Genomic DNA, 135,486 nt, shown 5'->3' on the forward strand with positions numbered 1-135,486 from the left:
ACATCTCTCCCATACTGTGCTGTGTTTCTATCGACTTGAAGAAATCTGTTGGCTAGTCTCAAACTGAACCCGTATAACTTGTCCTGAAGATAAGCTTGCTTGTATGATGGATGTTCGGATGGAACAAAGGGAAAGGCGGCAGAACATTTCTGTAAAGGGTCAGTTATCACGAACCCGCCCACGTCACTGGAAGGATGTCAAGCGTTATGTTGGCGATTGGGGGCGAACAAATGGACGTCCTTTTCCGGCGGGATGTTACATTTGCGGTAGAAAAAGTTGAAATTACAACAGATGGAGCGCCACGTTTTCTGCTACATTAGTGATTGTTGGAAGTGCTTTACTTTTCTGGCGTTTGGAAGATCAAATCAAGAGAAAGAAGATGAAGGAATGGTGAAAAACTATAAAAAATAATTTGAAGTATGATCTATGTATAATCAGTGTACATAGTTGAAGAATTAAAGAAGAAAATAACAAATTCAGACAATTCAAGAATCGTAATAGTTAAGGTAAACAATTAGAAAAATTGTTAAGGAATCGAAACTATGAAATAGTACATTGCAATATTATTTGTTCAAAATTATTAACAGTTTCGATATAAAAAACAGGATTCCCAAGACTTCGTAGCATAACCTCACAACAACCTACTTATAGCGTGTCGAATTTAATCGAAAGTCTAATAACCGACGGCTAGCAAATTGAAATTCCTGGAACATCCCATTCGGTGTAATCGAAAACTGCACCAAACGATTCCAACCATTCGACCTCAATTGCATGTGTGTGTGTATGTGGGTTCGTGTTTTATGTCAGCAGCATATCGCTGCACCATGCTGTAACTGTCGTGAAGAAGTAAAAGCGCTTTCAGCAACCAATCGCGCGAACTATCTGCTCCTTTTCGTCCCTGCTCACAAACAAACACAGCCCCTCAGGGCAGCTCTTGTTTCCTCCTTCGTTCGTTTCTACACATCCCCGCACGAATGCAATTGAATCTATCGAGCACAGGCCCTGGGCAGACCCACCCATGACGCGGCTTACCTGCGGTGAGGTGACGAAAAGCTGCTGTAATGTTGGAAGCAGCCACTTTTCAACACTTATCGAGCGATTTTCACACACATCACCGTCGCGTTCTGGTCGTCCATCTTCACTCGTTCTCCTGGGCAGCGGTGAAAGGAACTCCATTAAGAAGGACCGGTTCGTTTAAGGGCTTGACCCGGGTTAGACCATACACCGTCATTGGCTCTATTGTGAGTCTACTTTCTCGTCCTTTGGCACAGCATCTTCCTTCGCTTGCGATAGCGCCGTGTGGTTATTGTTTTGCTTTTCGTCCTTCTCTTCTGACCGGGATTCCACGCTCGCGCTCGTAATGCTTTCACTCGCATCCTGTTTTTTCACTGTTGGACTACTGCAGCCACTCATCCGCTCTGATGCATCCTGTGTAGAAGACTCTTGCTGCTGCTGAGGCACCTCCACCACCGCCATATTGCTTGCGGGCGCCGGCGATATGTCCGCCACGACGCTAATCACGTTCGAACCCATCTTCCGGTATTCACCCTCTATCGAACCGGAAGACACCAGGTATGTGCCCGGTGCATTATCTTGCCCCCCACCGTCTGCCAGCGTCTCCTGCGGGCTTGTGCCAGCATTGGAAAACTTGCTAAAGTTTTTGCTGCGCCGCTCGTGTATGACCTCGATCGAATCGTAATGGTCGTCGTCGGCCGGGCGCGTCTGATGCTGGAAATTGGGATAACGATTGTTTCCGGTCGCGTTTCCGTTCGGCGCACCGGCACCAGCGCTAATTACGTAGATCTGGTCGTACTCGTTGCTAAGCTTTTTGCTCGCACACTTTGGTTTGGGTTTGCGGAAGCTTTTGCTCGAGTTGCTACGGTACAGGGGTTGCTGCTGTCAGTTGGGTTGCTGGTGCTGCTGATTTCCCTGTTCACCGGACGCCGCCCGCTCCTTGGACGCGAGCACTAGTGAGTCCGGTCGCAGGGGAGGATTTGCAACAGACAGCGGTTCGGCAGGGTTGGGTGAGGGATGTTTTTTATTGCTCTGCTCCCTGCCCTCGCCGTTACCCTCGTCGCCGGTGTGATCGTACTCGGGGGAGCTTTCCTCTTCCGGTACGCACGGTTCCAAGCTCGATTGACAGGAGAGATTGCGTTGACTGATCGCCGCCGGCTCGGAGCAAATTGACAGCTGACTCCTATTCGAGCGAGAGAGAGAGAAAGAGAGAACAGGAGAAATATGAAGCACACAAATATATCATAAAGATGACTTTTATTTTTTTGGTGAACGATGTGGTTCAAAAACTAAAACAAAAATGTATAAAAAAGCAACAGCAGCACGTGTAAAACAAAGGGCGAACCAAATAGTAATAATAACTCGGTCATTAGCATCGTTGCGTGACGGAACGGAATTTAGCGTGTCCGTGTGGTGGCAGTTGAAGTGGAAAAGCATCACCACACCACCATAACCGAACAACCGGACGCGGCGCTATACGACGCAATGGAAAACTGGACGTCACGCGTCAATCCTGTTGCGTCTTGGATTTGTTTGTTTGGCATTTTTTCATCTTCTTTGTTTTACATTGTTTGTGGTCGGTTCAGCGAGGGCAGTTTGCGATCCTTTCGTTACCATGGGCACGCCATGTTTATGCGCCGGCAGGAAGCAGTATAAATCTGAAAGTGATTTTTCTGCCACTCGGTATATAATTCGGGTCGGATTCGGAAGGGCAAAAAACGACCCCTGGTGACTATGGTGGCTTTGGGCTCGTGGCCACAAAAAAAGAGCGAATGAAACGAAGCGGAAAGGAAAGAAACAATCATGCCCGGGTCAGTCAACTACAAAACTCGGCCCGTGGCTTTCTGTTTGTCTTTCGGCCGTGTGCTGGAGAATACGCAATTATACGCTACGCGAATAGGGCCAGCAACAACGAAAAGAGAAAGCCATCAAAATGCCTGCCAAAAATGGCCGCAAAGGGATGTTATGGGGTGGGGGACGGGGTAAACAAAATGGCAGGTTTGAAATCGATATGAAACAAAAACACCACCACCGTCAACAGTTTCGAAGACATTGAACTTTCGTTTCGAACGCTAGCCCGTGGGTGTAGGGCTGGTCTAGGGAGAGATGTTTTGGACAGAAAAGCAGGAAAATTGGAAACTCTTTGTTTCAGCTATAAAATGAAGTTAGGACGCTGGAAAGAAGGTGGCCGGAAGGTTCTGTTGGGCTTATATTTGAATGTTTGCGTTGCTGTTCAACAGATGATGAGTGGTAGTTACTCTCTTCTTTTGTTTTAGATCCGTTGATACCAATGACCCGTGATTAGTGGCATGCATGTTTGATGATGGACGCTCTATTAACTCTGTACCAGTTTGGAGCGTATTTTGGGTGAGGCAAATGGCCTCTTAAACATTTTTTTCAAAACAACTTTTTGATTACAGTTATTTGGAAATAAATTCAATTAAAGGCCTCCACTGTTGGTAACTTTTCCAATTTGCCTTTTTATGAGACTGATTCATGAGAGTGAAATAATTATAACAAGCCTGAATAATGGATTGAACTTTGACGCTTACAACGTTAGATTTTCAATTTAATTACAGTATTTTTTCTTCAAAACGAATCAGTTGGCGAAGTTGAGTAAACTAGGCTAGTTATACTTTGAAACAATAATAAATTAGTTAAAAATTGATGCCTTATGCTAGTGAATCGTTTAAAAATCGTTAATTATCTTAGAAGTACCTATATAAACGTACATTTTCAGTTCATATTTGTGTTCTTCTTCTTATATTTGGCGTAACGTCCTACGCAGACATGCCCGGCCTATACAGGCTTTCGAGACTTAATTCATTACTACGTTGCCGGATAGTCAATCCTTGCTACCCCGGACGGTCCATTCTGGGGTTGAACCCATGACGGGCATGTTATTGAGTCGTTCGAGTTGACGACTGTACCACGGGACCGCCCCTTTTGTTTCATATTTGTGTATTACTTAAATTATTAGCGCTTTCCAGAAGAGCAGATTATTACTTTAAAATGTCATAATAATACTATATTTAAAAAAACATAACTTGTAAGAAACATCAATTTTATCCGAAATGGACAAAACAACCCTAACGACAACTTCTAAACCTATTCAGTCCGTCACTATGGGCGAGTTATTAAATATAAACTTCAACTACCAAAAAAGGAACAGTCAATATTGCGGCGAATGAGGTTACGGCATGAAAGACACGTGCTACAGCAAAATAAATAACGCCACCTACCGGCACTCCTTCTCGACCGACGGCGTCGATATGGGCCCGAACGCGGGCGTCGTGCCCTTTCTCGGGGGCGTCAGCCCGAGCAGCAGTGACCGGTCCGGGCTGTTGATTTCGATCGTGGATGCTGCCCCGCGCGAATCGACGCTTGGCGTTTTGGAGATGGTGGAGGCACGTCGGCTACCCCGGTTCAGCTTGGAGGAGACGGACGTATTGGAGATGGTGGAGGCACGTCGGCTGATGTGGCCGTGTTTGGGGCTGCCGAGCGATTCGTCCTTTTCGATTTTGGTCTGGCGCGAGAGGACGTGCCGGCGAGCCGTATCCGAGCGTTTGTTACGATCTCGCAGCTTGTGCACGGGTACGATCTCGCCCCCGTACCCGTACTGTACCGAACCGTGCGAGCCGGCTTGATTGAGTGTCCTTGCGTGGTGTCAGCGCCAACAATGTGGTGGAATTATAGAGTCGGGAGAAAATGAGAGGTTGGAATATGGTTGAGTTGATTGCATTTTTAATGACAAGTCAGCAGTTTTGAGTGGGGCTGTAATAAACTATGAGTAATTATAGAGTCTGATTGAATTTGGCAAACTGTGGTCGAGTGCCCATTCGGCAGGTTCGAGATGTAATAGCGTTCATTTCGGTTGTGCTGTGTGTTTGATGAAACAATTCAACGATTCGTAACGCAATCAGTTCGTATCGTTAAAGCTTGTCATTCAATTGCACATTTACAATCATTATCATATCGTTACTATCGTCCGAGTGGGTCTTCAGTTTGGATGGGGTTTTAGCCTATTTGGGTTTTACTTTCCTTCAAACATTTGATAACTTGTAAAATCTAAACGTAAAATAAACAAAACATATTAACAAATTATACAGTTCCATTCTCTTTTTCATGCTAAACACGCTCAATTTATGGAAATAGTTAAAAGAATATCATATAAAATGAATCATTTGATTTATTTTTCACACAAAATCAAATTAATCCTCCAAGGGGTCATCCATAGAGTACGCTACACAAAATATGATAATATTGTACAATCTCCCTCCTAGTTAAGTAAAATGTTTTAATTGATTGAAAAAATAATTCGTCATGCATTTTATGACTGTTTAACAAAAAAATGCTAATAAATAGGCAATTTCACAATTTTCCCAACTTTTAAGTTTTTACGACTTAGTTAAATACTCAAAAAAATCAATGCAAATCTAGCTTTAAAGAATGCTATACTTTTGCTAAAGAACATGTATATATGACTTCTTCTATTTTTGTTATTTTCTAGTCAATACCTGGCACTTTATTGCTAATACAAATAATTATACTGTTTACTTGCTTTTATATTGTTTTTCTTGAATAGTTTTCTGTAGTTAAAAAGTTGTAAACAAACGTTTTAGCTTTTGTTTAAACGTTGCGAAGATGTACTGCTCATCTTTATCCTGTCATTTCCTTCGTTCAGCTTCAGCTTCATAATTTATTCAACAAAAATTGTTCCGAAACGCTTCATAATACGGACAAAACGACCATCTCATCACCAAAATCTAAAACACCGCACATTTATCCAATCCCTCCGCCATCTGTCCGCCACCTGGCTGCACCTACCTGGCCAGCGGTTCCGGTTCGTCCACCGAGAGGGCGTGTCGGTGAAACTGAAGCATCCCTGGATGCAGCAACCCACTGCCAATGGGGTCCCGCGTCGACCGCTGTACCATACTGCTGACGCGCGATCCCCGTTGATGCCGATGGTGGCCACCCGCCTCGGACCGGATGTTGGCGGGCGAGCCGGAGGCGAGCAGTGGAACGTTCAGCTTTTCGGCGTACAAATTGGGCACCGAACCGCTTCGTGACACACGCCGGCTTTGGCTTTCGCTCGGCCGCCGATGGGGTGACGTTTTCGGTGTCCTGAAAGAAAGCGTGTGCGTGTAAGCAAGATGAAGGAAAAAAAAGTTGATGAAATAAAGTGTGAGCCATAAGATAGCCCTCCCTCCGTTGGGTGTTTGGGGACGGTTGTGCTGGTGCCTGTAACGAGTGAAACGATTCATCATCACGGCTCAACGGATAGTGTACTGTATCCTTCCACCGGTTTATTTGGCCGCGTGTTGCGGTTTGGTCCTTATCTGTCTAGTGCCACCGTGTGGCGATGGCGTCGATGGGGCCTGGCTGGAGTGTTTTATGATAAATTGTACAATCTTCCGAGCGTCGGCAAAAGTGACGGTAATACGAGTTGAAGTTGGGCATGAAACAGTAGCTGGTGGCTTAAGGGATGCTTATTTTGTTATTGCTAGCTACATTCTTAGTATTTTCATTATTATAATTAGCTGACATAATTCACCTTTATGACTCAACAGTTCAAGTGAAAATTCTTTCCCTTTTTGAGTATAGGTGTATTTTTACATTTGTAAGATTTAGTATATAATTTACAAATTGCATAGATAGCCCTATATTTTTCGAGAATAAATTCCTGAATATGATTCAGTATCAGTGCAATAATCATAAATATTTGTGGGCAATTTATTGGTTGTTTATTCTGTAACTAAACTAGTGCGTTATTATGGAAACAAAAATACATTGCTTCAACATTGTAACGTAGCATAAAATGCATTTTTTGTAAATGATTTATATTTACAAAGAATCAAGCTGACAACCCTTTCCTCGCTAGAGCATAATAAATGTTCGCAGCTGAGTCTCTCTTCATCAGTGCAATCAAATGCAAGTCCCTCAATTTGCTTGATCCACTTACCACGTTTGTACTGTTTTACTATGCAACAAGAAGGTCAAACAAACTCACACTCTTCAACGTGCGGTGTATATGCTAAGGGCGTTCATTGTGCAGCTTAATCGTTGTCGAAAGAAAGCACCGATGCATGGGAAAGAGTACACTGTTGCGTTGATTGCGTCTAGAAATCCGGTGAAATGTGCTGGGACATTTCAGTGAGACCATCTGGTTGCTTGGAAACATTGGGACTTGCTTGCATGGAGTAATGATTGCACGTCCACACAAAATGTCCCTCTTGCCAAGGTTTCTACTGCCAATCCACACGGTGCAATGTAAGTCGGAGAAATTTAATTAACACCAAAAACGGAAACAATCGTCCTACCCCTCCCCAAACATGCAGTTGCTGTTGAGCCACAAACCCGGTGCGGTACGGAATGGTTTAATTTATAGCAACAATGTGTTTCTATTGTGTTCTTTTACACTCTATAAATTGCGTTAGAGGTAAATGATATTGTTGAAATTCTCACAGTGGGCATTTTTAGGGCGAATGGGTAAATGAGTAAATGTTGAAGATTATTAAATTTAACGTTGACTTGGATTATTTTGTTTTGTTCATTTTTCTACATTATTATGATTTTATTTCGAACTTTAAGAAATTATACTCGTTTGAAAACTCTTAATATAAGAAAATCAAAAACGAAAATATAACTAATTTTAATAGTGAAAATTATGTTTCTTGTATTCAAACAAATCTTAATCATAATTCAAACTAAGAAAACATTCGAGATTTCTAAATATTTACTATTCGTGACACGCATGCCTTCGTCAAAAATCACACATAAAGGCTCCCAAAACGGTTTGCAAACTGTTACACAAACACTGTACCAAAAAGTATATTATCAAGACATCAAGCAGCAAAGCATTCGCCCACACTGCTAAACTGCTTCTGCTGAGCCCTCCCTTTGATTGGCTTTTCAGTAATCCGCTTGCACGAACAGGGACAGCAAAGTTGTCGTCATGTCCACACGAACCGGGAAACATCTTGGTGAACTGTACCGTCCTACAAAGAAAAGTAGCCTCGTAACCTGAATTCATTGTCGCCAGCGCCCCATTGTCTCCGACGGAGAGGAAGCCAGCCGATGACAACCAACCCAGCAAACCGGCAACAGGCGAAGCAAAGCGTTAAGAAACGCAGCGAAATTACTACTACACAAAGTGTTGCCCGCTGAGCCAGGGCACAAATTACGTGCCGTGACATCAATTGGCGGTTGATGGCAGGTAAGCGAGACGTTCCGAGCGGTGCGCCGGGTGTAATGGACCCTGGACAGCTCGACGGTCCGACGGTTGGGTATAAGATTTCACGGAATGGAAAAATGGAACACCGATGCTTCACTTCAGCTTCTCCATTAAGTGTGAAAACGGCGAAAGAGCTAAAGCGTTGCGGTGTACACCAAATGTGAAATGTTGTGATTTCTTGTAATTTGTACCAGCTGCTGTGACGACGATGGACGATATGAGCTTACATTCGTTGATGTGGTGACGTTAGACAAGGAAAACGAGGGAGCTGGTTGGTTGGTAAACATATAACAAATGATGTTCTTGACTGCACGCTATACCTCGCACACATCCGTGTTAGTTCTCTCCGGGGAGCCAAGAAACTGGGACACTTAAATCGTTTCAGCTTAATGTCTGATGATAATGCAATTGATAAGACGAGGATGTTGATGGCGGTGTAGCGATAATGTACGATGACCTATAAAGTGGCCATATTGAGTGAGCTTCGGTGTGAGGTTTGTTTCATGGGGAAAACATTTAAACTATCAATTTATATGCTTTTTTCACTTTACATGTTGTGTTACAATAAAACGCAAAACTAAATTTGATACCACACAAAAGATATCGCAAAAACATCTTATTTTTATGAAAACAGTCACCGGAACGTAACACGGTCCAGTTTACCGATAAAGCATCACTCGCTGACTACGCGGGCATTTGCGTGTGGGAAGTGGAAAAATACTCAACAAGATCCTACTATCTGCGCTTTACCTTTGCGCTCGTTTGCTGATGTTTGGTAGCAGATACTTGCACCAATCTATACGCTCGATGTGAAAGTAGTATCGATTTGCGTCCAAAAATAGTACCCACCATCCATCGCATCGGCCCTGAGCGAAGTTTATCTTATGGTTTGGGGAATGGTTTTTTCTCGGAAAAAAATTTGTTGTTGCCGAGAGGTAATGCAATGGCTACATATCAGCCGTAACGGATGTTGGAACAAACCGTTGAAAGGTTTCATTCCTAAGAAGAGCAATCAATGTATGGAAAAATATGTGCAGAGAAGATTCTTTTACTAATAGAGAATATGGTGGAAGCTATTCCGAGTCGCCGACAGAATTGAGGTCATTCAGGGTCTTAAATTTAAATAATGTTGTCATCGTTTTTTGACGCGGAAGTGGCTGAAATACCTGCAGAACATGTGTTTGTACCTGTTACATAGCTTTTTCAGCCCGATTTAATTAAAAACAACATGAAAAAATAACATATGTTTTGCAGCTGTGACATGAATTTTACGGCAACATGCTTCGTTCCGTCGCCACTTGATGCGCTAGTGAAAATCGAAATTACACTAGCGAGTACGATCAATATACCCGGATCTTTATACAATTATTAACAAAACTATATAGTTAACTTTTACTCAGAGAAAAACACCCATATCCTATCCACCCTTCTTTCAGTAAGCAACTGTCGTTATATCTTCGATGCAGATCACTTCACAGGATGCACCTATTATCCTATTTGCATCCTATACGGCCATGCCTTAGGAAGATTGATCCCCGTGACATGGCATTATGGAAATGAGCTTGGATGATATTATGCGCATAAGTGTATACCACAGGCATGGGTTGACTTTTGATGAGCAGCTCTTGTAAGTGTGCCGGTATGCAAATTGTCAACCCAGAGAAGATTATCAGTAAGCTTGGTAAGAAACAGAAGTTTGGTGGCACTGAAAAAAAACCAAATAGAGCAGTGGAATATGCTTTTTGTGACGCATTCTAAAACTTTATGTTTGGATAAACAACTTAAAACACATAAAAACAGTGCTAAAGGTGGATAAAATTGACGACCTTGTAGTTTGTCAACAAATATCTAAAGTAGCCCCTGCTCATTGCTCTTTTGCCTTTCGTTAATATGAATAACATTACACATTGGGTCTGACATAAAAAAATATATATACACGCCGTAAAAGCATCCATCATATCCGCAAAGACTCTTATCAGCATGAACAGTCTTGTCGTCTGTTTCAGCATGACTACCTACCCTAAGGCTTTGGAGAAGTGTACAAGAGCTGCCGTGAGTGCTTTGCGGTCCGGGACCTGCTCCGTGGCGGGCGAAGTTCGAAAGACGCCCAAGTGCTGTTCCCAGCGGGCAGTCTGCGGTCCCATGATTGCTGTTGGACCATTCGAGACACCTGAAATGGAAGTGAAGAAAGTGAAAGAAAAACACATGCACAAGAGCGGTTAGAGAGTTTGTTTTATGTATATTACTCGACTTTGGGCTGTAACTGTGAGTTGAGTTGAATTATGAAACTGTAACTGAACACATCACACTCGTTTGTCTTCTACGCTGCGTAAGACACTCCTCCTACCGGGTTAGCAGGATGTGCAATGTTAAACATTTAAAAACGGAGCTGTCGTGTAGTGATTATCATTTGCAAAGATGCAAAACAGAATGGATGGAAAGAAGAGGAATAATGTGCTAAATATTACTTCCCTACTGATAGGGGAATGTGAAAGTTTCCTAACAAGTTGAGGTCTCAAGTCTTTATACGATTGCACGCTGCAAATCGGTGTCTAGAAGTCATGCTCTTCAAGAAGCCGAGTGTACTGCGGTTGGCAGAGAACTTGTATTGCTCAACTTTCTTCCCGTTAAGTATGGTGCTGTTCACATACCGTACAAGCAACCATCGTGCGCTCGTGGGGGGAAGTAACGAGCAAAAGGGGAAGCCTGAGGATGTACCGTACTTGTAATCCAACGATGCAACCGACCGCCTGTATTTTGCATTATTCCTTCATTCCAGCGCAGGGCTTTGTACCACACGCCAACGCGCCATAATGAGGATCTTTTTATCTCATTTCGACTGTGGTGGGAAGAAGTTTTAGCCACACAAAACTACACCGCAAACAAGAAAACTTTAATTGAGAAAAGATGACAAGACACAGAGGGTGCGGGTTGATTTTAGCTCCAAGTTTGTCTCGTGAAAGACGTTGAAGATGCGTTGTGGTAATGATTATTACAGCAGGAACGATAATTCAGATGAAAAAACAGTACTACTTCAATATACGCCAATTGCTACAAGCATTAATTTAAACCTAAAATATTCTTCGATAATTAAAGTAACAACACTACTTGGAATGCTGTAGCATACTTTAACTTGTAAATAAAAATGCTTGTATGTAACGAAAGAATATCAGATTCTATTACAAAAGGTACAAAGAAATTTGCTTTAAAAATGTTGGTTTGAAGCAAGTTCCCAGAAGGATTCTTGTTTGTACCTACGCTGAAAATATCTGTACCATGATAGTATCAGAAGCAAGAGCATCCCAAACAAATATAAAGAGCTGCACGAATTGCAGCCGCTGCCAACAATATGACAACAGCTCGTTCCTGGAATTCGCTCGCGTCTATACTGCGTTACATTTTCCGGTAGGTGTATGCCGCTTCTGTTGGCATAATGTTGGCAGGAAAGTGCTTGTCAGCTTCTGTTTGCTTTTTTACGAACCATTTCACCGGCAGTCATTGCAATCTACGGTTACGCATTTAGCTGCAGGCGTATCAATTCAATGGAATGTCTGAAAATGGTAAAATTCGTTACAAGCAGATGTTGATTGGGTTTGCTTTTTTTTGGGGTAATGCAGCTGATTTACTGAACATGCTGTGAAATATTGGTAAACGTTACACTTCAAATCATAAACTATTGGAAGATATCTGTTTTTTGAGTACAATCAGAAAGCCTTTTCTATGATGGTAAGACACGCATATCTCACAAAAGGTGAGTCACCTTTCAAGGACATTTGATTTGCTTCTTTTAACCCTTCTCAAGATGATGAGGATAATGGAGGCCCTCGTCATAATCTCACTCCCCACTTAAACCTTATCTAGTGCCAGCTTTTGACGGCAATAGCAAATTGAGAAATGAATACACACCGTTTGCTTAAATCGAGCTTACCTGTGGAACGTCGCGAGTTATTGTTGCGGCTAGGATTTCGGGCGGATCCCTGAGCGTTCAGCTTGAACCGGGCTGGGACCACCTTGGCCGCTGAGTCTCGGGCTTCGAATGTCATCACGCACGAAGCCACCACGATGAAACCTGGCAATGGGTGGAATAGTTTCATTAAAGATGGTAAAAGAAAATTGAGACATTACGAGAGTTTTTCTGACAAAACATCAAACATTAGAGACCTGTTTTCGACCCATTTTTTCATTTTTTTTTTGATGTTACTTCGCCTATGCGTTTGTAACCCTTTGCCATTAACATTTCAATTGTGTGTAAATGTCAGACACATCTTTTCCATTTGTCAGCCGGTATTTTCTTTGCTGCTTTCGTCAACCAGTCCGCCCGATCCTTTTCAACTTTCTTCCTCCGCCCGGAAAGGACTTGTTTTGCAAAAGGTTCGAGGTCATGGTTGTATTCTTTTCGTATCCGGAAAAAAGGGCGAAGCAACACACTCGAAAGTTTGCGAGGGATTGACGCGAAGCAGAGCTGGGGTTTTACAGCGAAACAAGAACACACCGAAATTTGATCCCATCTGTACGTCTGTAGCTGTATAGGAATCGCGGAAAGAGTGGAAAAAAGCTCCACGTGAAATAAAAACAAAATCGCCGAGATGTAAAAAGAACGCGCAATTAGCAAACGAAACCAGACGGGCGCGCTTTCCGAGCAAATGTTTTGCAGTATCTTTTGGGTTTGGCTGAGTTGTTTTCTGGGGTTTTCCGACGAACGTACCTTTTAGATAAGCACTGGGATACGCTTCAGTGTGCCCGTGAATGACATGAGGTGGTTCCAAGAAACGGTTTATGAAACAAAATGGTAAAAGTTTCAATTTCATGTCCCATGCGTACATTCCTTTCATTATCTATGCGTTGCATGTGTTGGTTTTGCCTTTCATATAAATATCATTTGCCAGAAAATTAAACATGATCCTTCATTGCAGTCACGACGCACATGTATGTTCAGTCGAGCGAAAACGCAATTTAGAAGCATGCTTTTACCTATAATAGGCTTCATTAGGCTTGAGATCTTTAACTAGGTTATCTTTTAATTTTTGTTAATTTAAAACTTCACGAGGCAAAAAAGGATATAAGTATTCAAATCATTTATTTCAATACATATTCGTAAACGGGGTCTTGCGGCAAGCTTTGCATGCTTTATCATGTACCAGGCGCCTCCATTAATCTGTTTTCACACTTTTTGTTTTTGCTTAATGGTAGGGAAAAGCGTCAAAGCAAAATAAGACATTGTTTTAATATTTAATTTTAATGCTCACAAATTTTGAACGAATTTTATGAATGACATAAAAACAGCTTTGCATCATCCAAAACCTGATTTTGGGGCCCTTTCCGTTTTAAGTAGGCTTAAATTGCAATGCATTGCAGTTTGCATTGTGTAGCAGTTTTAGAACAGCTATCTAAGTAGGTTTAATATACAGGTTTGATTATCTCAAGGTGTATGAATTTAGAAGGCTGATTTTTATCGCTTATGTTTCTGAATGAAGATTTTAAGAGTGTATTGTGTATTCGTCGAGCTTCCAGCAAGCTTGTTTGAGCAAAAGTTTTCACCCGTCATGTCAAAAAGTTATGTTCAAATTTGGTTATAATAAACATACTATGAGACCACCTGGACTACATAAACTTTGATTATAGATTCTACCACCTGATCTCTTTAATGCAACTTGGGATAAATGAAAACACCATCTTGATTTGCGAAGTTTGCCGAACAGGTACTGGAATCTAATTCTAGCTTTGAGGCTAGAATAATCTAGACTGAATATAACAGGCTAGTTTTGTGTGTGGTTTTGTTTTGGCTACATGATTTCAGCCTCCAACTGTCAAATTCGATACAAAAAGCTGACTAGAATCGTGAAGAGCCCCATTTGTACTTGTTTTGCAGATGCAATTTATCCCATTTCGCTTGAACGATAACCGCAAAAACAACTAGCAAAACAACAGAACATCTGTGCGACAAAACCAAAACAGCCATAATTCTATAACAAGAGCGCACATCCAAAATCCATCATTTTCACACACCGATGAGTTTGTCCAAACAGGCAGCAAACCATACAAACCGTCGCCCGTTCAGCATTTGCATTCCCATAGCAAGTTACCCTTTGTGGATTGACAGATACAGATGACAAGTGAAACCAATTTGCATACGCTTGTCATACGGCGAGAGCATTTTCTTCACTTTTTACGCTCGAACCAAATTCGAACTTTCACTAACAAACACACATTCCGGGTACGCTAAACAGTGTACGTTATCGCATTCCTTTCAATTCGTTTCTCAACCCCCAAAGATGGATACTTTCAATTCAAATATATTATTTTCCATTCAATACCGGAGCGTTGTGTGTGTGTTTTTTTTCCTCCACAAACGAAACATGATTGTGTTTTTTTTATCTCTCACTCTTTTTCGCTTCACATACCATTTTAGTGATGGCATTCGCCCCTGCTGGTGAAAAGGATCGTCAAGTGGAATTTTCATCTCATCCTAAATGGTGTGAGAATGCCTGCTGGGCTCTCCCCGTACGGCTTTGCTGTGGGGATCGTTATCTTGTTTGGGGGCAAAACAGCATGCGGAGCCGGTTTGTGTGTGAAATATGTTTGCAGCCGGTCTGAAGTGGATCAGACGGAACGTTTGTCAGATAAAGCTGCTAACGATGATATGACGGAAATGGGAAATAAAAGGAATGGGCTTACAGGATTAGAGTATGAGTCGTTAATCGATGTTAATTATTAGTGGGTTTAAACTGATCCATGATTATTTTTGGGTTTGAACTGTGTGATTAAGCTTTCGTAACATTTTTTAATATGAGTGAGTTTGATGAGTAGTTTGAAACATTGATACAGACGCAGTATGGATATTATAATGTTTTTTTTTTATTAAGAACTACTAAGGTGAAATAGGAATAAAAAACTTAGAAATATATGCCTTTTCGTAAGCACAATACACACAGCAGTTTCAAAGTTACGTAATCGCATTTCTAGGAAAGGACCTGTTATATGTGACTTATTTCCGACGATGGCAGGAGCATTCAACTGGCATTGTAGGCCGTCACGTCTATCCATAAACCATCTGGCTACCTTTTTATATCCAATTCAACTTTTATACGGGGTTTCGAATCATATAAAGGAATAGTTCAATCACTTAGGGGAATTTTGCAAATCGGTAGGAAAATGTTGCATGCAAGCTGTGGAAGTTTGAAATCATATAGGGGAGTGTTGCAATCGATTAGGGGATTTTTGCAAGCGTACTTTGGAGCTGTCATCAGACTGTGGGTTTTGCCGGTCTCGTAGTACAGTCGTCAACTCGTACGACTTAACAACATGCCCGTCATGGGTTCAATGCCCAAATAGACCATGCCGCCATACGTAGGACTGACTATCCTGCTATGGGGGGAAATCAATTAGTCACTGAAAGCCAAGCCCACAAGTGGTACAGGCAGGCCTTGACCGGCAACGGTTGTTGAGTCAAAGAAGAAGAATAGCTTTGAAAATGTTTTTGGGAAGGCGTTCTTTCTGAAATGTCTTTAGCTTGTTAAGGTAAGGGATAAATAGTGACATAAAAAATGGTTAGATTTTTTACTATTTAGCTACTATGGTATGCAACAAAACCTAGACCCCGGGACTCGAGAGAATATTTTAGCAGTAATCATTGTTTCAAAACTTCCTGTTCATCATTATTCATCATTTCTAGGATTTAACGTTTTTTGTGTTGATTAAATTTCCACAAATATTAAAAAGTATCCACAAATTTGACTACAAATAAGTTAGGTCGTTACGCCAAGAAAGCAGACAATATTGTAGTCATTTATGCACCATCCCGAACACTTAGGTCTAGAGAAACTCTACGGCTCGCTCAACCCCGTTCCAGCGCTGGTCGGTCTGACCCTATGTTCCGCATGTCGGCTGTCTTCAATACTGTCTCGGACTGCTTCGACTTCGACATCTCGACTCAGTGCTTCAAGGAACGTCTCCGGCTTTTGCCGTGGCCGCAGTGAATTGCGATGCAAATCTTGTTTTTGTTATGTATTTTTTTTTAATGAACTGTTACATCTTAAATAGGCCATTCGGCCCGTTGAAGATTAAATAAATAAATAAATAATAATAATAGTAATAATAATAATAATATACACTCAGAATTCAGCAAAGCTTGCCCGAAATAATTTGCTTTGTTTAAACTGTTTTTACTTACAAAAGGGTTTTATGTGCATGCTATGAAAAACTCCATCATAAACAACAATCTATAGATTATGGCAACATGTAGTATACAACGTCGTAAGAAGACATGAAAAATGATTGTAAATTGTTGCAGTTTTTAAAGCATACAACTTTGTTACTTCCAACAGAGTCCGTTCCGCATTGCGTGAAACGAATTTAATGCATGTCTGACACCCATTTACCCCAACCATGGGTGCGAAGTAGCAAACGATGACTGGCTATATTTTTGGCTGTCCAAACTCAACGAGCCACCATCAACGAACCCAAAAACGTACGCTTCTCCTTTGATAGAATCATCAAAAGAGACCATGCTCTCGCTCGCGTCTGGCTGTCCGCTGTGTACAAAGTATGGTTCGTTGGTTCTGTGCGAGTTGCAAAGTGTGTGATCCTTCTTCATGTAAACCCCATCAACGACGCTTCCTTTCGGCAGTGGCAGTAGCACCAACAACGGACACAGAAAACGGTATGTCTCCCATGAGCAGTCATCACTTCATTAAACATGAATATTTCTTTCCGCTGTTCGCGTTCACATCCATGCCGATCTTACATTGAGGAATTATTATGCTGCTGTTCGGTCGATTGTGGAGAGGGCTTTTCTCCAATTTTCTTTCCTGCAAGACATTAATCATTGGAAAAATCGAGGGAAGAAAACGTCGTTCGGTGGCAATGATTTACTTCAAATGTGTTCACAGAAAATGAAATTACTCCTGAGTGGAATACAAATGAGAAATTGATGGTGAGAAAAGCACAAACAATTGCAATGCTTTTAGAGTAATGTAGGCAACTGAAAATATCAGTTTCATAACCTTTTTTTTCTACATAATCCGTTTAGAATGAGTCATTAGAAACCCATTTTTGGTGTCTCGCTCATTACAGTTGGTGAATTCAACATCCATGCTAATGCAAAAAGGTTCATACAGTCACTATCGTTTGACACGATAATCCACAATGATGGCCGAAAACTGCCTCTTTCCAGCGTGACTTACCGCCAACGCCCATGATGATGGGACCGACGTAGGATAGATTGTTCAGGTGTAATCCTCGGTGCTCGTTTTTAACGCGTATCGACGACGTGTTGTTGCTTCGCACGTCCGACAGCGAAGGAAAGTTGTTTGCGTAGTATCCTGTGGGAGAAAAGAGCACGATGAAACGAGACAGTACCAACCGGGATCAAGATGGGGAAGATATTCGAGAAAGAAAAGATGGTCTCGCACAAACGACCGTTTGCAAACTTACCTACGGTGGCCATTGCACCGCCAACGAACATAAGCACCATCCCGAGGACGAGGGCGCGACAGGCATGCCACAGGCAGCGGGAAGTCATTTTCCCCCGCACCACCTGAACGTTCCAGGTCGCGCCGGATGCGGGATGGGCCCGCCGGAGCGGTCCGAGCGATGCTTTGCGGCGGCTCTGCCATTGCGAACCGCCACGAGCGTGCATAGCATAGCCAAGGCCAAGGTGGCGCCGGAGTTTCTGTCACGCTAATTCGTGTACCCACCCACCCTCTACTCTCTTAGCAGCACCACCGCCGCCGGAAACGCAACGGACACGGTCGGCACATTCGAGCGCGTACTGTCATTCACCCCGAACCGCACGGCGGGAAAGCGCCTAATCCAGCCCGAGATGATTTATCACTTCTCCGATGCTGCGAACGAGAGGGGAAAAGTATGAGTAGATCATTAGCTATTGCAATAGAACCCGACGCTTGCTGCTCCATGAAGCAGAATAATGATATTACTAATATGGGACGGTGAAATTTGCTGTGAAAAAGTTGTGCGTTGTGTGTAGACAGTTTAGAGGATGGGAAGAGTTTCAATGCAGAGTTTGAGGTGTCGCTAGAGGGCTGGGAACGTTGTTAGAGCGAGATTACATTCGGTGTGTGTATCATTTTCCCTTCACACAACCTGTTGAACAGCTTGGTATGTTGTACGACACGCTGGGCGTTGTATTTACACAAACTGCGGGAAGCCGTTATTGAGTCAATTAAGCAGAAATAATAGGTGTAATTACAATGCAAACTCAGTTCACAATAAATTGCTTCAATCTATTGTTTTCCTATTCAGTATTGCGTTCAATGCCGCCTAATGTTGTAAAGGAAACCACCATTTTATGTCACTTTTGACAAACGCTTCCAATGTTCTCGCTTTGGTCAAATTTGGAAACAGGCTTTAAATGAATGTTTTGTTTGGGTGCAGTTGTAAAAGTATAAAATGTATATTCAAACAATTCATTTATAAATATTGCATCAGCTTCATGCATTGTTTTGATTGAAACTGTGATGGATGGACTAAAAACAATTTTAGTAAAAGTTTCTGAACCCATGCTTCCTTCAATCGACACGTTTTCCATTGACATATGACTTGAACCATAGCCCTGTGGATGATTGTGGACGAAGCATCGTCCGAGAGATAATCAATAACCGCTCGTTCTTGTAGAAACCAATACATCTCTTCCGAGTTTTTAAAGGTTAACAAATTTAGATTTACATTAACTGGAAAGTTAATTGAAATATTAAAATAGGTAAAGTAGGAATAATTTCTCTCATTTGGTCACATATTGTTTCTTTGCAACTTTCAATATAATATAATCGTATGCCAAGAAGCCTCCATAGTTAAACAATGATTTTGATGGTAAATTTTAAACCCAAGAGACTCATTAAAGCAAAAAATATAAATGAAGCAGAGTTGTAATAAAGGTCACAAAATTGTTGCCATAGAAAATTTAATTTTATGATTAAAATGCGTATTTTTAAGAAAATGATAATTTAGAATTGAATTAGGGAAAGTTATTAATAAAAACCCAAAAATTGACCATCACAATGATAATTATTGTTGGATAAAAGTTTAGAATAGCCTACGGTGGATTTAGGTTTAATATTAATATATATAATATTATCGGTTTTAGGTTGGGATAAAAGAAACTAAAAAAATATTATAAAAACCATCATAAAAATGTTATGAAATCATGATAAAATCATGTTATGAAATCATAAAATTGTTATAAAACAATAATTTTTCGTTCTTTTCACCGCAAGGAGCATACGAATATTTTGATTACACGAGGAGTTCAACAGTGAAACCAAATTAGCCAGGTTAATAAAGGTTGCAATAAACTTTTCCCTTCAAACACACATATCTATTGCTCTCGTATTGGCATTTTACGGTGGTAAACGTTGGTAAACGTAAACAATAAACAACCATGAGTATCTGTAGGTTTTACACATACCAAAAATACATAATTAGCCATACCAACAATGCCATTCGATATAAAAAAAAACAAACAACTGTGCGGCTATGAAATGAAACTCCCGAAAACCATCGAATTCACCACCAACCATTGGCATTGGCTTTTGTGCGCCAATCCAAAATCTCATGCCTCTCATGAATATTCTACCCGTGCGGAAAATGGGAAAAGTTTATCACTTTGACCGCCATTGGAGCAAAAATTCAAACCACAAACAAGCAAATCACACGTTACAGCGCTCGATCTCGATCCTTGCTTTCGTTTCTTTTCAGCACGAGTGCCAACGATGGGACCAGGCTTTCCGCACCAATCGACGATGGTCACAGTCTGGTCAGTCTGGCGATGCCACATCAATTGAAAATCTTCCATAAAATTCCGTACCGCTCATAACCGTCCCGAGGCTGTGAAGGTTGCTTTTGGGATTTCCATCCCGCAGCGATGAAATGTAGATGTTTACAATCATCAAGCTGATATCGTACGGCCGAGATTTCTTAAGCAGAAGAAAGCTTATCCCTATTGAGCAGTGAAAAGCACGCTTCATCTTCGCCAGAATTTGATTTTTGTCGCAGAAATGTACGAATTCTGTTATATTTCTATCTGGAATTCTACGTGCTATTGCGTGCTTGTTTTTGTTCTTAAATTTGAAGTTTAGTGTTTAGTCTATCCATTTAACTCAACTGTACCCAAAAAAATGTTGGTAATTTATAGTTGAAATTTTGAAGGAATTTGATTTCTTCAATACACTTCGACACACACAAAATTTTACTTTTCTCAAGTTTAAACCACTTTTTGTAAAATTAATGGAAACATAACAGAATAACATCCACAGCACCATGAGGAAACATTGTGCTCCCAGACAAAGGGAATGGATGAAAAATGTGTTTTCCATTTCCGAGCGTCTGTGGCAACTGCCATTTTCCATTTGCATTCGTTCTGGTGACATTTGGTACGGTTAGAAGAAAATTTGAATGTTAATACAACGCCTTGATTGGTATGGGACCAACAGAAGGGAAATAAGTTCTTTGTTGTATTTCACTTGCTCCCAACAGATATGGTGGGAGTAATGGATGTTTTGTTTATTTCAAATAGAATTTCTGTTCAAAAGTAAATATTTTTATTTATTATTGTGAAGTACTACGAGACCATTGATTTATTTTCAATGTGGTCTTTAATTGGGTTTTCTTTTGTTGATAATAATATTTCAATTCCATAATCAGTTGACACATGCTGTCAACGATTCTGCGTATTTTTTACATCTACAGATGTATAAAATCAGAACAAAAATGTACGACGAATATTTGCAATCCCTCCTAAAGCTGATCCACTTTAATATTCAACGCACGTGAACGACCGCGTGTGACAGAAAATAGCTCCACCCACTCAGCATGAAGAAGCTCTTAAAAGGCCGAAGGGCAATCGCCTCAATATACTCTTAAAAGTCAATGATTTGATGTTGAAATTTGTACGCAAACCGAATACGAAAACCACAATGACCTACTTGGAAGACTCCCGACGGTGGAGAACAGGCAGTCATAAGTGGCCGAGTCGAAGAATCTAAACCACTGGGCGCTTAAAAGAGTGTACGGTATTGGATGTGGCACGATTTTTTTTTCAATTCAAAATAGTCCACCTTTTGACTGCTTGTGCTCATCAAGATGATGAAATTCCAGCGCCCGACAATAATTTGGTGAAATCACTGCATGGCGGTTGGGAGACTGGGTCGAATTAATTAAACTATAACAGTTTTTAAAGTTGCACGATGGTTTGGTCGGGTACGGGCCGTAGAGAGCTTTAGACGGGAGGACGTATGAAAAATTAATTGCTAGTAACTGTGACCCGTGCTGCCGTTAGGGCCGACTCACACGCCCGGGAAATCTCGCTATGTAAAGTTTTACGGCGAGGATTAGATGGTGCAGTCGAAGGTGAAAATTAGCCGCCCGACCGTACGCTAATGGAGCAATAGAGATAATGGGGCGATAATGAGTACACTGGTAGAGAGGAAAAGCAAACACAATGGAAGCAGTGGAGCATGGTGCAAAGGGGGTGGAGGGGGGAGGGGCTAAGAGGCAATGCTTTCAATTTTACGCTATCCAGCATCCTGAATGAGATGGGTTTTGTTGAAACGCATTTACGCCTCATGTTGGGTGTGAACAAGTAGATAGCTAGAGCGGTGTAGATGAATTTAAAATGCGAGGCGCGCTGAATGATGAGAACGAAGAAGCAATTGAAATTTAATAATTAAAAACAGTAGATTTGTGGCTAATTGAAAAACTTGTTCTATATCCGCTCGACAAACATCCAAATACAACAATTGGGCAAACTGAGAAAAGAACGCTAGCAAAGATTGGTTTCAAAATTTGCATTTCTTTGAGGTTTTGAGATTTGATGACGTGCGTGCGTATATATTCGTGCTTAAAGCTTTAGGACATGGAATGAAGAGCAATTGCCTAGACTAATTAATGTTTCAGAGTTAAAATATGCTTAAAGTTTATTAAAAGTCGACTATTGCTTCGAATAAAAATATATAAAAATTTATTATAATAAATATTCATATGTATTGTACAAAATCTCTTGTGTAGAATTTGAAGAAATTGTACAATTTGTGCATAAAAATAACGTTGTGAATCAATAACGAAACTTTCAAAAGAATTGCAGAGCTTTAATCCAAGAATTTGCTACATTAAGCGGGCTGTCTTGCTGTACAAATTGGTTCACGATTAAGTGTATTGCAGGCCTGGATTTCAGTTCCACAATAGCTTGTATCGTCTACGTTTTCAAGAACTATACTGTATAAATAGGATTAATACACGGATAAATCTCTAACTCACGTTTCCGATTCAAATGGATATTTTTGTAATACATCAAAAGAAATTGTTGTCAAAAAAAAAAATATTTCCGTAATGTTGCCATTAAAATTAAAAACAAATTTCAAAATCACGTTTCTATCAATAGAATTTTTTAACTCACGCTTATTGTTACACTCTCCGCAATGTGTATAATTCGGGTTCATCCATTTTCCAATTATGACTTTTAATGTACAAAACACACAACATTTTCACAGAAAACGTTCACAGATTAAGTGGTTGTGTTGCATTCTTAGAATTATTAAAATCCAAAGGAAATTCTATTCACTTTAAATTTTATTATATCTCTTTCATTTCCAACTTGAACACGACGAGCTACGCTTAACGATTAGAAATGAATATTCTCCCGTCACATTAACGCATTGCACATCACTACTACACCTACGGCAGATTGTAGCAAAAATAAAATGTAATGTAATACGATAAAAATGGAAATAAATTACCCTCGCTGGCAGGGAGTGTGTATTTTCCCGGCGTTTAAAGCATCCCTGTGTCTGCTCGTACGGCAGGCGTCGTTTAGCGTTTGCTTGGCCACGCCGTACTGAAAATCAAATGTTAGCGCTCTCTGCCTTTCGACCTCAGCGAAGTGGAGGGGGAGGGGTTGAGTGAGAGAGATAAAGGTTACCGCACAATCACAGAAAAAGGTCATCTCTTGAAGATAAAATGGCGGGACGCTGGAGCCCGTGGCTACCGGGCTCGATGACAATCTCCCCCGGGGGTTTGGATGGTTTATGCACGACGATTGTCGTAAAGCATTTGAAAACCACGGGGTAGAGATCGTTCAATTAGTCGGATGTCTCGTAGATGTCGTATCGACCGATTCAGCGTTTCACTTTCACTCTTTCTCCATCCCTCCCATCCCGAGGGCAAGGAGCATTGATTCGATCAGTTTATCGTTCCTTAAGACGAGTGGGCAAATCGGAAGAGACAAGATCGTACATTTTATGGATACGTATTTGCGCTGAAAGGTCATAAAACTCAATTGGAAGATAAACGGTAATTGAATTAGAGCGCTGTTTAGAACCATTGGAGCATGGACTCAGCTGGAGTTCTTTTCGGTTGATTTTTGTTGGGATGGTAAAACAAGCTGAATGAAATTATTCCCCAAAGTGATGGCAAGTAAATAAGCTGGGATGTGATTTTAGCAAAAAGCCACCCGTGTTTCATTTGAATGCCAAACGTAATGAACGGTAGCATAAGTTCGCTGGACAGGAGTAAAACGAGCAGCACAAAACTGAAAACTGCCCGTTTAATATCAGACAAAAATGACACACCGCGTCCCTGGTTGGACTTATCATTAAAACTTGTTCTATTGGGCCAGGGAATTGTAGCACAAAAGGAATAACACAACGCTAGTACACACAAATAAAAAAGAGCTACAATACATAACCCACTTTCAGCACTCAGTCCAAGCACCAAACAGTCAGGTGTCATTTTCAGCGATGCCTAGGCAGCACGGTTTACTCCCTTGCCAGCCAGAAACTCCTCTCAGTCTGCTGATGAAGAGCTTGCCCCGGGGCGGTCGGTATGGTTTGTAACGGATTTTTCATCTTTCCTTCCCACACAGCCTTACACACACACATACACACACAGTGTGCGTTCTGTGCGTAGTCTGCACACATTTCTACTGCTATGTATTGGACTTACTGGGGCGATGTGTGTGTGTGTGTGCTTGTTGGAGTTTTTCTTGCCCACCTGAACAAAGTTAACATTTTTCCGCTGAACTCAGACTGTGTCTACGAGCATAACTCGAGCACAAAATGCGCGACATAATGAACCCCCGGTGCCGGAACCATCCGGCCGTGATGGATGCTGGATGGTGAAGGTGTGCTTAAATATTTTCTTTCCGGGAGCAAGCGTGTGAAAGCGCCTAAAAAGTGTGCTTATGAATTTTCCAGTCGTCAAACCATGCACGGTTAAATACTAGCGAACGCGTGTAATAAATCGCACACTCGGAATGGCGGAATGGGGTGCCGCGTATTTATAACTTTATAACGGAAAGGTTCAACAGAAGCATGATTCGTTAAAAGTAGACAACTGGAATTGGGAATGGGGTGTGGAAATTGGATCAGCAAGCTTGGTTTGCAAACTTACCTAATTAAAATTTACTCGTTTTGCACTGTGTTTCATTTCACTTAGAGAGCTTTCTCAAAACGATAACGTAGCGCATGCTTTTTATATTACGTTTTACAGCTTTCGTAAACACTGTTTATTCAATTTACTAAGAACGATCTTACACTCGCACGACACACACGCCCAGCACGAATGGCTAAGCGGGCACATGGATACATTTCACCTGGCAATAAGAAACACCGTTAAGACTAATAAAAACTTTCGAAACTTTTCCACCGATAACCACGATCTTACTCGTTAAGCACGAGCTTTGTGTATTTTCCACTTTTTTACCACCTTGACACAGCCTCCTTTGATGAGAGTAGTGCGATCCTTGAGTGATGCGCTTTTCGCAGCTCAAGCAAGCAAGAACTTTTACAATTAATTTTTTTTATATTTTTTTTACATTTAAACTAAACCATGACAGAATGTAAAGCCCGCAAATTTTTTTTTCACTCAGCGTAAAACCTTCACTAACATTTCACAATCTTGCTGTGCTTTCTCGCTATTCTTCTCCATTCAGTATTTCGCCTCGTGCTTAGCAGGGGTGAATATAAAGCTCGCAGCATTACGCCTATTAATAGCGATAAATCACCCCCGGGGATTGTTGATGCGTGGAGCTGCTGGAATCAATTTTCACTCGGTGCCTAGACGTGGCGACAATAGATGTTGATTAAGACACACACATCAACACACAAACCTTTCAGCACTAGAACATGTCAGGCAGAAATGTAACGATTTCCTTTAATGTTGCATATCTTATTTTTTTATTTCACCTCACTGTGATGTCACTATTCGGGGTAGGAACATCCTCCTCTTATACTTTAATACGGTGTAGCTGACGGTAACGGACCCGCTATGGATTACCTCGGTGAATCTGACCAACCGCTCCCGACCGTCGGAGATTGATAACTGAACTGGCTGTGCTCGAAAGGATACTGATAACTTTTGCTCCAGCAGAGCATCCTATTTCAGGTGTCGGATTTAGGTGTTGTTCCCAGAGCGGAGAGAACAGCATCCTGTGATAACACGACGGGCCAGCCCGACAAGAGAGACAACAGACACAGGCTCCTTGCATCCCTAGATGCGTACTCTCAGTGACTCTCCTGGGTTCTCGCAGTGAAGATGGTTTCGGTCGCTGAGATGGTATTTTGTTTTGATAAACCACTTGTTACCAGTGAGCGTTGGTGAAGTCATCAGACATAAGCTTGGATGTGAGGAAAAAAGGCGCGTTTTTTTGGAATCAGGAACAAAGGTTGTGGATGTGCATGTTTGGTTCTGTTTCTTCTTGCATGAGAGTTTTCTTCATTTTGTTAAGTTTGCCTATTTATCTATGAAATTTTTACAGAAAATAGCATTGCTGTTTGTAATAAAAATTCATAAGAACATAGAAAATGTTATAGTACGCTTAATATATTCATATCTTTATCGCTTTTCATCAATCACAACGATAGAGGAGCAGATAATCGCCATGAAATGAAAGTCTACTCATAGCACAACAACCTGTGTGAGTCTTATTAAGCGATTCTGCTCTTGGGATTCTTATTTTGGATACGAATTAATCAGCCACCATGCTTTTGGATTTTCCAATCCTTCCAGCATCCTTCTCATACTCTCACCACGCTGAAAAGCCTGATGTCTACACTCTCTCATTCTCTTTTCATGAAGTAGCCAAGGAATACTCAGAGAGACCCGCGAACCTAACTCTTTATCAGCGAAAGGAAAAGTTTATCCCGTAACAGGTTTCCGTCGCTCGCAACAGGTGCCATGCGCGCATCCTGTCCGGACGTCGCACTCCCAGCTTCGGTGGACGATGTTTTCCTTTTCATTTCTTTTATTTTCTGCCCAACCTTCCTTTACCATACCCTATTTCTGCTGTTTAACCAACAACTTGTGTTGTTGATATTGTTGCCACAGCTTTACCGATAGCTGCTGTGCTGCTGGAGGTTCTGTGTGCTCGGTGCGTTTGCCTTACTTCCAACTGCTTCCGCTTGGCAGCTTCCGTTGGCTACGAGACCCGTATCCTGTTGCGTTGTTGTAGTATGTATGTGAGCGTGCTGGGAAATCCTGCCCATCTGGGACTGTCGGGTGTTTTGTATTTGTTTTGTTTGAATCGCACGGGATAAGCACGGGTGGATGGGCAGAATGGGCTGAATGGGCGAGAGATTGGGAAATAGCGCACCTGGTACGCCGTCGTTCATGGCGTCTTTGCACGGTGAAGAACAAAAGCGAGAGGCACATGCACACAAAACGACACAAAACGGGAGCATTCAGCGGAAGCTGCTATCCGCACAGGGATAGGAGAATATTGAAGATGGAATTGCTCGCGGCTAAGCTAGGTGGAGGACGCTTGTTAACCCTTCGGTGCAGATAGAATGGTGCATCATAAGATGTACATATTTTTTGCATTGAGTTTTATAGAGGTTTCGTAAATAATCCCAACTTAAAATGTTAAACTGATAAAATGTTGTTAAAAACTGAGCGCAAACCTTTTACTATTTTCTCGTTACTTAGAAAGGTAAAATTTAAAAAGAAAGCTGAAAGAGTGAAATGTAAAACTCAGTGTTATTCGCGTATGTATCAGTGTAAATTCGTGTCGCTTTATACTATCATTAAGTCGATCTCAGTATTGAACAGTAGAAGCTAACTAGATGTGCTGAGCAATGATATGTAGATCCACAGCTACCAATCCTTATCTTCATAAATCCTCGACAGATCCTGCCTCACAAAACCCAAAATTGAATTATACATACCAGCACAGTTATAATATTCATTTTACCATTTTACCAGCATCACGTACTCAATTGTGATGATCAGAGGTGATACTCAAACAGTTGGTGTAACCGCTCGGTCAGTCGCTTTGTCAAGTTATCCTGCTTGCTAAAAAATTCTGCAACTTCAAACTCCTTCAAACAAACTGCTCGAAATCAATCCATTCTACCTTCGAGCTCTTTTTTGTGGTCTAGTCCAGAATGTCCTCGAGTATGCCTCCTGTGTTTAGTGTCCTGCTACAAATGTCTGATTGAATAAGTTTGAACAGGTCCAGAGTTTCACCCGAAAAATTTTTCGACGCATCTTCGGATTTGATCGCTTACAAATATCGTCATACGAGACACATTGACAAGTGTTGCGCTTAGAGACCCTTGCGAGTAGACGGGATAGAGCTCAGGCTATTGTCATTGCGGATCTGCTTAGCAGAGAAACTGATGTACCCTCTTTCTCGTTTCCCGTATCCCTTTATATATCCTCTCTCGTACCTTTCGCTCCCGCGTTTTTCTCGCCGATGTATCGAGGCGCAATAGTTATGACTCTCATGATCCGTTTCTTGTCTGTCTCCAACGGTTCAACAACCTCTTCCATCTTTTCGACTTCCATACCTCCTTGAACCCCTTTCGCTCCCTTTTCTTATTTCACATCCAAGCCTCTCTTGATTCCCTTCCTTAAAACCGTCTAGATATGTAAGGCAGTAGTTTGTAAGTTAGTTTTTGTATGACTGATGTTTGTTTGATAAGAAAAGGTGGAATTTTTTTTAATAAACAAACCAGCAAAGAAAAGAGCATCGCCAAAGATAGTACTGTGCTGCCCAGTGCATTTCTATTGTTCGGTCGGATGTTCCATATATACCGTCCTAAAAAGCACATATCTGTTTGAATTTTATATTTTGTGTTGCTTGGAAGTCTTAAAAATAGATTTAAGCTCGTTGAATGGTTCAGATGCAGTTCAAAATTTTCCAAAAAATGAGGCAATTATCTTTTTTTTAGCTTTTTTAGTGGCCTGAAAGTGTTAATTATCAAATCAATTTCTTTTAAATCCGACAGCATATTACATACAACCACTCTCACGACGGCGCGTGATTCTGTGTGCCAGGCGAACAACGCAGCCTTGTAACTCAAACCCGCTCGAATCAATCGCTCTTCATCTTCATGATCTTCACGGCCTTTCGACCAATGACCAATGATTGACCTACCAGCTACTTGCTCTCTCAAGTAAGTTAAGCAGCATATGCCGCAGAAGAGGGTGAAGAGGGAAGAGCGATTCTTTTTTGCAAGATCCAAATATCCAAAATTACGCAAAAAAATCTTTTGGTCAGGATGCGGTCAGGGTTTTATGCAATTATCAGGATGTCCTTTCCGAGAATGATCAGTACATAAGGGCTGGTTCCGCGTGTTAGTATGAGTTTCTCATATTAATTTCGCTTTACACGTAGCGTATACCTGGGCTCTAGATTAGGGTGACAGTACACCTCGCGTATTTTGACGCTTATCATGCACGGCACGGAATTAATAATCGCATACGTAACAACCACCTTGCGCTTCATAGAGACTCTCAACATTCGGATTAGCATAACAAAAGTTCGTTCTGTTCTACATTTTTCATTAGCTCATTTCTATCGACAGTCATGTAGGCCGTGTTGAAGTGCATGGGCAAGTGATACTTTGAGATCTGATGCTTGGAGTATTTTTGAAGTTATGGAAATGCATTTAACAAGATTCAATTTTCAGCTGAGTAGTTTTGTAACAGATTTGAAGCAATAAATGCAAGGTGGTTTGTAAAACGTGATCTTTACGCTCTTCCCTTCGCTTGTAACGTGAGAACTGCGGTGTTCCTAAAGATTTCAAAATTCGAGCAAAATTAAAAAATATTGAATAATCGCGTTATTAACTTCTTCTTTGGCTCAACAACCGATGTCGGTCAAGGCCTGCCTGTACCCACTTGTGGGCTTGGCTTTCAGTGACTAATTGATTCCCCCCCATAGCAGGATAGTCAGTCCCACGTATGGCGGCGCGGTCTATTTGGGGATTGAACCCATGACGGGCATGTTGTTAAGTCGTACGAGTTTACGACTGTACTACGAGACCGGCTTAATTAACTACATTTTCAAAATCAATTGTATTGCAAAAAAAGAGTATTACATTTCGAATAAATATTTTGAAAGTAAAACATTTTAGTTTTGTTTTATATTGTTTTGAAGCATTATTTATTTGAAATGTGACAAATCTAATGTTATACAATTTTAAATCAAAACACACAACGACCAACTACAATCAGACCGTTATCTCACTAACCGGATAGGAAGTTGGCCGGGCCGCACCACTTTTCGATGAAATCAATCACACCGGGAATGTCCGTCTGCGGTGCCATCCGGGCGGCCACCGTCAGCTTGCTCCACGCGTCCCGATTTGCCAACCGGTGTGTACGCTGAAATACAACCGGCTGCCGACCCATCACCGGATAGCCGCTCACCAGACACGGCTGATCGGACAGCCCCAGACTTGCCTCGTACATGTTCCGATCGTCCGTCGGCAGCGCCTGATCAACCTTCTGATCCATACTGACTGCCAGTACCCACTCACGGATTTCCTCGTGCAGCTGCAGTTCGTTCTTGAGATGCAGCTCGGCCGGAATCGGCACCGAGCTGGGAAAGTCCGTGGAAGAGAGGTCCGAATGGTCCACCAAATTGCCCGAACCTTCCTCGATCGCTTCACAAACGTCCAGATAGTGGTTCAATATAACGAACGCTTCCGATTCCCGGCCCTGGCCACGCAAATCCATACCCGCCTCGTAGTACCCCTTGTCGCACGGAATGATGTCCGTGTAGCGCAGCAAAGCGACCGATATCTTCACCGCGATCGACTGCAGTGCGGGCGCCTGCCGACACGCGGCCCGCGTTGCGTAGTAATGCGCAATCACTAGCAACTGCTCGAACCGATCGATAACTTCCGCCTCGCCCTGATCGGAACCGCGCAGTGCCTGCACTAGATTCAGCAGAAACGTGCGAACATTCTTCCAAACGGTCGCTCCCGCATCGGGCTCTCTCAGCGCAAAACACTCGAGCGCTATGCGGCTGTAGATGTTAAAGTTGGCCGCCACCGGTGGAACCCCGTGCTCGAGGTAAAGGTTAAGCGCAGCCACACAATCACCATCCCGGATCAGCTGCGCCGCGTACTGCGCCATGTACTTCTGCAGCACCGGCACACTGTGCTGCTTGGCCTTCTCGATGCACCGTATCCACTGACCCTGCTCGGCCAGCAGATCCAGCGCACCGACCATATCGATGTCGGCCAGCTGCTCCACGTTGCCCTGGTTGCGCAGCCGTGCCTTCTGCTGTGCTTCCACGTAAACCACCAGCTGCGGATCGATCTCCTTCGCTAACCGGCGTGCCTTTGCCCAGTTGTCGGTGCGGATGAACACATCGACCGCTTCCTGGGGCAGCTCCGCCGCAAGGTACAGCTGTGCCGCCGGCCCAATTTGGTTGATCTCGATCAGCCGTGGTCCAAGCTCGCGGGCCATCTCGATCGCTTCCGGGCCTTCGAGGAATTGGTTGCATATTTCGGCGGCACGGAGCAGCGCACGGGTCACCGTCGGTTCGTCGGCGTTCGCTTCCGTTATCTGCAGCAGACACTCCGTCGCTCGGCGAAACTCTTCGTTGCGGGCGTGTTCCGATGCTTTCTGGAGCAGATAGCGTGAGTCGGTCGATTCGCCCGTGCCTCGGTTCATGCGAGTGTAAAGCTTCTGCAGTTCGGCTACCGCGCCCGGCACGTACTCCTTGGCGATACGCAGTGCGTCCGACACCATGTTGTACTCCTTGTAGTGTTCCAGTATTAAATCGGGTCGATCGGCACGAATCATCAGCGCCTCGTATTCGGGATAGTTGCGTGCTTCCAGTGCACTGTTCGCCTGGCTTAGCAGCACCTCGTGAACGGCCTCCGGTAGATACTTTTCCGCAACCCGCAGGGCGGACTTCCAATCGCCGCCGTGTGTGTGCATCATGATGGCTTCGCGTGGTTTGTTTGCGAGCAGAAATTCCGCTTCCGCCTCGGTAAACTTCCCATCATCCTCCAGGGCCATCGCAATTTTCAGATGCACATCGTCCGCCGAACGGCCACTCACCTTGCACAGCTCAAGCGCAAAATCGAACTGACCGGCCTCACAAGCGTACGCGATGCAACTGTCCAGCAGGCTCATCTTCGTGAGCAATCGAGCCGCTCCTTCGATGGGCAGTGACTTGGCCCACATGAAGGCTACCTGTTCGGAGGCTGGCTGCCCACCCTTCTGTTTGGCGACACGATGCGCTTCCTCCCACTTGCCGGCAGTGCAGTACATGTGCACGGCAGCCTTCCAATCGCCCGCTGCCAGGAAGTGTACTTCGGCATTCTTAAACCTACCCTTCGATTCTAGCTGCCGGCCCAGGTTTAGGTGCGTCTGCTCCAGCAGACTTTTGTGATAGCGCTCCACTAGCCTTATCATTGAGTCGTACAGCTCCAGCTCCTTATACATGTTGATCGCCAAATCGGGCTCATTCACCGTGAGTAGTACACGCTCCGCATCCCGGTACTTACCCTCCTGCTCGAGTCCTTTCGCCAGCGCGACAAACATCTCGCGCACGTCCGCACCGGGCAGAAAGCGATCCGCAATGTCAAATGCTTTCTCCCACTGGCCGTGCTTGTTGAGCAGCTGTACCGCTTCCCGGTACAGCTCGGCCCGCACCAGCAGCTCTTCAGCCGTTTTCACGTCCCCTATCTGGCAGAGATGTTCCGCCAGCTCGACGGCATACTTTTGGATCTCTTCCGGATCGTCGACGACTTTGGCGATCTGTACCGCTTTGCGCCACTGCTTTGCACCGACCGCTGCTTCTAAGGCTTTCACTGTACAGCCCGCTTCGATGTAGTGGCTAATGGATGCATCTAGCTGTCGCTTGCCAACCAACCAGTCACCCCACTCCTCCTCAAGACTGGTCACATCGTCCGGTGTTACGTAGCGGGCTAGTTCGATGGCACGGGCGTAAGCACCACCCTTGCGGTACAGCGTAATTGCCGTTTGTTGCTGACCAGTACGGTTCGCGAGCTCTGCCGCGAGCTCAAACAATTCTGCAAGTAAGAAAATATAAGAAGGAGTTAAAAAAAACAACTTGAAAGCTTGAAAGTGCTACGAGGCGGATGTTCGCTAAAGCCCACAGATGAAACGTAAAAATTGAAAGGTAGAAGTGCTAATTCAAAGAACTGAACCCAAGAGGTAGAACAGAACATCATCATCAGCAGCAGTGGCAGTGGTTGCAGAGCAGCAGAATTAATGGAAGAAGCAGTATAGATAGCGTGATACCCTCTCCATCTCTGAATGATGTTGTCAACGGCATCAGTCAGCCAAAGAGCACGCTATCAGCTGGCTGTAGTAGGTTGGGAACGGAATTTTCAAGATTATCGAGATTTCCTATACCATGATATTGAGAATTGGTATCGATTTTGGGTTTGTTGGAGGCAAGACAGACAAGTTGCACCGCAAGATATGAGAGTCTCTCGGTTGTAATAGGAATCGGTAAAGTTCGTATCGTACCAAGATCTGAGGATAGACTACTCTTCAACATAAATCTGTTAGGTGATATGCGAAGCTAATGGCTGTATTCTCCAATTCCCTGGATAACATCGATATCATGGGAAGGACGACTGCAGATGTATATGATACATACATAACAATAAAGCGAGAAGGAGAATTAGACTGATGATCAATTGTGGCGACCAGGCGGTCCATTTCATATACGCTCTGACTACTATATCATCGTTATCGTCACTACAATGTCAGATTCTCAGATCATCCATTTCAATTAGGATCGTTTATCTAGTAGCAAGGAATGACTGTCCTTTTGTGTGGTACTAATACACCTATACAGCCTGCAGATGCCGACCAGACCGAGTAGGTTATTATGGCGGAAGAAAACGAAAAATAATAATAAGAAGAAGTAGAACAATTAGGTAAAGGCATAAGTCGACTTGGCTAGCTGCGTATTAGTTAGACGCCAATAACCTCGAGGGGGTAGGCAATACCTTGGAGCATTCGTAACTTCTGTTATAGGTAGCGTTATTCATAGATGCATTGTGCAATGGGGAAAAGCGTTTTATACGCGCTACACACTCTATTGATATCCAGAAATCTTCGAGAACTTATGATACATGTAATAAATATGACACTGCGTATTGCTCACGTCTTGGCGGTAATCTTGATGGTGCAGATGTCCGCCAGGATGCATTGTCTGTGGTATATGTGAGGGATAGAGGAATTGTACCTCACTAGTCAGGTGCTCGTAAGCACCAGATGAAAATAAGATAGAACAGGACTTTCTGGATTTTGGGTATACTTGGGAATGGAAGAATGCAGTCTTCAACCTGGAGTAGCCTGAAGACAGTTTGGAAGTCTGGTCATATCAGTACGACGTGCTCAACCATGAGCGGGTCACCAAAGAACAATAATAATAAAAATAAATGCTTTGACCTTATTTTTTAATGTCCACTTACCCGCTTTAATCAACGACGCAGATACTCGTGTGACAAGATTCTCGTTCGACAGAAGGTGCGGTGTCTTCAATGCCAGCTTGGCCGCCTTGACCGGTTTGTTCGCCTTCATGTACAGCGTCATGGCTTTGTCTTTCTCGCCCCGCTCCTCCAGCACCTCGCCCGCCTTCTCCTCCTGGCTTGTGGTGAGCAGAAACTCCATCTGTGCTTCCTTGAGCTCGGGCAGTCCATGGTACCCACGCCGCTCGGCTAACTTGATCGCATCATCCCATCGGCGCAGCTTCGTGTACATGGCCAGGGCAGCTTCAATGTCACCCTGCTCGATGTAGATGCGTTCAGCAGTTCTGGAAAAGGCAAATACACTTTCACTCAAGATATCCTGCTCTCCTGTCCTCCCAAGCTCACCTCAAATCCCCACCGAGCAGTGCCATCATGGCCCGCACCTCCGGACACGTCATACCGGGCCCGATCGTTTCCTCGTACCGCTCGGCGATCTTGATCATCTCCCCCAGGTAGAACGTTTTCGACGCATTGCCAAGCGCCGCAAAGCAGCGCTGCGCCACACGCAGGTTCTGCTGAGCCAGCGCAATGTTCGCCAAATTGTGCCACATTGCCTTGGCGGCGGGCCGATCGCCAAGCGATTCCAGATAAAAAATGGCACGCCCAAAGTCACTATCGTTAACGGCCGTGCCGAACTCCACCAGCCCCTCGTCCAGCGGGTACACGTGCTCCGACGCAGCCTCCCGCGTAATGATCTCCGTGCGGCCATCCTCGCGCAGCACGTCCACCACGTCGCCCCGTACCGGCATCATCGTGACGTGCTCGGGCAGATCGATGTTATACCAGACGGCCAGATTCGTGTCGCTCTGCGCAACGGCCACATCGCTCGACGGGACCCACTGCACGAAGGCCACCTTCGCCAACAGCGTTTGCTTCTGCCCGGTGCCCACGTCGACCAGCACGAGGCGCATCTTGCGATCGCGGAACAGCAGCTTGTGCCCGGTTTCGCTCAGCTCCAGCCAGTCGATCTTGGAATCGTGCGAAATCTGCGCGATCGTTGACTGCAGCATCAGATCGACCACACACACCGTCTTCATGTCGAGCAGGTAGGCGAGCTTCTTGTTGTTGCGCGTGTTGCCCCGCTCGTTCAGCCGTACCGAGATGACGTGCGGATTGACAAACTCCGTCCGCACCGAGCCGAGGATGTAGTGTTCGCCGTACTCAACCAGCGACAGCTCACCGGCGTTGAAGATTAGCGCGACCGTGGGATTTTCGAAATAGAACCGTTCGTGGCGCCCGGTCGCAATCCAGGGAATTTCACTCGTCAGCGAACGGGTCAGATCGCACAGGATCAGTGAGTCCTCCGTTCGGCCGACCAGATAGCTATCCTTGCCCATAATTCGAATGTCATCGATTTCGAGCCCGAGCTGCGACTCGACCAGCATCGTCGTGATCGGTTCGTGCAGCGAGCGCAACAACACCTGGCTGGGAGCGACGAACGTTAGCTCAAACTTGTCCTGCCATATCGTGCGCCTCAGGACCGACTCGTACGCCAGCACTGCGCCACACAGCGAACCGACGGCCAACCGGGAGCCATCCTTACGCCAGCAAACGGCCGTTACGGTGTACAGATTGGGGATGGTTTTGCAGAGCGACTCGGCCCAAGCGTTTTGCCGCGGGCTCCAGCTAAAAATGCGCAACCGATCGTAACTGCCCACTGCCACCGCCTGCCCGTTCGGGCTGGCAGCGGCCACGGTAAACTCTCGCTCCATCTCATCCCTTGCGTAGTCGAAGGTGCGCATGGCCCTTCCCTGCAGATCGTAGAAGCAGATTTTTTTATCGCACCCTGCCACGACGATGCCACCCTGGGGCCAGGCCAGCGCCACTGGTGCTACCGGATGCTGTAGCAATCGTCCGGTCGGTTCGCCTGGCTCTTCCACTAGCAAAAAGCGTACCACCGAACCATCCTCATGCCCGGACAGTACGCCCGTGCCCTTGGTGTTCTGGGCCAGCGTCACAACCATACTGTCCGTCCCGTACAGTGTCTTTGATTTGTTGTTCTTGCAGTACAGCGAGCGTACCTTCCCGTCCTCCAGCCCGGCAACGATCAACCCACCGGCCAGCCAGGAGATGCAGGTAACGGCCGCACCCTGCGGGAATTTGTTGCAGATCACCTTCTTCTCATTCCACTGCTCGCCCAGCTTGTACACGTACACGATACTATCGCTCTGGGCCACCGCCAGCCGGCTCGAATCCGGGCTGAACGTTATGCCCCGGATAACGTACGAGTTTTTCATCGCATTTGGGTCGGCCGCTTTGGTGGAAAACTTGTCCCGCCGTTCGCCGTTTTCGTCGAACAGCAGGATGGTGCGGTCGGCTGTGGCCACCGCCAGCTTCTGATTGTTGGCGGACCAGCACAGTCCGGCCACCCGGTACAGGTGGTCCTGGGGAAGAAACGCAATGTCAATTTGAAAAATCACACATTTTAGAGAAAGCTTTGTCCTTTACCTGTGCTTCAACGATAGTTTTCATGAATTTTAGCTGCATTATCTCACTCACAAATATTTAACTGCTAAGTCGCACACAATCAAGCACTATTCTTCTCGCCTTTCGACATTTGAATGTGCTACAATCGATTTTGCACCAGACGTTTGTTTGTTTGCCACTCTCACGTCGCCTAACAACGGCTGGCCTTGGAAACGGCGTCGGCAGTTGGAGAGTGAGAAGCAACACGTGGTTGGTTGGTTCGATTTAGCGCGCGAACGATGTAGCAACGCAACAGGTACGTGTTTGCCATTGCGCATGTGCTTGTGATTTACAGAATTGTACGTTTCTACGCACATTGGATGTTAAGGGTTAATTGTTTATGGTTAAGGAAAATGTTTGGAAACATAGATGAAATATGCGTAACTAGTAATGAAACATTAATTAATTCGTCCTTCATTATTTCCTAAATTATTTACTTTATGGCAAGTAATTCTTAAAAACTTCATTTTTTCCAAACCTCGAAAGATTCAAACACAACTTTGGCTACAATTGTCGACTAAAACAGTCCTTTATTTGCCCCTTTTTTAGCGGATTCCTGAACAACATATCCCGCACCGAGGATACTACTATTGCAACAACATGTACACCGCAAACGCAATCCAGCTCATTTCGTACGCCAATGCCAAGCGTTTTGGGACCCATTCTTGACCAATTCGATTCGACTACTTATTATTTGGTTTCGGGGAGTCTAAGGGAGGGTGGGCGCTTTAATTCTATATTCAATTTTCCGACGTCGAATTCGGGAGGTCCCATTCCAGGAGGTCGTGTAGATTGCTTGTAGGGTTCGTTTTGGAAATTAAAATAAATGAAGAAAGCATGCGACTATATCCCTCTAACACACGTGATTAACACACGTACACGGGAGCAAATTGATTGATGCTGAGAGTACTTATGATCCGCAACGCTCCAAATTCACCCAATTTTAGTAAAATGGGATTGGGTTCTCGTTTCGGCCGATCAGATCATCGCATATTCGTCGTAGTTAATGATGGTGTGCGTTAAATAAATCACCGGCCGATGGGAGCGGCGCCAAACCACCGGTCACATCCGGGAGGGACGTCAAGTCGGGCAGATTGTTCATATGGTTTCGTACCTCCTTTTGTACTTCTTTGATTTTGGATAGTTTGTTCTGGTATTCCTGAAAAGCAGTCATAAATAGTTTTTTTAATACGTGATTTCTGATATTTCTTCTCGACTGCACAATAATACGCACTGCTAGCCGGTTTTCGGCCTGCTGCTGAAGCTCCTGTTGTTCACGCAAGAAATCCCTTAGCATGGTCGTCAATTTCTTCCGGTCGTCCATCTCCACCGCCAACCGTGCGTTGTAATCGTTTAGAATCTTTATGGCATCGTTTACCTGCAATGTGAAAACGGAGCAGCTCCATCAGTAACAATAAACTCGGTTTACTCACAACCGAGCGATACTTACGTCTGCGGCAAGTTTCATAGCGGCCTCCTTGTCTTCCAGCTTGTCCAGTGCGGCTAGCTCGGACACTTCCGGTTTAAGGCTGGCTATTCTTTCTCGTACCACCGCATCGCTCGATGCCGAGTTTTCCAGGTCAAGAATTACCTTAATCAGATCCTCCGGCTCTGGCGGATCACCGTCGGGCTGGTGTGGACTTAGCGTAATGTGCGTTTCTACCTTCCCGTTTACCTCCACCACCTCACTCTTTGCTTTCTTTTCCGCGCTGACGGTGGCTGGGCGAGGCTTTTTGGCGCCTTCACTCTCCGCCGCGCTGCTGCTGTCCCCCTTTCGCTTCTTATCACTACCGTTCACCTCCACCCGCGGGATGGTTTCCGTTCCGTTCAGTGCCGTCGAGTATTCTTTAATCTTAGGTTCCTCGTACACACCCCGATCACACCAGATGCCGAGGATACGGTTGAGGCTGTTGATGGTTTTCGGCTCCGGCGAGGACTGGGCCACATTTTTGAACGCTTTTACCAACACGTGCTCAAACTCCCGGCCAAATTCCGGGCCCTTCTTCTTGCTGTTCTGTATCACATCGTTCGCCAGGTACATGAAGGTGAGCTTCTTCGCTGCTGGTGCTGCAAAAGGATCAAATGCAGTCAGGCTTGAGCAAGGTGTCTCTTAAAGCTTGTGAATGGCCGCCTCCCCCATAACACTTACCTCTCTGGAGCTCTTTCAGCCATGTTTTCACGATTATTGAATGATGCTTTCGGTGATGGATCAGCCACAGCGAGAGGGTTTGAATGCTTTGTTGGCTTTGATTGAGATCGAACAGTTTCTTCACTAGTCCCGTCTCGGTGAACGAGGACATTCTTGCACCACCTGCAAATCGCACCACGTTTGGATGGGGAAAACTGTGTCCAAGCTGTGCCTTACCGGACCGGGGTCGTATTTGAGCTATTGCTTATGTTATGATTAAGGCGTGCGGTAGACGATGACGAAACACGACAAATAATTAAAATGTCTCGTGCGTCCCCTGCAGTATCGTTCTTTCGAGACCCTTTTTTACCAAAACAAACGCACCGTGTTATTCCCCGGATAATCGGGTTTGATGCGCACGGAAGCTACGTTTAGGACATGCATTTGAAGTGTGTGTTTGACGTTTGGATAAATTGACAGTTGAAAATTGACGAAAACAGCGACCGCTGCACAGCTACAGTGCAGTGCTTTTAGTTATGAGAGATTAGAAAATTTATCTTGAAGCTTCCGTTTTCCGGCATCGTATTTTTTTTCTTATTTTTCATATCTTTGTTTATCATATTCTTTTTCGTTCTCTTTTTTCGTTTAGCTTTCTATTGTTTTAGATTTCTGTTTTATCTCTTAACTTCACTTTTTCTCCTTCTTCTCCTTCTTCTTCTTCTTCTTCTTCTTCTTCTTCTTCTTCTTCTTCTTCTTCTTCTTCTTCTTCTTCTTCTTCTTCTTCTTCTTCAAATTCTTCTTTTGTTAGCTATTTCTTCTAAGGATTTATTTTATTTTATATATCTTCTACTATATTATTATTATTATCATTATTATTACACTTTTTTTGCTCGTTTTTTTGCTTATGAAAATGAAATGCTCATCACATCGCCGCATTTTGGGAGCATTATTCGTACCAACTGTCTCAAATACACCTTACGCTCTAGATTGCGCTCTACCCTATTTCTATTCGTTGCGAAGATGAACGTGTCTTCTTTCTATAATGCTGTTTATCTTTACCTTTCTCTGTGTTGTATTTGGCACAATGTTTTTGAAATGATCCAAGTTTCATGTTAAGAAAACTATAAATTGTACCTCAATAAAAGTATCAATGTCCCATGATAATTAATAATTAACACTTAAGTGTAGAAGAATGAGTCTGATTAACGAAGTATCAAAAGTAATTAGATAGGAAATGCTAAAAAAATATAATAAAATAACAACATGTTTTTAATGCACTAACACACAAATAAAATTGACCTAAAATGTGTATTGATTTGTTTTACTTTTTTTAATTTTAAAGGAACGGCTCCGGCCAAAATACTCTCCATTTTCATTCATATTTTTACAATTTTCCTCATATTCTTCTTTACCATATTATTAAATTCTTCTTTAACTTTAACTAACTTCTTTTTCTAGACAGGATATTCTGCGCTAGTTGTCTGCCTTTTTGGGGTCAGCCTAAAATTGAGATATCTTTGTTTTATCGTGGGAAATCAAAGCTGAAAAATTTTCTGTTCTTCTTGTCTCCATAAAAATTGTTTGCTTTGCTCTTTTTGTTAAACTGGACCGATCGGCTCTTTCGTGTTGAAAATTTCTAACCCTTTTGGGCACAATTTGAACCTGAGTAGGGCATGATAATTAATTATTAATTTATCAGTTAATTGATTATTAAATTTTGAATTAATCTATTTTTTTTAGCATATCAAACATATTTTTGTTGAAAATTTCAAATTGTCAAAATATAACCGATTCCATTTCTTTCTAGAAGAGAGTTCAAGAAGTATTCTACACCGGAAAATTTCGTCGGCCAATGAACGAACATTCCGATTCCCGACATCAAGCATGTTTTGCATGTGTTTGTATTTCATTCACACAAACAACGATCCTCCGATACAGAACAACCCCAAGTGACACGACAAGGGCTGAAAGTAAAACCGCCGTTTGTCGCGATCATGTAGAGGCGAACAAACAACAAGCGGTCGCTGCAAGTCACAAAAACTGGTAAAACAAGCCTCCAACAGTCTGTGGGGTGTCTGTGGCGGGCATGAAGCATGACGAGACCGGTACCAAGGGGGTTGAGCCAACCCCCTTCGGTCTGTCTCCTGTGCTCAACGCGCACACTCTCGCTGCAGCCTCCGCCCGAGCTGCTCAGATAGCTCACACACGCTTCGCACATCGGGCACGAGAGCAGTGTGTGTACGAAAAAATCGAAAGTGATTCAAATCACCGGCCGCGATTCAGCAGTCTTGATTCGACCTTCTTCAGTGCAGCATCGTGCCACGGCTACGAGAGCCAGTTTGGAGGAGGTTCGTGCGATCTCTCGCGTACCTGCGCACACATGCTGCGTTTATTGGCGAGATCCTGGCGACGGTTTTGGTGCAGTTTTGGGGAGGGTGTCGACGCCCGGCTTGCGTGCGTGTGTCTGTGTCGTTGTGCAACGTTACGCCCGGTTTGACAGTCAGAGACACGAGCTGGCAAGATGCAAACAGCATCCAGCATCCAAGCAGGTTCGGTTGCCTGAGCGGAGACTGTGGGGTTACTTCACTGACAAAACCGGTGCACACCTACCACACAACAGTAATCGCCAACCCTGTGTTTGTGTGTGTGTGGTGCTTAGTTGTAGTGGTACGGATTGTTTCTGGGCGCTCGAACGTTCCAACAGATCGATCTCTGCCGGCGGAGATCGGCCGTGCTCAGCCAGCAGTTGTCATGGTAGTTGCTCGCTAGCGCCGTCGAGAAGCTGTTGTGGAGTGTGCGAGATCCGTTCGCGCGATCGGTGTGAATTTTATTTCGTTTTTTTTAAATTTGTTGTTCCGCTTTTCGGTATACCGTCACGTGGCGACAAGGCACAAGGACACTCGATTTGCTTCGGATTTAGGTTAGGGTTTGGTAGTAATCGTCTTTCCATGAACTTGACAGGTGTCAAATGGTGGAGAGAGCTTCTTAGTATCCATATCTTTGTTTACAGTTAGATGTTTTTAATTTCCGCTGAAAGTTTTTAATTAATTTTGGTTTAGTTTTTTCTGATTTAATTAATATAACATGAAATTAGTAATCAAAATGTAATTTACTAGCGTGCCAAGTCATGTTCGAAATTGTCCTTGCCGAGTTTATGTTGAAAGTTGTTCCAAGTTGGGTTTTCCCTCTGTTTTTGAGGCTGAGTAATAGATAGTTGTGCAAATCGAGTGTCATCGAATGAAAAAAACTATGATTGAAACAAGGTTTTTTAGTGGCATTATACTCGATCTTAAATGGATTTTCCACAGTGTGACTCATAAGTGCAGTTGTGTCTTTTAAAAGTGTTTCAGTGAACAATTTTGATGCGTTTTTTTTTTGTTGACGAATGATTGCCATCTAGTGCTAACGTAGTTGTGTTTCATTTTGTTTCCCGTGTAGGCCTAGAAATAAAAAGTAGGAATGAAAAGCTTCTGAACAACAAGTGTAAGCTCTCGTTGCTGCTGATAATTCGAAAAAGCTCGTGCGTGAATCGAAGGACCAAAGCTGACCAGCTGTCAATATAAACTCCCAGAATCCTATAACCATGGTACGCTTAGTGGTTCTGTTGCTGTGCGTGTCGATGGCGACAACGCAAAAACCGGGCAATTTTAACTTCAAAGAGAAAGGTGAGTGCTCGTACCTTTTCCCATCCACCATTCCCTGTTGCGAACCAAATTCACACTCAATACAACGGGGTGCTTGCACGGAACACACAGCCACACGCTTGTCCTCTTTGTCCTGGCCTGGCCTTAGTACCGTCGGGTTTTGCGTACCGTTGCGCAGTTTAGTGCGTCCCCGGTGGACTAGCGTACCTCCAACTCAATTCCCCGCTTTTACCCTTCCCTTTCCCCCCTGGGAAACACGTTGCATAATGTTTGTCCTCCTTCGGGTAGATCCAGCTGGTTTTGGCCTTCTTTTCGATCCGAAGTGGTGGTTGCCCCGGCGGTAACTACGCGCCCCTAATGGGATTGAATATGTTTTAACAAGGCGAAAATAATGATGCGATTTTGTAGTTAGATCGTAGCAAATATGTGTCATTTTAACAGAGGATTGTAGGATGTAGTAACGGTAGCGGAGTGAATGAAGTAGTGTTGGTGACCTGTTCGTAATATTTCCCCCCTTAGTAGATCCTTTAGTCCATTGTGCATTTTAATCGCTGTCCTATTAACCGTGAAACAACAGTAATGCCCCAAGTCCTGCTGGAACTTGTTTATTCTCTGCCGAAAAAACTTAACCCGACCTCACACACGAAACGGAAAGCACAGCACGATGAAACCATACAACAGCTCCCCCGCCGGAGCCTTCGATGACCCCAATCATATGGCAGCCGGTGGTGGCGGCGGCAGCACTGGTTCGGTGCGATTTCTCGCGCACCCGTTATGCACCCGTGGCGAAGGCTTTTGAACCTTTTGCGTGTGGGGCCGGTTTGGTCTTTTGCTTCACTCTGCTGTTCCTTGTTGCTCCACTGTTCGCGTCCTCTGTGTTTATGTAATCGTACCAGCCAGGGCGGGGTGGGGGTCAAAATCGTAGGACGATGACGATGCTGAGGATGACGATCAACGCGTGACTAATTGGGACGAAAGGAAATGGCACTCGAAAGCAACACTGCACTGCCCGGCACAGGAATATGCTCGTAGTGAAAGCCACTCCCATTCGAGTGACCTTCCCTTTTCTTTCGATTTTTTTGATTATAATTTCATCATATCTCTCATCTCCTCGTCACCTTCTTTTTTTCGGGGTTGATTTGTTCCGGTCAAAGTTGAGGCATGTTGTTCCGTGCCCAAAGAAACGCCAAACAAAAAAAAAAAACTGGCCAAAAAGTTCATTTTTCACTCCACCTCCATTGCGTCGTAGGTCGCGGTGTAGGTCAGCGGTTTTCTTCTGCGGATGTTTGGCCGTATGCAAATTTTATTGGCCAATCGCAGCGCAAACTCCGCGTCCCGACCGTGCGCTAGCCATTATGTTGGCACGCTTCAAAGCCACACTATTATCGCTGGCTTGCGACATTTTAATTGCTGTAAATCGATGATTAAGTTAATTTTAATCGTGTTTGCGGTAGCGTAACGTTACGCGTTACGGATATCGGGTGAATTCTTTTCAAACCACTACTGGTTTAGATACTAAATAACCCTGAGCGCCCCTGGGGGAAGATAACCCCATGTCGTGACGTCTCAATTATAGGGAGGTAAGGTGCGTCGTAGTGAAATGGTAAAAGTTGAACAGTTTGCCATATGTTTGTACTTTTACATAACGTACGCTGGTAAATGAGTAAATCTTGGAATGGAGATACATTTGTATGAGTGAATTTTCTTAATGATAGTATTGAAGTAATCGGCTGTCGAGTCGAATGATGTACCAACATGCTCGGGATTGGTTCAAATCCCACACCGATGCACCAATTAGCCACAAATTGCCAAGCTTAGACAGACCTTGACTGATGACTTGACTGGGTTGTTGCCCCATAAAAGAAGAAGAAAATCTCTCTAAATATCTTAGCTAAATCTAATTTGAATCCTACGTTTTTGTATTTTTTGTTTTTTTTTGTAAAGTTTTGTAAATCGAAATAGAAAACAAAAATATACCAAAGCTCGATTTAAATGTCAGTGGCTGAAAATAAGCACCGTTATTCATTAGGAGTAGCACAAAAAACCGAACACGTTAGTCGAGCAAAAATTATGCTGATATGGAAATCATGATGCTCGGATTCACGTTCGGCCTTCACCCACAAATTGGCAAACTGTTTGAGAAAGCAGCTAAAACAGTATTAGGTGCTTTCAGCTTAATATCTTTTTTTCTGAATGCATACGGGAGACGCCCTACGCGTCACCGGTCATGCGAAAAAAAACCATCAATTTGTTCTATTATGTCACCTAACACTAGACTTCTTCGTATCGGTATGTCACATCAATTTGTCAACAAGTAATATTTATGTTTTAGAGCAACCGGATTGCCAACACTTATTTCGTGACCGTTTTTGGGCAAAATAACTTAACTGCACGCACCAAGCGCACGTGTTGCGTTCGAGATTGAAGAGTTATCTAAACAAACGACGCTCTGCATATGCAATAGGCACACTTTCATCATACATCACTACCATCGCTCTCATGTTCGCATTCTATGGACCGTTTAAGAAAAGTAGTGCAACTAGACCTGCCGCGTGCCGTTGTTTAAGTTGTACCCTCCCTTGTCTCCCAGTGGAGGGTGTTGGATTTTTCCCGCCAACCCGAGCTGCATATCACTATTATCGATGGCGGTGGCGCAATACCGTTGGAAAATGTGAAACCGGCTGTTTCGTTAGGGCGTTTGGTAGGGTTTTCGTGATGATGCTAAAAGAGAAATTTGAAACGCATGGTCTTAGTAGAAAATGATATATTTTTTTGGGCACTTGTTAAATTAATTTGATTTTTATTATACCAAAACTTAATACATTTAAGCTTAGATGTAAGTGTTTCTTACATTTAAATCAAATTAACCCACGTGATCAGAAGCGCCACACGATAACCCGTTGGCCAAGCGCTTGTGAAGGACTTGCGCGGAACCCTAAAATCGAAAGCAAGCGACGAACCCGTCTTGACGTAATCGATTTTATATAAAGACATACAAAATACGCACATACCGAACACACGCGTGTAGGTGACCCAAATACCGATCGGGCTCGAATGTGGAGTACCCCTGCCTAAAGAAGGTGCACCTGGGAGCGGGTCTGAACGTGGCCCATCATAGGTGCAAGCGCGATCAGGTGAGAGTGTGATGAACCGGTTTTCTGTTTTGGACCGACGACGCTGATGCTCGGGCTGGTGACGACGACGGTGACGGTGAGCACGAAGATCGTCATGCTTACTATCACGCTAGGTTACTTTAAGGCTGCTTTCTTCTGACATCTCTGCCCTGTGGAAAGATTACACCTTCGTGGTGAAATTTATACGCACACGAAGGAAATGAAAGGGAAATGATATCATGGACCAACGGCTTGGACCATAAGCGGATAACCTTGAACGGAATGAGAGGACTTTTTAACTGCAAGAATGTGGTTTTGTTTAAGAATTATAAAATAGTTACTAGGTAAATTGTGCTCATTTTCTTTCAGTGAAATTTTCCACTTCTTTACGTATGCAAAAAATGCAAAAAATTAACGATTGCATCAGCATGTAAACAATGGTGTATGTGTAAAAATGGCTATTAAGAATTCCTTCTCACTTAGTTCTATGAACTCTTAGCAAAGTTAACTGTAAAATGCCGAATGTGTCAAAAACTATGTAGCATTGTTGAGGTTATCACAACTCTCTGATCAGTGATCTTATCTTAAAATAACTATGAATTGTTTGTTCTGCTGGACAGCTAAACGTTCTCGGCGTCGCATACAAGGAAGCAAATTCTTATGCCACCGTGTTTTTATAGGATGTTTGGGTTCCTCCTACCCCCTTTCAATTCTATTATTAGCTCATGCAGGACGGAGGGGTGACGACCACCATTCGAACAGATCCGTATGATTGTAATTAGCATAAACACTATTGTTCTGCAGACCGAGCCGAGAGTTCGATGGGGCGTTCCGCGACGTTAGGCGTTCTTTTACCCTGCCTAGCTCTTGTTTCCCATCTCAGCCCCATACGCTCCCCACACGCGAAGAATGTGTTAGTTGATCCGCGAAGAGTCGGCGTTTCGTCACTGCGGCAACATATCGCTGAAAAATCGCACGCGCCCGGGACGACCAGCTTGAAAAGAAGCCGTCCTCCAGCGGGTGGTTCATGGTACTTTCGAGACCTTTTCACGGAAACCTGATCATCCGCGCACCAGTAGTCGCGCTAGAAACAGAGGATAAAAGCCACACACAACAGTCACACCATCGTTTTTTTCTTTACGGCAAACATCCGATCCGGCGGTGGCAGCCTCGGCCGGACCGGGAGGGAATTTGAATTTCAATTAATTCATTCGGGGGTGATTAATTGCACTCGTGGTCGGTTCCGAGCACAGGCTGGGGAGGAGACGCCATGCCAATCGTCATCTTAAGCCTTTTCGGGTGGAGATCGAGCGGTCTGATTGGGCTCCGGTAGCGTCTGGACAGAATGGTGCAGAAGCAGATTCTACGGAGGCCATCCACAGCTATTAGGCTACGAGCGCACGGTCTGTAGCGTTTTAGCTTTTTTTTTCCTTCACGCACCGTCACTATTTTTGTTTTACACGGCGGGAGAATTCCATGCCGATCGTCGACCATCGTCGCTTGTGGACGATCCGTGGCGTAACGCCGCACACAGCATGAATCCGAGGCGAAACATGATCGTGCTGACCGTGCGCTGCGAAGAGAACCTTCGGCGCTAGCCAAAAAGGTTGAGCAACAACCGTCCCGGTGCGCGAGTGTTGGCGATCCGCATTTTATGCATCGCGAAGATCTACCGTTTGTCGTTGGAATGAAATGCAGCGGGTTGCTGTTTGCGAACGTACGACACGATGCTTCGCGAGCCTTGTTGTGGGGTGGATTTGGTGCATGTTCAACAACTTTGGGGAATGTGATTCCGATGGGATGTCTAGACAGTTCATCAATCACGTTTACGTTCACATTCATAGGTAAATGTTTAACTTTAGTCTTTGGAAATGAATTTCGAATGTCAATAAAAGAATGATGCCTTGTTTCAACTATAAATTTTGTTTCGTATTGTTGATTCACTGATAATTCTTGCAATAGTTTTATTGAATCGGACCTCCAATACGTGTTCGTTTCATGCGTAAGATCTTCTCAATTTCGGTCAAACAAAACAAGATCTTTTTCTTGGGGCAAAACCTCGAGAATTTACTGTTTCATCCAATGTTCACACCAATTATTTGTGGAAAGGCGTTGGTAAAGGTATTATTTGCCAAATAAAACGACCGTTCCTTCATTTTTACCTATCTTCTGATCTATTTTCTATTCACTTGTGTTTTTATTTCAATTGAAGACTAGGCTAGATAGGTTTCCAGTATATTTACTTGGAACATGTGTGGTTTTGATTTCAATTACTAATTATTTCAATTATTCAAAATGTTGTTCACTTTCTATCTTTTTCTGCTACAAGAAAAGTAGCAAGAGTAGAGCTCATGAAGCATACTAAAGTCATCATGTTGTCAATGTTAATTTTGTGTATTTTACTTCGAAATATGTAATCATTCCAACTAAATGATATGGATATTGTTTTATCTTGCCTTTTACTAGTTTTAACTCACTTATAAATCACTGTCAAAAATATTGAAGTGATTGAGGTTGATGAAAAATAAGTCAATATTTGTAAAGACATATATTGCGCACCTGTTATGTTACGATATAGAACCATTAATGCATCTAGAATCAAACGGGATGTATATAATCCACTAAGTACATCACTCCCCCAAACCCTACGATCAACTTGGGTGAGAACCACTCGGCAGCCGTTTGTCTAATTCTTCAATCACATCGAACTGCTTTTAACTGCACTCAATTATGCTGCTTGCAAAAGCGCGCGCCACTGAGCAACGTGTGTAGCGTTGGCGGTTTGCAAAACCATCATTTTACCGCACGTCGCTTGCCAGCTGGACTACAATGCTCTCAGGCCGGGACGGTTCAAGGTTCCCAATAATTATCGCCACGTTTCGCGATCACTTCGGCTCACCTTCGCCAGTGGAAGGAAGAAAAGCTCGACGGCAAAACATCAATTACCTCGACGGCGCAGTAGCACAACCGGCTTCTGTAGGCGCGTTGAAACGCGCTCTTCTCTTTCTCGCTCACCGAAAACTTTGACAATTGCCACTTACACAATTTGACAACACGTTTGCCCACCGTCGACAGCCGGCCGAGTTGAAGATGAAACCATTTATGCGCCTGCAGTACGGTGCTTTGGCGGGGTTTATTGCCGGATTTGTACCGCAAGCGAGCCCCTTGGATCCCCACTGCTCTCGGGCTGTGCTTTACCGTGCTTATTGTTGAAGCATGAAATAGGTACACGGCGCTAAGCAGACACTTGTTGCTTAAAGAAACACACGCTCGTTGCTTAGCGCGGATCAGAGATTGGCAACTAATTTGTGAGAAGACAACGAGACGCTGCACCAGCTCGTTTGGCTCGAACGATCGGTTGGGAAAGAGGGAGCGGCATCGGGTGTAGGGCAACAAATTGATTGTGGGCTCAACGCGCGAGCACATGGTTGGGTAAATAACGTTTTTCACACGTGAATCAATTCAGCGTAGATCCGCCACACTTTAAGCGCATTAATTCCGCCGCTAGTCCCGTACGCCCACATCGTAGATCGCGTGCAGAGCGAGGGTTGGCGTTGGCACGAGCATGGAATTTTGTTCATCGCAAAGGGAATTAAACTAACGATTCGATGCGCATCGTAGAGCATAGCGGAGTGTGGCACCGGTGATGATAAAAGATGAATTATTGATTACAACTAATGGAATGAAGAAGAAGAAAAAATCCACATTCCTCCATTAACGTTCAACGCTCGAAACCATGGGAATGTTGAACGCGTGGAACAAGTGACATTTAAGCGAAACAGAAGATGTATTTATTTACATGTAATTCAAAGGTCGTCGTGTGTTATATTAATCCTAATTAAAATATGAAAATTGATAGTACTGATCAAATGTAATGTTATGCTAATGAACAGTAAGAATATATTCATTAGGCGCGTGGATTTAACAGGGTAAGACTTCTGACAAATTTATCAACTTGGGCAAATCAGCTTGTAAAGAGTAAAAAGACCAGCCTGGTTTGCGCATCTACACACCCCCAACTGAAAGAGCGATAACATGAACTTATGACAATGAGATTCATTTTCATTAATTCTTTAATTAGCGCATTTTAGCGCATTCGCCATGGTTTTCTAATTTTTGTTATTCTATCGCTGTTCCAGAGTTAAAATAACTTACAAAAGCTTAAAAAAGTTACAGAACTAACATTATAATCAATTTATCCAGTTTGAATCTTTACCGTAGCCTCTCGCCCAAACTCGATTGTTGAAACTTAACCTCTGAGTTAGTGATAGTTAATGAATCATTGCATATTTATGAATACTGAAAATCAAGACTAGTACAATCTTCTTATTTAGAGATTCAGTCGTAGTTGATCTAGGTCTTTACTATTCACACTATTCACACTAATGGACTAATGGACTATATAAGACTGATTATTTCACCTATAGTAGGATAGTCTGTCCCGTATACAGATTGGTCGATTCAAATACAACCTGAGCTCATACCGAGCATCAACAACAATTAGCAACACTAATTGTGCAAACACATTAAACTGTTAGAAAGCATTGTATTTTCAAGAATGCGAATTATACAGTTCTTGTGACTTGAAGCAAAATTAAGAGAGTGAGATTTAAATTATAAATCTTCTTATGAAAATAATTGCTTAAATAAAGTTTCCTTTAATTGATTACTTTGCTACCTGTAGTTGCCATTAAGAAATGTTTCTTACCGCCCGTCTCACTTGACGTACCTCGTTATTTTACGGTAAACATGAATAAATTTCGATTAAAATCCGTGCTTAGGCCATCGCTTTGTATCAAAAAAAGAATATTTACATACGCATAAAGAGACAAAAATAACTTATAAAAACCTTAAAGAATTTCCTCCACAAATTGGGTTTCAATATGCAAAAATAAAATATCCAAACAAATAACTTAATGTGCAGCAATTTTTATGTAACAAAAAAAATCAACAACCTATTGAATATTAAAATCGTTATCTGTTATATCTAAAATCAAGCTAATCAACTTAATGGCTTATACTTGTTTATCTAAAATTTGCTGGAAAGCAAAGTTTGTCTGGAATATTTATGTTTAAAGTCGATAAGATAGAGTTAACAATCGATAATGGAATCAAAAATGGCGATCGGCGTAGGTAGACAGATTCCAATCGTCCAGGGAAAGTACGTATCGATTTAAAACATTGCCCGATCGCACACTAACTAGATCCTGAGCGGCAATTACACGCTGGCAATATTGCCACAATCTACATCATCTCTTCCTTAACGACAGTGACCGACAAAGGCAGTCTCCCCAAAATGGACCATTACTGTGACTATAACGCAGTGTGTGCAGTGCGCTTCAAGAGAAAACCTTCCTGAATGCACATTACAACATTGAAACAATAGTGAAAGGAAGGAGAGAGCAAAAAACAGTGCTCACGGCACAAAGCCATATGCACTACACAGCTTTGCAGCTCACCGAGTACAAAGTCCTGTTTCGCATCGCCTGGAACCGGGTTGCGTTCGTTAAGTAACCGATCGTTTAATTCCGCTAAAAGTTGTGCAATGTATGTATGCGGTTTTGTAGCCGCGGCAATGCCAAAGGTTCCTCGCGTTTTGCTAGCGGGTGGTATAGTTTTAGATTTTCTAGATCACCGAAGAAAAAGGGAGAGCTGAAAAGAAAGCGCACTAACCAGGTGTCTTGGTTTTTTTTTGCGTGGCTCCTACGAACCAAAAGAGTTACTCGACGAGGGTAGATGTAAGGATTGGGCTAGCCATGCTTTTAAGCCTGCAAACTCAGGCCAGCTTTTCCTTCCCGTCAGCCCGCGCTAGGTGCGAAACAAACATCGCGCCTGACAAAGGCGACTTTCCGTTGCCGTGTGGAATGTGACTCGCGAAATGCGTCCAATCGGAAAAGTGAAGGTACTGCTCACGAGCGTGGAGGCACCAAATCTGTACACACCGATGCAATTGCAGCTTTATTTTTCACTTCGTGCCGGAAGGGAGTGAAGGTGCTGCGGGAACATCGACCTCCGGCAGGTTCGGCTATAGCCTGACATCGAGACACCTTGCGACGGTTAATATTGGTGAAAGTAAAAAAACGAAAAATTGGAAGCGCAACATTCACGCGAATAGGAGGTGTGCAAACCAGAAACAAGAGCTCCAAAAAGAAAAAAAAATAATATAAAGAATATATTTAAACTTATATTTGTTCATTTTCTAGACAAAGGAGTATAAACAGGAATATATTACTGGCTGATATTTTACTGCACATGGTGCTTAAAGATTATCCGAGCAGTTGTTATAGTGCATTTAAATCAACAGCAGCATGAACGTTAATTCATACCAGCTGTAATATTGAAATTATAATATATTTACAATTCCTGCATCCAATCAAACGAAAACTTGCTATTCCACCCATTGCATTGGGTTTCATCCACGCGAAAGGATCATCATCATCGTCGAGTCCATCCGAACTGCCAGCTCGGTAAGAAGAATGTTGCTCCGACCGGTGCCCCTTTTTATCCGGAAGACCGGTCGACCTTCTACGGTCGAACCGTTGCCCGATCAACCTGTGCCCAGCGCAGCCCATTCGAACTGCTTGCTCGGGCGGTTCGGGCGGTCCCGAAAAAATGAAGCATACAAATTACGAACAGCAAGATGATTTACCTGTTTTCCTGTTTTGCGCCGTTGGAGGTTGATGACGCGAACGGGTAAGCCGGTTGAAAGTGGAGCTAAAGCGCAAATGGACGAAACAAAGAAGTATCCTGTGCCGGCTCTATACTAGAAGCTAGGCGCGCTGGAGTGGTGATACAAGTGACTCGCCAGCTCACTAGATATTCAATTCAATCCGGCAGATCGGTCCGTTACGACAGCTCAATGACCATTTGGGAGTGTGGTGGCACCGGTGGCAAAGCAGATCGATGTACAAGGTCAACCTGATCGCCGCTCAAAAGCAAGGCATATTATAGGTTTATTTTCTCATGTTTTTAAACTGATCAACCCGTACGAAGTTTTGCTTCGCCGTAAGCGAGCCAACGAGAGTTGGAATGCTTTTTTTTGCACAGCTACTCCGCAACCACATAAGCAAACCTTAATACCGGACAGCATGTGGGCAGCAGCAGCAGCAGTTCGTGTCCGGCTGTGAGGAAAAACTCGTTTCCCTTATTCAAACGGCCTGGCTTCGTTTCGAGCACGTTTGAGCGAATGTGCAACTCAAACTCGAGCTTCATCGCCCACTCGCCTCACTGGCGTTGCTGCCGGTACCTCGTTCTTCGTCCTCTGCTTAAGGCTACAGCAACCAATGTACGTATCGGTTGACGGTAGAAATTTGAGTTTAATCTATCCGGACAACGGACATGCGGAAGGATTTTCTTACCAACCCGATTCATTACCGGTGCAGTTTGCTGGGGGAGAAAGTGCCTCGGTTGCGGGCACGGCACTGCATCAAACGGTTTTCGTCCAGCGTGCAACAATGGACGGGTGAAAATCAACCCACCAGAGCTGGTTCCGGAAATAGTGCGCCGTCGGGTTGTGTCTCCCGGAAGGGCAATAAAATGCAGATCGTAAAGAAAGCGATATTATTTATCTCAACTCGAGTTCGGGGTAGGCGAACAGACCGGGACATCCGGGCAGTTGCGGGCGGGATTTATATACGATTATTAGGAGCCATATGAAGGCGGAAGTCAACACAGTTTCGTTGGGTGGAATAATGCACTTTAGAGGGAATGTTTTTGATTTGTTTAAATGCCATTAGGTTTAGCCTTAAGCCTGACCGTGCTGGTATTTTGGAATGAACAATTAATTAAAGTCAAGTGAAATTGACCTTAAATAGAGAGAGCTAAAGTAGTTATAATGTATTGCAAAGCCGTTGACCAGTCACGCCTTCTAATCGTTTCATCATGTTTTTTTTTTTTAATTTCTAATAAATTTAACCAATATGACGATCTTTACTGATTTATAATGTAATAACGGCTTAATTATTCTTATCTTCATTTTAATACTTTTCAATTAACATGTATTTTTTTACCCCGGCTCATTCGTTACTTTATATCTTAATTGTTTAACATTTTAGGTTAAAATTTGGAAATATTTAATGAAAACGGAGTGCTGTTTCGATTTCGGCTCCTTGTTGATGTATCATTTTATATTTCACATCAATCATAATTACACATGCTGATAAAATATCATGAAATGATTAGAAGAAATGATATGATAAGTACATTAAGCATTCAATAGTAGATATCCTTGCTGAACAACACTTCTCTTGATTCTCAGGCAATTTATTAAATGATATCAACATAATCTGAGAGTTTTGCTTGGAAAAAAATCAATTATTTTGTTTATTAATGTTTTACTTTCTTAAACTGCAATATTATAGTTAATTAATTATAATTAACTAACTGGTTTCATCACCATTACTTCAGAATATAAATTATAATCACTAGTTACACCATGCTCTGCAAAAACAGATTGTTAAGTGATATGTAGCTAAATATTGATACCACTTTAAAAGAATAATTTAAAATTAGGTACAGGTGTCCCCCGAGTTACGACTGTATTTGGGACCGAAAAAATGTCCCGCGTAAGTCGTAAGGCGAAAAAGTCGTATGTCGAATATCTATGAATATAAAGTTTATAGTCAAAGTTCAAGAGTTGGAATCTATGATATCGTGTATTTTATTTAAAATGATGTTCGATAATGTAATAATTATATTCCAAAAGCCGTACACAATATAAATATTCAAGATCTGGTAGTTTTGGAATCTTTGGAATCAAGGACATTTTTTAATTGTCAATAGGGCCCTTCACGATTCTAGTCAGCTTTTTGTATGGAGTTTGACAGTTGGAGGCTGAAATCATGTAAACACTCCATACAAAACCACATAAAAAACTAGCCTGCAATTTTCAGTCTAGATTATTTTGGCCTCAAAGCTAGAATTAGATTCGAGTTCCTGCTCGAAAAATGGCAAAACAAGGTGGTGTTTACATTTATCCCCAGGTTCATTCAAGAGATCTGGTGATGGAATCCAGAATCAAAGTGTATGTAGTCCAGGTGGTCTCATAGCATGTTTTTTATAACCAAATTTGAATATCACTTTTTGACAGCATTGGAGAACATTTTTGTTTAAACAAACTTTCTGGAGGCTTGACGAATACACAAAACACTCTTAAAATCTTTATTCAGAAGCAGAAGCGATAAAAATCAGCCTTCTAAATTCATACACCTTGGGATAAGCCCACCTGTATATTATACCCACTTAGATAGTTGCTCGAAAACTGCTAGATAATGCAAACAGCTGATAGGCTGAAATTTCAGCCTACCAACTAAAAACGAAAAGGACCCCAATATTAAATTCGTTGTATCTGCGAATCTTCGTAACTCGAGGGGGTCGTAACTCGGGGCACGCCTGTACTTTGAATTTCAAAATCATAGAAGATGTGTAGTTACAGTAATAAGAAGTTTTGTAAGGTTTTAATAAAAACTATAACTTTCAGGGATAGTTCATGACTGCATCTTTTTTTTCTTTTTCCGTAGTCTCAAACAATGAGTAACTTTCGTTTGAATCGATCATTCTTGTCTACAGTTGCCAAACAGACCCCTCATAACAAGTTGTCTATTCGTCAATTTACATTTTCTAGAAACATGTTCACCATCAAATAATGTGCGTAAATATAATGCAACAAACGACAGTGGCACCGCGTACACATTCTCGCAGTATTGCACAACCTCAAGGTCAATGCCAAACTATCTTGCAATCTCCCATAAGCTTCATGAACCCACCCGCTCCGCTTTCATGCCTTCCCTCCAACCGGTAGCCAAATAGTGAATAATTTTCCTCTCATTATCGCAAGCCGAAGCCTTCCAACAGCTCGCGGTGAGGATAATTTACTTCCAAACGCGAACCACCTGACCATGTCCCACAAAAATTGAAATACAAATAACATAACCAATAGCAGCAAAAAAAAAGCAAAAAACTACCAACCCACTACAGCGACATCATCGGCAGGGGATTGAGTGGAGGGCAGAAATTATTGGCAACTTGACCCGCAAACCAAGCTCCACCGAGCGCGCGGACCGGTGGCGCTGTGTAAGGCTTTTACCACTAATGCTGCTGGCGAAAGAATTTCGTTTCGTCATTCCCCTCTTTCTTCCTCGCTGCTCCTTCAATCGCTCGCTTGCTGCTAACCAACGCCTATCGCTTTTGACGACCGCCGCGCCCTGCTTTGCGTCGGTGTTTTTGTTTTTCTTTCTTTTTTGCTTCTGTTCATGCAGATTTGAACTGGATGGTAATGAAAATCTCGTTGTCTTGTTTCGTTGTTTGCAGGTTTCAAAAGCAGCCAAAGTTACGGTGAGTTATAATTATTTTGGGACCCGATGCGCAGTGCGTCACCATTGACCGGTATCGTCTTGTGAAACATATTATTAGGGGCTAAATTATGAAATAAAGCTAAGGATCGGGCAAGGTCAGTTTTTGCTATGACTAAGCGATCCGTCGCATTTATACTATGGACCAATAGGGAAAGTATTCATGTGTTTGAACGGGAAGAAACAATCAAACTATAATTTCAATGAAAATTATGTTTGTTCAGGACAGCATCGTTCATTCATTCAAACGCTAAAACAAAAGACTTGCTGTGTATACGATTAGACGACGAACCTTTTCCCGACGATGACCTTAAACTCTTAAGCAATCTTTCGAAAAGCGAACACACTTGTACAAACACATTGTATTCATCGATCGTCATCTTTCGTGGGCTTGGCAAAACCCTTCCCTAGGATGCTACCCGATAACCGTCTGATGGGATACACATGCTCACCATTAACCTCGTTGTTGTGCCTCGATATCTTTCTAACGTTTCCGCGCGCGCAAAACAAACATAATCAATTTATTCATCGCTCATTTACGATACCATCGCTCTCCATTTGGGTCCGAATGCCAACCTTGGTTTGCATGTTACGCAGACGGAGATCGCCTTTAATGCGTTAGCAATCGTCACTATCCTCTTAATACGCATCCAAGTGGGAGCGCTTCAACCCGTAAACGCATCGGGCTGATCGAGGGCCACTCCTAACCATTCAATAAGAGTTAGATAAACCACCCTTTTTTCTGAAAACTATCCTCACGTCACACAACGATGCGTGCCTACAGCACCGTTTTTATGATGTCGATCAGGTTGAAGATGTATACTTTTGGGAGCGCTTGTTTGGTTCCCCGAGTGCCGCCATTACACAACTGGAATGGTCCACAACTAGCTCTCTCTCTCTCTCTCTCTCTCCCGCCAGTATACACACACAAACCTTCGCTCCAGCATTTCCGTATATTTTCTCTTCCTATCTCTCTATTTCTTTTTCCTTTTTTTGTTTCTTTTTCTAAATTGTTTGCGCCGATTGTCTTCCCCCATTCGCTACTTCCGCTTGCAACTTCAAAATTTTGACATTCAAAATTCCTTCACCAAACGATACGTGAACTGCCGGATTACCTGAAATGCAACCGCACCTACCACATCTACTACCTGGCTTGTCACCCACACACACATACACATCTCAACTCGTCCGCACCAAATACCACCAATTCCGCCAACCCAAACCCTATCCGACCGCCCAACAGACATAGATCCGCAAGTGCTGGAAATACAGCGACAGAACCTGATCACGCAGAAGATCCTCCAGCGCTACCTGGAGCGACGGCTGCATCCGGGCCGTAAGCCACAGATCCGCGTGCCATCGGTGGAGGAGATACTTCCGAAGCCGTTCTCCCCACTAGCGTCCGTACGGGACGTCCGGCAGCAGAACCAAACCGAGTCGGACGATAATGGTGGCGCACGGTACGATCTGTTCAACGGGCAGAACGGCCGGCAGTACAACCGGAGCGAAGAGGACGGTGGTGGCGGCGGCAGCAGTCAGGACGAGCAGCAGTACAACGACGAGGGAGGGGACGACTACCGGGAGGAGCGGGACCTGGACCAGTACGACGATCTCGGTGACGAATCGACGTACGACAACGATCGCTTCGACATCGAGTCGCTGCAGTCGGGCGAATCGGAGCACGTGGACTCGTTCTATCGCGACAAGTACTACAGCAGACAGAGAGGTAATTATCTTGTGGTTACACAGCAGCCCTCACATCCTTCCCTCCTCCCATAATGTCCTGCGGTCCAAGGTCCTTCCATGTTTAAACAAATCCCACTTCCACCGTCGTATGTAACTCCGCAAATTCATGCTAACAACAACAACAGCCGTTTCGAACGCTCGAATATCCGGGAGGCATTGCGGTACGGTGCGGTTCTGGTGGTCTGGTAGGTGCGGGGACCGTGTGTGTGTGTGTGTTTGTGTGGCGTGTTCTAGTCGCACCGATCTTGACCCATAATTTAGTACTTAGAAGGAGCACAAACGCATAAACAGTGCCTTTAGTTGCCGGTTGGTAATGGCGGTCGGTGGTTTCATTTGGATCATGTCTCAAGAGCGCGATCGTGATACCATCGGTAGGCGGCAGTGACAGTTGCATTCTTTGTGAAGGACAGTCGGGCAGGCACACGGTGATTGGCTACTAAAATACGTTTTATTTTTAACTTAGAACTAAACACAAAAGGGAAAAGAGCGAAAGAGAGAAAAAGAGAGAGTGTGTGTGTTCAAGGGAAGAGAGAGAAAAAGCTATCGATGACAGACCTTCGATGTCTAGGCTGCTGTCGATGAAACGGTATCAGCTTGGCTTCGTAACGATCGCGATTCGATACTGATGGATTGCTTTTAAAGGTGCTTGTGATTGTTGTTGATCAGGTAACAAACAGAAACGTTTGTCACCGGTCACCAACGTCATTACCCCTTTGACCCGCAGGCAGTGGGAAATCATGATCTTCTGATACGTAATTGCGTACAACTCTGATGAAGATGCGAAAGTTTTTGTGTTCCCCCTCAAAGATGCAGTTATCTCGGGGGAGAGGAGTTTTTTTTTCTGCATTCGTGTTGAGAGACGCACGAAAAATTGGATTGTAACGCCAGTGTTATGCAAAAGCTGTAAAGGCAAGATCTCAAGCCTGGGTCTCCCGCCCCAGACCGGAATAACCCAGACCATAACCGATAACAACGGTGGCCAGTTGTGTGTTGCAATGGGATGTTGTGAAAGTTTCCTCCGTATGTTACTTTTTTTTGTCTCATTTCTCCATTTCACACTTGTCTCCGTCCGATTTGCAAACGATACGGGAACGGGAAGAGCCACGGGTGAGCAAAGGTGTGAGCGAGATTTGAATGGGTTTGTCTCCACAATGCATGCTGCTCGAAATTGTACGACCAACGTCGGTTGGGGCTACCGTCCATGACGGGTTATGAATTAAAACGTCAGCAGAAAAGCGACACTCTCAGGCCTAACGACATTAGTTACGACTGCTGACGGAAGATAGGGAACCAGTTTATTTTGACTGGATTTTCCAACCGATTTGCAATGTGTCATCATAGTCTTGTCTCTACGTAAAAAGTAGTTTATTTTGGAGTGACTTTTTCCAAAAGTTTTTGTGCTTTCGGAAGTTGTATCATCTTTGGGGTAAAAGACAATCAGATAGGAATTCAACACAATTTATGCAAACACCAATTTGATGTTGGTCGTAAAACATCAATCTCTATTATTGATTTTATGTATCTTTCTACACCGAATGTTACCTTTGCCATCGTTCAATCATATGTCAACCGCCTGGCAATAGAAAACATAGCGAAGAAAATGAAATTATAACCAAGCAGCTGGACAGATTATCTTGACCATAATCGGGAAGTGGAGACACATACTTCCGTCAAGCCGTTTCAATTGCAGCCACGGCTTTGATAAAGCAGCATGAAACTCAATTACTGGTGGCTGCCAAAGGCTTTGGACACTTTCCAACCCTCTCAGTCGACATTGCTCCTGTCGTTAAGCCTTTCGATTATACTTAATTTATCGATATCGTTGAAAAAGCTTTGAATAATGCTCCTGAGCTATCGTCACCTTTGCCGTTGAGCTGGTTCGTTCGTTCCGTCCTTTCCGACCGGTGGATGATCGATCGATAGTTGGGGTAATTATAGCGTTGCGTTTTTTGCACTGTAACATGGTAGCCCCAGCTGGTTACTAATAGTCGACGAACCTGACAGCCAACAGCTAAGGAATGTCTGTGGCCAAAGATGAAAGAGAATTCTTTCCGAGCTGTTTTGTGGGAGCCAGGTTTACGGCACGGTGTGCGTTCGATGCATTTGCAGACCCCAACGGTTTGCTTCCATGTCACCAGGCCATAATTTGATGGATGAAATGTTTGACAACTAATCAAAGCGAACATGGGCACCCCCGGGTTGGTGAAACATTTTTGTTCCTCTCTTCCACAAGCAGCTGGATGCTGAAGCAGGCTAGGACACAGTCGATAAGTAGTGACTGATAGGCGCTAATGAGCGGTTACGCAATTGTGTCTGCAATACTTTGTGTTTGGTACAACTGTTGGAATTAGTTGCGCAGGGTAACACGGGAGATACACTAATGCACTTTGGAATCAACTATCGATACGGTTTGGCTACAATGTAGTGCTTGGGGAGATGTTTTGGGCAGAGTGGGTTTCTATAAGCTTAAATGTGTTAGTAGCTTAAGCTAGGCGGACTTAATTATTTTAAACCCTTTTAAAATCAAATTCCTAACTAAGATGATAATTACAATAAATCCTTTCTAAATAATTTTCTTGTTTTTTCCTATGCCTTGATTTGGAGTGTTTGAGGTCTCATAAAGCTTTTTTCCTCTTTTTCTGTTTTCGTTACAGCATCTCAGCTCTCGGGTACGTACTAAAATGAACTCCAATGAACTCCTTGTATCCAATGTTATGCATTTGTCTTTTTTGTTATCTTTTATTGCAAATTATTATGTTTTTTTGTGTATTTTCTGTTGTCTGTTGAGTGTTGTTGTTCAATTTCCACAGCTTTTGAAGATAAAAAAAATTATCGTGCAAATATGCATCTGAAAAATCAACAATTATTATTTAATCTGAGTTTATTACAACTGACCAGTTGAAAAAAAAATCATAAATATCGAACGAAGAGATTTCCTACATCCTGAAATATCATCTTTCCGTATTGAGAAGTTCACATTTTCTGAACCTATTGATGTTGTCTCCCAAACACTTATGTTCACCGAAAGCACAACATTATCGTAAGCTTGATCATAGCTACAGTTTGAAGCACCCTTAAAATCTCAACATCGTTTACGCCTCTTCTTTTACCAACTCGCTAAGATACACTAAGTACGGCTTAAATCTCTTCAATTTGGCTCCCGTAAATGATGAGTTTTTCTCTCTCTCTCTTTTTAATTATAAAATCACCGATAAAACCGGGTCAAGTTGAGCTTGGAGATGCAAAAGGTTGGCACTCAAGTGTGGCCGGGTCCCCCTAGAAAGATCAACAGCCACTTCAACCAACACTGTAACCCATCATTTAGGTACATCAATCGCTGTAGTTGTCGTCAAAAGATATCAAAATTACTACTTTCCACGCTTCGGCGGATGCGTTGCTCTGTTGGATGGGTATTTAATCTGGCTTTGTTTTTCTTTACTTTTTTTTCTTTTTTGGGAATACCACCGTTTTGCATAACACAAGCTTGTCCCTCAGGCACAGCGCAAACCGTTAAAAGTTGTTGAGACAACGATGAGGGAAGAGAAAGCGCAAGCGGACAATCGATGGTTTACTGTAACCTTTGCTGGGCATCATTTAATTTTATGAACGTGTCCGTGCTAGCGAGATTTTTGCACTACCCAGCAGCCAACAGTGTCGAGTTGCTTTCCTCACTCTAGCATCGTTCAAGCATCGATCCACCATTTGCGATCTACTTAGCTAGCACTGCTGCCACATGCATATCGTTTGCAGGCGATCATGTGTAATGTAATTTTTTCTTCTCTCGCTTACCTTACCAAGCGCTGTTTCGAAAATGGCTATCGCGATGAGTGCTGTGCAAGGCGCATGGAGCAACACAACAAATTATGAGATCGCTTCTGTTCGCACCCACGCCACGTTCGCGTCAACGTGCAGTGCGCAACCGGCAAAGTGTGCAGCAGCCAAGCAACATGATGCCCACAAAACTCCCCCTTTCCATCGAAACAACAGTGATCGGTGAACATTGCCGTACGAGGCACAGGCCACACGCATACGGGCGGTGCGAAACATCAACTGCCGCGGCAACTCTTGCCCGTGCGACAGAACCGTAATTAACCTTTAAGCCATCGCACAAACAACAACATAAGTCGCACACACACACATAGCCACACACATACTGTTCAATTTGGCCGTTGGTCCATCTTTTTTGAACGGAATTCTGCTGAAAACATGATACTCAAGGTGCAATCAGCGAAGCAAACGAAGCCAAGGTTCCCGAAGTCTGCAATCGGCTTCTTCGTGCCCAAGGTAATTGGACATTGATCCACCTGCTTCCTGGATCATTGCAGCGGCAGCACTGATAATGATCCAGTTGTTATTTATTGTTACTCGAGATCTAACTGCCAATTCGGGGGAGTGTGCGCTGATTGAACCGTGCGATTATGGGAAAGCAGCAAATTGCAGTACTGTACAAAGTGGGAAACAATGGGTCATTATGCTTTGCCACTTTAGCAAAACAGGCAGATTGGCGTTTTAGCAAATCGGGTTTCCTCACTATATCAGCAACACTTTAGGAGATTAGTACATTTCTAAACCGAGGGAAAGAGAGTTTTGTCGAACTGAGCTCCAATTGAGATGCATCTATCAATCAAGATAATCAAGTGTAACAGGCTTAACATTCACTTGACCACTTGACCCAAGAGGTATGAGAATAGGGTGTACTTGGCATGTTATATCAAAATCATCATTTAAATGGGACATTAAGTGTTTCAAGGAACTTGTTATTTTCTACGAGAACTATATTCTAAAGCACCCTATGAAACATGCTCAGAGATAACAGTTGCCTATCAGATTTGTTTCGTAAGTCGTTATTTTTCCTAACATAGTTGCTATTACCCTCCAACATCGGAATAAAGCGACGTGATCCTGGATGTGACTAATGTTTTGAAACATAATCAAATTCTGAAGCATATTAAGCAATGGAAACTACACCATTGTTTCAATATTATGGCGCAACGCTTTATAAAAATTATATCAAAATTTTAAGTACCAACCAAGGACATAGATTTGCCCTTAACTTGTATAAACTATCAAATTTCCCATGCATCTTAAATAGAAGCTTCAAACACATCTCCTTGTTTCGTTAGCGAGCAATAAAACATTGTTTTAAGAAGCAATATTAGACGGAAATGCCTAGGTAACCTTACCTCTCTTTCAATTAGTATACAATAAATCGTTCAGGTCAGCTTGACAGCTACTACCCCGAAAGGTGTTGACCGACTGTGATCCATGAAATAAAAACGGAAATCTAATTCGATGCTAAACATCTTCAACGCATCTTCCGCGCATCGTCCGTGGGGTAGTGTGTAAGTTAAACAGAAAACTCGTCCTTGACATTTGTGTCAAATTAGACCCAGGGTTTGTGGGGAAAGGGACGGCCCGATGAGCCATTCCAGACGTTGGATCCGGCTGAGTGCTGCCGACGATGATGATGATGATGATAGTGTTTTGCTGCGGTTGACGCCTAGTGCTGCGCAAGAGCCACGCGGAACGCACGGAGCGCACCGGGGCAAGAAGAGCGATAAAAGAGCACAATTATCATTCCGCACCAATTAGCCCCGAGGCACCGTGGTGCTGTTGTCCGCGGTGGGTCCACCGTGGGATGTTTGGCATCTGGCGTAGCGTTGCGTACGTAAAGGTCGTCCGGACTGGTACCGGGTGAACCGGACCGAAGTATAGTTTACTTATTTTATGCCAACCGATGGGAACGTCCACCCATGGACGATTGGACGTGCGCATGTGTGTCCGGTCCATTCCTTTGGTTCGTTTTGCTGCTCTCTAGCCCTTACGGCAAATAGGGGTACCAGTTTTTCCCATACCTATTAGAGAGCGCGCTACAGTGGATTCGAGTTTTCCTGTTCCGCCTCTGAACCCGACAGAGGTAAGTTGTAAGTAGCCGTCCTATCAGGCAGGAAGCTGGCTTAAGTCATCAAGTTCAAGGACGATACCATGCTTGATAGCCGGTATGCTGTACTAGTTTACGCAGCCTGCTACCGGTGGGTCACTTTGTGACCCTTTTCAGACACAGGCACAAGTGGCGCGATAATGTGTGTCATTATCGAGCAACAATTAGCAGATTACACTTGTTTGTAAAACATGCACAAAATCATTTAAGCTTCTTGAGACTATGTTTGTGCTTTCGCATGAGGCTTTTGATTGATAGTGTTTTAATGTACTTGTTTTACCTTTTAATATTTTTAGCAATATTTCGAGCTTTAAAAATCATTGCTGTCATGCAAATCGTTAATTTACGTATCTGATAACTGTTGAGTGGAATAACCTGCAAAAATCATAAAAAATTTCATGTTTGTATTATTTTTGTTTTGTTTTGAATGTTAATTGTAAATTATGTAAGAAGACAGTTCAATCCTGCAAACCTCAGAAACCCAATGTTTTAACAGTTTGAAGCTACTGGTGGAATCTATAAAACGCTAATAAATCCTGCGTATGGATTGGGTTGGAGAAAAGCCTTCACCTCGAATTAAGAATTCAAGCCATAAAAACAGTGTTAGACAATGGTGGGATATTCAACGGTCTTTATGTAACTGATATTTGATATATGATTGATATTTTATTGAACTTTGTTATTGCTAAGTTTATTGCTCTCTTAGTAATCTTGAGTTCAATGGATGCATTGAGAATATAATCAGATTATCGTATTTTATTGCAACTTTCGTGTTTGTTATATTTCACTTCAAGCTTCCTGCAAACTAGATAGCTTCTATAATATTACGTTGGGCTAATATTATTATTTGCAATCGGCTCAATTTAGGTCAGTCAAGTCGAATTAGTTCTAGATCATTGACCATTTGTATACACTATAGATTAGGAACAATTTCTTCAACTTCGTATGTTGTTGGTACGGATTTGACTATTTACTACGTGAATATTTATGTGTATTTATAAGCGTCCGTTGATGCATAAACCGATGATAAAAAGATCTGTGTAGAGGAAAATATAACTGATATGTGTCGTCATCATATTTATATCAAGATATTTTACTCACGTTGATTTTACCTCAAAGGGATGACTTATTATAATGTAATAAAATATTAGATACTATCGGTAATTTATTGTTGTATTTGGCTCAGAAATGTACATTATTTTATCCAGATTATAACTTCTTCTTCTTCTAACGTCTTACGCGAACATGCCAGTCTATACAGGCTTTCGAGACTTATTTCATTGCCACACAGCCGGAGAGTCAATCCTAGCTACAGGGAGATGATCCATTATAGGCTTGAAATCATGACGGGCATGTTATTGAGTCGTTCGAGTTGAAGTCTGTACCACGGGACCACCAATGCGGAAAATAAAAACAAACTAAAAAGGAAAAAAAACTGTGTAAAAAGAAAAACTGAAGGAATTTTCTAATTTATTGATCAACTGTTCAAACATTAAAGATTTTGATACGTTCAACGTTCTTAAAAGATAAACAAAACGAACATTCTAGAGCTTTCTGAAAATTCACATTTCTGCATCCTCTTGTTTATCAAAACTTTAGTTTTCAGTAGAAACCATTATTTAAAATATTTTTTTACATGTAAATATCTGTAGAATTGGAAGCATTTGTCTGATGCTGAATACTTTCCTGTATTTATACGTCTATTATTGACTGTCATGTAATTATATCCTTTACATTTCGGCTGTCCGTTGACTAACTTTGTGTATGTATGTATGTGTTATCCCTGTTCCTTTCCAAACCCCCAAAATTTGTTGTACGCATGCAAGCAATTTTCTCTTCATATCTTGTTACTCCAATTGTATTAAATGCTGTTTGAATGTAAGTTAGCTGTAAGATCAAACGGTTGTGAACACCACACTAACACACTACTCCTTCACACACCATTACGCTACCCTTGTCACATCCCGTACGTGCAAAGGATATTAACCTACTCTCATCTGTACAGTCGTGGACATTGGGATCTTGGGTGTGTTATGGGACACTTGTTATTAATTTTGGTTTCTTTTGATTTCCTCCAACCTACACCATCCCCCTTTTTCCCATAAAAAGACCGGAGGAAGACGCACAATCTTGCAGAGGTTGCACTGTTTGACCGTACCCTACTGACCCTGTAACACTGACAGCATTTAGCCACCAACGCGCACGTGCCACACAGGACGGACTTGACCGCAAAACAGCAAACGCCATTACACACACGCACAAATATACAACCTGCGAAACCGTAGCATGCCCCCAATGGTGCTCATCTCTAGCCTAATTATGTGTTTTCTTTTCTTCTTTCTTTTCTTCCGCGCTAACCGTTGCACTGCTCACTGGCGAAACGAATGGTGGGGTCGTCTCGCCGACATTCTGTGCCGCTCTGTACGCTTGCTGTACTTAAATCTGATCTTTGGCTCGATCACAATCCGCCTTCTAGCCGGCAATTCTGATGGGTTGCTAGATTTGAACGTTCTGGATGAAGATTTCGAGGACGATCCCGAGCTGAGCGTGCTGAGCGAGATCACAAACGAAATACGTTTGCGCCAGGAAGCGGCCAAAGAAGCTCCGCAAGATGCCGGAGATCGTGGTGGCCGTGTTAGGCGCCAGGCTATCAATAGCCGCACATCCCGGCGCGGTCGTGTGACGTTCCGTGAAACGCCCTCCATTACGAACAGGGTCGACTCACGGTATTACACGTCGGACGACTACGTCGACTATCCGACGACGCCGCGCCTCAACAAGAATCTGCGCGATAACTATTCCGAGTATCGGCTGCTGTCCAAGAGCCGTATCGCCGCCAACGAACCGGTCAAACCGAGTCGGCCACGTGCCACCACGACGCAGACAACGCTCGCGCGGAACGCGGCACGATCGCGCAATCGCAACACGCTGAAATCGCTCGCCTACAAACCGAACGTGTACAATGCAAACAGCCGGCGGCCCACGTTTACGCTTTCGGCGTACAATAAGGCACCGACCCGGCCGACCAACGGGCGTCGCGCGGGAAGCTCCCGAGGAACGTACAAGGAAGAGGAGCAGGGCCGTAACTGGAACCGTTTCGGGCAGACCACACCCTCGACGCAGGACTGGCGCCGGAAGACGGTGAGCCTTGGCAGTTCCAACATTCAGCCCAGTACGGCGGCACTGACCGTAACGTTCTTCCTGCCGACGGACACGACCGTTTCGGTCGTTGCCAACTCCAAGACGGAGATCAGTCTTATCAAAACCACCACCACCAGCATCGAGGAGATCTGCACGTCCTGCTTTTCGCTGACGCAGGGCCCGAATGGGCTGCCCGTGCACGTACTGAACAAGGAGATTACGTCCTTCAACAATGACGGTCTGTTCGAGATCACCAAGTTCATTCTCAGCTCGACACCAACGACCACGATCTCGGTGTCGCAGAACACGTTCCGCGGCCGCTCGACGGCCTATTCGGCCACCATCTCGACCACAATCTACGAGGCAACGCCGTTCGTACAAACCAAGGGCAAACCGGCCGACCCAAACTCGGTGCTGTCGAACGCACCGCTCGCCAACATTCTGCTCTCTCAGCTGCTGCTCGGCAATCTGGGTGTAGCGCCCGAGCCTAACTTTATTCCCAGGCCGACGGAATTCCTGCCCGACCCGAACCGCTACCAGGTCATCGTGACCACGGCGACCGACTACAAGACGCACGTGAAGGAGGTGGTCGAAACGATCACGCAGACAAAATCGATCGTACTGCCGGTCACGTTCCAGGGGCGCGAGATCCTTACCACGGTGTACGAAAGTGACGTCACCAGCACGGTGATAACGTCGTTTATTACCGAGACGCTTACCATCCCGACAACCTCTACCATACGCATACAGCCGACCACAAACCCGGCGGACGATTTGTCGAACAAGCTGAGCCTGCTGCTGCCCCTGCTGGAGGAACGGGAACGGCAGAATCGCCTGCTATCGGCGATTGAGCCTACGTTGCCGGTCGTTGTTACGCCGGCCCCAACTATCGCGCCCTCAGCAACCAGCGTGTCGAAGGTGTACGTGTCCGGGCAGCATCCGGGCGAGTTCAGTGTGTCCTTTACCACCATCATTAACACGTAATGGAGGTGTCGTTGTTTGTTAGTGTTGGACACTACCAATACTCAACTTGATTTTAGGGGGTAACTATACAGAATATCAGAGACCTTACAGATGATCAGGAGCATTGCAGCGGATCATTGTTATTTTCAGATTTAAATTAGACTAGTAACTGTAACAAATGACAACCCTGCAACGCGCGGACCCGTACCGAATGTTATGCGAGGGCCGAGGGACTGTTGAGCTTTGTTGGAAGACACTCTATGCAAAAGATCACGACACAGAGGGACCAAAAGAGAGATACAGCGGTGGGAATGATATTGTACTTTGCAGAGAAGCTTTAAAGATGACAGATTTACTTGCCGTAAATAGAACAATTTGTTTCCTTTTTTTTACCCAATCGCCATTGTGTTTTGGAAAGCGATCATGAGCTTGCATCAGATTTGTGTGGATGCATAAAAACACACCGTTTCGTTGAACAGAACTGTTTTCATCATAAATAAATCGTACTGAAGCTGTGAAGATAGAAACAACCAGATAGAATATTTTTCTTTTCGTTTTGTTTTATTTTTTAGTAGCTAGTTTTTTAGGAGCAACAGAATCTTCAAGAAACTTATAGGTGCGGAACTTTCTGAGGTAAGACAAATCCACTTATAGGTGAGTAAAATCTTTTTTATGTTAGTCATTGTTCTTCCGTCCAAAACAAAAAAAGGTAAAATCCCTTTTAATAATATAACATCTTAACAAGAATTACTAACATTCAGGTGTTTAGGAAGGAATCTAATCTATTCTGCCACTAAACTGCTTCATTGACGTAGAATTCGTTTCCCTCCGGTCATTTCTTTACGGTTTCGGGTTCGTAATTAACCTTTTCCCTGTCACTATCTGTACCATGTCCTTGCTGTTTCGTGATGCTCTTTTCTGTATTGCAATTTATTAACGTAGCATCCTTTTAAACTCTTGTTTTAAATTCTAGATTAAAGCTCTGTCCACTATAAAGTCACATAAATGTCATATGCTAATAAGCAACTCTGTTAACACGCACTGTAATCGCTTTCCGCATGCCATTCCAAGCAGGCTTGGCTGCTTTTGCATTTTCCACTATCGAAAGATCGTTTAGAACTTTGACATTATATGGAAAGATCTGTTTTATAGCTTTGCTCTGAATATTCTACGCTTCTCCACACTGCTTCACGCCCGGCTGAACTTTTGCGCGTTCCCAGCGGTGCAATCATTTAAGTCACTGCTAAATCCTCCATTATACATTGTACTGATCCGCCCAACCGCACCGAATCGAACCGACATATGCTAATGTGTGTGCTGCTGTGCGTGTGTTTGAGGATTCTTTTTCGCAAGCCGGAAACATGATTCGCCGAACGGAGCCGATTCTAAATGTCACCGGAACACAATGACCTCACCTGAGTTTGCTCGTGTGGCTGCTAGCGATGGCGCGAATATGCGGTCGTTCTGTTGCTTCGAACAGCAGGCACAGCCCCGCTCGGTTGATCTAGAATTACCAAGAATCGGAACAAGTTCTCGAGCTCTCAATTACGGGCGGTGAAGGTCGGGCACTATTTTTAAAACTTCTGCCCGTCTATCGAACCGATCCCAGATTTTTCCCGCAGACCGAGACGAGAACAAAATGGAACAACGTCATTGATTGCGTTTGTAGATTGCGAGCGGATGCAGGACGCAACAGCTAGAACAATCGCTTGAGTGCACAAACAATTCAACATTCATGTCGTGACAGTGTGGGGGAGCTTGCTGCAACTAGGGAAAGATTGGAACGTGCCAGCTACCATATGATTGGCTCATAAATAATCAATGCCAGCTAATTGTTATTATTACTTAGCACCTGTTTCCCTTACGCTGCTGCTAGCTTGTGGACAGTACAGCAATGTACATATTATTCTAATCCAATCAAGGCTGGAATGTCCCGGAGGGCAATCTGGCTTATGTAACACGACGCAAAGAACCGGACCACTTTAATTGAAATTTATTACCGATCGCCATTCTCTGAATTGTTTGTTTGCCACTGTTAAGCCTGTCAACATTGCTTACGGTGTTCGTTACTCAATAAAATAACGTCTTTAGAGCTTGTTACTTTTAATTAACACAATCATACCGTTATGAGAAGCAAATTGACCTGATTATTTTGGCAAAAAGTACAAGCTGGTCACCGAATTGGCTCCATCCTGCGTTCCAACGTAACGCGAACAGCGAGCAGCAAACAATTAGCAAAAGCGGCTTATCACTTCGCCACTCGCTTACAGTAAATCAACCACCTTCCCCGTAACTAAATCCTGTGTGAAGAATGTAGTTTGTTTGACCTGGAACTACACAGACTGCAAGTAAATGCAGCTTTAATAGCACTATCCCCAAACAAAAATTAAAAAGAAAACCCCTACTGTTCGTGTTCGATTCCTTACTTTGCTTCACACATGCCGGGCGTACTACATACACCGACACCGAAAACATTCACCGGTGAGTTTGGTAGAAAGTGAAACCAAATCCTTGAGCTGTCTCTTTCGCTGGCTGTGACATTCCAACGTTCACTTCGCCCGGATGCCCAAGGTTGCCCCCAGTCTGCACTGGTGTGGCATTTACTCAGGACGCCCTGCATATGGTGCGCGCGCTGGTGAGTGTTTGACCCCGTGGATCAAGCTCAAAAAGCTTCAGCCGCTCAAGGATGGCCGATCGTATCTGGTGGGCCAAGTGATCGGGCGAGCCTACCGAAACCGTCAGGACGCCGTTTGCATCCTGACATTCGACGTTGCTCGGTACCTCATTCCGATTGCGTTATCTGAATGAACATATTTCAAAGGGGTCCAGTAGACAGTAGACATGTTCGGTTTGATGGTCAAGCATTGAACATTGAGGGTGATTTATGAATCGTGAATTCGCTAGAGGGCTTGTTTGTGTCACGTTTCGTTTGCTGAAGCAGTTTCATATGCACACACAAGGCATTGTAACGAATTCTAAAATCAATGTTTGTTGAGCATGTGAGTTTTTTTTTGGTCGATAAAAGGACGCATATAAGTTGTCAATTCCAATTCCTCAAGGCCTGACATAACCCGGCACGTTGTGTCCATCTGTTTGCGTGTTACATATTATTTTGCGTATGTCACCGGATTCCTCTCCCGAAAAGCATTGCAAAGCACGTAATGTTGTGTCAATGAAAAAAAGTAATAAAACTCGCTCTCACTGATATGCCCAATTTATCGCCCAAGTGTAAGAAAAAAAACACGCACTGCTCGCCAATCGTCCATAAAAGGGGCGCGCATACACAAAAATGATCCGTCCAGTTGCTTGTGTAACCATTTTGTTTACATCGCGCAATGATGTACGAGATGACGAATTTGACGACTGCAAAACAACTGTTAGAGGGACTGTTCCATTTTTGGGGACGTACATCCGCATGGTTCAAGTGTTTGACCAACGCAGAAGAAGAAAAAAAAGGCCCAAGGGTCTACGACGAAAGGTGAAACATTTCTTTGCCGATACCACTGCCCCGTAACAGGGGTGAATGATGTAAAAATGACAGTCTCTTTACAAAGCCTCCAGCTGAGAGTTTGCGTGCGTGTTTGTGTTTGCGTTCAATGAAAGCAAAAGTGGTACATTCCCCCCGCCGTACACTAGTGGAACCGACCTTAGCGACTCATCTCTTCTAACGCGCAGCTATAAACCGGTTCAGATCGATCAGATGCACTGTGATGTACGCGCCAGCCAGTACTCTTCGCAGGCACTAAGCGCACATTGAAGTATAACTAAACCAAACGATCCCTTAGATGGTGACACACAAGCACACTCGCACACAAACATGCTAGAATTTACGCACTCCTCCCAGTGCGGCCCAGCACCACGCGATGGCGCAACCAAACTGCATTCCAACAAACGCGCTTTGATTCTTCTTCTTTTCTTTGCAGTCACGCAAAACGCAAGGCAACAAAAAAACCAAAAAAAAAACGCCGGCGACCAAACAGAACCACCTTGCGGATTAGCGGGCGGACGAACACACCTCCCAAGGCCACCTGTCTTGTTTTTAGGCGATTTGTTTTGCAGTTGTTGTTGGCGTTGTTGTTCTCTGAGTTAAAAAAATAAGAAGAGTAGCAGAGTAGGGTGGGGAGGAAATGGGAGCTTTGGTTTCATTTGTTCCCCCCCCCCCCCCCTTTCGGCTTCACCCAAACGATCCAATTTCCACTGCAGTAGTTGTCCTCGGGGTTGCGTCCTTCCTATGTGTTTGTTCGCTTCGCACAAGCTTCAAACCGAAGGAAAGACTTCAACGCGTGTGTGCGCGCGCACGCTCGCCAACAAGCGACGAACCCGGTGGGCCCGGTGAAGACGCAGCCACCGTGCACCGTGCATCCATCCAGGTCGCTCTTCGGTCGATTCGTTCGGCTCGATCGTTCGAATCGTGCCTCACGGGAGGGGGTGGTTTTTGTATGCGAGGAGGGGTGTGAAGGGTAGGAGTTGGGGAGAGTGGGGGGTTGGGACAACTCACATGCAGCGGACCGGACGAGCGAGCGAACGAACCGAAACGATGCCGCGCGTCTTTGGCGTCTTTTTTCGAGCGCGTGCCTGTTTAGTTGCGGTTTGGCAGTCGTCGATCACGAAAGCTGTGCGCGCTTGTGCTGTGAGAGTGTGTTTTTTTATTTCGTGCGCTAAAGTTGCCGCGTGCGTACAGGTGACTGGAGTAGCGTGTGACGGAAGAAGCTGCATCGGATTTATGTGTTTTCTGTGAATAAGTTGTGTTTTTACACAGTGCAAATCACTAAACAGTGTGCAAATTTAAGTCGAGGAGAATTAAGAACACACATACAACCGTAACGCCAAAGCTTCCAACATGCAGCCAAACAAGATCGTGTCACACTGTGTGCGATGGAATCGGATGGGCTTCGTCCTGGCCGTGCTGGTGCTGCTGCTCAGTGAAAGTGTAATTCAGTGTGCAACGCCAAAGGCTCTCGCGGGCAACTCGCACGGTACCAGTAATTATTATTCCCCAAAATCTCCTCTCCCTATGTGTGTTTGTGTGTGTGTATTTATGTTTGTGTGTGCGGGTGTGCGCTTCCTTCATTAAACGCATTAACAAAACACGATAGGAGCGATGAAACCGAAAGCAACACCGACCACTGTGGTTGGAGATTTCCTTTCTCTGCCTCTTTATGACATCATGGATTGATAAAACCAGGCAAACGCCTGCTCGACTGCGTTGGTAGGAGCTTGTGTCGCTCGACTCGATTAACATAATTATGGCCGAAGAAAGTGACCCTTTACCATCATGCTGATCCGATCGCCTAAGAGCCGGTTCGCTGAAGCACACATGACAGCGGTAGGATGGGGAGGAGGGAGCGCTGCTATCCGGTGTCGCGATTGAGGGCGAGCGGGAATAGGGCCAGGATTATGCCGATATGGTGGATTACGTTACCGATCGCGCTGGATCGATTCACAGTTGGATTCGGCTTTCTGCTCGCTGGGAGCAGCCGTCGGGGACGTCGGGGTGGGATTCCGTCAATGTTATACTACCGCAGTTTACATGTCCTTTCGCAATAATGACCTTAATTGCATGGGCCACCGTTGTACACCGGGTGTTTTGTTTGAAACTTGATCTCGCAACGGCGCGCGGTACGGTGCGGTATGCGCCATTTCCCATCTACTCAGTCACTCTCGATTTCAGTCGATCGACGGCTGCGTGCTGCGTTCGGTGGCGGTGCTTACGCTGCGTGAAGCGCGTAAAGTATGTGCCCGAAATGGCGCCATCTCGTCGATGGCGCAAGCTTCCGGTAGGTCTGTCGAACCGAAGGGTTTGGTTTTTGTGGCGGCAATCGGTCGTAATGCATGTGCCCTTTTGCTTCGGCTGTCGCTGCGAAGGTTTAATCATTATTGGTAAATTTTCACACGTTCAAGGCTGTTCTAGTTGGCGTTTGTTTTCGCACGGAATGTGTGTTGGGAAGTTAAATAAATTTCAGTTTGTTTGGAACTATACATCATATTCATTGTTGCTTGATGTTTAAGCTTCATGCTTTGAATGGTTATTTTAAAAGAAAATTAAACAATTTGAAGCATTGCGCAAAGAGTTATTGTATTTTAAAATTGTCACAAAAGTGTTTTGACATTTTTTTTTGTGAATTTTTACAGCTTTTGTAAAATAGTCCAATAGTCTATTTACATTTTTTACATATGTATTTGAAAACAGTCAATAAACCGAGGGACAAGTACAAAAATATCTAAAGCTGTCAACCATAATTCCTCTGTAATATATTTTATCTAAGGAAGCTCTTCTCCAAACTGGTTTTTGTAAATTTCGCTACAACCATTGGAAAAGGCGAGCTCTTGTCAAATTCTTTCTGATTGATTTTATATGTAATTTGTAAATTCATAACAGTTTTTACATGTTTGATTTTAATAAAGTTGAATAATTCAAAACAAGATTTTCGATTAATATATAAAATGTATTAGAACTTTTACTGTAAAAATTATGAACAAATCAGATAAAAAATTAAAAATATAACTTTGCCACCCTAAAATATGATCTTGTTTGTTTGATCATATAAATGTCTCTCCTAAACGGGGCACATTTTAGTAGTTTAACGCAATCTTGAAATGAAGACGCTTAACAAATGAAACATCATTAACCTTCGATTAAACCAACTCCATTCAAGTTTGCCTGTCGACGCGGTCAAATTTGCTAATAAATTGACCTAACCTTTGCAACGAAACACTCAACCATCCATCAAATACCTCTGTCCATGCGTTCGAATGGTTTAATCAAACATGCGTTAAACCTCGCAGCATGTATGGGCTAATGTGATCATCTATTACCGGCACCGACACATTACCTCTGTCTTTGCAACATTCCTACGCATGAACTCTCACATAAGCCCACAGCTGGAGCTGAAGAACGGGTTTGAAACTCTGCAACGTAAATAATAATCACGCGATCCTCGCACCCTTTTCTGCCACTTTTAGAGCAGCTGAATAATTTCTCAACCCATCAAAAGAAGGCGAAGTAAAAAAAAACAAATGCTTTGTATCAATCAGGCGTGCGTGTGCAGATGTTGTCATCAGCATTGGGACACACGCTTAATCGGGCACGTGGCACGCATCAATTTATGCAGTCGGCGGAAAATCAACAAAAGGAATTGTGCTCAATGTTTGGCCAACCAAACCGTGTACAATAGACAATTGTAACGTGCTTCGACGGCACGCAGCATCCATTTAACGCACCGAGATTACTTCATGTATCGATAATGCTCACGCCCAGCTCCACTGTCAGTCGGTACGGGAGAGGTTAAGCTGGCTCGAATTAATTGTCTTTAGAAGTAGACATATGGTCGGTGGAGAATTTGATGCATTATTGGTACCACTACGGACCAAACGACCAACCTGTTGAACCGGCGGTTACACTTCCTTACTGTTTGGTGTTTCGAACGTTTCGTAACCTGCCCCAGGGACACTGGCATTGGGGCACCATATGCAACGAGGTTAAATTTCGTTCGGGCTGCCCTAGGCCGCCTAGATGAACCTTACATATATCCTCTCACCTTCAAAATCACTCTTGTCAGCTCCCAGCATCCCAGTATGGATGACCATGTGAATTTAATGACATTTTGATCGTCACAACTTCTTTATTCTCTGGTTAAGACTTTTCCCATCGTCTCACCCGTAGCTTTTTTACAACCTGCAATCCCCCCGAATGAATGCACAATTCCTCGTTCGATGGACGATTGCTGTTTGGGTCGGCAGTAAACGACACAATACAGTTAATGGAATGAAATGGAAATGTGTACGGCTGGTCGGTCACCAGCAAAGGCAGCAGTAAACGCGATGACCCTTTCCGGCCATCACTAAGTGCTGTTTTTGATTGGATTCGTTATGAACTGAATGATTTTTAGAGGCCAGCGCAGGGAAGCGCTAAGATGCGACATACAACCGCCGACGGTGCATTGGATCGCCTCGGGATCGGGTGATCAGGTTTCATGGACGTATCCTTCTCCCCGGGGGCAGAATGTTGGTGAGTCTTTGATCACGAGAAGATACCTAATGACTGATGGATACCTGATGAATCGACCGACGCAACAATGACATCGTATCGTTGTGGAAAGGTATAAACCATTGTCCATTAGGATGGGTATCATTATACTCTAGGAATGATAAATGGGTTGATATTTGTACTTCTGGTCAGTAATGTGTCATTGGACATAAGCAAGCAGTTTGAAATTGAATTTTATAATGTCACTGATATTTGCACATCAAACAGAATCTGTTCGCCGAATTTCGGAAAGCCTTTCATGTCACATGTGTTCAACAGCACTAGACAAAAGCGCAAATAGCTGCCCGTTGACTTCAAATACTGACCTTAACCGCTTCTTCGCTGTACGCCTTCATGCTGTTTACAATGTCCAACAATATTACCGGACAATCGATTTCGAGAGCCTTCAAATTGGCATGTTGGCACATTTTGGGGACCGTAACGATCAAAGTGGTTTCGGCAGCACTATTTCCTCAAGACCGTACCATGTTTGCAAGCAGGTACCGCATCAGCATCAACTTTGTCACCGCTCCGTGAAATAAATGTCAAGGCGTTAACTGCGCTCACAATTAGGCTCCCATTAACCTCCGAAAAAAGGAGGACACTAGCGGATGTCACGGCACTGGACGGTACTTCGGTGTAAAGAGTAAGCGCCTTTTTTAGGAGCTCATCACCTTTCCTTTATGTGAAAAATAAAATGAAATCAAGTTTTTCGAGTACCTCGCTCGGTGGTTCCGTCTTCGCACGAGAATGTCAAAATTGAATTATACACCTTCCTCCTCTCTCCGCGCCCTCCGCCTTCCCGTACCGAGTATTACGCAATTGGGCACCGAATGGGACTTGGGCATTGGAATGGAGATGATGGTGAGACCGGTGGTTGCTTGCTCGTCCAATTCACCCAACTACAACAGCAGCAGCACCGCGGCCGCATGCTTACATAAGTAGCGCCTGCTTTAAATGGACAGAGATCACGAAATGTTGAGCTCCTGCCGGGACCGGAGCGTGAGGTTTGGGTATGACCGGTATGTGATCGGCATCGGTATGGCGAAGGTTGAGAAATGCGATCATATTTCAGCGTCTCGTCCTCGCTGCTAAGCTTGGTGCTTGTTCGCATAACGCTTCTACATGACTGGTACCTAGCTTCTGGCAATTTCCGGAGATGAAACCGATAATAGGGAGTAAATTAGGTTTCATATTGTATTTAATTATAGTAATATTTGGTTTGGTTTGGATACCAAAACTAAAGGGAAATTATAAACGTTTGACATATTCATATTCATATTCATATTTATTTGTCTACCTTTTGGTTACACAAATGCTTAAATAATACTTATTACCTATGTTCCTAACCTAACAAAAATTAACACGAATTATCAAAATTTAAAAAAAAAAAATTTTTTTTTGAAAATTAGAACCTAAAATTTAAAAATTAAAAATTAAAAATTAAAAATTAAAAATTAAAAATTAAAAATTAAAAATTAAAAATTAAAAATTAAAAATTAAAAATTAAAAATTAAAAATTAAAAATTAAAAATTAAAAATTAAAAATTAAAAATTAAAAATTAAAAATTAAAAATTAAAAATTAAAAATTAAAAATTAAAAATTAAAAATTAAAAATTAAAAATTAAAAATTAAAAATTAAAAATTAAAAATTAAAAATTAAAAATTAAAAATTAAAAATTAAAAATTAAAAATTAAAAATTAAAAATTAAAAATTAAAAATTAAAAATTAAAAATTAAAAATTAAAAATTAAAAATTAAAAATTAAAAATTAAAAATTAAAAATTAAAAATTAAAAATTAAAAATTAAAAATTAAAAATTAAAAATTAAAAATTAAAAATTAAAAATTAAAAATTAAAAATTAAAAATTAAAAATTAAAAATTAAAAATTAAAAATTAAAAATTAAAAATTAAAAATTAAAAATTAAAAATTAAAAATTAAAAATTAAAAATTAAAAATTAAAAATTAAAAATTAAAAATTAAAAATTAAAAATTAAAAATTAAAAATTAAAAATTAAAAATTAAAAATTAAAAATTAAAAATTAAAAATTAAAAATTAAGGCAGCACGGGATTATGGAGGGTTCTGATGCGGGATCGGAAAGAGGATAAGGGAAGGTTGAAATCAAACATAGAATATACACAGTTAAATCGACGAATTGCACGAAGAAGGGGGTCATTACGGCCCATTGCTTATATCACTTGAAATCTTTACTTCAATGAAAGGTTATATTATTTTCTTCTCAATGTCGAAGATCACGCAATGTATGCCTTTTTCTTCGTTAAAGAGTAGGTTTAATATGTTCAGAAAAAATCTATAATGTTTTGTCTATAGTTCTCTGAAATTACTATTAAATTAAAATTCTTGGTCAAATAATGTTGTGGAATTTGAACGCATGTTCTAGGAGCTCAAATCAATCATATTTACCAGCAGAATGTGGTTGTTAATCAAACAACTCGTTCGACATGCAAATTAACAGTATTAATTTTATTTAGCTGTCAACTGAAAACATCTTCATCTGTTATGTGAATAAACATGGAGGCAGTTTTACATTGTCTACAAACTCCCTTGTAGCCACAGAGTACAACCACACGAACATATTACTTCCATCCCTTGACCGAAGAGTCTCTCACCGGTCAGACTCCTTTCACTACGGGCGCTGGTAATAATATTCCTTGTAATATTTCACTCATTGTCAAACTCCACTGCACACTGTGGACCTTGGTACGTCCACTGCAAGTAAAGCTGGCCCATCTGGACCAAGCTCGGTTGTGGAAAGAATTTAATTAATGCGCAACCACATAGCACAGATCTTCCCGAGCTTCAGAGCTACGTTCGGATGACCTTAACCTTAATGCACCTGTATATACGTTGTCTGTCCCGTCTGCGTGCAGGCTAGTTCTTCCCCCATGTGCCTCATGATCGTAGAGGAAGTGGCAGGGGTTAGGGATGAATGTTTGTCCCTCCGGCGGACGCTGATGATCGATCGATGTCTATGGCATTCTGTTCACGGTGCAAGATTTCGTATGTCATGGTTCATCTAATTTTCTATATGTTTAAACTGTCTTCAGCTTGCAACAGCCTGCCAAAAAACAGTATTGCCTCTCATATCTAGCTAATACCATTTTATCGAGATTCTATTCAAATGAACCCGCACGCCACCACACGCGATCCATTTCGGCATGCAACCAGCTCGATCAGACGAAGACGATAATTCGTTTTCTTCTGTAGCTTTTGTCTTATTTTTCATCCTCGCTCAATCTTAATGAATCTTCAAAGCTTGGCCTTTTCCTCAGTGACGGATGGTTTGGTGGTTTCTAATTTGTCAGGAGCAAAATCAAACGACAAAAGTGGCACTAGTAGGTTCGCAGGACAATAGCCATCTTGGTGAAAGCCAAGGAGGATGTGAAATAATTACAAATGAAGCAATTAATACCAGTCCAGTGGGTGAGTGTTATGTATCGTAAAGTGGTGCGTGATTAAGCTATTAAGCTATTTTCAGTTCCACTGTCGCCACACATAATCATCGTTTGTTTTGCCAGTCACTTTAAAGTCTGCGAACTAGAGTGAGCATTAAATCTTATCTCATTCCATCCGGCGGCTCGGGAAGAAATACGACATGGGCACGAATGGTTTGGACCGGATTGAATATGTATGGGGCTTTAAAATCAAATCCTATTTTTGTGCCGGCATTAATTAATCTACTTTGTTTAAATAAGACTCAAAAGGGGAAATTGATTTGATTTTAAAATTTCAAACCACAAAGATAACTATAAAACAAATGAATAAGCCACATATGGTAATTAGTGTGGTAATACGTAAATGAAAGTAAATATAGAAATGGCTTTAGGTTGTCATCTATTAACTTTAAAGATATTCATATTATAATATCTCAATAAGGCTAATAAAACGTTGTTAATATGCATTAAATTTTATAAACACTGACCAAACCCTATATTAAGAACAAACATATACATCTTAAAGCTTATTGAAACCGATCAAATATTTATGTTCAGATGTTTAAAAATTCTCATTCAATAAGCCATAATAATGGAATAAATGAATTTAATTAAATAAATAATAAGATTAGAAAAACTTCTGAAAAAATTTCATTCCGGTTAAGCGACAATTACAATGACAATTTTAGGAGGAATTGTGTTAAGGACTTGTAATAATCGGGGACTTTCACGAAAAAAGGTACGAAAACAGAAAGACAAATATAAAACACTATCGATTCGTGGAAAAGCTAAATGTTGTAATAATGACGTTATTTTGTTTATTATTAAGGTGAGACAAAATTGCCGTTTTGCTTACAATAATGACTTTATGATGAATAGTAATTAGCTGATTTGCAATCTTTTATAAAGAATAGAATAGGATCATTATTATTTATTTATACCTTTGCCAATATGTGTGGTTAGTAATCAAAGTTTTCTCTCGTTAATAATAACATACTCTTCCGCTTTATGCATTTTTATAGATCTAGCTCTAGTGTAAACTGTATTGTGGACTTAGCCAATTGTAATGTTTGTTACACTAACATTAAACAGCATGTTGGACTGTGCTGCGTTTCGTGAGCTCGTTGTATACAGAACAGGAAAATTAAAGTTTTTCAAATTGACCATTCGTACGATGGATTCAACCACACGCGTTTCATACATTATTCATTTAATTTTCTAATAAATCTGTATAAATAGTTATATTGCACCGTCTTACAACATTGATTTCGCTTGGATTTTTTGGTTTTTCTGTTCTAAATTTCAATACTGAGAGCCATGTAATTTTAATTGTAATAAATCGCTCAGCTAATAATCAACAATTCAAAAAGATACTTATTTATAGTTTATAAAATTTATATATAATTTTATATTAATTTCTATAATTTATGAGATAATTTATTTCAACTTCTAATAATAATGTTCTAGACAACTATTCAAAAAGATACTTATTTATAATTTATATAATTTATTTAAAATTTTATATTAATTAATATAATTTATGAGATAATTTATTTCAAATTCTAATAATAATGTTCTAGACAAACAAAAAAGACAAATGTTAACATTCAACTTTATTGCTTTATACAAAACAAATCTTTTTGTGTGTTGTGCGTAGTTAATTGATTCTGTAGCTCTTCAATGCGCAGTATAATACTAAAACGAATACCTTTTACATTCTCCTATCACAGACTGTCCGAACTGTGTTGAAGAATCATCTGCACCACCGCGATGGACTATGCCGCTGCTGAAGCTTGGCGAAAAGCGTTACTATCTCAGCATTTTCTTCAAGGTATAGAGAGATACATTTTAATGTCGCAAATACAAATTACTTAAAAGCAATGTATTATCATTCTGCTGCAGGCAAATTGGTTCAAGGCGCTGCAGTACTGTCGGTTCCATGGAATGCAGCTTGCGAGCATACAGACGCAGGAAGAAAACGATCGGTTGGAGAAATACGTAAAGGATTACGGTAAGATGCACGATTCCAGTTGGTTTGGTCAGGCATGCAATAACTCGCTCCATAACTTCCTCTCCACTCTTGCTCGCAGGTCTCGCCACCGAACACTTCTGGACCTCCGGTACCGATCTGGCCGAGGAGGGCAGCTTCTTCTGGGTGTCGAACGGTCGACCGCTTTCCTTCACCAACTGGAACGCCGGTGAACCGAACAACTTCCGCTACGAAAACGGCGAGGAGGAGCACTGTCTCGAGCTGTGGAACCGGGACGGCAAGGGTCTGAAATGGAACGACACACCCTGCAGCTTCGAGACGTACTTCATCTGCGAGGTCTAAGCACCGGACTGTGACTGTGTTTATCCGATTGCCCATACCCCCTCTTCCTACTGCACTTTCGAGCTGCTGTGGCTCGGAAGTGATCATAGTTCTTGCCGGTTTTTCTTCTCTCATGCTGTCATGCTGTGTATTGTGTTCAAACGAAGTGTTTCGTTCCAAATCAGTGGGCGAAATGGACGAAAAACAATAGGCTGGGGGTGGGGTACGGAAGGCGGCAGATGGTCGTGACCATTCATCGACGTCCATTGGCCAGTCGGCACCTCACGCCCGTCGCCCCTTAAAGTCGCTCAGCTTTTTTACTCTATCGTGTAGTATTTATATAGCTCATATACACATATACGAGATCAATTCCAGTGACCACGATAGCCGCCGGCGGGCGTGGAGCACGGAGAGTGAGAGACAACAACGACAAAAGAAAACTAGTGATTTAAGTAAGCTCTTCCCCATTCTCATGCTCTGGTTTTTGAAAGCGGTGTTAGTGGTCGCGTGCAGTTAGTAGATGCTGTAGGTTAATTTTAAAACACAATTTATTCTTTCCTCTTTCTTTTACCTATTTTTATGTTCTTTTCCTAATGATTTTAGTGAACCGTGAATGTCCTCTGCTGTTTACTCTCAGTTTAATGGTTCTGTTTTCTTTCATTTGTTTTCTTTTTTACCTCGGCATCTCGTGTCTGTTTCCTGCGCTTGTTCGCTCTCCACCACGTTTTTAAGTGTATGTACATAAGGTTTCGCATTACTGGCCAGCAATGTGTAGTTTAATTAATAAAAGAATACTTGCCAAAAAGTTTTAAGGGTTTTTTTTATTTATTTTCAACTTAATTTAATTAACAAGTAACAAAAATATTACTAAAAGTTACAAAAATAAAATCTAGAAAGAAATAAGAAAATGACATAAAACAGTGAGTGGAACAACTAAAAGTACGGCTGTATTTTTTTAAATTAATACAAACAAGTTAAGGAATTAAGAAAGTAAAATATATTGTTTGTATCAATTGGTTATATGGATCTGCTTCTTCTTCTTTGGCACAACAAATGTGTTTCTCCTCAACCTTTCGTTTTACTATTTTTTTGTTGCCTTATGAAACATTATTTGTGTATAAATTGTGAATAATTTCCTTTTTTGTTTAAATAAAAGCGTACAGCCAACAAACCGAGTCTATACTTTAAATGTATTTTTTTAAACTACGAGATTTTCGTATTGAATAATAAATATAACAAATTGATGGCTTTTTGATTTATTTTTAAAAGTTCGACGAGTCAAAAAGTTCAAAATGTTGCATTGTTTTTGCATTCCAAAATTTATTGGCATTTTCCGCGCATTATTTATTTTTTTAGAAATTTTCCACCATTAATCAAATAAAAAATCCACCATTTTTTAACAATATAAATATTGTTTATTATTATTTTTATGAATTCAAATTAATGACTAATTATTGATGTACAATAATAATATTATACTTTTCTTTTTTTTCACAATACTATTCCACACGCGATAAATGTTAATAAGTTTACTTCAATGATTCAGCAAGGGACCGACGGGAATCCCAAGCCTTATCACCCTAGACTGACCTGTCTGTAGCCTTCCTCACGCATACCTCTTATCATCGCATCCCAATCGCAGTTGCACAGAAGGTGCTTCTACGATCATTCAAGCTCACTCTCATAAAACGTATAGTCTTTAGAAGTTTGTGTGGTTTTCTGTACTGTTATACTGTACGCCTTTTCAAAGAAAAAAGTGATAAACCATTTTTAAAATGAATTTAATGATCACAATTCTAATTACTGTCATCACAGTGGTTCGTGGTGATCTATCGGGTCCACATACTGTGGATGGTAAGATTTTTGGGGTTTTTGTTATGGTCCAATTTAGGTTCGATTCACGTAATAATTTGTTATAACCATTTCCAGATATTCTTCAACAAAACCCATGCCTTTGCCCATGCAAACCGTTCGAGGAGAAAGAATACTTCATTCCCATCAGTCGGGTAGAATAGAATTCCAAACCGTATCCAAATGCAACCTAAACCTTTATCACCCATTCCATCCTTCGCAGACGAGCGACTGGTTCGGTGCCGTTGCCTACTGCCACAGCGTTGGCATGGAGCTGGCCGAGGTGCTGAACGAAGACGAAGCACGAGCCATGGGCGAAGTGATCGCGGAGGAAGAATCCGACTCGGATGACGAGTTTTACTGGATCGGAGCGAATGATCTCGGCGTGCAGGGTACTTACCGGTGGGCATTAACTGGACGGCCAGTGTTGTACAGCCAATGGGCTGCAGGTGAACCGAACCATGCTCGCGGTGAGAATGGCCAACAGCCCGCCGAACGATGCGTCGCTGTTGCGATGGACAAGTACGAGTGGAACGATTTCCAATGTACGCAGCAGAAACCGTTCATCTGTCAACAGTTCCGAAAACATTGAAAAGTGTGAATAAATCGTGCGTTTTCTCGGCAGAAACATTCGAGGAGTTTATTTTCAATGCTATGCATTGGTCCCATTAATCTTCTAATATTCACAAATAAATTGTCTCGGTTCATCATCACAAGAAGTCGCAACCCAGCTCATTGTAGAGCCCTGTATATAAACACAGAATGGCTCCACTCTATTATTGGCCGGCGCTACCCCATCAGCCCACTCAGCAGATTCTTTCACCTCCTGATCAGTGAGACCCCATCGAAGCCCCTGTCCGGCGATCAAACTATTCGCTCCGATCCAGTACGGTATTTTGCTTCTTTTCTGCGATCGTGTCAGTCTTCGATCTCCGTCCAGATGAAGCTGCAATAATTGGCGCTCGTTGGTATCCTTTATTGTAGCGATCGACATTCCGATCGAGCTGCAGTAGGACACGGCATCAAACCAATTCAACTGAAATGAGACAAATTATGGCTTACGCACTTGCAATCATTACGCCCTACATTTTGATCTACTTACTCGTAAATTTGGCGTGGTGTACAGCTTTCCTCCTCTTGGATTGCCGCACGGACAAACGCACAGGTTTTGGGTAATCATTTCTGTGAAGAAATGAAAAAAAACATTTTTTACATATCGTCCTACGATTGGTTTTTGCTGCTTACCGCGCGCTGTAGTAGCCCTGTACCCGTGCGTAGAAACGATTAGACAAACGAGGGTAATCCCAATGCTGCTAACAAATATGTTTGAGATCTGCATCGAAACTGGGTAAAATGTTTATCTTTCAAGGATGAAATGTTATGTTAATAAAGAACAAACGCTCCTCCCTTCTTTCACTGCTCACTATGAATGTGCTTTGTAAAGAATCTATTGCACTGATCGCTCTTTGTAAAGCATACTGCCGCTCTCGTATCGCTACTGCGCGAGAGCAAAGTAGCGAATAGCATGGAAAAGGCACTCAATTTCAAAACAAATACTGCGTGAATCCTCCTAGAGATAAGTTTTGTTTTTGTAGCAATATTTGCTGGAGTAGTGATTAAAAATGTTTCAAAATAAAATAAAGCCATTCTACGCCATCACCCTGCTATGTCCTAAAATATGACATGTGTCGTGAAGGAATAAGAAGTAATGTATAAAAAGTGTGATATTTCTGTAATAATATAGATGGAATAACATAAGTTTAGATTGCATATATATTTCCAATTGTCTGCCAACTTTAAAGTTTTTGCGCTTATTTTTAATGAAAAAATAGTAGTTTTTCTTTGGAGTCCATTTTAGCGTATGCTAAATAGCTAAATAGAATCAAAGTTCCCGGTGGCTCGTTTCAACAGCGCTTAAGCGCTCTTATCCTATTGTACATTGTTTTTATTTACATTATTTTTTCAAAAAAAATCTCAATGTATTATACTATGGTTTATGTGGATGTATGTTGATAAATTCATCAAATTTACAGCATAATCCCTATCACTTCACTACTTTTTCAATTTTTCTACAAATCGTGATATTCATTGTTAATACAACATTATTAATATATTGTTAATAAACAACTACAAAATTCCTCTGACTTCATATCATATTCTTCCCTTAAAGATCCATTATACCTTTTTATTTCTTAAACCACAACAAACTATGAGTTTACGTTAAACAACTCCTAATCAGCAAACCCAGTAAAATAGTAGGTTACATTGGCCAACACAATTTTAAAACGACACTTATGATCCAAGGGCAAATATTACAAAAATAGCACCATTCCCAATGTTGCTCTTTATTCATTTATTTTTTAATCCTAACCAGACAAGAATACCGGCTTCAAAAGGAGTACTAGGTGATGTTTGAATGGGAATTGATTTTTTTTTATTTATTTCTCGTAAGAACAGCCTAATTGACCGTAACATTTAAAAACAAGAATTTATGGAGATTTATTTAATTTCATTGAGAGAGGTAGATAAAGACGGTCATGTTAAGGAGAATATAAAAAGGAATATACAATGACCATGTGACCTTTTCTTACACTCATGTTGTATCAGAAAATGTGTTGAAACTTTTAAGTTTATTATGATTTTTGTGTTTTTTAATGAATTAAAATAATTGTTTTTTTGTGCAGTTTTGAAATCCTCGGATAAGACGGACACCTGATTAGGAAAAGAGGGGCACCATTAAATGTAAGATGGACACTTTTTTGAACACGTTGAAAATTGAAGAGTTTTATAATATTTTAACACATCCCATTGCTTTCGACGTCCTGGAACGTACATAAATCAATTTTTGTCCAACTACAACGACGTTTCATTCAGCAGTGAATTTAGGAATTGTAAGCGCTGCTTGTAACATATTGTAGAATGAAGAATCTAAGGCATGTTCATTTGAGAATCTAAGGATCGGGCACTAGCACTGGACGTTGCTCCAACTTACAGAACAACAGTTTAGAAATTCCCTTTAAGAAAATTACTCCGTGGAAAGTCTGCGACTCCAACATTTTTGAACAACTTGTTAATAGGTCAATCCATTTTTTCCACCCTGTCAAAATTCATCGTGTTGATATTTGTAATCCCATAGAATCTCTTATCTATTCCTGAACGTTATTCACGCTTTGGTGTCACGATACTTAAAGCTTTGGTGTCACGACAACTCGTTCATGCAATGAATTCATTGCATTCATGAGCTTAAAATACGTGGCAGTCAAATCAGATCCACAAAAGACCGCACGATTGGAATTGAATTTTGTATTGTTTGCGAATTTAACCATATTTGACTATATTATGACAAAAATGTTCTCATATGTGTTGTTTTACTATTACTACTATTATTACTATTAGTTTGGATGCTGGGTTATTGAGCGATTCGGTATTAACCTTTTTCATGCCTTTACGAGAAGTGTCCGTCTTACTCGCGGTGTCCGTCTTTACCTACCTTCCCCTATTAATATTAATTAATTAATATCAATATCAATATTAATATTAAATTTTAAAAATAGTAACAGTCAAGCATTTAAATTCAAAAAATAGTAATAGTTAAGCTTTTAAATTTTTGTAGCAATGTTGGCTACATTCATAATTAAAACATCATGGACTAATATATGCGTTCTTAATAAAAAAAAACTTGCTGAAAGGTTGATGCAATTTTTTTCGCATATTGGAGAAGAGATATTTTTTCTCATTAAGCAAATCATTAATTATGAGAGGCATTCCCAAACATATACTTTTAATGACGGCACGAAGCCACCGCTATTTAAATTTTTCCAGATTATATCAAGGTTTGCATCCAGATTATATCTATTTTTTGTTATATTTTGCTTAAACTGGTAAAAGTTAGCCACTAAAATAGTTTATTGGTCTGATTATAATTATGTTGGTTTTTGGTTTTTCAAATTTGATCAAATGGGAATGTGTCAAATCAGTACAATTTGCTCGAAGAAATCCAAAGTTCAGAAAATTCTAAATTCTGAATTTTAAATTCTTAAATCGTATAGCGAAATCGCATGTATCGACAAAAGCGTATATTGGTCAAATAACTGTACTCTTAAAAAGGGTCCAATGTATTGTTTATTGTAATTGCATTTTCAGATACAATAAAATCTTGTATGTTTTATTTTAAATTAAACCAAATTGAAATTATTTGTTGTTATTATGATAGTTTTGTAAGGATTTACCTTCCATCCAAATGGAAAATTTCGTCAAATTAACCTTTTAAATACTTTACGTCGATTCCTTCTAAATTAACGTTTTCTGCTGTTAACAGTCAAATTTGTGTTTGAATTTGACGTTTACATTAACCCATCCCATCCGACAGCTGGAACTACCATTCCCATCTTTGAATGCCCATCACCAAAGGACAAGCTGTCAAACCAGGCTAGCTAGCTGTCAGTGGTGTTGAATGGATTTTTGGCTTGGCTTTATTTTCGGGGTCGAAAAAGTGGAATAAAATAAACAATTTGCTCAATTCATCGTTGCAACGAAACGTTCCACAATGTCGCAGCGATTTCCTGCGGCCAACGTGAATGCCGGTCCAGGCTCGCAGCGTTATCCTGCTTCACCGGGCCAAAATAATCAGCCGCCCGTGATGCGTCCATACGGACCGGGTAACAATTTTTCGGTAGGCTTTCACCGTGAACTGCTTGTGGTGCAGCACCATTAACCAGCTGAAATTGACCTTAATCGTAAAATGCTCTGATTACCTCCATCTGTGTGCGTATTTATTCTATTACAGCCCCGTGCGTACACTCCACCACCGCAGATGGGAGGTGGCGGTGGGCCGGCTCAAAATCAGCATCAACGCCCGATGCAACCCGGCTTCCAGGGCGGCAGCATGCGGGGCTCACCAATGTCCGCCTCTTCCGGAGGAAAGCGAAATGCCGAGAGCCGTGCCTCAATGAATCAGGCTCAGCAGAAAAAGTGAGTTTATTCTATTCTGTCTTTAAACAATGATTTGTTGCTAATTCCTTCTCCTTCATTTGCCTGTTGTTTTTTTGTTGCAGTGATTATTCGGTAAAAAAGAAGAAAAAGCTTGCTGACAAAATTCTGCCCCAAAAGGTGCGCGATCTAGTACCCGAGTCACAGGCGTACATGGACTTGCTGGCGTTCGAACGCAAACTGGATGCGACCATTATGCGCAAACGGTTGGACATCCAGGAGGCACTGAAGCGCCCGATGAAGCAGAAGCGCAAGCTGCGTATCTTCATCTCGAACACGTTCTACCCAAGCAAGGACGGCAGCGAGGGTGACGCCAACCCGGACGGTTCCGTTGCGTCCTGGGAGCTGCGCGTGGAGGGCCGTCTGCTGGAGGACAACAAATCCGACCCGACCAAGATAAAGCGCAAGTTTTCCAGCTTCTTCAAATCGCTCGTCATCGAGCTGGACAAGGATCTGTACGGGCCGGACAATCATCTGGTCGAGTGGCACCGTACGCACTCCACGCAGGAAACGGACGGGTTTCAGGTGAAGCGTCCGGGTGATCGGAATGTGCGCTGCACGATTCTGCTGCTGCTCGATTATCAACCGCTGCAGTTTAAGCTCGATCCACGGCTCGCCCGTTTGCTGGGCGTGCACACACAGACGCGTCCGGTCATTATATCCGCCCTGTGGCAGTATATCAAGACGCACAAGCTGCAGGACGCCCACGAGCGAGAGTACATTGCGTGTGACAAGTATTTGGAACAGATTTTCGGCTGTCCGCGCATGAAGTTCGCTGAGATTCCGCAGCGCCTGAACCCGCTGCTGCATCCGCCCGATCCGATCGTGATCAACCACGTGATAACGGTCGAGGGTGGGCTGGAAAACAAGCAAACCGCCTGCTACGACATCGACGTGGAGGTGGACGATACGCTCAAGAATCAGATGAACACGTTCCTGCTCAGTACGGCCAGCCAGCAGGAGATACAGACGCTCGACGGCAAGATCCACGACACGGTCGAGACGATCAATCAGCTGAAAACGAATCGCGAGTTCTTCCTCAGCTTCGCCAAGGATCCGCAAACGTTCATACAGAAGTGGATCGTGTCGCAAACGCGTGACCTCAAGGCGATGACGGACATCGTCGGCAATCCGGAGGAGGAGCGGCGGGCCGAATTCTACCACCAGCCGTGGACACAGGAGGCCGTTTCGCGGTACTTCTTCACCAAGGTGAACCAGAAGCGGGCCGAGCTGGAGCAGGCACTCGGCATCCGAAACTCTTAATTTTCTGGTGGGCTTTTGTCGACGGTCGCCCGTTGGTGCATTTGTATGATTTTCTCGTGTTGGTAATTCGTCACCACATTCAATTTTATTACGTACTAAGACGATCCCAATCCCCCACCTTTCCCGCGGAGGGAGGGATATATAATCTGTATTTGCAACAAGTTTTGACGCTTTTTTTACGAACAGTTCTCGTAATTAAATACGAATAAATACTCTAGGAGTGGAAACATTCCCGCATTAAAAGGTGATGGTGTGATAGCTAAAGAAGTGTCCATCCGACGATCTTTCTACGCAAATGAATAATGATTTAGCATTTAGCAGGCAGATAATGCGTATATAGGTGAGTCACCGTAGCCATTAAGTCGACAATTCATATTTTGCAGTATTTCCCCGTTATTTTTTTTTTCTTAAATCTGGATTTCATTTTATCAGACTGCAGACACGCGGAAGTGTTCGATACTAGAACCAAAGTCAATTGTTGGGCCTTCTAAGTTCCAAATAATGTCCGAGAGTGAGATATGTTTGGTAATATTCACCAGATAGGAATAGTGTTACATGATATGTTACAGAACAGGGAACCCCAATCTTATTCAATTTCTGTATACCTTATTCTTCCGGAATACGGTAGAGATCTGATACAGGATAGAGGTAGATGTGTGGTGTCAGTTCCAGGACCGCCAGGATTTTTTCAAAGCTTTTCTGATTTCTGAGGATCAATGTCAAGGGCCCAGATGGGGCTAGGAACAGTTATACAATTTAGGATACCCATTGCCATCTTGACCAGCAAATGGATCATTCCTCTCTCATCTTTTTTTCAACATTCTCCAGGATGCTCGGTCCCTGGCTGCAGCTTCCCATCAATGTAGACATCCGATCTCCAATTCCAACCATCGAGCTAGCTGTACTTCCCTGTGCCTCATGCCGAACTGGGGATCGCTGTCACCTTCTTGGTGGAGCATGTGCCTCGGTTCGCCGTACAGCTCAGCAAGCTCGTAGTTCATCCTTCTCCTTCACACCCCATGTTCGAACACACCGCCAAATATGGTCCGGAGGATGCGTCGCTCAAACACGCGTAGAGCGTTTGCATTAGTGTTCTGCTCTTTGGAGCGCATCCACGACTCCGATCCGACTGCGACTATTGTTAGTCCGATTCCGACTCCGGCAAAATCCAAACCACTAGTTCTACGCGGAGTCGTTCGAAGTCGTCCGGAGTCGTTCGGAGTCGTTAGGCGTCGTTCGAAGTCGTCCGGAGTTATCTGGAGTCGCCCATAGTAGTTTGGAGTTGGAGTGGACCGGAGTCGGAGTCATTCGGAGTCGTCTAAAGTCGATCGGAGTCATCCGGAAACAGAGTTGGTCGGAGTCAACAGGAGACATCCGGAGCAAAGTTGTTGTGATCAGGCATTTCATTTCGTTGTGTTTATTTTTCTTTCACTTTGCGCGTGCTCTTCGCATACAGCCCTTTGTGTCAAAGGCCGACTCCGGCCGACTCCGGACGACTTCGACTTCAACCGATTCCGGACGACTCCGGACGACTGCGGACGACTGCGGACGACACCAGACGATTCCGAACGATTCCGGACGACTCCGAACGACTCTGAACAACTATGGGCGATTCCAGGAAATTCCGAACGACTCGGGATAATGCTGGACGGACCTACCTTCCGGTGTCGGTTCCGAAATTATCGGAGTCGGATCGGAGTCGACTCCGGAATTTTGCCTACTTTATCCATCACTAGTTTGCATCCTCCGCTCGAATTCTCCAAGACTCGTGTGCATAGAGCAGGGATCTCCAAAGTTTTCAGCTCGCGGGCCGCATTGCTTCGAAAATAACTATGTTGAGGGCCATTTGACGTTACTTTTAACTGATGGGTGAACGTTTAAATCTCGTTTTTATAACGAGATACTAACGAGACTTGTACAGCTTCGTATTACTAAAGCTTGATATTCGCCTAAGAAAAGTAAAAAATAAAATATTGCTTAAAAAAAGTGAAAATAATATAATATTTATTTTAGCCATTACAAAGTCATCGTGGGCCGCATTAGCAGTCGGTGAAGCCCATAGTACGCACCATTCCCCTGCGCAATGCGCCGCTGGATTTCGCTTCCGATGTCGTTATTCGGAGTAACGACCGTCTCGAGATAGCAGAACTCCTTTACTGCCACGAGATTGTCGCCGTCAACTAATACACTGCTTCCAAGAGGGTATGAGTCGCCGGCAAGCAGGTACTTCGTCTTCGTCGCATTGATTCTCAATCCAATTCTTGCTGCTTCGCGTTGAATCATGGAACATTACTTACTTACTTACTTATCCGGCGCTACAACCGCTTTGCGGTCTTGGCCTGCCTCAGGAGTGTCCGAAACCGCTCACGGTCTCGCGCCTTCGTCTGCCAGTCCGTTATCCCGGCCTTAATGGCGGACGCCTCCACGCCATCTTGCCACCTCAATTTGGGCCTACCACGCCTCCTCTGTCCTTGTGGACGGCCTAAAACGACTTTACGGGCTGGGTCGTCCGTTTCCATGCGTACAACATGGCCAGCCCACCGGAGCCTGGCGAGCATGATACGCTGTACGACAGTGAGGTCGCCGTACATCTCGTATAGCTCGTCATTATAGCGGCTCCTCCATTGTCCTTCCACACATACGGGGCCAAGTATCCTTCTGAGCATCTTCCTCTCGAACGCGGCTAAGAGGGTTTCGTCAGATTTGGCCAGTGTCCATGTCTCAGAAGCGTATGTGAGTACTGGTACTATATAGGTACTATATATATCGCGACAGGTTCTTTGAGGTGAACTGCTTTTTCAGGCTCTAGAATGACCGGTTGGCAGCCAGCATCCTTGCGCGCAACTCAGCTTCCATGCTGTTGTCGTTGCTGACCTTTGACCCAAGATAGGTTAAATGTAGGACGACTTCAAAAGTGCGTTCACCTATCTGCACGTCACGCCTACGTAGATTCTGATTATTTGTTGGTGGGCCCGCTGATGTTGCCACCATCAGTTTGGTCTTTGCCTCGTTTATCTGCAATCCGAGGTTCTCTGCCGCCTGCTCGATCCCTTGGTAGGCTTCTGCTACATAGGAGAGCCGCAGACCAATGATGTCTATATCATCAGCGTATGCCAGGATCTGGGTTGACTTATAGAAGATAGTTCCCGTAGTCTCCACCCTCGAGTCGCGGATGGCCTTCTCTAGCGCCAAGTTGAATAGGAGACAGGCAAGCCCGTCCCCCTGGCGCAGACCCTTGGTGGTAGCAAAAGGTCCTGAGAGTTTTCCATCCACCCTCACCTGGCATGTGACGCTGGTCATAGTCATTCTAACTAGCCTTATCAGTTTGGTCGGGTTTAAAAATGAGCTCATAGCGTCGTACAGTTTTACCCTGGCTATGCTATCGTATGCGGTTTTGAAGTCTATGAAGAGATGGTATGTGTCGTTTCTGTATTCAGCCATCTTCTCCAAGATCTGCCGCATGGTGAAGATCTGATCAGTGGTTGATTTTCCGTTTCGGAATCCTCTTTGATAGTTTCCAGCTATCTTTTTGACGTGCGGGACAAGACAATCCTGAAGGATTAGGGAAAATATTTTATAGGCGGTATTCAACACGGTAATACCCCTGTAGTTGCTGCAGTCCAACCTATCTCCCTTCTTGTATATGGGGTAGATGATGCCGAGATTCCAATCACAAGGCATCGATTCGCTATCCCACACCTCAGTAACAATTTGATGAATCTCGTTTTCTAGTCGTGCACCTTCATTCTTGACCAGTTTGGCTGCAATTCCGTCGGTTCCGGGTGCCTTGTTATTTTACAGCCGACGGATAGCCTTTCGTGTTTCTTCTATGCTAGGTGGCAGTAGCATGACACCATCTGCTAGTGGCGCTTCTAGCTGTTCGCTAAACTGGTCATTGAGTAATTCATCAAAGTACTGAGCCCACCGCGAGAGGACCTCTGGCTAGTTACTGACCAGAACTCCATCCTTGTTGCGACAGCAGGTTACCTTAGGTACAACGTTGTTTCGGTGACCTGCTATCGCTAGGTAAAACTTTCGTTTCGGTCCGTACGCCTCTCTGGTTTGCTCGAGTTCCCGCATGTTTTGCTCTTCCAAAGCATGCTTCTTGGAGCGGTGAACTCGTTTCTCTTCGCGTCTGAGCCGTGAATATTCCTCTGCGCATGCCCGCGTTCTATGCCGTTGCTGCATTGCTCGGTATGCAGTATTCTTACGTTCGTTCACTTGTCTCCATTCATCGTCGAACCAGCCAGATTTGGTGTTGCCACGACGTGGTGGGAGTATATTTCTTGCACAGTTTATTATTTTTGTTTTTAGAGCGTTCCACCTCCCTCTCGTAGTTTCATAACTGTTTTCTGGTAGTAGTGACTCGTCTAAAGCGGCTTTGAATTCCTGTTGGACAGTAATGTCCCTTAGAGAGTCCGTGTTGAGCCGAGGCTGCGTGTTTTCTCCGCCCCCATTGGCGCGGGGGCGGGCGATTCTACAACGTATCACTAAGCCAACCAAGTAGTGATCGGAATCGATATTGGTTCCTCGATATGTTCTGACATTTAACAGGCTCGACTGTCGTCGGCGGCTTATTAACACGAAGGATTCTCCACGCGGGTGCGCCCATGTAACCTTGTGGATTTTCTTGCGCGCAAATTTGGTACTTCCAACAACCAGATTGTTTGCTGCGGCGAACTGGACCAATCCACTACCATTATCATTACTGTGCTCATGCAGACTGACAGCCAGTGTATTGGCGGTACATTGGCTCCCTACCGACTTTTGCGCTGAAGTCCCCCAGGATGATTATGAGATCATGCCTGGGGCACGCATCTATGGTTCTAGCGAGGCTGCCGTAAAACAGCCAGCCAGTGCATAGCCTACCATTTATAGCCTTGAAATCCATGATTGCGGGTTTCAACCGGGGACCTACGGCGAAACCCGTTCCGAGCACGCGGTGGCGGTCGTGGCAGCTGTAGTATATGTCGTAGCAATGCTTACCACGCCTGTTCTGCACACCGTTCCCTAGCCACCGAATCTCTTGTAGAGCTACGAGGTCCATGCTCAGTGTGGCTAGGGCATCATCAAGTTTTTTCAAAGCTCCGGCTTCGCTTAGAGTGCGTACGTTCCATGAGCCCATTTTCAGAGTAGTCCGGGGGCATTGCGTATGGTCGGTATCGGGATGTCCGTTTCTAGAATTTCTGTGGCTTTCCGTAGTCGTTGATTCATGGGACTGGGCGACTGGCCCCGCGCCCACGTGACCGTTTTGTTTTGCGTCGGGTTGCCCCCCCCCCCCCCCCCCGACGTTCAGGCACCCAGTTTCCCGGGATACCCACCCCCCTCCTGGTTTGCCATATGCCATCATCCGCCCAAGGGGTTGGATCAAGCCCTTGTATACAAGCTTGGATATGTGGTGACACACGTTACCACTCTGCACGACGAGGACGTGTCGGAATAGGAGTTGGATGGGAGAGCCTGTATTAACCCTCGAGGGGCTTCGGATCCCATCCCATTGCACAGCTAATATGGCTTTGTAGCATATCTGCTATACAGAACATATTGTAATACACACTATCAGCCATAGACACATAGTAACACACTTTGGAAAGCCAAGTTACACCATTGTAACACATTCATTATAACACATTCAGTAAATCAGATCATACCATACACATCCGGAAGAGCTCAGGCCACACCGTTCATATAAAAACAATTGTGACACACTTAACAGAACCAACCGAAACGTACAACATAAGCAGGAACAGTTTATGCTTTATAACCCAAAGCAGGAACAGTAGAAGCATTAAACCCAAAACCATCGTTCTTGTCAACAAAAGACAAACGTAACTAGCTTAGTGAAAACAATAACTTTCCAACATACAACCCGGAACCAAATGTGAGAAACCCTTAACTTCATTTGAATATAAATAAAACCAACTCCGATCATGGCAAGTCAGATTCGTTCGGACTGTCAGGATAGGACTATGCCCATCCTATATCTATCGACTTCTCATTTAAAGAGTTTAGATATGTCCCCCTGCCCAAGGTAAGGCCTCTAAACTCCAACGTTTCCAGTAAGGGAAACCTCCTAAAGGTTTCTATGATCGCCTGGACGATCAAGTGTCGAGCGTCCGCTTCGAAACAGTATCCACCTCAGTTCTACTTAATTCGGCAAACGATGACGAAGGCCACCCTGACCAACGCGAGTTCAAAGTTACTGCATGGCAACCGTCCCAAAATCGAACATACCGTGACTATCTCAAAACATACCACATGGCGACCGTAACAGTCATCAAACATATTACAGCTTTATGTTGTGATCGTTAATTCAACTAGTAAAATATGCTTCATTATTTGGAAAGCATCTTCAATCATTCAAATTTCATGAAATATGTGAAAATACTTATGAAGTATCTAAAGTTTTCCCAGTCTCGAATGAAGTTTCCCAGATAGGACCTCACCAATTATTTTAGTACAATTTTTACTCGCCAATTTACAATTTTTTTGCAAGTAACGAAAATTTCGCGTTAAAGTAACAGACGAATGATAGAACGATAAAGAAAAAAACGAATGAAAAACTGATAATGCAGAAACTAGCCTATAAATAACGCGAGAACGGAAGGATACGAATGTAATTTCTCTCTTCTTAGCAGCTGCCCAACAGCCAATATGTCCGGTGAGCCGTGAATATTTGCCAAACATTTTAACCGCCGTCCTGATATCGCACTGTTTTTGAGTGTACGCATAGCCCAAGAGAGCTACTGTTATTATTCTTTTGTTTCTTTACGATAAGCGGTGTAGCACATATCGTTCTCGTTCTCTTTTATCCCTTAGTCGTAAAAGGAATCACTAATGTCGGATAAAAAGCTGAGCGGCGAGCAATATCCATCATATGGATCGCAATGACGCGGCGCTTAAAGTTTCAAACATGAATATTTAGATAAAGGGATATTCTGCTTGAAAAAATCCATCGGAAGGCAGCTGGGGTTCTACAGAATTTGTTAAAATTTGAAGCAAAATGCCTAGAGGTACTCGTTTGTTTCGAGAGTATTGTCTTAAATCAAAACGTACGATGCGTTGATCTCAAAATCAGCATGGCCAAATTGTTTCTTCATTTATCCTGATAGTGTTCTCCTACAGAGTATGTAATTTGACTGTTAAATTTGCATTGTACTGTTGATCTTCCAATTACGTTGTTTGGATTTATGTTTTAGAACGAATGGAAATTCGAAATCCCTTTACTTGTGGAGACGCCTGGTCATTCATGTACATAGAGGACTGCCCTAAAAATGTTCTGAAGATTTATTTTTTTCCTCTTTTGTTTTTAAGTTTATAAAATTTGCCAAAGTCCAGCTACGATGGCAAATCCACAGATTAAATTGAGCGTTGCTCCATGCCACATTAGCATTTCACATTGGACGGATAATCGCAGATGGATAGTCGCTCGTTGAAGTACAATCCACCCGGACAGTTGCCATGTTCCACCCGGCCACCGTTATAACATCTATAGTACATTGTACAATTTTGCGAATCGCGGAAGTAACCGTCGCGTGTACAAACAAATGGTCCGGTTTGGCCCGACGGGGGTTTTACGACCGGCGTACTGGGTGTAGCAGGTGTACTGGGTGTTATGGGTGTACTGGGCGTAGCAGGTGTAGCGGACGGCGCTTTTCTATTAACACAGCCGTTTAGTGCAGCTAGCAGCGCAAACTTGGGACCACACTTCCCCGTAAAGTCGACAATATCGATCGCCCACACCATACCGCCGCCAAGCCCGTACTTTGCAATCACGTCACACTTCTGCCCGATGCTTTCCACACTGTCGTAGCTGACCCACTCACCGCCACCGGATGCGAACGCGCCAACCTGTACCGAATCGTACTGTTAGCGGGTCAGCATAGAGGAATTACAAATTTCGTAGTATGCCAGTGATCCTGCCTGTCTCGTGACTGGTCCTGGAGTTCCGACACCACTAACCGGTGCACCGACACCGTCCACGGTTGGTTTGGCCAGCTTGAAGGAACGTCCGTAGAAGGGAATGCCCAAGTTGAGCTTGTTTGCAGGCGCACCCTTACTCAGCCAATAGGTAATCACAGCTTCCGCGTTCAGCGCACGCTTATAGTCCGAATTGTCCAGTGCGGCCGATCCCTGCTTAAGTGGAGCATGATGTCGAGTGACGCCATAATTGCCCTGCATGTCGTACGTCATCAGGTTGATGAAGTTGACCACTTTCGATATGGCCGGAATGTCGTACCGATCGTTGCCTTCGAAGCTGGTACCACCAACTGCCACCGTCAGCAGATACTTGCTAGACGAGAATGCGGTCGAAAGCTCTTTGAGAAACGGCACAAAGTTGACTTTATCATCCGCAACGGGATACTCCCAATCGATGTCCATACCATCGAATCGATACTTTTTGAGAAAAGCTGCCGCATTTCGGGCGAATGTGGTACGCAGCTCCGGGGTTTTGGCTACCTTGGAGAAGCTTTCGGTGCCTGCATTATAGCCACCGATGGCGGCCAACGTTTTCAGGGCGGGATTGGTCTTCTTCAGATCGTTCAACTTGAGGATCGTAGCCTCCGAGAAGGCCGCTTCGTTGGGAATAACAATCGTTCCGTCTGGTTTGATGTTGTAGAATGAGTAGACGAGCTGCGTGCACAGTGCGGGATTGATATTTTCGACATCGAACTTTCCCCTGGCCACATAACCCGAGGCCCAGGATCCGTAGTAGCACACGACTTCTCCTGCAAGGAACGATCGCCGTTAGAGCTGTTCCGATGCGGTGATGAGAGGCCATACTTACTGCTATCGACTGCTGAAAGCAGAGAACAGGCAGCCACCAGTAGAATAAACCACAGCGACACAGAGTGAGCCATTTTTCTTGGAAGCTTTACCAAAAACGTAGAACTACCACAAACAGATCGCGACCTCTTTTATACACGCGTTGAACCAGAGCCGTGCCAGCTGCAGCAACTCATCTGTTCAAATATCCAATTGACGTCACAGATTTTGTGTCTGCCTGGCTTTGGCTCGTACGGTGTACCGGCAAAGGTAAACAGGAAGCTGCACATATAGTGGCAGATGGTTTGATTTTATCCCAGAACGGAGGAAAACGCATTTGAAATAGCATTTAAAAGCTCAGTGGTAAACATGGCTGTTCAAATCTTGAAATCATTGTACTGATAAAAACACAAGCTTACAGACCAAATGGTAAATTTAATTTTTGACAAATTTAATTTGAATGTTTGGATAATCAAATCTTTGTAGTGGAACCAGAAATCCGAACATTGAGGAACGGAGCGAATTTTTTTAAAGCGTTCAGTTTTGCACTGCAATGCAATACACTAATACGCTTTAATACTTTTATTATTAGAACGATTGCACTATAATCCACATAAATTGGTTATAAAAAGAAAAATAGTGTGTAGAATTTAAAAAAAAAACTATCTAGTTATTGTTTAGAATAGTAGTTAGAGGAAACGGTTTTGAAATTTTTTCTTTTTTTTTATTTGACGAGCCCTCAGCAAAAGAAAGCGTACAGTGGGGTAAGGGCGGTTGGAAGTAAAAAAAATATCTCGGATTAAAAAAATTGTGTTTGTTAGTTAAGAAAAATCTGTAATACTATCACTCTATCTTTTCAAACAAAAAAAAAGCCAACAAAGCTCTTGGATTAATCCTTCGTTTATCATCCGAGATAAGAGATCCAATGTGCCTTAAGTCCTTGTACTGCTGTTGGGTACGTCCCACTCTTGAATACGCTGCAGTCGTTTGGTCACCACCCGGTATCACTGCCATGGCAAGGCTAGAGAAAGTCCAACGAAAATTTACCCGTATCGCCATTCGTCGCTTCCTTCCCGATCAGTCGTCTATTCCTCCATATCATGTCCGTTGTCGCCTGCTTAGTTTGGAACCTATCCAAGTCAGACATTCTATCATCCAGTCCCTTTTTGTTGCCAATCTTCTCTCCTCTGATCTTGATTCCCCATCTCTCTTGTCGCGTATACCCCTTTATGTTCCGTCTCGACCCTTACGCCCCAGAGCTCCCCTCTACATAGAATTTCGCCGAACCCGTTACGGCCAAAATGACCCACTCCTACGAGCATTGGCCACCTTCAACGACCACTCCGATCTCTTCGACTACCATATCCCACCCTCCCGTTTCCGCTCCCTCCTTCGCAACACTATCACCCTTCCCACTCCATAATTTGTTAACCCGTACATTCCTTCCTCTCCTTAGTTTTTAAGCAACATATTGTTAAGCCTTAGGCGGACAATTTAATTAAATAAATAAATAAATAAATAAATAAATAAAACTAGTTAAGCTTGACTAAAAAAAATAAAAACAAAATAAAAACCATCTAAAAACGCATTTTTAATGAATTAAAATTCAAATCAAAATTTGCCGTAAAACGTGTTTTTAAATTGTTTTTATTTTATTTTTTTAACTACTTTTGTGTTATTAGTGGTTTAAATTAAAAAAAACAAGGGATACAGAGTTTTCGCTCGTGAGAAAGACTTTGGCACCAAATATAAAGACTTTCTCTAGCGTATGAAGACCAACACCTAGAGTATGACGCAATGATCCCCTTGTTCAGCCTTGTTATTGGGCCGAATGTCTCTGTATTGTGTGCCAAAATATTTCTAACATATGAAAAGCACTGTAAAAACGGTTTACAGAGGCGTCATCTGGATTTCCGATGCTTAAAATCATGTTTTACAAGTAAATTGACCATTTTAAACAAGATTCGAAATGATATATATCGTAACTAGTACAAAAATGACTTATTATCACAGATACAAGTCCAACTGCTTCATTGAAGATGCAATCCAAAATCAAACTAAATTAAGCGTAGCGTCCAACATAGCATTTCTTTCATTGTCACGAATGTTCCAATAATAATATATAAACCCCTTGTATAAACTTATAAATTACCACTTCTGTATATTTCACTCTTCGAATTCAATTTATCAACTGCCCATCCCACCCTACATTACAGTGCTTTTATGCCTTCCTAGCACAAAACTCATACCGTTATCTCTCTCTATATATAGAGAGAATAAGAGTATAGTTATACAGGATTATTCTATTCTAAACTGGATTCGATTCGAGTCGAAAAAATGAACTCCAAAGTAATATTTTCCATACAAATGAACACACAAAATTCATCGACTCGACCTCGAGACGACTCGATTATAAGAATAGAATACGCCTGATAGATTTATATATCCATGCTAGAAAGAAGCAAAAGAGACGGAAACTACTACGATTATTGGATTGCAAATAAGGATGAGAGAAGCAGGATCAGATTGAACCTTCTTGCTTTTTATACAACAAACCGCGCCTATTGAAGTAAAGATGAGGCCGGAGCAAAAATAATTTTGTGAGCAGCCGGTCCAGATCCAGGAACGTAAATAACGCTGAAAGCAAGGCTTCCTGGTCCAGAGTGTACCTGCTTGGGTTGATCTGAAAGATCGCGGTCTGCATGCTTACATGCAAGAACCAACTCAATGCACACCACTATTCAAAAGCGTTTGAAAAGCTTTCGCTATCCGTCGGTAGATGACGCTGGACTGTCTAGATAAAAATTCCCATCGGTTTCTTATTTAATTTTTTTTTTAATAAATGTTTACAATGTTGATGTTCAATGTTTTCATCATTTCATTAATGTGGAAAGTGTAAAATGCATGCACAACATGACGCTACATGTAAAGCAATTGTTATGAAAACAATGCTGAGGTGAAAATCGAATTCACACTAACGATTACGCTTGAAAAAGTGGTAATTGAAGATTTGAAGAGCTGAATACTGGGATATGATATGTATGTGATATTTGTCACGCAGATAGAAACAAATGCTATGTGTTCTTTAATTTTATTGTACAAAAAACGCTGAGTAAAATTTCTTGTTTTATACATGCTAGGCAAGATAATTGGCCTAGAAGCCATGACTTTAAAAAGGCATATGACTGATTTTTGTAAGTTTACAACAACTTTACATACTTTACATATCCGGCCTACCGCGCCCGCTCTGGTCTTTGTTGATGGCCTAAAAAGACTTTACGGGTTTGGTCATCCGTTTCCATGCGTACAACATGGCCAGCCCACCGGAGCCTGGCGAGCTGAATATGCTGCACGACAGTGAGGTCACGGCGTATGTGAGTATCGGTACTATATAGGTGCTATATTGTCCCAGTTTCGTCCATCGCGGCAGATTCTTTGAGGTTAACTGAATTCACAGGCTGTAGAATGACCGGATGGCAGCCAGCATTTTTGCGCGCAACTCAGCTTCCATGCTATTGTCGTTGCTAACCTTTGACCCAAGATAGGTGAATTGTGAGACGACTTCTAAGGTACGTTCACCTCTGTACATCACGCCGGCGTAGATTCTGATTATTTATTGGTAGGGCCGCTGATGTTGCCACCATCAGTTTGGTCTTTGCCACGTTTATATGCAATCCGAGGTTCTCCTCCCGCAGACCAATGATTTCTAATACCATCAGCGTACGTCAGGATCTGGGTTGACTTATAGAGGATGGTTCCAAAAGTCTCCATGGACAGGATCTTTTAGACGGGAAAGTAAGATTTTAATTTAAGATGAGTTCAACAGGCGAAGCAAGATAATCAGCCCAGATTCTCAAAAAACGCATACAAACAACAACTGCTCTTTTTCATTTTCAGCACAAATAATGCCACTTAGAGTTTTGTATTTAATCGACTATTAATATTTTTCAACAGCTAATTCATACGGCTGGCGAGTGGTTAACACACAGATTCAGTCGCTAGTGAATAAAAACAATGACTGACAAGTGATTAGCGAGGAGACGTTGTGGTTCGTCCTGACTCGATATGATCGTATGCATGATCTGCGTAAAACTATCGACCTAATTTAATCAGTTTTGTCAGCAGTAGACGACGATCTACTCTACAGGACGTTTAAATGTGGCACAATATTGCAGTGCTTCAACAGAGCAACCCCGTATTTGTGGAGACGCCCGGTCATTTTCGTACATAAAGGACTGTACTGGACACGATGGATGACCTTGCTCCCAACAAAGATATCCATTCATACTCAATAAATAAGAAAAAAAGACAAATGAATTATTGATAAATATATCGAGTTTATTTATTTATTTGCTAAACAGATTAACATTTGACATTGTAAGGCCAATCGCAAGCAGTGATAGCTTCGTTGAAGCACAATCCACCCGGACAGTCGTACAACGCTTGTCGACCACCGTCATAACATCTGTAGAACTTGGCGCAATTGCGCGGATCGCGGAAGTAACCATCACGGGGACAAACGAATACGCCGGAACTGGGTGTGACGGGTTTGGTGGTTGTCGTGGTAACTATCTGTCGAGCGGTCGTGGCCGTAGCAGGACGTACTGTCGTTGGGGCAGGAGTTGGAGCAGGAGCTAGAGCAACTGCCCCATTTCTGTTCACACAGTTATTCAGTGCAGTCATCAGCGGAAATTTGGAGCCACATTTGCCGGCAAAATCGTCCATGTCGATCGCCCACACCATACCACCACCGAGTCCGTACTTTGCAATCACGTTACACTTCTGCCCAATACTTTCCACACTATCGTAGCTGACCCACTCACCGCCCCCGGAAGCGAACGCGCCCACCTGTGCCGAGTCGTACTGCTTGCGGGTCAGCGTGGGAGATGAACAAATTTCGTAGTAGGCGAGTATCCCTTCTTCCTGCGTGATTGGACCTTTAGTGCCGACACCACTGACCGGTGCACCGACACCGTTCACGACTGGGTTGGTCAGCTTGAAGGTACGTCCATACAATGGGATGCCCAAGTTGAGTTTGCTTGCAGGCGCACCCTTACTCAGCCAATAGGTAATCACAGCTTCCGCGTTCAGCGCACGCTTATAGTCCGAATTGTCCAGTGCGGCCGATCCCGGGTAGAGGGCGGCTTGGTGTCGAGTGACGCCATAATCCCCCTGCAGGTCGTACGTCATCAGGTTGATGAAGTTGACGATGCTCGCTATGGCCGGAATATCGTACCGATTGATGGCTTCGAAGCTGGTACCACCAACAGCCACCGTTAGCAGATACTTGCTCGGTGCGAAAGCGGCCGCCAGATCCCTTAAAAGCTGCACAAAGACGCCCTTATCAGTGGGATACTCCCAATCGACGTCCAAACCGTCGAAACGATACTTTTGCAGTAAAGCTACCACACTCCGGACGAATGTTGCACGTCGCTGAGCATTGGTGGCCATCGGGGTGAAGTTGTCGATCGCAGACCAACCTCCGACGGCGGCTATCGTTTTCAGAGCGGGATACCTCTGCTTCAGATTGCTAAACTTCGCCAGCATATTGTACTGCCCACTGGCAACGGTTGCATCCAACGGGACAATCGAACCGTCCGGACCGACGTCGAAGAACGCGTAGACGAGCTGCGTGCACAGTGCGGGGTTGATATTATTGATATCGAACCCTCCACCGTTCTGACGGTACACGGCCCATGTTCCGTAGTAGCACACGACTTCTCCTGCAAGGTTGGGAACGATCGCCGATAGAGTAGCTCCGATGCGATGATGAGAGGCCATACTTACTGCTTTCGACTACTGCCAGCAGGGAACAGGCAGCCACCAGTAGAATTGACCACAGTGGAACAGAACGACCCATTTTTTCTCTACTTCGGCAATCCCGACACTTAGCTAACAAGCTCTTGGTCGAGTGGAAACTTCGATAGAACTACCGAAATTGGGATGCCTCTTTTATACCACTTTCGATCGTGGGTACGCTCGAAAAAGAGCAACAACAACGAATAACACATTCGGCAACAACTGTACAAACATTCATCTCCAGATACGCGGGATAGTACGGCTAGAGACAAATACAGGTCGATGCGAAGAGTGGCAGATGGTTTGAAAGAAACCCTCGCGGAAACTCTCTCAGTTGATGTTGGTAAGCGAAAGTGTACGGTCGATGGGAATTACGCGAATTACGATTGAAGTGGTCGTAAGAATGTTGGTTTCATTTCGCCAATAACTAAAGTGACCTATGATCTGGTGTGTGATCGTCAACCGTCGCATTTAGCCTGTGTAGACTAAATTGTTCAACATTATTAACTCATTGGCACAAATCCATCAGAAGAAAACAAGTACGGCAACTGTATAAGCTGTACAAGCAGTGAGCTCTAATCACGAATCAATTGCCATTTAGGCGTTCCAAAAACCATCACGTAATTGAAAACGATCGTTGCGATTCTATCTCTTCGTGTTTAGTTAGCTTAGAAATATTGGAGAAGGGAGTTGAAGAGGTTAAGTGTAAATATCAGTGTTGGGTGCGTACGTGCAGGGCACTCACGCGCCCTCTCCGCGAGATGTTTTCTCTCGCCGGTTGATGGGCACGACCCACCGGTCACCAGCACTCAGAGATCCTTTGAATACGTGCTTGAATAAGAACTTGAATTGGCGACCCACCGGTCACCAGCACTCAGAGATCCGCTGAATTTGAAGCTGACTTTGAAGCTGAGTTGGCGAAATTTTTCAAGTGATCCGTCGGGTCCCGAAGCCGAAGCAAACCCGAAGCCGAAGCAAAACCCAAACGGGGTTCGGCACGACCCTTCGTTAAAATAGCCCCCTCCCCCTTTTTGCCAGATTTTCTTTCCAAAATGAAACAGTGTCACACACATGTAGTAGAACAATTTGATTTATTTAAGCAAATAAATCGGTTTAATGAGACGCACTAACAACTATTTCACACACGGTCATCACTTCGCAAATTACACAAATTATGGCACATTATATTAAAAACACTTTTATCAACTGTTCCGTGAATAAAACGCAACATTTTCACCGTACTTTCTGCACTCCACCGCTGTTGATCATGGTTGTCATCTTTCCACTGTACCCGTCATTTGCACCAACATTTGCACATCACAAACACAGGTTTTGTTGTCTCCGTTCGCCGTGAAAAACACATGAAATGGAAGAAAAATTATATTAATTAGAAGGGGGGATGTTGGTTGATAATTTTAATCACTTTTACTTACCTCAAATTAAACAAAACTCCATTTTTTACGGGGTTTATCCGCCAAGCGCTGAAACACCACACAAGCACCAACCTCACTGGACTGAAAGTGAAGCCTACTGCGTGAATGTGTGTATGCGCTTCTGCCAAGCCAACCGCGCCGTACTGCGTGTGTAGCCAAGTGCGTGTGTGTGTATACCCAAGTGCCACAAATCCACTAAACGACCACTAAACGGCTTCTAAACGACTCAAGTTCTCTACCTAAACGGAATATAGAAAGACTTCGTTTAGCAGACGGCAAACGACTCATGCATTCTAAAAATAGCGAAAAAGCTGGTGGCGCTCTCTGTTGGTGGGATACCCCAACCAGTTGAGCTTCATCGCTTGGAGGAGAGCTTTCTCATTTCCTCTATACTGTTGTATGGTTTCGCATTGAAGTTATAATACATCGCTAGAACTAGAACGGCGATACGATTGTTTAAATACTAAACTCCAACCGACACCACCAGCACCTGAAGCAAGTGAGATTTGAGTAATGGTCGTTGGTGTTGATACCCACGTATCTGACCACACGACCATTCATATGGGTTTTTGCTCAGAAAGTGAGAAGGCTATATAGGTCATGATTAGATGAAACTTGTCGAAACACATTGCAAGAATAGGATAGCAATATAATGATGAGTTGTAATACGCCATCTATTGATCAAACCAATGAAGCTGTGGGGCTTTCATTTTTTTTCTATGGATATTCAATTTTCCAGTCGTTTAAGCTTAATCTGTGGCGCTTGGGTATTTGCACCACTGGACACAGAACACAAATCTCACCGCACAGCAGAGCGTGTGTCGCCAAGTGTATGCATGTGTGTATTTGCACCACTGAATTCTGAACGTCCACCACACAGCGTGTATCGCCAAGTGCGTGGCTGTGTGTAGTATCTCCGTGGACTGCAGAAAACTACCTGCACTAGAACAGAGCGCTGGTGTGGCCAAATGTGTGCATGTGTGTACTTGCTCCACTGAAAGCCGGTATCGCACCAGATTTCGGGTGTCGCCTTGTGCGTGTGTGTGTGTGTGTTATTGTCACTGCACTAGAGTTGGGCAAAACGCACAAAAAAGCGGAACTGGGTCCGGACGATTCCAACAAATTACGGACCTAGTTCCGAAGGGTAGGTTCAATCCGACAAGCCGGAACCGCCCGGAATCGTCCGGAATCGTCTGGAATCGTCGGAATCGCCCGGAATCGTCGGAATAGCCCGGAATCGTCCGGAATCGCTCGGAATCGCCCGGAATTGCCCGGAATCGCCCGGAATCGCCCGGAATCGCCCGGAATCGTCTGGAATCGTCGGAATTCCATTTCATTTCATGTCATTTATTCAGTACATAACCTAATACAAATAGATACAAACAGTAACACAAGATGCTAGCGTCCATATCGAACGATATTGAGGAACTCAGTGCGCGACATTCCTGGCTTAAATGTACGACAGACAGCATTGACATATGCGCGGCGGCCGGAACGTGAACTTGAATCGTCTGGAATCGTCGGAACAGTCGGAATCGATCGGAATCGGCTTTACTATTCACTACTATCGATTGACTACGATTCCGCACGATTCCGGACGATTCCAGTCGATTCCGGGCGATTCCAGCCAATTCCGGTCAATTCCGACTGTTCCGACGATTCCGGACGATTCCGACGATTCCGGACGATTCCGGTGGAACTAGCGATTCCTTCTCTCTGGAATCGGAATCGGTATCATACTTGCCGGAACCGGAACGGAACCGTGGGTGCGATCCGCGGAACCCATCTCTACACAGCACACTCGTTCGTCATTTTTTTTTCGTTTTTTCGCTTGAGCCACTCGATTTCGTTCTTCGCTGATTTTGGCAGCGCACGAAGGGGTTTCGGTTTGAACTTCCAACAACAACAACCACACGAGGAGGCTCGGGGACACTCATCAGGGGAAAATCGCTCAAATTAGAGCGAGAGACAGATAGAAAAAGTGAAAGGTCAATATAAAATCTTCGGCTTTTGACTGTTGGGTAGCAACGAATGTGGTGTGGTGTTATTACAAGGCGGAAATAAATTAAGTTTATTTATTGTAATCTAATTTACGTTGTGTCGTATACACTTATCCGGCCACATATCACACGGCGAACGTAAAAGTGGCGACGAGGACAATTTAGTTTAACGTGTGTTCAATTTAACGTGTGCAAGTGTATCAAACATAAGACCACCGTGTCGCAAGCGTCGTAAGATGGAGCAAGCTGACACAAACCAGGTGGATGTTTTTGCGGACGTTGACCCGCGCCGATTATCGCAAAATCGTGCCAGCGTACCAGGCGTGTCCATGCCAAATTTCGCGCATCGAGAAGGAGCATCAGTAATACCGCCGACGATAATCCAGCCGGCATCGCAGCCTACGTCGACGCCATCGCTAATCAACGCGTCATCAGCCATCATTAGCAGTGCGGATAGTGCAACGATGCTGCAAATGATGAATTTGCTTCAACAGCAAATGGCACAACAGCATCAGCTGCTTAACGATTTTCTGCACGCGCGCATGCAGAGCCAATGCGCCCCACCCACCACCTTGCAGCCTGAACAAATAATTGATACTCTGTCTCACCACATTTCAGAGTTTCAATACAACAAGGATACTGGTATAACCTTCAAAAGCTGGTTTTCACGCTATCTCGACCTGTTCCAGAAGGACGCGGCAAGGATCGACGACGCCGACGATAGATCACACAACGTGGAAGCTCATCGACAGTCCCCAGTTAGCAGCACCATCCGTAATCGCTAGAACCGCCTCAGGTGCTAACCTATCCCTGGAAGGAGAGTTTCCGTGCACTGTCGAAGTGAATGGACAGGCAAAGCAAACCGTGATTCGCGTCTCGAAATCGCGTTTGTTACTTTTAGATGCTGATGTTATCGACGCGTTTGCTTTATGGTCGGTTCCGATGGACAGTTTTTGCTGCCACGTTACAGGTACGTCTACCACGCCGAAGCAATGGCAAGAACGGTTCCCAACAGTCTTTCAAGGAATAGGCCTATGTAAAAAGGCAGGGATTACCTTGACGCTGAAAGACAACTGCCGTCCAGTCTTTCGTCCAAAAAGACCCGTTGCATACGCTATGCAAGAGCCTGTAAATCTAGAGCTTGATAGGCTAGAAAAGTTGGGCATAATAACACCTGTAAAGTTTTTTGAATGATCAGCACCGGTAGTAGTGGTTAAGAATGCAAACGGGAAAATTCGGCTATGTGGAGATTATTCCACTGGGTTGAACGAAGCGCTAACACCACATGATTACCCGTTACCACTCCCAGAGGACATATTTTCAAGGCTGTCCAACTGCACCATGTTCAGCAAAATCGACTTAACGGACGCCTTTCTCCAAGTCGAAATCGAGCCTCAATACAGACCGCTACTTACCATAAATACGCATAGAGGCTTGTACCACTACAACCGCCTGCCGCCCGGCATCAAAGTTGCTCCTGCCGCCTTCTAGCAACTTATGGATACAATGCTCGCAGGGCTTAAGGGCGTATCAGGATATCTTGACGATATCATCGTAGGAGGAAGTAACGAACACGAACATGACACAAATTTGGCAGAAGTATTAAACAGGCTTCAAGAATATGGATTTACGATACAAGCCGATAAATGTGCTTTTAAACAGCAGCAAATCACGTACCTTGGACACGTGATCGATAGCCACGGGTTATGACCAGATCCGTCAAAAATCGAGCTTATAAAGAAGCTCCCTGAACCGAAAGACATATCCGGTGTGAGGTCATTTCTCCTATCGTCCGACCTACTTCTAACACTCTATGATGCAGATAATCGTTTCTGCAGACGCTTCGTCCATCGGCCTTGGCGCAACGATGAGCCACGTGTATCCTGGAGGTGCAATGCGCGTAATTCAACATGCTTCCCGCGCCCTCAGTGAAGCAGAGCGTCATTACAGCCAAATCGAACGCGAAGGCTTGGCTATCATCTTCGCTGTAAAAAAGTTTCATAAAATGATCTTCGGCAGGCGTTTTGTTCTTCAAACGGACCATCGACCTCTTCTTCATATTTTCGGCTCGAAGAAGGGTATCCCGACCGTCACCGCAAACCGTTTGCAGCGTTTCGCACTCACTATTCTAGCGTATGATTTCAGCATAGAGTATGTACGCATCGACGACTTCGGAAACGCTAATTTGCTTTCGCGCCCAATCAACACACAAGCCAAACCTGAAGAAGACACCGTGATCGCATGCATAGAAACAGAGATCAAAGCAATGGTGGTAAGTGCGCTTCATAACACTCCACTTCATTTTGCAGACCTTATCAGAGAAACACGGAAAGACCCCTTACTGCAAAAGCTCGTGCATTACATACGTGAAGGATGGCCCAGTAATGCAACCTACACAGGGGAATTGTCTCGTTTCTTCGCACGTAAGGATGCTTTATCAACCGTTGATGGCTGTATTTTGTTCGGGAAGAGGGTGGTGATTCCTCGAGTTCTACAACAGCAATGTCTGCAACAAATACACCACGGTCATCCTGGCATACAACGGATGAAATGCCACCCTTGGACGCTAACATCACGCAATGGGTCAAAACATGTAACGCGTGCCAAGCAGTTGCACGATCACCCCCTCACTCAAGCCCCGTTCCTTGGCCAAAAGCTGCAGGTCCATGGCAGCGCATTCATGTGGACTATGCTGGTCCACTAGATGGAGATTTCTACCTCTTCGTAGTAGATTCGTTCACGAAGTAGCCTAAAGTATTTCGAACGAGCAGCACTACATCCGCAGCAACCATCGGCATCTTACGCGGAATATTCGCCCGGTTCGGTGTTCCAACCACTCTAGTATCTGATAACGGTACGCAGTTTACGAGCGAAGATTTTAAGTTTTTTTGCTTCCAGAACGGCATCGAGCACATAACGACGGCACCCTATCATCCGCAGTCTAACGGGCAGGTTGAAAGGTTCGTTGATACTTTAAAGCGGACCGTTAAGAAAATATCAGCCGATGGGAGAACGATGCAATAGGCGCTGGATGCATTCCTACTGTCCTACAAAAGTACTCCGAGCTCCGTGTTGGAAGGGCTAAAATCACCAGCGGAGATAATGTTTGGCAGACCAATGCGTACAACCTATTACGTCCACCACTCGCCGGAGGGTTAACAGACAGTCCAGTAGCAGCGAAACTCAGGGAATTTCGCCCGTCCGACCTGGTATATGCTAAGTGTTACTCTCGCAACGGTTGGAGTTGGACAGCTGGGACCATTGTTAGCCGCATTGGAAACGTAATGTACACCGTCAGGACAGTCGATAGAAAGACCATAAGAAGCCACGTGAACCAGCTGCGCGAGCGCCGTGAACGTTATCATCATCATCATCATCGTGAATCATCAGAGTCTGACGGTTTACCGCTAGATATTCTTTTGGATTCCTACCACCTTACTCCGCAACCGATGACATTTGTTTATATGTTTATTGATTAATTCATCGGGATCTTGAAGATCCTACATGAATGTACTTAAATTAGTGCTTATAGACTATGTAAGGTACATAAATCGATCGGGGAGAACAGGTGCACAAGAATAGAAAATGTATTTTGAAAATAAAATTATTACGTAAGTTGTATCCTGAGTCTATCGCTAAAAACATTCTGTGGCACGTTGAAATCAAATAAATCAAAGTTATTTATGAAAGTTCGACACATAGCTGACATAGGATCAGACTGGCCAAAACGAGTTCTATAACGAGGGACGGATATGAATTGACGTGTACGTAGATTCCTAGATGGCGCGTTAAATTCTATCGTAGCTAATAGAGTAGGAGCATCAATATGGTGGTTAAGTAGTCCTGATATAAAAAGGCATTTAGCTATCTCACGGCGCTTTTTCAACGACTGAATCCCTAAAAGCAGACACCGGGAATGGTATGACGGTAACACATCGCCCTGTCGCCATGGTAAGAGTCTTACAGCATATCTAGTCGCTTTTCTTTGGATGGCCTCGATTCGGTTATTCCATTGTTCGGTACAGGGGTCACTAACAATACTGCCATATTCTGACACAGATCGAACGTAGGCACAGTACATGGTTTTTATGGTCATAGGATTGCGGAAACCTTGCGTTGATCGAATAATCCAACCCAGTAGTTGGTTCCCTCTAGACACTATATTCTCTAGGTGATCGTTAAATGTTAAACGTGTGTCGAGAATGATCCCAAGGTCGCGGAATGTATCGGTGCGTTCAACGGATATGTTATCGATCTGGTAGTTGAATCGTATGCAAGACCGAGAACGGTAAAAAGACAAAACACGACATTTTTCGATACATAGCACCATTGCATTATCACGGCACCATTGCTAAATAGGTTGATGGCGTGTTGAAGATTGATGCAGTCATTGCACAATGGGCATTTGCCGGGATGAAATTCAAAAAATCAACTTTGTAATAGCGCAATTCCAAATAATAGGTTTTAATACTAAGGGTTAAACTAAGAAAAATAGCAAATATGAGCTCTTTATCTGTTCTAGTTCTCTAGAAAACACCTTTCAAAGTCGAGATTTGTTAAAAAAACGCAGAAAAATCTTCACTTTTTTGGAAAACTTAAAACCTTTGTAACTTTTTCAAATATGAACCGATTTTGATAAATTTAGACATTTTCTAAAGGATATTTAGTCAGCTTTATAAACACAAGAAAAATTTTGAGCTAAATTAATTTTATGCAAAAATATACGATAATAACTGAAGAAACCTCCTGAAAATTTTCATAATTTTAATTTTTGACTTGATGCCATTATAAAAGTGGCGTAGAGTGGCGTTGTCTCATATATGTCACATCATAGTATAATATATATACTATCAATCTGTGAAGAAATATTCTGCGAAAGTTTGCGAACGCGAATTTTATTGAAGTTTTTTCACATCAACTTTTTCTAAAAACAGACACATGCGGCTCCATAGGTGCCTAGTGTAGCGTATTTCGTGTATTCTACAAAAATATATTCTACGTGCTTTTGATCAACTTTCATTTGAATTACGAAGCTGTGTGTCTTAGTTTCAGCTCATGTACTTATCTTATATGTAAATTTCTATTCTAACCTAACTTTATCATTAAATATAATGAAGCAAATCAGAACCAAATACCTTTTGGTCCTACTGCAGATTATAGAAGGATATAAGGAAAGTAATTCTTAAATTATACGCATAACAGGAAAACGTTATGAATGCAGTAGCATCTATTGGCGTTTTGGGAGAAGAAACTCCCAAAACTCATGACAAACTAAATATAAGGATAGAGGGGAGATGCTACAAAGAATATTTTGCAAGAAAGAAAATGCATCCAGAAGGACATTTTGTATAATGAGCTGTATTCTTCTGATTCGTTAACCAGTTCAATATCAGTAGCTACACGCACTAAAACAAAGACAGGGTTTAACTTTACAAATGAAGTAAATACTTAGTTTGTAGTTATCGTGCAATTTTGATTTTTTCAGATAGTTGTAAAACCAGGAAGGATTTTTAATTTTATTACCCCTTCTGAAGGCAGTGCAGGACTTGGAAAGGTATTGGATGAATATTCAAAGACAAACAATATGTGCTGCTTTTCATTACGAATTTGGGAAGTACTTTATTTCAATGCACCTGCTCTATCTAATTATTTAAATGCCTTTATTCATGTCTTTAGAAAAGTGAACTAGACGTCAGGAGCTTGTAATAGCATCCACCTAAGTTGTGTATGTAAATTTTTAATATTTGTACTACCTGTGAGTAAAAGTGACGAGAATTAGCTACAATTGTCCTATACAAAGCAGAAAAAATTATCTTATTCAAAATTATTATGTTTTGTTTATATAATATTATTATTATTATTTATTTAATCTTCATTATGGAACATTACAGTATATTTTAAAATGGTTTATACTATTAGCAACAAATAATACAAGAAAAAAAACACACAACATTAATAAAGCTAAGCAAAGATCCCTTAAAACACTATTTTATGTAGCGCCACCTGGTGGTATGGATGCGAACTACAAATAAAATGTTATTTACTATCATAATACTTTACTACAAACGATAAAAACTAACAATTTCTGCAAAAATAATTTTATCCCGCAATTTGTTCTAAACTGCCCATTGTGCATTGGTATCGTTGATAGGAGCGAACAGCTTAACGTCATCGGCAAACAGAAGAAAACGGTGTTCCGCTAGCAATTGCCCTACATCGTTTATATAAAGAATGAAGAGCAGCGGGCCCAAATTGCTGCCTTGAGGCACTCCTGAGGTGCCAAGCACCTCTCTAGATGTATGATCGTTTACCTTTATCTTGTATGAGCGTTCTGTGAGGTAGGAATGCAACCACTTAACTATTTGTTCCGAAAACCCTAACTTCTGCAATTTGGCGATTAAAATGTCGTGTGAGATGAGGTCGAAAGCAGCTTTGAGATCGGTGTAAATAGCATCCACTTGACCTCCGGAGTCGAGATTACGTTTGCAGAAACTAACGAATTCAGTGAGGTTTGTTAATGTTGAACGTTTGGGTACGAACCCGTGTTGGTTATCCATAATGTAATTCGATGTAGCGGAGAGCATAGGGCCGTAAAGCAGAAGCTCAAAAGCTTTTGATACCGCACAAAGTGATGTGATACCGCGATAGTTTGAAGCACATGAGCGATCCCCTTTTTTAAATATTGGTACCATCCACGAGGTCTTCCATAAGCGTGGGAAAATACCGGAACTCAGTGACGTGTTGTATATCATCAACAGCCGAACCATCATCAGCATCGCTACAGCATACTACATCTACATACACGGGCGTATCGTCTGCATCACACCCACAAACGTCAGCAGTCATCAATCCACGTACGGCCTCAAACGCGGAACCGCTGCATCCAACGAATGCCCCAATTCCGGTATAAGCTCCAACCCGAGAACCACGTCGCTCTTCTAGGCATAGAAGACCGCCCAGTAGGTTCGACCTGTACAGGCGTTTTTAAAGAGGGGAGATGTTGGGTGCGTACGTGCAGGGCACTCACGCGCCCTCTCCGCGAGATGTTTTCTCTCGCCGGTTGATGGGCACGAGTGTCCTAGCGAGAGATTCGTCCCGATCCGCGAAGATCGTTACTCGTTACACGATCGGGATGCGAGCGGCAGTCGGGATACAGCTAGTAACGAATGTGGTGTGGTGTTATTCTTCTTCTTCTTTGGCTCAACAACCGATGTCGGTCAAGGCCTGCCTGTACCCCATTGTGGGCTTGGCTTTCAGTGACTAATTGATTCCCCCCATAGCAGGATAGTCAGTCCTACGTATGGCGGCGCGGTCTATTTGGGGATTGAACCCATGACGGGCATGTTGTTTAGTCGTACGAGTTGACGACTGTACTACGAGACCGGCTCAAATTACTAGGTGGTGTTATTACTAGGCGGAAATAAATTAAGTTTATTTATTGTAATCTAATTTACGTTATGTCGTATACACTTATCCGGCCACATATCACACGGCGAACGTAAAAATCAGCAGTCTCAAAAATGGCGGCAACCCAACGAGTAGTCATCGGAGGGACATCGGAGACCTTCCATAGAAGGTAAGGCAATATACGTATAGAACAAAAATAGCTTTATTTATTTATTTATTTTTTTTTATTCAGGAGTAACGGTCCAAAAAGGCCGTATTGCTTAAGAGTAGAAAATACAAATGTAATTCATGGCGCTACAATCCATATTGGCAGGGAGACATTTCCTTCTCTGAGCCATGGAAGGGCACCTTATCCCGGGTGTACTCGGACGGTTTGGTTTTAATTAATCCAGTCCATGATTTTGCGGTCCTATAAGCGTGGCGAAGGTCTACATCATTCGGGTTTCGAGGTTGTCTATTCCAGTTCACTGTTCCAAATGGCATTGCGGGGGTCTGTATCGTGTGGATTCCAAGCATTTCGTCGGATCCATCCATCAGAAGCGGTCCGAGTATATTTCCATTTAGTGGCTCAAATGACATTGCGAGGGTCTGTATCGTTGTAGTCCTTTCCTTCAGTGGTCCGAGTGACATGGCGGGGGTCTGTATCGTTCCAGTTATCTAGTAAATCCTTGCAAGAACATCGTTCGAGCAAGGATCTTCTGTCTGCCGTCAATGCCGATTACTCAGCCATACGCATTGCACTCATTCATTCTTACATTCATGCATACATTCATCCATCACAAACATACAAGCGATGTACAACATGTAACACATAGACAAACAAGAGGAAATAATATAGGATGCAAGATTGCTGTTGCCAACAATGTTGGTTGGTTCACAGACATTTTGCTTAAGGAAAGTCACACAGTTAAGCCGTTCTCTCTACAGAAATCGAATATGGCCTTCAGGTATTCCCAGTCCGATGCCGCTAATATATCCCGAATCGGAATATCAGTACATTTTCCTAGTCTTTCGACCGCGTCCAGCAAAGCAGGTCGAGCAGACTCGTATTCCACGCAGGACCACAAAAGATGATCCATATCGTGGAATCCAAGCCCGCAGCCACATACCTTGGAGTCGACCAGTCCTATACGCTGGAGATGTGCGCCTAATGCGAAATGATTAGACCTAAGTCTAGACATCATTCGAATGAACGCACGATCGCCAGGGGTGTTATGGAACCAAGGCTTCAAGCTTACACGAGGAGTGATTGTATACAGAAACCTTCCGAGTTCATCCGAGTCCCACAGATTTTGCCAACGTGCCATGCAAAACGCCTGTGGGGCCTGCAAGAACTCATGAGGAAGGATAGGCCTATCAAAGAAAGACCCTTCTGCAGCTCCCCTTTTGGCCAAATGGTCTGCCTGTTCATTTCCTGGTATACCACAATGAGCAGGTAACCATACTAACGATATGCGAAACGACTTTTCAAACAGTGAGCTTAAAACCTTTACAATTTCTTTCACAAAATGGTCTGGGCTCTTAACAGCCTTTACGGATTTTAATGCTTCAATAGCGCTTAAGCTGTCTGAAAAAATTACATATTGATCCGCTGGGCATGCACTTATCAATAATAAGGCATAAAAGATTGCGGCGAGCTCCGCTACATATACTGAGCATGGTTGGCGTAATTTAAAGAATGCTTCGGAGCACGTGTTGTATACACCAAATCCAATGCCCTGCTCTGATGAGGATCCGTCAGTATAAAAATGGTTACTGTTAGCATGGTCATGTTTCTCCACAAATTTGCTGGGAATTGTCATCCGGCGAAGGTTATCGGGGATACCTTTAATTTCCTCCTTCAATGAGGTATCTACACTTAAAATGGAACTGCAGGACTCTGGTAAGCTGGCACTAGTTATACTTTGAGAAGTACTAGGGTGCACCTGTAAGGAAACAAAATCATGATAGACCTTCATGATTTTGCATTTAGAACCTATCTCTTGCAGTGTTTCAAAGTTCTCGATTATCAAGGGATTTGATACTGTAGAGCGGACGAAAAGGCGAAGCGATAGTAGCTCAAAACGTAGCTTTAGCGGCATCACTCCGGACATCACTTCGAGTGACATGTTATGAGTCGACTTCATGCTACCTAGCGCGATTCTAAGACAGCGATACTGAATCCTCTCAAGTCGGATTAAATGCGACTTGGCTGCCCAGTGGAAGCATATGCAACCATACTCCAAGACGGACAGTATCGTAGTCTTATATAGGTTAAGGACGTCTTTGGGGTGTGCACCCCACCAGAGTCCGGTAATCGTTCTGAGAAAATTGATTCTTCTTGTACATTTCTGTACCAGATAGTCAATATGTGTCCTCCATACATTTTTGCTATCAAACCAAACCCCTAAGTATCGAAAAGATCTGGCAATGGATATCTTTTTACCATATAAAAAGATATCGACCTTTGGGTCAACCAAATTCAAGCGTCTATTACTCTCAGTGTTGTAAAAGAAAGAGAATATCAGCATTTCCGTTTTCTCTGGAGAAAACTCGATACCTAGGTTTGTGGCCCACACTTCTAAATTGTTGAGTGTGGTTTGCAAAGGACTTTGAAGGTCGGCGATGTTGTTGCTGGCGACTGATACAACACCGTCGTCCGCCAATTGCCTAAGGCTACAGCCAGGTGCAAGGCAAGTATCTATATCGTTGACATAAAAATTGTACAACAAGGGGCTCAAACAGGACCCTTGTGGTAGTCCATAAAAGCTGACTCTCCGAATTTTCATGAAGCCATTGTCGAAATTCATTGCCTTTTCCGAAAGGAGGTTGAATAAGACGTTATTCAGTCTTGGGGTTAAACCCGCAGATTCTAACTTTTGACACAGAACATTGACTGATACTGAGTCAAAAGCCCCCTTGATGTCAAGAAATGCAGATGCCATCATTTCTTTACGAGAATGAGCCATCTCGATTTCGGACACAAGCACCGCCAAGCAATCGTTGGTACCCTTGCCTTTGCGAAAGCCAAATTGGGTACTTGACAAGAGGCCTTTGGATTCAAGCCAATTGTCCAGTCTAAAAAGAATCATTTTCTCAAATAATTTTCGCAGACAAGATAACATTGCTATCGGTCGATATGAGTTATATTCTGATGCCGGTTTACCAGGTTTCAAAAGGGTGACTACTTTCACTTCTCTCCACTCCAACGGGACGGTGTTAAGCTCCAACATAATGTTGAATAATCTCAACAGCCGTTTCCTCGCCAGATCTGGCAGATTATGGAGCAATTTGTTCCGAATCTGATCCAGTCCTGGAGACGAATTGTTGCTGGAGTACAGAGCAAGCGATAGCTCAACCATTGAGAACGGTGAATCCATTTGCGGATCACTCCCATGAGCACTCTGTTGATATGGTGGTGCTTGAGCGAAATCAGGGCAGACTTTTTGTGCAAATGGCTCTAGCCATGCCCCAGAAACCCTTTCGCTCTCGTTTGTTGCTTTGCTGTTGCGCATCCTTTTCGCCATGCTCTGAAGCTCCGTTAGCGAAGTGGAAGGCTTGAGGTTTTTGACATACCTCGGCCAGTATGACCTTTTTTTTGCTTTAAGCAAGTTTTTGCACCTACGCTCCAGGCCTCTATAATGAACGTATAGATCCATGGAACCGGTGTCTCTATACCTGGCAAAAGCCTTCCGCTTCGCTGAGAATGCCGCTTTACAATCCGCGTCCCACCAAGGAGTGGGTGGTCTTTTAAAAATCCTTGCCTGGGGGGGCGGCCTCGTTTGGGCACCGAGGGCGCACTCGTTTATCGCCATAACGAGATTTGCATACTCCTCATTTACGGAGAAACTGGGTTCTACGCGGATTAGCAAAGCGGTCATTTGGTCGCCGTATTTCGTCCAGTCGATGTTCCTCGTTAAGTCACAATTAGCGGGGACTTGATCGACTGTGCGACTCCTCTTGATAATTGAGATCTTTATTGGCAGATGGTCGCTACCAAGCGGGTCTTGGATTACCTTCCACATAGAATCCAGCCCTAAAGACGACGAACAAAGAGAAAGGTCTATTGCGCTGGGTCGTGCCATAGGTGAGGGCACCCTAGTTGCTTCACCAGAGTTTAGAATTGACAAACTGTGTGTGTCGCAAATATCCCTAATGATTGGTGCACGATTATCGTCATGCGTGCAACCCCAATCTGATCCATGGGCGTTAAAGTCGCCCAGGATGAAAAATGGTTTTGGTAGTACCGTTACTACTGTCTCAAGATCCTTGTTGATCTTCTTTGGATCCAGATTGGCTCCCGGTGGGATATAAATTGAGGCAATAGAAACGTCAAGATCCCCTAGCTTTGCCTGGATCGCGACGTATTCGATTACCTCGGGTGTGGGGAGGGGTATTCTGCTGAAGCTGTGACTGCTACGAATACCAATTAACACTCCCCCACCACGCCTATCGCTAGTTGGGTCATGTCGATCTTGACGAATAATATTATATCCCGGGAAGGTAATATTTTTATCGGGTGAGAGCCAAGTTTCACTTAGGGCAAATGCATTACAATTATATTGCCCTAGTAATACCTTAAAAGAATCTATTTTTCCCAAAAAACTTCTGCAGTTCCATTGTAGTATAGTAGTCATTGGAGGCATTAATCATCCAAGCGGACCATCATACTTAGACATGGCCATTTTGATAACCATTGCCTGACCATTCCTCTTAGGAAAGGAAATGCCAGGGGAATCAATCCGGTAAGGGGTTCCGGGAGGTGGAGGGAGTCAAGGAGAGAGTGTAAAATCTCTGTCTGGCTTGGGAGGGATGGCCTGGAGAAAGATCTGGGTTCGCTAGGGAACGCCAGATTGCTGGGATTGGAAGGGTTACGGGAACGTGGATGGGTGCGAGCGTCACGGGGGGGTTTGGAGCCCTGGGGTTGGCGTGGGGTCGCGTTGTCTTGACGTCGAGGTGCCTTTTTGGGTGAAGCTTTAATAATTTTTTTTATTGTCTTTTTGTTCGGTACCCGTGTTGTATGCAATCTTTTAACTCCATTTAATGGTGCCAGATTGGGCAACGGTTCATTACCCTCCAATAGGGAAAGGTTATCGAACGGATTCACACTTGAGGTCGACTTCAAAACATCGGCGTACGATCCTCTTGTATTCTGCAAGACGGCCCGTTTGTGTTCTGATTGTTTTTTTCGGTACACAGCACACAACGACATTTCGTGCCATTCCTGCTTGCAGTGAATGCATTTCTGGGTTTCGGCCTTGCATTCGGATGTTGAATGCGATCCCTTGCATTTGCCACACTTCACGGAGTTTGTGCAGTAAGGCTCTGAATGTCCAATCTGGCTACATTTTGTACAGCATGCTATTTTTTGCACAAATGGTCGACGGATGGGCACTCTGAGTCCTTCAATGTACAGTGTGTTTGGCAGGACTGTACCCTCGAAGGTGATCCGGAGTAAGGAAGTCTCACGGAACACCTTCTTTCCATCGACCGCACTTGAAGCGTAAAGTTTTTTAACTTCAAGGACCTTTACCCGAGGGGAAGATTTGTGCAGAAAAGCCCCTTGTCCGTACTTTAGGATGTCCTCTAAGGGGTAATCTAAGTCATCAATGACACCGACGACTTCCACCAATCCACCGGGAATATATACCCGGTAATCCTCCGTATAGGACGGATCGGCCGCAATAGCATTGGCTTGCATCCGGTCTTTTGCGGTGACCCGCAGCTTGTTTGGACGCGGGCGAATAATGTCTAAGACACCAGGATATTTTTTATAAACAGATGCCGTAATTGCTCTTACATCGAGCTGTTTATTTTTCGGCATGAAAAATACATCATGTATCCCGTTATAAGATGCGGGATACGCTCGGAATCTGGGATTCCCCTTCAACGATTGACCCATCAATTGATCACGGGACGTTGAAGGTAAGGGCTCGTTACTAGCCTTTTTTTTCGCATTCTGTCCTGGATCAGAACTTTTTCGCTTCACTGTAGTAAAGCCCTCCTCCGATTCATCCATCGGCTCCGCCTCCATGAGAGAGTCGGAGCGAGAGAAAGAAACCCAACTGTGTGACGAGAAAGGATAGGTAAACAAGAGAGGATCACTTACCACAAATAGACACACGAGAGCGAGAGTACACGACGAACGAGCGCTACGCACCTGTCCGACGAATGCGCTCTACACTCACAAACCTACACAACAGTACACACGCAGCGCGTATACACGCGCTGCACACAACTCTACGCACTACACACTGTACGCACTATACACTAAGCACAGATCGCTTTCCGATCGTTCTCGCACGTATTCTCTTGCAGTGCGTATGGTCGAGGTCAGTGGCTTGTTGTCCGGCAAAAAATCCATCCACTTGGAGCGCGTATCGATCACGTCTGATTCGCTTCGTGGTTGGGGACAGAATGAAAATAGCTTTATATTGTACACAAAACAAAATGATATCTGATAACAACAACGTTCTTTCTGTTAACTTACTAATAGGGAAAGGTAGGACACTGCGGCAAAGATGGACTTTACTTACTTACTTATCCGGCGCTACAAACGCTTTGCGGTCTTGGCCTGCCTAAGAAGTGTCCGAAACCGCTCACGGTCTCGCGCCTTCGTCTGCCAGTCCGTTATCCCGGCCTTAATGGCGGACGCCTCCACGCCATCTTGCCACCTCAATTTGGGCCTACCACGCCTCCTCTGTCCTTGTGGACGGCCTAAAACAACTTTACGGGCTGGGTCGTCCGTTTCCATGCGTATAACATGGCCAGCCCACCGGAGCCTGGCGAGCTTTATACGGTGTACGACAGTAAGGTCGCCGTACATCTCGTATAGCTCGTTATTATAGCGGCTCCTCCATTGTCCTTCCAAACATACGGGGCCAAGTATCCTTCTGAGCATCTTCCTCTCGAACGCGGCTAAGAGGGTTTCGTCAGATTTGGACAGTGTCCATGTCTCAGAGGCGTATGCGAGTACTGGTACTATATAGGTACTATATATATCGCGACAGGTTCTTTGAGGTGAACTGCTTTTTCAGGCTGTAGAATGACCGGTTGGCAGCCAGCATCCTTGCGCGCAACTCAGCTTCCATGCTGTTTTCGTTGATGACCTTTGACCCTAGATAGGTGAATTGTGGGACGACTTCAAAAGTGCGTTCACCTATCTGAACGTCACGCCTACGTATCCGTTTCGAATTCTTCTATGGCTTTCCGTAGTCGTAGATTTATAGGACTAAGTGACTGGCCCCGCGCCCACGTGACCGTTTTGTTTTAGCGTCGGGTTGCCCCCCCGACGTTCAGGCACCCGGTTTCCCGGGATACCCACCCCCTCCTGGTTCGCCATATACCACCATCCGCCCAAGGGGTTGGGTCAAGCCCGTGTACCCAAGCTTGGATATGTGGTGACACATGTTACCACTCTGCACGACGAGGACGTGTCGGAATAGGAGTTGGATGGGAGAGCCTGTATTATCCCTCACTGGGGATTCGGATCCCATCCCATTACAGAGTTATTCTACAACAAATTAATTTTCAGGCACCTAGTAGGAATCTAAGGCAACCTCCCTTATTTAGTACTGATTTTAGATCTACGGTATTTGGTTCTAATGATCCACTCTTGAGAATGATTAACTCGTATACCTCTGTTAACAGCATTGTCGATCCTAGCGTAAGCGTAAATGTAGTAAAACAAACTTTGCGAAGTCTTTACTGACGAGTGAAGTTCTTATTATTTTTATTAATTTATTTTTGTGGTCAGCTTTCATTTATTTGTTCATGAGTTCAGTTTTTATATTAGTTAGGAATCTAGTAATAAGTTATGGAGGAAATAAATAAATAAGAAAAAAAAAAGCTTTTTATTGATTAATATATCGAGTTTATCTATTTATTTGCTAACAAGATTAACATTTAACATTGTAAGGCCAATCGCATGCAGTGATAGCTTCGTTGAAGTACAATCCACTCGGACAATCGAACAACGCTTGTCGACCACCGTCATAACATCTGTAGAACTTGGCGCAATTGCGCGGATCGCGGAAGTAACCGTCACGGGGACAAACGAATACGCCGGAACTGGGTGTGACGGGTTTGGTGGTTGTCGTGGTAACTACCTGTCGAGCGGTCGTGGCCGTAGCAGGACGTGCTGTCGTTGGAGCAGGAGTTGGAGCAGGAGTTGGAGCAATTCCCCCATTTCTGTTCACACAGTTATTCAGTGCAGTCATCAGCGGAAATTTGGAGCCACATTTGCCGGCAAAATCGTCCATGTCGATCGCCCACACCATACCACCGCCGAGTCCGTACTTTGCAATCACGTTACACTTCTGCCCAATACTTTCCACACTATCGTAGCTGACCCACTCACCGCCACCGGAGGCGAACGCGCCAACCTGTGCTGAGTCGTATTGCTTGCGGGTCAGCGTGGGAGATGAACAAATTTCGTAGTAGGCGAGTATCCCTGCTTCCTGCGTGATTGGACCTTTAGTGCCGACACCACTAACCGGTGCACCGACACCGTCCACGCTTGGGTTGGCCAGCTTGAAGGTACGTCCATACAATGGGATGCCCAAGTTGAGTTTGCTTGCAGGCGCACCCTTACTTAGCCAATAGGTAATCACAGCTTCCGCGTTCAGCGCACGCTTATAGTCCGAATTGTCCAGTGCGGCCGATCCCGGGTAGAGGGCGGCTTGGTGTCGAGTGACGCCATAATCCCCCTGCAGGTCGTACGTCATCAGGTTGATGAAGTTGACGATGCTCGCTATGGCCGGAATATCGTACCGATTGATGGCTTCGAAGCTGGTACCACCAACAGCCACCGTTAGCAGATATTTGCTCGGTGCGAAAGCTGCCGCCAGATCCCTTAAAAGCTGCACAAAGACGCCCTTATCAGTGGGATACTCCCAATCGACGTCCAAACCGTCGAAACGATACTTTTGCAGTAAAGCTACCGCACTCCGGACGAACGTTGCACGTCGCTGAGCATTGGTGGCCATCGGGGTGAAGTTGTCGGTGTCTGACCAACCACCGACGGCGGCTATCGTTTTCAGGGCGGGATACCTCTGCTTCAGATCGCTAAACTTCGCCAGCATATTGTACTGCCCACTGGCGACGGTTGCATCCGAGGGGACAATCGAACCGTCCGGACCGACGTCGAAGAACGCGTAGACGAGCTGCGTGCACAGTGCGGGATTGATATTATTGATATCGAACCCTCCACCGTTCTGACGGTACACGGCCCATGTTCCGTAGTAGCACACGACTTCTCCTGCAAGGTTGGGGACGATCGTCGTTAGAGTCGTTAGCACCGGTGTGGTGATCAGATGCCATACTTACTGCTTTCGACTGCTGCCAGCAGGGAACAGGCAACCACCAGTAGAATTGACCACAGCGGAACAAAGCGAGTCATTTTTTCTCCACTTCGGCAAACCCGACACTTAGCTAACAAGCTCTTGGTCGAGTGGAAACTTCGATAGAGCTACCGAAATTGGGATGCCTCTTTTATACCACTTTCGATCGTGGCTACGCTCGAAAAAGAGCAACAACAACGAATAACACATTCGGCAACAACTGTACAAACATTCATCTCCAGATACGCGGGATAGTACGGCTAGAGACAAACACAGGTCGATGCGAAGAGTGGCAGATGGTTTGAAAGAAACCCTCGCGGAAACTCTCGCAGTCGATGTTGGTGAGCGAAAGTGTGCGGTTGATGGGAATCGAATTACAATTGAAGTGGTCGTAAGTATGTCGGTTTCATTTCGCCAATAACTAAAGTGACCTATGATCTGGTGTGTGATCGTCAACCGTCGCATTTAGCCTGTGTAGACTAAATTGTTCAACATTATTAACTCATTGGCACAAATCTATCAGAAGAAAACAAGTACGGCAACTGTATAAACTGTATAAGCAGTGAGCTCTAATCACGAATCAATTGCCATTTAGATATTCCAAAAACCAACACGTAATTGAAAACGTTCGTTCTATTCTAACCATAAATATTGGGGATGCGAGTTGAAGAGGTTAAGTGTAAATATCCGCAGTCTTAAAATTGCGGCAACCCAACGAGTAGCCTAGAGGAACATCGGAGACCTTCCATAGAAGGTAAGGCAATATACGTACAGAACAAAGATAGCTTTATATTGTAAACAAAACAAAATTATATCTAACAACAACAACGTTCTTTTTGTTAAGTTACTAATAGGAGAAGGTAGGACACTGCGGAAAAGATGGACTGTTGACGCCGTCAACCGTCAATTTAGATGCAAAAGCCTCCTTGCACGGGTCACGCGATAGATGGCGCTGTCGGTCGCTTCGAAATTAATCGGTTTATCGAAAACCGACCAGCGACGGCACGAGCCGAAGCCCTTAGGGGGAATGACCGGAGCAGCAGGATGACGGGCAGATTCCTTCGCGCACCCGAGCATACGCACGTGATTTTTTAGCGCCACCTTGCGAATTGTAATAAATTATACCATTCAAAATTCGGCTAAAAAACGTTTAATTGATCTCTGGGTAGAAAGAATCGGTTGCATCGCAACATGGACACTTCTCAGAAATACACGATAAAAGTAATTACGAAATTCTCGTACCATCACAGTCTTCAATGCCACCTATAAGATCCTGTCCCAGATCCTGTTATGCAGACTCTCTCTCCCAATCTCCTTCTCGCTCTCTCTCCTTCTCTATTTTTCTCTCTTTGTCTCTCGAGGTTGTACCCCAGTTGTACCCAAAATGTTGAATCGTGCGCACCCTTTTGGATCTTATTTGATTACTACGGATCTGAAGTTGTATAACATTCGTTGTTTATATGTTCGGAAACTTTATTACAAGAGTTTGAAACACATATAATGGAATATGTCAATAGGTTAAGGGATTGTTTTAAATCAGTAGTGGAATCGTGCAAGTATACTATGCAGGTTTGCAATCATATAATGGAGTGTGGCATATGCAAGCATACTGTGGAGCTGTGGTAGCCGGTGTAAACTGCTTCGAAGTGATATCGATGTTGTTTTCTAAAATTAAACTAATTAAGCTCCATAGATTAGTTCTGTCTATTAACTACTGTAACGCTCCATTCAATGTTATGATTCGCGGATTTAATCACTATTCCTGTCAGTATAACTTCATGATGCCTATTTCCATGTTTCAAAATTCTCAGCAAATAGCGTAAATAAATAATAAATATATTCATCACTGAACTTTAACTTACGATACATATAAAAATGTTTACGTATTTTAGTATTTTGCATATCATATACAAGATATAAGCAGTAAGATTTTTTTTCAAAAATTTGCGCTCATTAAGGTAATAATTCACAATTGCATTGAATACTATGCATTCTAAGGCTGATATGTGAGTATAATTTGTGTTGTGTATAACGTTTGCATTAAAAAAACAAGGAATTATTATCGGACGTCTGTATAAAAAAAACTTGGACCGATTGCAATGCAATGCGACCATTCAAACATGAGGTCCAAAACAGCCAAAATCATACCAAATCATGAAAAAGTCCGCGCCCTTGCGTTCCGGCTTCCTTCCGATGTTTACCGAGCTGACCCGAATAGTTGTGTTCGATAAACATGTATTTATTTATTGAAGATAATTGCGTGGCGCGCGCAGGGGCCTTTGCAATATTCAAATAAAGTAATACTTAAAATAACCTTACTTGCTATATATTTGAAAACAGACATGGACATTTAAACGTGGCAAATGTAATGTTGAAGTCAAAAAAGCAGTAGAACTTATTGAAAACTTTGCACATTGAGATAATTGGATAATGAGCTCCTCTGTAAGTACGGGCCCGGTCTATTTTGATCAGAAAATTCCGGGGACGTAGTGCGTGGTCAGGGGCGTTCAAATTGATCTTAAGAAGAAGCTTCGCCTTTTATTAACTTTGCTACAAAAACTGCTTGTGCTACCTCCCTACGTCTCTCTAAGGACTGCAATCCTAGAAGAAGTCGTCTAGTTTGATAGGTTAGAGGCTGGTCCGTGTTCCACCGTAAGGTTCTTATAGCTATTTTTGTGATTTTTTTCTGAATTCGCTCAATTCGTGTGGACCAGTTGTTAGTGTGCGGAGACCATGTTACAACCTTAAATTCAAGTACGGACCGGACTAAGGCGACGAACAGTTGTTTTAAACAGAAAGGGTCATTAAAATCAGATGTCAGACGATGAATAAAACCAAGCTGCCGATATGCTTTGTCGATGACGTACGAATATTGTTGACGGAAGGAGAGTGATGAGTCAAGAATAGTGCCGAGGTCCTTAGTTTCTACTTTACGTGGGATTATACACGAGTCAAGGTTATAGTCTCGCTTGATAGGGTCTTTTTTACGAGTAAAACTAATCACGCAACACTTATTGACACACAAGGATAGCGAGTTCGCAGAGCACCAATTGCTAAATTCGTCTAGGCTGTGCTGGAGTGTCGAGTCATCATTAATAAATAGGATAAACAATACTGGGCCAATGTTACTTCCCTGTGGTACACCGGACGAACTAACGAACCCGTTGGACAAGCACTTATTGATTTTAACACAGTATGATCTTTGGTTTAAATATGATTTTAACCATATGACTAGATTATTATGAAAGCCAAGCCAGCTCAGTTTCGCAAGGAGTATGTTATGGTTAATCCGATCAAATGCTGACATGAAATCAGTATAAATTGCATCAATCTGTGACTTGCCGTCCATTGCCGTAAGGCATTCAGACACGAATTGAATGAGATTGGTCGACACCGATCGTTTGGGAACAAATCCGTGCTGGCTTGGACTGATATAATTCAAGCCACCCCTGACTAACGCTTCCTGGACAAGAATTTCGAGTATTTTTGCTGATGCACATAGGGAAGTTACGCCACGATAATTAGATATAACATGTCTCGGACCATTTTTATGAACGGGTGTCATCCACGAAGACTTCCACATAGTAGGATATGTAGAACTGTGCAGATAAAGCTTAAACAGATGGATCAGTGGCTCTGAAAGATAAGTTGAGCACTTCTGTAAGACTATTGCTGGAATCCCGTCCGGACCCGGGATAAATGAGGGTTTAATTTGTTTGATTGCATTTTCTACCGATTCATTTGTGATGACAATATCAATTATAGACATATCTAGAACATCCGCGGGTGTGTGCTGCAGGGCAGTTGCAATATTAATTGGTGACGAAGATTGAAGGTCGAAAACTGAGCTAAATTTTTTGGCAAAGAGCTGACTGATTTCAAGTTCACTTGAGGCTTTCTCGGTGTCTAGTGACATTACTGACGGGATTTTTGCATTTTTCCTCTTACGGTTAACGAAAGAAAATATTTTAGTCGGATCGATGGATATACTTCGTTGAAGTTTGTTGATATAGATTCTATACAGATGCCTGTTGAATCTTCTATAGTTGCCACTAACAGTGTTAAACAATAGTCTGTCGGAGTGAAGATTAGACTTTACGAGACAATGTAAAGCTCTATTTTTCGCAGATTTAAGTCTTTTTAACTCTCTATTGCCCCACGGGGGACCGAAAGCTGCGCGCTCTTGTAAAGTAGGGCAGCATTTGTGAAGGACTAGACCAACCTTAATTTGAAAGGAGTCGATTGCCGAATCGATTGATAAGGTGGGATTGCTATCATAATTAAGGAATGACCAGTCAGTATTGGCAAAAGCGTCAATCATTTTTGGGAAATCAGCTTTTCTAAAATCGAGATGTCTCAAGCTGTTCGTTCCAGTGACTTCCGTAGGTTGTTGATGAAAGTGTAATATTGACCAGCAAGCTCGGATGATATCGGTCTTCTTCAGTTAAACAATCTATGGAACGGAAAATTCTCATACCATTCTCAATTATACGCGGGCTCACGAATATAAGATCAAGTAAAGACCCATGATTGTTTACATTATTATTGACCTGAGATAGTCCCACAAAGCTGAGAGTATCAAGCAGTTTGGAGCAGGCTGGGGATACACGGATCTCGGAATGTTCACATGTAGAGAACCGTAGCAGGTAGCTGAAGTTGTACCGCTTACCTGCCGTATGCCGCTGTGATACCGAGCGAGACACATAGACAACGCGTCTAGAGGACATGTGTAGCCGTGAGGAAACTTTTATTTGTTTTTATTTTGCCTTGTCCTTGCCTTTAGATCCTAATGAGTGAAGCATGCATACCTTTCGGGTACGTTCGGGGTATAAGCCCTGTCTCTCTCATGTTAATGGTGAAGATAGAATCGTATGCAATCGGTTCTGCATTCGGGCGTGGGCAGGCCCGTGGGCGGCGTTTGTACGCAGGCATTGCCCGTGAGAGAAAAAGATAGAGAGGAAGAAAGAGAGAGAGAAAGAAAGAAAGAGAGAGAGAGAGAGAGAGAGAAATAGGAAATGATGGCTGGTATTATTGAATCCGTTCGTAGCGGGAACGTACGGCGCTCGCATAAAATTCTAGGGATGGCAACACATTTCTTGAGCCCGGTCCTACAACGCCGCGGTGAATAACTGTAGCAACCATCTAGTACGGTAGGAAAATGAGTATCAGGACGTACGCCGCCGCTACGAACGGATTCAATAATACCAGCCGATGTGTTTCTTCTGCCTATACTAATGATTGAATGTTTAAACGTTTCGGTCGATGTACAACAAAAAATATTTAGCAGTTGTCGACCTAATTATCCAGATTTTATAAATTTTTAAATATTGTTAAATTCTTCGATGTTGTTCAGTTAGATTTTATTCCCAACCGCTCTTGCGCTCTGCTAGCTAGAAGTAGATACAATTGTGTTTTGACAGCTGTTAACAATATAAAATGTGGTGTGCGCAAATCACAACAAACTCCAATTGCTTCCATAGCTCTACTCCACGTTTCAGCAGTACTCCCTACCAACAGAACATTCCAGCAAATGCGTCCAGTTTTGAGAGGCATGGCCAATTGGAAAATATGTGTTAGAGCTGTGCAATCAATATTTGTTCCCATTTGTTCAATAACGTACGCAAAATTATCTTCTCGTTATGATGTTATTAAACTCTTCAATGTTGTCACAGGTGTTCAATTGGACATATGTGCGTACATCAGGTCGTCCCCGGTGCTCACCTGAACAGCAGCTGTTTTCTGTGTAAATTTTGTTTTGGTTTACTTTATGTTGATTAGCAAAGTAAAAAAATGAGATAATACTTAATAAAGATTGTACCAAACAGATGTTTGTCAAACATTTTTGTTATCCATCCGGGCTCACGTCCAGGTTGTAGATTACCGTGTGAATTCTGTAATTTTTTTCTGAGAATTGGAATAAATTTTAGAAAAGCAATAAATTGTATGAAAGTACAACCGAAAATTCACTAAGCATTTAGTCTGGGGTGTTTAATTATTTGAATGTTCTGGGTATGCTCTGGTTTGTTACTGTTCAGCAGTCAAACAGGTGAATATTTCGTACGGAAGTGGAGACGCCTGGTCCTGCACGACTGATAGGATTAGATGGCTAGGATCGTACAAACACTAGCTCACTGCCAATACTTCTTGCAGCGATGTAGTCATGCCAGTCTATGCTGGAAGAAAGAATTTACTTTTAATCGGTAACACTTCTTATGCTAACAATTGATGGTAAACGTAAAGATTAACCGTCGCCGGCGTTGCATGACCCCTGAAAGTATACAATATGGATATTGAGTATAATTGTTTACTCAGTTTGATAAAACATATTTGAATTATTTCCACTACCACTGCGACATTCATATGACTAGTAGCAATGATTTCAACGCTTGGTTCCAGGGCACTACCTTCCGAAGCAGGAGAACCTAATGTATCTTGAATTGGCCACTTACAATCATCAATGAGGTTCAATGATCCTCTTATCATCGTTCAACTTTTGCTCCTCCGTTAGGGTGTGCAAGGAAACACAGCCGTTGCTTAGAAGAGCCTATGCTTCCAACAATGAACCATCTAGTCGTTCCTTTCTTCGAAATTTAATGTATAAGTTTCCAAACAAATATAGTTCGAAAATCTTTAGTTTTTTACTGTTTGATAGCCGACGATAACGCAGTCTTCAAAGATTTGGAGTCCTTCACGTCTGGCCACAACAAGTCATAGGCTATGTCCACAGCGATTAAATATTCGGTACAACCCTTCGATTCTTGCAACGAGCCAATACTTCGCGTGCCCTATCGGATGTGCTGGGTACGTAACACATCGCTACAGTGCAGTAAGTAATTCTCATAAGCCCATTAGTAATTCTCTTAAGCTCCATTGACTTTATTCGTATCAGCCACTAAGTAGAAACTTTTTCTAGCAGATGTTCCCCCAGCTGTCGTTACTTGCTAGTTAGTGCTTCATATAAAAATAGCGTGGTGTTATTGTTTCTGTTCCAGTAGTAATACTGACGCATGACCGATTTTAAATGACCATGTATCCCTGCCTGAGAATCGTGGTAAAGCAACTTGCGTACTTATCACCGGAATACTATACAAATCCCTCTTCCTGGACACTTCGTCGCATTGTTGTGGACATGCAACCAGATGCTAAAGTAGCAATGAGAAAAACAACAACTCTACTGGACAATAATCTATCAGTAGAAAATCTTAGAAATTCAAGTATCTAATTGCTACATATAAAATAATAGCGACAAAAGGTCCCCATTTTTTCAATAGTCTTCGATTTACAGAGTCAGGAGTCAGTGCACATATTTACTCCGAGCTACTTTGGTAACTTGGAGATTCCTCGGGAACGCACAATCCGCGTATTTCCGGAACAGACTGTATTTACTAACTACATTTCCCACATCGTTGATACTGATTTTCCCAAGGTTTTCAGGTTGTTTCCCGAAATTTTGCGGATGCTTCCCATCGTTTTTTTTTGGATCGTTCCCACGGTTTATTGGGCTGTTTTCGGGATTACCAGATATCCAATGAGACGATTCAAATAAATCATGGGAACGATCGAAACATCTAAGGGAAGTGGAGAATAAATCGTGGTGACCCAAAACAATACGGGAACTAACCAATAATGATGATGAGATATATATAGTCGTCCTTAAATGTTCACTACTGTTGTAAATGTATTGCTATTAGTATTGGTAGATATGTATCCCAGTAAATAAGACCTAGCATGTAAACGCAAACAATGACTATCATTTCAGAGAAAAATTCAGGTTTGATCTTGAAATAATTATATACAGGTATAGAAACATTACATTATTGATGGGTGTCGTAAAAACATACAGAATTTAAAAATAGATGGTAGAAAGTAGGGGCCGGTCTGATAGTACAGCCGTCAACTCGTACGACTTAACAACACGCCCGTCATGGGTTCAAGCCCCGAATGGAACGTGCAGCCATACGTGTAGGACTGTCTATCCTGACCTTGACCGACAGCGATTGTTGTGCAAAAGAAGAAGAAGAATAAGAAGTAGAAGAAGAAGAAGAAAAAGAAGAAGAAGAAGAAGAAGAAGAAGAAAGTAGATGCTGAATATAATGCGTAACTTAATTCTGAGTACTACTAGGTTGCCATAAAGTTTTTCTAGCTCATTCTCTCCTACTCAAGATCCACAACTTTAATTCATACATACAGTGCAAACGATCGTACGTGCTGGAAAACATCTAAACCAACGCTTCCATACGATTTGTTTGCTTACCCATCGCATCGCGCTGCGCACTACTCTCAAAATTTCACACCTGACTGTGATTTCCACGTTTCAGCTCAAACACATCCGTCCACCACCAAACAACAGGCAACAATGTGTTGCTCGCGATCGAAATAACGCTTCACCGACGAAGCGTGTATAAGAACAAACAGAGTTATGAAAACCTACTTAATTCTTTATTACACTCGCAGAACCTCTTACAATAGTAGATGATGATGATAATGATGATGGTGCTGAGACGGGGATGAGTAATTTACAGATGAACACTAAAAATACATGGATGCGCATCCCTTCCACGTGCCGACCTTACTATAAGCCGCTGGATAGAAGGGTTTGTTTATGATTGAGTAGGTGCAAAATTGGCATCTCCGCCACCGTTCGGCGCTCGCACCCGACGTCTTTCCGTGTACTGCGACTTGTACCGGAACACCGGTCGGAAGAGATGCGTTTCGGCGGTTTCCAGGTCGGACGGTTCTTCCTCCAACAGCTGACCGGCAACTGGTTGTTCCTCAGCTAACAGCGGTGCATCACGCTGCTGCCTGTGCTTTTCTGCGGAGTGTGCCACGTTCGTCGCTTCATCGTGCTGACCGTGTTCACCATCGTGTACATGCGCTGCCTCATCCTCTTCGCTTGACTCTGCCTGACCGGCGTTGTCGTTCTCCTCATGATGGACATCATGTTCCTCCTCCCCATACACAGCATCATGGTGGTGACCAGCTCGGAGCCATTCCTCGTACTTTTTATCATCCTCCATCATCTCGGCAATGCTCTCCTCATCCCACACATCCGCACAGTCGATGGCGTAGCTGCTGCATACCGTCCCGAACAACGCCAGCACCAAAGCTGCCAAAATCTAACCATACAAATCAAGGTACGCACAAACAGTCAAACAATTAGTCATATCCTCACACTGATTTCAGCCGCACACTATCTATACTCACAATCTTCATGTCTTCTTTTTGTGGAGCACCCAAAAACGGTAACACACAATTTTGATTCTAGCTCGATAAATACAGTTGCACACGTACACGCTCAGACGCCGGGGTTGTCGTCCAAAAATAATAAAGATATCACACTGTAGCTATCACACCCTTCCTGCCAGGTTTGCACTTCACACCTTTCTGCCGATCGGTGATTGATAGGCGCGACCATTTATACGACAATCCTGTCACCTACCGCGCGAGCTACACGTGGAACTCACCGTTGCAACGGGCGCGCAAAACTGGGTGTGAGTGCCCAGCCATCGATGACGTCGAGTCGGCACCTGGGGATCATCGGTAAGCCAGCACACGGCACGCGAGAGACGTAAATCCTACCGCAAATAGCGATGTCAACAAACCGCCTCTGGCGAGCCACCGCCAAACCCAAACGCTAAACTACCTCGCAGCCGTATTCCGATCCTGGGGCTGATGAATGGAACCAGCCGAAACTGGTTCCTTTTGATGGATGGGGTGGGGTAATAGTGCGAAACATTTGGCACACTATGGCACGAGGTTTTGCAAATGTCGTCACGCACAACGCCAATACAGGTATGGCCGTGATTCTGTGTTTGTGCCGAGATGCGATTGAATAGTGTCGCTGCAAAACGATGACATAGGTCAGGTTCATTAGAAGAGTATGATAATGGCCGATTTGCGCACTCTTCTGTTGGTACCACGGCGTTGCAATCTTTGTTTGCACGAGCAATCGAAGCGTACTGAGTAATGGTGGGATTTCCATGGAAAGGAACAACCGGCTTAAAGCGATTTAAATTGTAGCCTATACTGTACTCATTTTGCAAACAGTGCTATCTGCGTGGCTTTAGTGAGTGAAACTGTGCATTTATTCATAACTAAACCATTCACACCGTTCAGTTTGATTTAGTACCAAGTGTTCCGTGTGTGATTCGTTTCCTGTTATACTGACACACTTCTGGCGTGCGAAGTGCCATCCAAATCGTATTACCCACGGTTACGAAACTCCTAACACGTTTGCCAAATACCGGAAATCTTGTCACGTGAGTGAGCAATTATCAGCACTGTTCAGCAGCATGCTGTTTGGATAGTTCCCAATAAAACGGGCCACTTCTTTACGCATGTACAAACGGCGGTACTCACTCATAGTGAGTGAGTGCGGGGCTGCAAGCAAACATCTGCCCGAATCTATTGAACGCCGGATTGATTGATTTGATCGGTGTGCTAAAAGCAAACACCACGCTTATTCTGGAAACGCACGATCCGGCATTTAGCAGCGATGTTCAAACAGCCGATTTACACACCTTGCCCGAAACCCAACCTTTCCCACATTCCATTCACACACCGCCAACATTCACCGGGACATTCCGGGCAAATGCTGGCTCGGACAAGAATGATGGGCGATTGTGGTTGAAAAAATGGTAGACAAATTTATTTTGATTCACATGCGCGAAGGAATTTTGGCACTTTCTAACGTGTAAAGCAAACAAAAGCTTGGAGAATGATGCCACCCGTGGTTAAAAATAGTTTAACTTGATTCGATAAACAAACCCATTGCTAATGAAATCTCACATTTTTGGCGCATAGCTGGTAATTTTGGAGGTAGACGTCCGAAAGTAAGTCAATGAAGAAGGGTTCGTCGCTTACGGCGTAGTTAAAACTGGTTTGCTTGCATTTCTCTAATTAACGTCAAAACTCTCATTTAAACTTGTTTTTTTTTATTTGTTGTAAAGCCAGTCTTAACACTAGTTAATCCTATTAAAAAGTTCTACCTTAATTAGAATCTATTGTCATAATAATTTCCTTTCCGAGTTTATCACGTGCGGTAAAGCATTCACATATTACGCCCAACACACCACATGGTGTACGGTGAACAAACAGTCAAACAACTCCCATTAGAACGGTGCTTTGAATGTGTTGAGCAGCGAACGAACAAACAAACAAAAAAAACAGCTCCATAAAACAGCTTACAAGTAGCAGCGCGAAAGAACCGCTCCACACCAGGTACGATGATGATTAATTCGCAACCACGTACTAACTAGTTGGCCACGAGCGTTGTTCTCCGTCCATCTGTACTATTGGTCCGCTCGGCCCGATGCCTACGGCTGCTATTGCACACGGACCCGGTTTCGTTTCTGCTTCT

The 135,486-nt window shown here is 43.3% G+C and overlaps 11 protein-coding genes and 1 pseudogene across 18 annotated transcripts; 4 read left to right on the top strand and 8 right to left on the bottom strand.

The window, feature by feature from the left end:
- Window positions 1–689: 689 nt before the first annotated feature.
- LOC120951357 (uncharacterized) lies at window positions 690–25,621 on the bottom strand. The gene is given in 8 exon segments (XM_040370029.2): window positions 690–2,197; window positions 4,257–4,670; window positions 5,842–6,141; window positions 10,271–10,421; window positions 12,180–12,320; window positions 17,434–17,571; window positions 17,684–18,093; window positions 24,650–25,621. Coding segments are annotated over 7 exon segments (2,310 nt in total). The 5' UTR covers window positions 17,889–18,093; window positions 24,650–25,621; the 3' UTR covers window positions 690–1,236.
- Window positions 25,622–29,644: 4,023 nt separating this feature from the next.
- Window positions 29,645–36,554, bottom strand: LOC120952358 (intraflagellar transport protein 172 homolog). The gene is made up of 4 exons (XM_040371640.2): window positions 36,460–36,554; window positions 34,357–36,395; window positions 33,955–34,295; window positions 29,645–32,535 (listed from the first exon to the last, which is right to left on the bottom strand). Exons 1-4 carry the CDS (start codon window positions 36,496–36,498, stop codon window positions 29,729–29,731), a joined length of 5,226 nt encoding a protein of 1,741 aa, XP_040227574.2. The 5' UTR covers window positions 36,499–36,554; the 3' UTR covers window positions 29,645–29,728.
- A 428-nt stretch (window positions 36,555–36,982) lies between these two features.
- On the bottom strand, window positions 36,983–39,002 carry LOC120951615 (regulation of nuclear pre-mRNA domain-containing protein 1B). The gene is made up of 4 exons (XM_040370416.2): window positions 38,627–39,002; window positions 37,928–38,544; window positions 37,712–37,855; window positions 36,983–37,636 (listed from the first exon to the last, which is right to left on the bottom strand). Exons 1-4 carry the CDS (start codon window positions 38,775–38,777, stop codon window positions 37,481–37,483), a joined length of 1,068 nt encoding a protein of 355 aa, XP_040226350.2. The 5' UTR covers window positions 38,778–39,002; the 3' UTR covers window positions 36,983–37,480.
- Window positions 39,003–40,762: 1,760 nt separating this feature from the next.
- On the top strand, window positions 40,763–68,032 carry LOC120950708 (uncharacterized). Of its 7 annotated transcripts, XR_007451902.1 has the most exons (7): window positions 40,764–40,953; window positions 42,044–42,270; window positions 55,671–55,694; window positions 56,955–57,437; window positions 60,112–60,126; window positions 65,875–67,582; window positions 67,653–68,032. XR_007451902.1 is itself a non-coding variant. In XM_049605605.1 (6 exons), exons 2-6 carry the CDS (start codon window positions 42,189–42,191, stop codon window positions 67,521–67,523), a joined length of 2,253 nt encoding a protein of 750 aa, XP_049461562.1. In that variant the 5' UTR covers window positions 40,764–41,023; window positions 42,044–42,188; the 3' UTR covers window positions 67,524–68,032. The 7 variants fall into 7 exon arrangements, 6 of the variants coding, with proteins under 6 accessions (XP_049461564.1, XP_049461562.1, XP_040224896.2 ...); XM_049605605.1 differs by having other exon boundaries at window positions 40,764–41,023; window positions 65,875–68,032; XM_040368962.2 differs by having other exon boundaries at window positions 65,875–68,032.
- A 4,017-nt stretch (window positions 68,033–72,049) lies between these two features.
- LOC120950709 (C-type lectin 37Db-like) lies at window positions 72,050–82,107 on the top strand. 2 transcript variants are annotated; one of them, XM_040368963.2, is made up of 4 exons: window positions 72,050–72,484; window positions 80,719–80,819; window positions 80,891–80,999; window positions 81,079–82,107. In XM_040368963.2, the coding sequence occupies exons 1-4, from the start codon at window positions 72,343–72,345 to the stop codon at window positions 81,318–81,320; spliced, it is 594 nt and encodes a 197-aa protein (XP_040224897.2). In that variant the 5' UTR covers window positions 72,050–72,342; the 3' UTR covers window positions 81,321–82,107. The 2 variants fall into 2 exon arrangements, with proteins under 2 accessions (XP_040224897.2, XP_040224898.2); XM_040368964.2 differs by having other exon boundaries at window positions 72,053–72,478.
- An 809-nt stretch (window positions 82,108–82,916) lies between these two features.
- Window positions 82,917–83,780, top strand: LOC120951743 (C-type lectin 37Db). Its single transcript, XM_040370627.2, has 3 exons — window positions 82,917–83,153; window positions 83,229–83,305; window positions 83,374–83,780. Exons 1-3 carry the CDS (start codon window positions 83,075–83,077, stop codon window positions 83,740–83,742), a joined length of 525 nt encoding a protein of 174 aa, XP_040226561.1. The 5' UTR covers window positions 82,917–83,074; the 3' UTR covers window positions 83,743–83,780.
- Window positions 83,760–84,668, bottom strand: LOC120951742 (uncharacterized). The gene is made up of 3 exons (XM_040370625.2): window positions 84,396–84,668; window positions 84,253–84,332; window positions 83,760–84,186 (listed from the first exon to the last, which is right to left on the bottom strand). The coding sequence occupies exons 1-3, from the start codon at window positions 84,487–84,489 to the stop codon at window positions 83,827–83,829; spliced, it is 534 nt and encodes a 177-aa protein (XP_040226559.2). The 5' UTR covers window positions 84,490–84,668; the 3' UTR covers window positions 83,760–83,826.
- A 2,908-nt stretch (window positions 84,669–87,576) lies between these two features.
- On the top strand, window positions 87,577–89,645 carry LOC120950770 (brahma-associated protein of 60 kDa-like). The gene is made up of 3 exons (XM_040369051.2): window positions 87,577–87,822; window positions 87,937–88,121; window positions 88,205–89,645. Exons 1-3 carry the CDS (start codon window positions 87,697–87,699, stop codon window positions 89,400–89,402), a joined length of 1,509 nt encoding a protein of 502 aa, XP_040224985.1. The 5' UTR covers window positions 87,577–87,696; the 3' UTR covers window positions 89,403–89,645.
- A 6,802-nt stretch (window positions 89,646–96,447) lies between these two features.
- LOC120950985 (chitinase-3-like protein 1) lies at window positions 96,448–98,150 on the bottom strand (annotated as a pseudogene).
- Window positions 98,151–102,502: 4,352 nt separating this feature from the next.
- On the bottom strand, window positions 102,503–104,092 carry LOC120949261 (chitinase-3-like protein 1). Its single transcript, XM_040366448.2, has 2 exons — window positions 103,956–104,092; window positions 102,503–103,891 (listed from the first exon to the last, which is right to left on the bottom strand). Exons 1-2 carry the CDS (start codon window positions 104,026–104,028, stop codon window positions 102,531–102,533), a joined length of 1,434 nt encoding a protein of 477 aa, XP_040222382.2. The 5' UTR covers window positions 104,029–104,092; the 3' UTR covers window positions 102,503–102,530.
- Window positions 104,093–122,636: 18,544 nt separating this feature from the next.
- Window positions 122,637–124,261, bottom strand: LOC120951798 (chitinase-3-like protein 1). Its single transcript, XM_040370727.2, has 2 exons — window positions 124,114–124,261; window positions 122,637–124,045 (listed from the first exon to the last, which is right to left on the bottom strand). Exons 1-2 carry the CDS (start codon window positions 124,184–124,186, stop codon window positions 122,685–122,687), a joined length of 1,434 nt encoding a protein of 477 aa, XP_040226661.2. The 5' UTR covers window positions 124,187–124,261; the 3' UTR covers window positions 122,637–122,684.
- Window positions 124,262–132,544: 8,283 nt separating this feature from the next.
- Window positions 132,545–133,531, bottom strand: LOC120948755 (uncharacterized). The gene is made up of 2 exons (XM_040365454.2): window positions 133,332–133,531; window positions 132,545–133,243 (listed from the first exon to the last, which is right to left on the bottom strand). Exons 1-2 carry the CDS (start codon window positions 133,338–133,340, stop codon window positions 132,728–132,730), a joined length of 525 nt encoding a protein of 174 aa, XP_040221388.2. The 5' UTR covers window positions 133,341–133,531; the 3' UTR covers window positions 132,545–132,727.
- Window positions 133,532–135,486: the final 1,955 nt, after the last annotated feature.

This window comes from Anopheles coluzzii, chromosome 2 (assembly GCF_943734685.1).
Source record: "Anopheles coluzzii chromosome 2, AcolN3, whole genome shotgun sequence".
Lineage (NCBI taxonomy): Eukaryota > Metazoa > Arthropoda > Insecta > Diptera > Culicidae > Anopheles > Anopheles coluzzii.

Excerpts from the sequence above, each read along its gene's own strand:
- LOC120951743 (XM_040370627.2), top strand. The coding sequence starts at position 83,075 with ATGAATTTAATGATCACAATTCTAATTACTGTCATCACAGTGGTTCGT. Across the intron at positions 83,154-83,228 it reads GGGTCCACATACTGTGGATG|ATATTCTTCAACAAAACCCA; the intron begins GTAAGATTTTTG and ends AACCATTTCCAG. Across the intron at positions 83,306-83,373 it reads ACTTCATTCCCATCAGTCGG|ACGAGCGACTGGTTCGGTGC; the intron begins GTAGAATAGAAT and ends CATCCTTCGCAG.
- LOC120951742 (XM_040370625.2), bottom strand. The coding sequence starts at position 84,489 with ATGCAGATCTCAAACATATTTGTTAGCAGCATTGGGATTACCCTCGTT. Across the intron at positions 84,333-84,395 it reads CAGGGCTACTACAGCGCGCG|AAATGATTACCCAAAACCTG; the intron begins GTAAGCAGCAAA and ends ATTTCTTCACAG. Across the intron at positions 84,187-84,252 it reads ACACCACGCCAAATTTACGA|TTGAATTGGTTTGATGCCGT; the intron begins GTAAGTAGATCA and ends GTCTCATTTCAG.
- LOC120950770 (XM_040369051.2), top strand. The coding sequence starts at position 87,697 with ATGTCGCAGCGATTTCCTGCGGCCAACGTGAATGCCGGTCCAGGCTCG. Across the intron at positions 87,823-87,936 it reads GACCGGGTAACAATTTTTCG|CCCCGTGCGTACACTCCACC; the intron begins GTAGGCTTTCAC and ends ATTCTATTACAG. Across the intron at positions 88,122-88,204 it reads AATCAGGCTCAGCAGAAAAA|TGATTATTCGGTAAAAAAGA; the intron begins GTGAGTTTATTC and ends TTTTTGTTGCAG.
- LOC120949261 (XM_040366448.2), bottom strand. The coding sequence starts at position 104,028 with ATGGGTCGTTCTGTTCCACTGTGGTCAATTCTACTGGTGGCTGCCTGT. Across the intron at positions 103,892-103,955 it reads GCTGGCAGTAGTCGAAAGCA|GAGAAGTCGTGTGCTACTAC; the intron begins GTAAGTATGGCC and ends CCAACCTTGCAG.
- LOC120950709 (XM_040368963.2), top strand. The coding sequence starts at position 72,343 with ATGCAGCCAAACAAGATCGTGTCACACTGTGTGCGATGGAATCGGATG. Across the intron at positions 72,485-80,718 it reads GGGCAACTCGCACGGTACCA|ACTGTCCGAACTGTGTTGAA; the intron begins GTAATTATTATT and ends CTCCTATCACAG. Across the intron at positions 80,820-80,890 it reads ATCTCAGCATTTTCTTCAAG|GCAAATTGGTTCAAGGCGCT; the intron begins GTATAGAGAGAT and ends ATTCTGCTGCAG.
- LOC120951615 (XM_040370416.2), bottom strand. The coding sequence starts at position 38,777 with ATGTCCTCGTTCACCGAGACGGGACTAGTGAAGAAACTGTTCGATCTC. Across the intron at positions 37,856-37,927 it reads CTATGAAACTTGCCGCAGAC|GTAAACGATGCCATAAAGAT; the intron begins GTAAGTATCGCT and ends TTCACATTGCAG. Across the intron at positions 37,637-37,711 it reads AGGCCGAAAACCGGCTAGCA|GAATACCAGAACAAACTATC; the intron begins GTGCGTATTATT and ends ACTGCTTTTCAG.
- LOC120950708 (XM_049605605.1), top strand. The coding sequence starts at position 42,189 with ATGGTACGCTTAGTGGTTCTGTTGCTGTGCGTGTCGATGGCGACAACG. Across the intron at positions 42,271-55,670 it reads TTTTAACTTCAAAGAGAAAG|GTTTCAAAAGCAGCCAAAGT; the intron begins GTGAGTGCTCGT and ends CGTTGTTTGCAG. Across the intron at positions 55,695-56,954 it reads CAAAAGCAGCCAAAGTTACG|ACATAGATCCGCAAGTGCTG; the intron begins GTGAGTTATAAT and ends ACCGCCCAACAG.
- LOC120952358 (XM_040371640.2), bottom strand. The coding sequence starts at position 36,498 with ATGCAGCTAAAATTCATGAAAACTATCGTTGAAGCACAG. Across the intron at positions 36,396-36,459 it reads AAACTATCGTTGAAGCACAG|GACCACCTGTACCGGGTGGC; the intron begins GTAAAGGACAAA and ends TTTCTTCCCCAG. Across the intron at positions 34,296-34,356 it reads CTGCTCGGTGGGGATTTGAG|AACTGCTGAACGCATCTACA; the intron begins GTGAGCTTGGGA and ends TGCCTTTTCCAG.
- LOC120951798 (XM_040370727.2), bottom strand. The coding sequence starts at position 124,186 with ATGACTCGCTTTGTTCCGCTGTGGTCAATTCTACTGGTGGTTGCCTGT. Across the intron at positions 124,046-124,113 it reads GCTGGCAGCAGTCGAAAGCA|GAGAAGTCGTGTGCTACTAC; the intron begins GTAAGTATGGCA and ends CCAACCTTGCAG.